Consider the following 144179-nt stretch of genomic DNA (forward strand, 5'->3'; position numbering starts at 1 on the left):
CATCCTTGCCATTCTCACGAGGTGCCCATCTGGTTGTTTTCACTACATCTCCAGATGTTCTCTGGGTTCCTGCCGTGAATTATCTGCTGACCCAGCAGTAGCTCTTCCCCGAGCACCCGGGGTGTATTCAATGTAAAACATACAGCCACATTTAAACTGGCGAGACCTTGTCTGCCTGGGAGGCCGTCCTCAGACCGGTCTGTGTGGACTCTATTCTGGGCTCTGAGCCTGCTGAGGGTCACCTGCACAGAAGCATCCTGGGGCCATCCACGACGGCTCCTGACAGCCGCGGGAGGGACGCAGATGCAGGCTAGCATGTAATTAGTGCCAGGAACGCAGCTCTCTGATCACTTTCCCCCAAGAACGTGCCTCTCTGGCTGAGAGGCAGATAATGGACAATCACAGAAGATCCTTGATTATGGCTTGATTGAGCTTATGGGAGCTCCAGACGGCTAATGCAATTGTGGCTTCCAAACTGTTCAGTGGAGGGTATTTCCATATGGACAGGGAATTAAATAAAACTGTCCTGAACACTTTCCTGAGCTTGTGCCTCAGCCGGATACAATCTTCTGCTTCAAGTGACCTCGACAGAGACTAAGGGAAGTGGTCATGACCCAGGACAAGAAGGCCGGCTTCCTCCTTAATTACTGTCACATTTCTCCGTAAGGGTTCCTGACCCGCCTGGCATTAGCTTTTTGCTCCCTTTCCTGGAGCCAGAGATCCACTCCCTGCTTTCAGCCCTGAGTCGGCATCACAGTTCCAGGCCTGGTGTCTCTTCCAAACATCTTAACTTTCAGTAACCAGGGAATCATCCTGGACATGCTTTCCACAGAGCAATGATGAGCCCAGGGCAAGGCATGGGGTGCAGCATAGGTCTCTCAGGGCAGGGCCCCTGGGGTTGGTCCCAGATCTGCTCTGACCCACATTTTGACCAGTCCTTCCCCTTTCTGGACCTCAGGGTCTCATCCCCAACATAAGGTTAGATGATCTGTGTGTGTGTGTGTGCTCCATCGCTCAGTTGTTCCAACTCTTTGTGACTCCATGGGCTGTAGCCCGCCAGGCTCCTCTGTCCATGGGATTTCCGGACAACAGTACTGGAGTGGGTTGCCATTTCCTCCTCTGGGGATCTTCCCAATCCAGGGATCAAACCTGTGCCTCTGTCTCTCCTGAAATGGCAGGCAGATTCTCTACCACCGAGCCACCTGGAATGCCCCAGGTAATCTCTAAAGTCCAGGAATTAAATGCATTACCTTCATCTACCAAAGCAGTAATATAAGTAAAATACGATGCTGAATTTGCTTTCAAGACAACATCTGCTGTCTTGAAATATTATCAAAAGTACCAAAGGTGGAGACCATAGCAGCCAAATGGAGAAGGCAATGGCAACCCACTCCAGTACTCTTGCCTGGAAAATCCCATGGACGGAGGAGCCTGGCGGGCTGCAGTCCACAGGGTCGCTAGGAGTTGGACACGACTGAGCGACTTCCCTTTCACTTTTCACTTTCATGCATTGGAGAAGGAAATGGCAACCCACTCCAGTGTTCTTGCCTGGAGAATCCCAGGGATGGGGAAACCTGGTGGGCTGCCGTCTATGGGGTCGCACAGAGTCGGACACGACTGAAGCAGCTTAGCAGCAGCAACAGCAGCAGCATAGCAACCAGATGCCCTTTCTGGAGGCTTCCAGAAAGAAAGTGTGACTGGTCCCCAGTCTTTTCCTCATCGTCCATCTTCAGTCCATACAGAAGGATTGAAGGAGAGAATTTGGAAGTGTAGTGAGCTGTTGGCTTAGTGAGGAGAGCTGTTCCAGGTTCCCTCTGCCCTGTGGTAAAGATAAGGGGATATCCTCCTGTCCAAAGCCAAGTGGCAGTAATTCCAAGTGAATTACTCAGAGCCTGAGATGCCAGCAGTAGTGCACATGGGCATTTCACACACCAGCTGGATAACTGCTGAGTGGCAGAAACTTCCAGGACTGCCTGGTGATGCCTGGGAGTGGAGCACAGTGGGAGATCTTTGGAGAGCTTGCTCTGCATCCTCTGGTATGCATACATACCATCCTCTGGAATGTATGGAAACCTGTGCCTGGAGAACTCTGCAGGCAAGTGGGGACAGGAGTCATCTGTGAGGCCAAAAGGAGGACAATGGATGGCCAGCCTGCACGTCACTGTTGAACATGGCAAGAACACACAGGTATCTCAAGAGGGAAGTGGGTGCTCTGGAGGTAGCTGAGCTTAAGTCGTGTCAGTGGTGAAGACACTCTGCCTTCTAGGAAAGGCAATTCCATCAATAGAGGTCCTGGGGTGGGAGGAGGAGGACAAGAGCTGAAGCCAGAGGACACATTGCTTACGTCAAGAGACTGTTCAGGATGGAAATGCCAGAAGGAACCTCCCAATGAGAGATTCAGCATTCGAAGTCCTGTCACATCAAGGGCATCAGTGCCAACAGCATTGTCTGAGAGGAAATTATAGGACCAGTTAGGTTGAAGACTTCTTCTCTTTTCTTCTAATCTCTGTCCCGATGCTGGAGTAGCCAAAAGCAGCAGAGAGATGAGAATGAGAAAGGGAAGAGCATGGAAGAAGGAAGAAGACGAGACCCCACCTCTTCTTTATGGTCAGTGGCCCACACCCCTTCTCTGTGGCCAGTGGACCACCCCTCCTCCATGGTCAGTAGATTACACCCCTCCTCCATGATCAGAGGACCACGCCCCTTATCCACGGCCAATGGACCACACCACTTCTCTGTGGTCAGGAGACCACACCCCTTGTCTGTGCCCAGTAGATCATATCCCTCTTCCATGGCAAGTGAACCTCACCCCTCCTCCATGGTCAGTGGACCAACCCTCTTCTTCATGGTCAGCAGATCACATCCCTTCTCTGTGGCCAGTAGGCCATACCCCTCCTCCTTGGCCAGTGGACCATACCACTTAGCCATGGTCAGTGATCCACACCCCTCCTCTGTGGTCAGTGGCCCACACCCCTCCTCCATGGCCAGTGGCCCACACCCCTTCTCCGTGGCCAGTGGACCACACCCCTCCTCCGTGGTCAGTGGACCACACCCCTTAGCCATGGCCAGTGGACCACAACACTTCTCTGTGCTCAGAACACCACACCACACTCTTTCTCTGTGCCCAGTAGACCATATCCCTTCTCCATGGCAAGTGGGCCACACTCCTCCTCCATGGTCAGTGGACCACCCCTCTTCTCCATGGTCAGTAGATCACATCCCTTTTCTGTGGCCAGAAGACCACACCCCTTCTCTGTGGTCAGTGGATCTCATCCCTCCTCTGTGGTCAGTGGACCACACCCCTTCTCCACAGTCAGCAGATCACACCCCTTTCTCAGGCCCAGGGATGAGTCCTGAGCTGGATGAAAGAAAGTGGCATTGAATCACATGCAAAACTAAAATTTCAGTTTGGCAGGTTTTGACTTGGATAGCCTTGGACTCTTTAATACCTGAAAATAAGCCTTAATTATTAAACAGAACATTCTCATGACTATAAGGGAGAGGACAGCTCTGAGTTCTGCTAGAGATGGTGTCAGAGGACAGGGAGGGGAAATTAGAAACAGCATGTTTAAAGGCAATGGTTAGAGAAAAATAAAGCCCTTTATTATTTCTACGCCATCAATTTCAGACTGCTTAATATGCAGCCTTCATAACTAATTCTCTGGTTTAATCTGTTACCGTGTTTAGTTTGGTTTAGTACTGTAAATGAAAAGGTGAAATGCGCTGGAGTCACACTGCTAGCTGGGCAAGTACTATCTGCGAAGTGCAAACCACACTTCCTTGGCCCTAGCCGGCCTTTCCTGGCACCCTAGAGAGCTAAAGGGCTCTGTTCTCAGCCCCACAGCCCCTCAGGTACTGTCCACCTCCCTCTCCCTGACTGGATTGCATTTCTGCATTTAGTTTATCTTTCTCTAGACATTGTGCTCCCCAAGATCAGAAGCTGCATCTCTAATGTTTAGTCTAAAGTAACTCTCAACAGATGCAGTTGACAAGTATGTTTCTGCCTCTGATCTTACCTCCCTGCCCAGTCCAGAGTCGGCGGCCTCAGTTTTCTCTTCTGTAAAATGGCACACTGAACTAGATGCTTTTGTGGGTCTTTCTAAGCCCAGAAAACTTGAATTAACAGAATGAGGTTTTCTGTTTATTCCTACCCTGGGAAATGTTCTGATAACCAGCTGTTGGGTGTTCAGTGCTGGACTTTTTTGAGAGCAAGGTCCGAAAGGGCCATAGGGACAACTCACCTCTGTGCTGGTCATATATGATGCAATGTTTTGCCTTGGGCGTGACAGGACATACTCAGGGTTCCTGCACAGGACTGGCAGTCCTCCCCACCCCTCCTGACTCACTCTATAAGCAAAAGGGAAGCCTGTTGTTAGGTGGCCTCTGATCTGAGTTTCACTAGGACCACAGTCCCTGGGAGAGAGGAAAAACAAGCTGGACCCCAGTCCAAGAGGTTTTAATACGCTGCATGCGAGCTCAGTCGCTTCAGTCATGTTTGACTCTTAGTGACCCTATAGACCATGGATCACCAGGGCTCCACTGCCCATGGGAGTCTCCAGGCAAGAATACTGGAGTGGGTTGCCATGCCCTCCTCCAGGGGATCTTCCTGACCCAGGGATCAAATCCACGTCTCTTACGTCTCCTGCGCTGGCAAGCAGGTTCTTGCTAGCACCACCTGGAAAGCCCCATTTTAACATGGTACACACAACTATATAAGCACAGCATTACTTATATAGACGCACAGCATTAGTGCAGCTGAAAACCAGGAAAGAGGGTCGAGGTCTGATTCACCAACACTGATGCCGAGTCCCAAGTACTGGCTGGAGTTTAAGTTGCCACTGCCTGGGCTCAGGATTAGGCCTCTTAAAGGGAGGCAGGGATGCTGAGGGTACAAGTGAGGATTAGGGGGGCCATTAAATTACAAGGTGGCTTTCCCTGGTGGCTCAGATGGTAAAGCATCTGCTTGCAACGCGGAAGACCCTGGTTCAATCCCTGAGTCGGGAAAATCCCTTGGAGAAGGAAATGGCAACCCACTCCAGTGCTTGCGCATGGAAAATCCCATGGACCGAGGAGCCTGGTAGGTTACAGTCCATGGGTCACAAAGACTTGGACACAAGTGAGTGACTTCACTCTCTTTCTAAATTACAGGGGAGGCCCAGAGCTTGAAAGCTCCCCAAACTGGCTTCTCAGATTCCCTATTGCTCTGTTTGTGGTTGGTATGTCAGCATTGTATGCTGTAAGTGAGGAAGCACTGGGACTTGTGTATATTTGTCCACAAAAGCACCAAGCTCGTACAAAGGGGACGGAGCAGGGGTTGCCTGTAATGTTGGATCTGGAATAGTTCCAGGAGGTTGGGGGGTCCTCTAGGGTGCTCCAGCTGTGCTGAGAGAACTTCACGATACTGGGGATGAACCAGATAGAGGTGTTTTTTTTAATTGGGATATAATTGCCTTGCAACATTGTGTTAGTTTCTGCTGTACAACAGTGTGAATAAGCTATAAGTATACGTATATCCCCTCCGTCTTGAGCCTCCCTCCCACCCCACCATCCGACCCCTCTAGGTCATTACAGAGCCCTGAGCTGAGCTCCCTGGCCCATACAGCAGCGTCCCACTAGCTAGAGATAGAGGGGTTTTGTGAGCCTTAAAGCTGTGGAATTCTGAGCCCCCTCAACCTTCTCAGTAGGCACGTAAATGAGTGCATTTCTATAATTAGAACAGGCATGGCAGCTGATCATTTTGGATCCCAAGGCCCTCCTGTGCCTCCATCTCCTTGCCTACGGACAGGATGTATAATACCATTACCACCCCCAGGGTCTCTGCCTCTCGGGAGAACTCTTAGCAGGGACAATTCTGTGCCTGGGAGGGTGACTGGGGTCAAGAGGGAAGGGAGAGAGAGCAGAGCTGCCATCCGGACCCCGGCCATCTCTTTGGGGCTGTTTGACTTACAAGAATTGCGACTTTGCAGAGAAATCCAAACCCCGACCGGTGGGACAGCTGGCTGCAGTCCCTTCCCACTCAGCGAGGACTCAGGCAGGCCAGCCCCACTGGAGGCAGGCAGCTGTTTCATGGCTTGCTCCAAGAATGCTGTATTTCTTGGTCTGATTTCTTTAGGGTCTAACCTAAGACCTCTTAGGAATGCACCAGTGATTCTAAGCCAGGCTTCCTGGGGTGCCTTGGGCATCCTCATTTTATCCTGGTACCAGGAGGTGGCTGTTTCAGCAGAAAAAGTTATCACAGTGACTAGGCTGGGCCGACACAAGGGAGAAATGTTCTACTTTCCAACAAAAGGAATCTCTGAAGCATCTTCATCTTTTTAGGGCTTTAATTATGAAGTAAAGCAAATTTATGGGAGAAAAATAAACATTGAACTTCAGTTTTATTTAGGGCTCATTTTCAATGACCAGGAATAACCCTCGTCAAGGCATCACAAACACAGAGGGTGGCGTTGGGAGGAAACCTGCAGTGAGATAGAGGAACTCAAAAGTAGAATTCTGACAGGGACCCAATGCTGACTGCTCAGGCTCTCTGCAGCTGGACGGGGGAGGGAGTTGTAAGTTGAGGGTGTCTCTGGGGGGTCCCAGAGGTAGGTGTCCATGGACCTTCTCTGCCATATCACTGTGGCCCACTGTTGTGGGTTCAGCTGTGTCTCTGCAAAACATAGGCTGAAGTCCTGCCTGACACTCCTACTTGCCCTGGTATCTATGGATGTACCCTTATTTGGAAATGGAGTCTTTGCTGATGTTAGCAAGGAAAAATGAGTTCATGCCGAATTTGGTTGGGCCCAAAATTTAATCCCTGGTGTCCTTATAAGAACAGTCACAGTGACACACATAACACATAGAGGTCATGTGAAGACAGACAGAAATTGGAAAGGAGCAGTCCAAGTCAAGGAATGCTAGGATCACCAGCAGCTCCTGGCAGCGAGAAGCACAGAAGGAGTCTTCCCACCAGCCATCGGGGAACCTGGCCCTGCTGACACCTTGATCTTGGAATTCTACCCTCCAGAACTGTGAGAGAATAAAGGTTCTGTTTCTTAAAGACAGTTGCTTTGTGGCACTTTGTAACAGCTTTCCTAGGAAACAAATACACCCAGGTACCCACATGGGCCTTCTAGCAGCCAGCATCCTCTTCGTTTCCTGCTCAACTTCTTGATACAAAAGAAAGCTGGCTCCAGGCATCTTTTGTGACTGTCTTGAGGTCCATTAGCTCTTGATGGTTCAAGGGTGCCCTGGGCCAGTCAATTATAACTCCATGTGTTGGGTCGCATGGAACACAGTAGGGCTCCTTTAGCCCAAAAGGCCAGAGATGTCCAGCCTCCTAAAGCATGTCCATCAAACCCAGGTGCCTGGCTCCAGAGCCCTTCTGAACATGGGCGGGGCCTGAAGGGAGTTTTCTGTGGTGCTGTGCTCTGCTCCAAGGGATCTTTTGCCTTCCCCCCTTTCTCTCTCTGTACATCAACCTAGGTCCTAATTTTCATTGCTAATGGCTGGGGAGAAAAGTAGATCATTTTTACTAATGGAGTTTCTATGGAAAATACAGGGACTTGGGTTCTGGATTCAGATTTCCAAGTCTTGAGTTTAAAGCTCGATTTTGGTACTTACTGGTTAAACTTTTCCACCTCAGAGTTTCCGTATCCCTCCTGTGAAATGAAGCCAGCGCCGTGGACCTGTTTAGAATACAATCAGATAAGAACGTGAATGTGAACATTCTTCAGTCTGGTGGAAGCTCCCACCCCAAACAGAATCCTGCAAGTGAGAAGCAGCTCCCCAGTCCAGGATGGGTTCGGTGCAGAATCCAGGACTTGCAGGTTCAGGGACGGGGTGCTTGCTGGCCACCTGCTTTTCCTTTGCCTTTTTCGATAATGCTAATTTGGTTACTCTTAGTAACAGCTATTCCCCATTACTATTACTCATTGCAGGCTCTGAATCATTCTGACGGATACAACTTGACATCAACCAATTTGCCTAATTCATCACCTTTGCATTTCTTTAATACTAAAGACGAAGTAGGAAGGTTTTCCAACTGGCTTTGCAATTTTCTTTTCTCCTCTACTCCTTCATCCATGGGCGATGCTGAGAAGGCTTCCTTCAAAAGGCTCTTGTGTGGAGAAATCCACTGACTAGTCCCTGTGTGGCCTCAATCAAGTGCAGAGTGACCATGGCTTTGCTGTGTCCTTGACTCAGCTCCCAGAGCTGGTTGTTGGGCAGTCATTCATTTTTTTGTCTGTGATTATGCCCAGCCCAGCTGGGTCTGACTGCAGTCCTAGCTGCCTTGCACTCATGCAAGTTTAGGTATGGCCTAAAGGTTGGCACTCTTGTCCCGTGGCTCAGCCCAGATTCTCCCCAGCTCCGGTTGTGAAAGGCCCTGGGTGGACCCATCCTTTCAAGCCCAGCCCTGCCATCTTCTCCATGGAGGAACAATTCTCCTCCCCTATCCCTTCTCCTGTTCCTTCATTAGGACATTTAATCCTTTCTTTCATATTACAAAACAAAAGTGTTCACTGTAGCAAAATCAAACAATACAGAAATATATAAGGAAAAGTTTTATTTTCTTTTCGTTCTTCTCTCTCTCCTGTTTCACCCTCACCTTTTCATTCCCCTTGGATAACCAATGTTTTGTTTTGTCTGCATCTTCCAGTGCCTTCCATTGTATACCCACTCTAACCTATTCAACCTTATATTCACATACATAAAGGGTTTTTTTCTTATTTTTTTTCTTTTTACTTTGGCTGCATCGAGTCTTCACTGCGGCACACCGGCTCCAGAGCACATGGGCTCAGTAATTACAGCGTGATGGTTTTGTTGCCCCGAAGCACGTTCCCCTACCAGAGATTGAACCCAAGTCCCAGCATTAGAAAGCAGATTATTAACCACTGGACCACCAGGGAAGTCCTTCTCTTAATTTTTAAATGGGATCTTACTACGTATATACACAATTACCTTTTCTTTTTAACTTGACAATATATTGTGAACATTCCTTCATGCCAGTTCACATATACATAATTAATTTTAATGGTTTTATTATGTTCCGTACATTTATTCACCCCTTGTTTTCTGTTCTGCAATCTTTGGACACATATCTTTTTTTTCTCTACAGAAAATTCTCAAATGTGTGACTTCAGCTCAAAGGCTGTGACATACTTAATTCCTGCAGTTACTACCAGATAGGGTGTAGTGACAATATGGAGATGTCTGTTTCCTCACATTTTCACCAGCTTTTCGAGGTTATGAGTAAATAGTTTCCATTTGTGCCTATCTGCTGACTGACAAATGGCATTTTATTGCTCTAACTTGTATTTCCCTAAATACTAGTGAGTTGGAACATCTTTTTATATTTATTGGCCCTTTGCATTTCTTTTCCTGTAATTCCTGTCCAAGTCTTTTGTCCATTTTTAATTGTATCTTTTAACACTGAATGCCTGATATTACAGTTACCTTTGTATCTGTCCAACATTCCCCATAATAAGAGCTAACATTTACACAGCATATAAAGTGCTTTTTGCATGCATTAGCTCTTTATGTCCTTGCTATGATTTTATGAGATATCTGTGATTATCCTCAGTTTGAGGAAACCAAAGCTCAGAGATCTGCTCAAAATACTTGGGCTTTCAGTGGCAGGACTGAGACCCCCAATAACCTTCCACAGCACTGCCTGAAGGATCCATGGGTGACTTATTCTTCCATATGGTGCCTTGCATAGGCCTTATACCAGGGAATAGTTGCAGAATGGGTAGGGAGACATGTGATGGATGGATTGATGGGGGAACAGGTAGAGAAACTCAAGGATACATGAAAAGATGGAGAGTTGGCTCAATTCCCCAATTTAATCACCTTGCCCCACCCCCATGTTTGTCTTCTGAATCCCTGCTAAGAGACACCTTTCTCAACCTTCATTATCACTGCCAGGCATGGTCTTCTGGACCTTTCTGTATTCCTTGACTTTCCCTCAAATAGTGAGGTATCTCTGGCCCACACATGGAAAACAGCCCCTTGCCTCAGGTAGACATCATTTCAAAAGCGTCACCAAAAGGAAAGGCTGCTGCTGCTGCTGCTAAGTTGCTTCAGTCGTGTTCAACTCTGTGTGACCCCATAGACGGCAGCCCACCAGGCTCCCCCGTCCCTGGGATTCTCCAGGCAAGAACACTCAAGTGGGTTGCCATTTCCTTCTCCAATACATGAAAGTGAAAAGTGAAAGTGAAGTCGCTGAGTCGTGTCCGACTCTTAGTGACCCCATGGACTGCAGCCCGCCAGGCTCCTCCGTCCATGGGATTTTCCAGGCAAGAGTACTGGAGTGGGGTGCCATTGCCTTCTCCAAAGGCATAACACAGCAATTCTTGACTAAAGTTGAAATTGCATCCCCTTTGGCAATATCTGGAGATATTTCTGGTGTCACAACTGGGAGAGAAGCTGTTACTAACATCCAGTGGGTTGAAGCAGGGCATGCTGCTAAACACTCTCCAGTGCACAAGATAGTCCCCACAGAAAGAATTATTTTGCCCAAAATATCAATAGTACTACCCTTGAAGAGCCCTGGCTTCAAGTCACAGCAAGCCGAGAAGCCATGCGATGAAAGGGAAGGATAGAGGATTTGCAAACTCATTGTACTCGGCTTTGAGTGCTAAGGGGCCTGCACCTCAGCTGTATGATCTTGGCCCAGTCATGTAGCCTCTCTCTAAGCCTTCCTTTTCTCAGATGACAGACGGGGATAATTATATCTTCCTTGAGAAGGGATTGGGGAAAATGCAGCAGAATGACAAATGTGAAACGGTGCCAGGTAAGGTCATGCGGAAGCATTTGGGAAATTCTCTTGTTTATCAGAGGCTTCCCTCACAGCTCAGTTGGTAAAGAATCTGCCTGCAATGCAGGAGACCCTGATTTGATTCCTGGGTCGGGAAGATCCGCTGGAGAAGGGAATGGCTACCCACTCCAGTATTCTTGGGCTTCCCTGGTGGCTCAGCTGGTAAAGAATCTGCCTGCAATGCAGGAGACCTGGTTTCGATCCCTGGGCTGGGAAAATCCCCCGGAGAAGGGAAAGGCTACCCGCTTCAGTATTCTGGCCTGGAGAATCCCATGGACTGTATAGTGCATGGGTTGCAAAGAGCGAGTTTGAGGGTGCTTGGCTTCTACTTTCTGGGTTTCTGGACTGACTGTGTGGGGTCTTCGGATGTAAAAATGCAGGTGTTTGTGGTTTAGAGTCCAAAAGGCGAGCTGAATGCCAATCTCTTGGTGTCCTTGTTTGCTCCTCTGGAAACTTCACGGGTGGACAGCTAATCAATGGGCGGAAATGATGACTCCTGCACTGTGCACATGCCGACTGGCAGCCCGTGGCTGAAGCCCGGGCCTTGGGAACGTGTTCTTCCTCTTGCAGGAAGGCTGAGCCAGGAATGGAGGTGGAATTCCGAGTCCTGGGTCTGGTTGGCTGGGAGCAAAATCTCATGCATTTGGGGCATCGGACAAGGTGGGTCAGATGAGGAAGTGTCGAAATTAGGGCCTGGAAAATCAAGAAGAACTAAAAGGGGAAAGAAAAAGGAAAGTAGGAAGAGATCTTGAGGAGTTTTGGAGCCTGACAGCAGATCCTCAAAAACGCATTTTACACTCTTGGTCTTGGGGTGGGAAATAATTTTTCTAATCAGTCCTTTCCACCTCATCTCAACTCTGACCTCGCCCTCACAGCTGACATTTCCTAACCCAGACTGCAATCTCTTCTCTATCCCAACCCAGGCCCTGTCCTCTGTTCTCTCTTTTCCCCATGCCTAGATTGCCAACCCTTCCTTCAACCTCTCTGCTCTGACTAGAATCCCATCCACCATCCTTGGCTCCATCCATCATGTTGACTTTGGTAAGGAAAGAGAAAGGGTGAGGGCAGAGGAGAGGAGCTGGTTGCTTTTGAACACAGGGAATCAAAACTCCCCAGCCGACTTCCAGCTTATTCTGCCCCAAGGACCAGAAGGATAGTCTTTTCCTTAATATATTTGGGGCTAGAATTAGCCTACGCACAAATGCACATGCTCTGTTTGGGGTCATAAATGGTGGTTCATGAGCATCTTTCTAGAGTTTCTGGAATTCACAGCTTGAATGCACTTAGGACTCATGCCCTAAGCCAGGTTCTGCATCTTCCCAGCATGATTGACCCCAAACCCATTGGCCTTCTTGCCTTTCTAGAACTCTTGGGCTAGGATTGCCCTCAGCTTAGTAAGAAGCTTCTATGGGGGTGGAGGAGAGGAACAGATAAAGTCAAGGATGTCAGATTAGCTTGTAAGGTGATTCAGACCTAGTTCTGGGAAGGGAAAAACCCAGGGAAATTCCTTAATCAGTGTTTCTCATTCAGCAGTAGTAGCAGGCGGGGTGGGAGGGACACAGACCGCCTGTCTCCCTATGTGGGGACCAGCCCCTGGGAGAGTCAGGGCTGCCTCCAGCCTGTCTGGGTGGGGTGGGGATTGCGGGGCCCGTGTGGCAGCTGTGGGCTGCACGGAGGCCTGTCAGGGAGGAATGATTAATGAACAGCCGCACCAGCTGAGGCTAACCTTTGGAGAGCCGGGCAGGACATCTGCAGAACTGTCAGCGCTCTGACAAGGACAGAGCTGAACAACCAATTATGCCGCCATCACTAAGGTGGGCTGTCACTTTAATCCCAGCCATTCACTTAGGCAAGGACAGGGAAATTTCTCCTCTGCAGAGGAGTATGCCTTGACCACCTTAACCATTTCAGGACAGGGCAGGGGCCCTTGATGGGAGCTGCCCCAGCAGCTGCTCTTGATAATTTTTCCCCTTTTTGGGCTTTTCCCCTGGTTTCCAGTCCCTCTTTCCTACCAGCCATGGAAGCAGAATTCCAAAACCACATGGATTCCTCCCATTCCATTCTGCTGCCTTCCAGGGTTTGCAGGATAAAGTCTGAATTCCTTAACATGGCATCAAAACTCTTCATTCCTACACTCTAGAAAAAGCAAAGCAGAAAGCAGATCAGAGGTCACCAGAGGTCAGAGGTGGGTATAGAATTGATTGCAAATAAGTACGAGGGAACTTTTAGGAGTAATAGGGGTGATGTTCTGTGAGGTTTACCATGATTGTGGTGGTGGTCACATGACTATAAACATTTGTCAAAACTCAAAAAAAAAAAAAAAAAAAGCTCTTCATTCCATGGTTCACTCCATCATTTTCTAATGAGCAATTACCTATTGAGAATTTGGCATGTAGTAGGCAGCCTGCTTTCTCATGAGCAGAGTAATTAAACACAAGAGAGTTCTTACCCTTTAGAAGCTTGTGATCTCAGAATAGAGGCAGATAAGTAAGTCCTTGAGTAGAGTATAAGATCTCTTATAGAGGTAGTAATAGAAAGCTGTGGGGAGTCAGAGGAGACACTGCGGCCGGATTGGTGGGGCAGAGGGGCAGGGATAATCCTGGCCTTTATCTGGAGCGCTCAGCACACATTTGTCAGATAGAGAGGTAGGGAAAGGACAAAGACACAAAGGTAAAAAATTCATGAATTCAGCAATGGCAAGTAATTCCATGTGTCTAGAATGCCAGGTACATGAGAAGCAGTTGATAAGTCTGGAAGAGTGAGGACCAAGTTGTGAAGGGCTTTGAAGGCCAGAAAAAGTGATTTAGGCCTTATCCTGTCTTTTGGAGTAGATTTCGAAAAATGCCCTCCTACCTATGTTTTTGACATTGTCTATAACTCTGTTTTACCATGTATCCTGGTTTCCAACCACAGTGGAATGGACTTTCTGTCATTTCCTGACCTTACCATATTTTCACTCACCTATGTTTCTGCTCTTGCAATTTTCTCAATCTGAAATGTCCTTCCCCCATTCTTTGCTGTAAAGCTGGGAATTGTGTTTAGCTGCTAACAGAGGCCCCAAAGAAGTGTAGCTTAAGCAAAATGAAGGCTTCGTTTTCTTTCATGTAACATGAAGTTTACTGATAAGTAATTCAGCAGGAAGACCACAGTATCATCAGGTGACCCAGGATCTTTCCAGTTTTCTGTTGCATCATCCTTAGTGTATCCTTCCATCCTCAAAATCATCTCATGGTCACGTGGTGGATGCTAGAGCCACAGGCTTTGCTTCCTCATTCCAAGAAAGACGAAAAGGAGAAAGACAAGAAGAAGGTACAAATAGAATAATATAATACAATAATCCTTCTAAAAAATGATGAAGCGTGGAGTTGGAAGAAGAGAACATTAAAGTATGTTTAGCTATTTATCTTAAATAGAAAAATCTTAGAAGATTCCGACATGACAATTAGAAAAACGTAAATTAAGATTTATTTTTGAAAAATATTAAATTGGAAATAGTGGTATTAGAGCCAACACTTGTCTTCTAATGCATTAAAGAAAATGAATGCAAAGAAACTAGAATCCATCTACCAATAGACAAGTAGAAAAAGATAGTTAATATAAGCTGAAAGAAAAAAAAAACTAGTTGTAATGATGTGTATTAATGCATTAAACTCCCCTATTAAAATATAAAGACTGTCATATTTTATAAAAAGTAAAATTTGACTATATTTTATCTTTTGGACAGTCAACTAAGTTAATGTTAGAAAAACTAACTTTTTAAAGGAATGGGCAGATGCACAGGCAAACACGAAGAAATAAGGGACCACAATATTAATTGGGCCTAGTGTAAGTCAGAACAATGAAGAATTAAACAAGAAAAAGAATCTTGTTTTATGTAGATGAAATTCCAGTTTGAAAAATTATATTTATTTATTATTTTATGGATGCATCAGGCTGTAGTTGTGGTGCATGGGCTTCTCTCTACTTGCAGCTTGAAGGCTCAGTAGTTACGCATGTGGGTTTAGTTGCCCTCCAGCATATGGGATCTTAGTTCCCCAACCAGAGATGAAACCTGCATCCCCTTCACTGGAAGACAGATTCTTTACAACTGGACCACCAGGAAAGTCCCTAGGGATCCCAGTTTTAACCTGAGTAGGAGTCAGAAATCTCTCTTTCTTTTGGGATACCAGAAATCTATGTGAACAGAGGCTGAAGGGTCTCTTGGGAGAGAACTCAAGTTGTGTCTACTGCAGAGGTTGAGATATGCTTTTTATGTCCTATGAGATAATGTGTCTTCCTGTGCCCAAAGTCTTTTTGCCTGAGATTTTAGAAGGCTCATCATTAGGAATAAAGAAACCAAGTGCAATGGGTGTAATCTGGGAAAGAAACCTTAGTTATCAGAGGTGAAGCAATTCTTAGGACAGTGTGGTATCTATTACTGGAATTTACCTTTCGGCCCATTTCCAGGTATTTTGCTAATATGTCTTGTAGAAAGTATGGAAATTGTAGTCAAAGACTTAAATGATTATTTTCTCAAAAAGATGGTGAAAGAAAGAAAGACAGCAGCATTAGATCCTTGAGATCCCTATAACAGAGTATAGTGCAAATGGTCAAGAGAGCTATTCATTCACCTCTACTTCGAATTTGGTACCATGCAACTTGATTGGTGTTTGGAAAATATTTATTCTGTTAGCAGTTTGGAGTAAGTCTGTAGTTAGAGAGAATAGGCATTTAAAACACTGTTACAGCAATCTAAGACAGAAGTGAAATTTGGCATCAAAAGGTCTCCAGCAGACTGCCAGGCTCTTCTGTCCATGGGATTTCCCAGGCAAGAACACTAGAGTGGGTTGCCATTTCCTTCTCCACTGGATCTTCCCAACCCAGGGATTGAACCTGGGTCTCCTGCATTATAAGTGGATTTTTAACCAACTGAGCCTCCAGGGAAACATAATATCATTAGTGCACAGCAAAGAAACATGGGCACTTAACATATAAATGCATAGTTGTATCCCGTGGATGCCTGGAAGAGAAGCAGTGGAGCTTCCACGTATGGTCATGATGGAGTAACTGGGATCAGACTTCCCTTCCATTGTAAACAACTAAAAATCTAGAGAAACTGTATGAAATAACTGTTTTCAAACATTAGACAATGAGAGTGCAGGGCTGTGCTTCCTTAAAGAAAGGGAACAAATAAAGTAAGCTTGATAGTTATTTCATATTTCAGTCTGGAGGTGTTTTCTGGATCATGGTTCCATGAAAGGGATCACAAATTTTGCTGGTTAAATATATAGACATCAGAGAGAAAGAGACTGAAGTAATTATAATTTTTGGGGAAAAATACTAGAGAAGAGGATGCTACCCATTAAAAACAATCCAGGAATTTCCATGGAATCCCTTTAAATCTGTTGTTGAATCCTCAGCTACCCAAAGCTGGGCAAAGAATGACCAACGGGTTTTAAGCTAAACAATTCCCAGAACTCACACAAGTCTAGGATAAGTTAGAGTTCTGATCTTTCAAGATGGAGAGGCACTATAAATATTTCAGATATTCAACAGAGACCCCAGAAAGACTTGCTTTAGGGTTAAACTAGTCCTAGAGTAAAGTCTATTATAGACCTCTCCTAACAAAGCTTCAACCTTGAAAGAATCAAGCATTTTCAAAAACTTATCTGCCTGTCAAAACAAAGTTTAACATTCCTTGAGGGAAGTCACAAAAATTCAGAATCCAACAGCATAATACAATTTTCAGCTTGCAATAAAAAACTGTTAGATAACTTAAGGAACAGGATAATGTGACCTGTAAGCTGGAAAAAATCAACCATTTAAAGTGAAATTAGAAATGACAAACACAATGGAATCAGTAGACAAGAATTTAAAAATAGTTATGAATGTTTGCATATGCCAAAATATTTAAATAAAAATAGAATGAGGAAATAAATGAATGATTTTTTAAATAAAAAGAATCTAGTGGAACTTCTAGAAGTTAAACATACAATATCTAAAATGAAATATTCACTGAATGGGATTAGCCACAGATTAGACACTGCAGAAGAAAACACCAGTGAACTTGAAGACATGGCAATAGAAACTATTCAAATAAAAGCATAAATAGAAAAAAAAACTGAAAAAAAAAATTGAACAGAGGCTTAATGACCTGTGGGACAAGATGAAATTAACATTCATGTAATAAGAGTCTGAGAAGAGGTGGGGAAAGAAATATTTGAAGGAAAATAAATTGTCAGAATTTTCCAAATTTGATGAACTCACAGATCCAAGGAACTCGATGAGCCTTAAGTAGGATAAACACACTAGGGCACTTCATAATCAAATAGCTGAAGAACCGTAATAAAGAAAAACATCTTTAAAGCACTTGGAGTATAAAAACACATTACATATAATATTTAAGAATAACCACAAGCTTCTTTTCAGAAACTAATCAGAAGACAATGGAATGAAATCTTTAATCAGCCAGCCAATCAAACTATCAGCCTAGAATTTCTATATCTGGAGAAAATAGCTTTCAAAAACAAGGTTAAATAAAGGATTTTTTTAGATAAAAGCTGACAGAATTTATTGCCAACATAAATATTTTAAAATTTTCTTTGGGCTAAAGGAAAATGAGACCAGATGAAAACATGGATATACACAAAAGAATAAAGAGTGGTAGAAAGAGTAATTACATGAGTAAATATAAAAATATTCTATCACTTTTAAATTTCTATAAAACTTAACTGTCTTTAAGGAGAAAGTAATACAATGTATTGTTACATATATAGAAACATAATGAAATGAAAATATGCTGTCATAAGGCTTCTATATTACATCTAAAATGGCATATAAAGTATTATCAAAAGGTAAACTATTGTGTGCTGTAACCCTTATAAAATTAAACAAATGGTGTAACTAACAAGCCACTGGTATTATTGGAATATTAAAAAATTCTGAATCCAAAAGAAGGCAGGACTGGACTGTGCTCAGTTGTGTCCAACTCTTTTGCAACCCCCTGGACCATAGCGTGTCAGACTCCTCTGTTCATGGGGTTTTCCCAGCAAGAATACTGGAGTGGGTTGTCATTTCCTTCTGCAGGGGATCATCCCCATGCAGGTATCAAACCCAAGTCTCTTGCGTCTCCTGCATTGGCAGGCAGATTCTTTACCACTAAGTCATCTGTGAAGCCCCAAAAAGAAGGTGGAAGAAGAGGATTAAAAAAGAGCAAATAATAGAGCAAATAAAAAACAAACAGCAAGGTTGTAGACTTAAATCTAATCATATCAATATTTACACAAAAGTGTAGATGTTTAAACATTACAATTGAAAGGCAGAGGTTATCATACTGGATAAAAAAAAGCAAGACCCAACTATAAGATGACTATAGGAAATCTACTTTAAATCAAATATATTAAAACTGAAAGGATGCAAAAAGATATATTATGTAAGCATTAATAAAAAGATAGAATAGATATATTAATATCAGAAAAAATATATTTTGAGAGAAATGTTATTATAAATATTCACAAAGATAAAAAGGTCAATTCATTAAGAAGACAGAACAATCCTAAAGGCCCTTAATAACAGAGCTTCAAAATATAAAACAAAAACTGATAAAACTTAAAGGATAGCTAGAGAAAAGCACAAATACAGTTGGAGATTTCAACCCTCCTCTCTCACTAACTGATACAACAAATAGTAAAAAAGAGTCTTATATACGCTTATAAACAAGCGTGTGTAAGACCTGAACAGCACTATCAGCCAAACTGACTTTTTAACTAAGGATGGAAATCAACAAAGTAGAAAAGAAGCAGGAGAGAAAATTAATGAAATCAAAAGCTGGTTATTTAAAAAGTTGAACAAAATTGATAAACCTCTAGATAGACTAATAGAGAATAAAAGAGCAAAGACACAACTTATCAATATCATGAAAGAAAGAAGACATCCCTGTAGACCCTATAGATATGAAGGCAAAAGAAGGAACTTCAATGACGCCAGAACAATAATTTCAACAACTTAGATAAAGTGGACTCATTTCTTGAAAGACACTATTTTTTATTTTTTCATAACATTTCCCTTTTTAAAGATTTTTTTAAAAATTGACAGATAGTCGATGTACAATATTGTGTAAGTTATAGGTGTACAATATAGTGATTCACACATTTTAGAGGTCATGCTCCATTTATAGTTAGTATAAAACATCGGCCGTGTTCTCTGTGTTGTGCACTATATCCTTGCAGCTTATTTTATATGCAGTAGTTTGTACCTCTTAATGCCATATCTCTGTATTGCCTCTCTACACCCTTCCCTCTCACCACTGATAAGCACTAGTTTGTTCTCTTTTTTTGTGAATCTGTCTCTTTTTGTTATATTCTTTAGTTTGCTCCATTTTTCAGATTCCACATACAAGTGATACCATGCAGTAGGTGTCTTTCTTTGACTTATTTCACTTAATTCCCTCCAGGAATAATTTCCTCCAGATCCATTCATGCTGTTGTTGCTGTTTAATCTCTTGGTCACATCCAGGTCTTGCGACCCCATGGACTAAAACTCACCGGGCTCCTCTGTCCATGGGATTTCCCAGGCGAAAATACTGGAGTGGGTTGCCATTTCCCTCTCTAGGGGACCGTCCAGACCCAGGGGTTGAACCGGCGTCTCGTGCCTTGCAAGTGGATTCTTTACCACTGAGCCACCAGGGAAGCCCCCATTCATGTTGCTGCAAATGGCAAAATTTCATTCTTTTTTATGGCTGAGCAGTATTCATTTCATTGGGCTTTCCTAGTGGCTCGGTGGTAAAGAATCCACCTGCTAACGGAGAAGACGTGGATTTGACCCTTGGGTCAAGAATATCCCCTGGTGAAAGAAATGGCAACCCACTCCAATATTCTTGCCTGGGAAATCGCATGGACAGAGGAACCTGGCGGGCTGCAGTCTATGGGGTCACAAAGAGTCAGACACAACTTAGCGACCAAAAAACAACAGTATTCCATTGCATGCATATTCCATATTTTCTTTACCCATTCATCTGTTGATGAACACTTAGGTTGCTTCCATATCTTGGCTATTGTAAACAATGCTGCTATGAATATGGGGGGATTTTGTTGAAAGACAAATTTAAATTTAAAACTGATTGAAGAATAAATAGAAAATCTGAATCGTCCTCTATATTTCGATAAGAAATAGAATTCATAATTTCAACATCTTCTCACAAAGAAATTTCGAGTCCCAGATGGCCCCAACAATGGATTCTATCAAACACAATTCTATAAAAACGGAAAAAATCAAAGCAGGAGAACACCTGTCAACTCCTTCTATGAGGTCAACATTATCCAGATACCCAGATCAGGCACAGACATCATGATAAAAGCAGACTATAGAGCAATATCATTCTTGAACCTAGAAGAAAGGCTGTAACACCAGGTAGACGTGTGAGCCCTCATAGCATCCTCATGAGAAATTATAGTGTTGGAAGATACAGAACTCGCAAGTGGACTGCTGGTGGGGCAGAGAGTGCAGTCTAGGAGAGGGAACTTGTTAATGAGCAAATGTGAACCCCTGTCTCCTGAGTACTCCTGAATATAACAGAAAGGGACTATTAGGAAATATACGGAGTCTACATGAGTGGGTGGGACCAAGAGCTAGTGAAATTGTGGTGGTGTTTGTTACCACATACAATAAGTACTAGAAAACTTGGGTTTTATTGGCAGAATGCATGTGTTAAAATGAAAGTATAATTTCAAGCACCCTTAGGCACAAAAGAAGGCAGAGCGTCAAAGAAACTGATGCTTTCAAACTGTGGTGCTGGGGAAGACTCCCAAGAATCTCCTTGGACAGCAAGGAGATCAAACCAGTCAATCTTAAGGGAAATCAACCCTGAATACTCATTGGAAGGATTGATGCTGAAGATGAAACTCCAGTATTTTGGTCATCTGATGCAAACAGCTGACTCATTGGAAAAGTCCCTGATGCTGGGAAAGATTGAGGGCAGAAGGAAAAGAGGGTGTTAGAGGATGAGATGGCTGGATGGCATCACCAATGCAATGGACATGAACTTGGGCAAACTTCAGGAGATGGTGAGGGACAGGGAGGCCTCGCGTGCTGCAGTACATGGGTGGCAAAGAGCTGGACGTGATTGGGTGACTGAACAACAACAGGAACAAAGTAACTTTGCATCCAAAGATATAGAGCAAAAGCTATCAAATATATAAGAATAAATGGTTGGGAATATAACTATGATGAGAGATTCCAATATTCCTAAATAAATTTCTAAATATCCAATAAATTTTAGTTATTTTTATTCATACCTTGGTAAATCTTTTTGATGTATATATTCACCTTTAATTTGAGCTCAGAAACTTTGCTTTTTATTTTTCTTTTCTTTTTTCAAAATCATGTCTTTGATTATTATTTCTGGTATAGATATTCTATATGCATCTTCGGCAGCGTCTTTAATTTTTCAATTGAATTTTCTGTTTTCTTTTTGTCCTCCATGTTTCTTTTTTCCCACTGCTTAATCCTTGCTTTTCCCCTTTACTTAGGAATTTTTAAAACTTCACTCCCAAGTCCCTCACATTAATTATTCTTTTCAAATACTATTATTATTGTTACTATTATTATATTACTAGTTCTATTTTGCTGGTCTTTGTGATCTACCCTTCACTTAAGCCAGAAACATGGGTGCAAACTCTGACTTTATCCTTATCTCTTTCTCCTCCCATTTCAATGCATCATCAAGTCCTGTAGCTTTAATCTTCAAAAGATGTCTTGGAACCAACCTTATCTCTATTCTCACAGCTAATACTCCCTTTGTTTTTGGCTCTTCATCATTTCTCTTCAGAATTATTACAAAAGCTGTCTAACTGATCTGGACTCCAGCATTTTAGGACAATAGCCTGATTCCTTAGCTGACCTAAGACACTGCTTATACTTTGGCCCTTGTCTTCTTCTCCAGATGCATCTATCCGTCTCTTTGAAGCTGAACTAATTAGCATTCCCGAACCAGCCAGCCTTCCTCTTATTCTTGTGATTTTGTGTGTACCACCTAGACATTACTGCCTATACCCCCTTGGCAAGCGCTAATTTGTCCCTCAGATTCAGCTTAAACATCATAATCACTGGGAGCCTCCTTTCAACCAGTCATCCTCCCTAGTCTCTGTCAAGTGGGATCCCCAGACCCCACATTCTCTTCTATCACAGCACACATCACATGATACTATAACCTTCTCTCATGCATCCATCTCCCTTACCCCCAGAATCTGAGCTCCTTGGGACAGGGATTATCTTATTCATCTTTATTTCCCTAGCACCCAGGACAAGGCCTAGTATAAAGTGTTTTTGTTGAATAAAAAACCCAGAGTGATGGCCCTAATAATTCCAAGTCCTAGATGGACAGTACTCACACTCACTCTCTGCTTAATGCTGATTTAATCTAGCTCCTAGACTCTGCAATACAAGCTGCAGAAAAGTCGGCCACTAAACAAGCTGAGCCTCCAGCTCCAGGCACCAGGTATGGCGCTCAGTAGGTATTCAACAGACATTTCTTGAGCTGAACTTGACCGCAATATATCATTCTGTCTTAAATTGGACCTGTGTATTGAGAAAGGAGCTGAAAATCAGTGATGGAAGGCTATTTAACAGCATCCAAACCGGTCTCCATAGGATTGTATGGGTTTTGTTTTCTATGGGGAAGTAAGGGGACTGCTGAAGAGAATAAACCCAGTGCTGTTCATTGGAAGGGTTGTGATGACGGAAGTGCTGGTGACTTAGCAAGAAGGCCTCTGTTGTGTGGTGTTTCTGAAATTGGCCAATTCAGTATGATGGGCAGCAACACTGCAATCCCCTGCCTGTTCATGGGAGGCATCTAGCAGGTGGAAATCAGATTTAGAGTAAAATCATGTCTGTAGGAAAAATAAATAAGGTACCAGGCTCCCTCCATCCTGCTCCCTTAATACCTAGATGCAGTGAGAGGTCCAAAAGGTAGAATGTGGCTGGATATTGCTAGCCAATGGTGCCTAGATTAAGAGGGCAATCCCAGAGAGAGATCCAGAAGCAGATGCAACAGGATGATGATACTGCCCTATGCATGGATGCAGCAGCTGCATCCATCTGGACCAGGGCATTGCTTTCTGCTGAACCACGCCCAAGGGCCACTTTAAGAAGTAATCATGAGAGTTAATCAATTATTGTGCAGAAGTGGGAGAGAGAAGTGGTTTTCCTAAGCACTGCTTGCTAAAATCTCAGATTACAGCAGAAAGCATTTACTTTCCTTATCTTTTCAGTTCAGTTTTAATTTGATGATTTTTCACTGAGCGCCTCTTGGTTGCTGGCGACTGTTGCAGGGGTCAGAGATCCAAAGAAGAAAGAGATACAGTCGCTGCCATCAGGGAGTTCTCAGTGTGCCCAGATGGTTGGAAGACAGGGAGAAGGGCTGGGCTGGCCCAGGGTCTGACATAGGCAGAACTGTTCAAGAGTCAAAAGCCAGAGCCTGAGATGGGCAGAGAACTCTCTTTGGGGCTCATGGGAGTCAAGCAAATCCCAAGGAGGCTGGATCCCCATGGGAAGGGGTGTCTAAGCCAGCAGATGGGAGTGGGACATTAGATAGCTACAAAAATAAGAACCAGGCAACCGGAAATGGGATAAGTAAGGCTGCTGTGTGGAGAGTTGTGGGAAGAAAGGGAAGACCTGAAATTAAGCCCAAACTGGTCAGATCTGAAGGTACTCAGAGCATCCAAGGAACCAGAAGAAAAGGGTCACTTCTGCTGCCTTTGGTCTCCTATAACTTCATTCAGTGTCTCCATTCCAGGTATTAAATGCCGTCCACATGACTTCTGTCCCAGCGCTGTGGAGAGAGAGACACAAACCACCCAGGGTTAAAGCATTTGTTAGGCAAGCAAGGAGCTCCCGAGGCCGGGGCAGAGGAGGGGGTCAGGACAGGCTTCTGGAAGCCATGACACTTGACTGAAGCATCCTGGAAGGGTCAGGCCAACCTTGGCCTTGGCTCACTCCCAGGAGGAACTGTCCTCCCAGCGTCGGATGTCTAAGTGACTGGCACTTCTGCTTCGCTCCTTTCCTGAAATTCCACTCCACCAACTGTTCGGGGCTGGAACATTGAGATTCTGCGAAGCAGTGGGCCTATCGGAATGCACAGGAGGCAGCAGCCTGCCTGCCATCTCCTCTTCTTTCCCTGGGCTGTGTTCCCAGGGAAGGCGCGAACCTTCTTTTCCATGTCTCTTGGGTGGAACATTTGAATTCCCCTGGGAAACCCCACTAATTCAAAACTCAGTGATTCAGAATCGGTGATCCTATGAATAGGGACTTGGATTAACTTGTTCCTTGAAGCTTGATGTGAAGGCTGGATTTTTTTCTAATTATATAAATAGGCAAGATTTCATAGGTAATGATGCATTTTAAAGCTATTTTTAAAGGCTTTAGGAGAAATCAGAGTCACAGAAGAGATCTTGAATCATTCAGTTCAGTCACAGGTTGGTGTGGTACCCAACTTCTGCTTACATGGTTGCATACCTCCTGTGACAGGGAACTCACTTCTTCCTGAGACAGTGGATACATTTTGCAGCAGGTTGATTTGGTTCAGTTCAGTCACTCAGTCGTGTCCAACTTTTTGTGACCCCATGGACTGCAGCATGCCAGGCTTCCCTCTCCATCACCAACTCCCAGAGCTGGCTCAAACTCATGTCCATAGAGTCAGTGATGCCATCCAACCATCTCATCCTCTGTCGTCCCCTTCTCCTCCTGCCCTCAATCTTTCCCAGCATCAGGGTCTTTTCCAATGAGTCAGTTCTTCGCATCAGGTGGCCAAAGTATTGGAGTTTCAGCTTTAGCATCAGTCCTTGCAGTGAATATTCAGGACTCAGTTCCTTTAGGATGGACTCATTTGATCTCCTTGCTATCCAAGAAGGTTGATTAGAAGGGTCAGTCAATCAAACAAGTTGATTAGAAGGGTCTTTCTCATAATGAAATCTGTGTAGGCTCCTTATTGTTCATATTTCTGGCCTCTGGAGCTCACAGTTTATGCCACAAGGCTGCCCATCAGAGGCCTGAAGATAAGCTGTCTGGGTCTTTTCTTGACTGGTTCTACACACAGTCATTTGTGTAGAACACAATGGAGGCCTCAAGGCCTCGAGCCTTGGAGAAATTGCAGAATTTCTGGGTGAGAAGCCCTCCCAGGGATAGAAGTGGTTGGACAGCAGCTGCAAAGCCCTAGCCTGGAAACCTCAGGCCAGGGAAGGACTGGAAGGGGGAAGGGATTCCAGGCCAGCTGTGCCCTGAAACCAGGCTCCTGGAGGAGGTTGAAGAGCTGAAGCTATAAGGCACAGTGCTGTGGAGCAGAGAGCCCTTGCAGAAGGTTGACTGCAGGAAATAGGAACCAGGCATCTGGGCTAACTGAGTCTCTCCTGCCCTCTTTCTTCCCTGGATCCTCACTCTTCCCCTTCCTCCTGCTCGTCTTTTCTCTCTGATCACAGTTTTTGGCTGGCATTCCCATCCCTGACTCTCTTGTCTCTTTCAGCCTCTCATCTTCTTTCTTTCCTATTTCTTCTATGTCACTTTCTTTCTTTCTACTTTGGTTCTTCTCTCTGTTTTCCTGCCCTTTCTGTCTCCACCACTGTTTCTGTGAGTCTCTCTCCCTCTGCCAAAGATATATTCAAAGAGAATATATTATATACACAAATGAGGCTTGACTAAAGCAACTTGTGAACTGGGCTTCATTCACCTGTTATCTTGAGTGCTTTCTGTGGGGCCAGTGACCCTTCCTTGAAATAAAATTCTATTCCCTGCTTCTGAGTGATGGTCTCTGCATCCATTTTGGGAAAGTTGAGAACAGGTAATTTCTGCAGCAGGCAAACAGGGTAAGTAGATGAAACTCCAGATTCACAAATACAAAATGATTTGCTTCAGGAATTATTTAAATAGCCAGTGCATCTACAATGTGATTCAATTTATAAACATTAGCTTCACATGTGACCTCTATGTAACTTCCCTCTTATGTGTGGTGAGTTCATATATCAGTCTTTAATAAAATGTTTTAAAAATCAGCAACATGTTTGACAGCCTGAGTTCTTATTCCTTTGGGCAACTGGAGGAAGCAAAGTCTTTTTTGAAAGCAGCTTGACATAGTAGAAAAAGCACAGATTTTTTTAATCCCAGCTTCTCAATTCTTTGGGTCTTAGGAAGGTTTAGACTCTCTGAGTCTCTATTTTCTCATCTGTAAAGTGGGGACAATAAAACAACCTGACAGGTCTGTTGCAAGGAAGAAATGAATTGATATTTCAAATTCACAACCTTTGAAGCTATTGAGATTACTTGAAAGTTGAGAAGCAAGCATATCTGGAGTTTTTCTTGGCATTTTCTAACCATGGTTAGCAAAGCCATAAAGATTTGGAGACTGTATTAGGAAGGCCATGGCTCTTTGCAGTAAAATCTAACATAAGAATTACCATCAATTCCCGGCATTGAAGGGGAAGATTATTTGACAAGCTGGGATGTGGAGACACCACTACAGCACTCTGTTTTTAATAGTTGGGTTAACAGGAATATTTTAAATGGTATGTTTGGAAGATTATATTCCTTAGAGGCAATAGTTAGATATGAATGTAAAATTTGGAAATTCTTGGCTCTATACAAAAAAAGTAGTATCCAATGATACATCAGGAGATGCAAATTTCAACAATAAATGGGAAAGATGAAATCTTGAATCAATTCATACCAATAAAGAGTAAAATAGAGAGGTGAAGGAGTAATTAGGCAGAGAGGAAGTTATAGGGTCAGAGGGAATCCAATGTGGAGAGTGACGGTTTGGACTAGACGTGGTGGGGGCTACAAGGCACTTTATCAGTTTCCTGGTGAATTAAGAGAGTGAGAGGCCAGAAACTGGGTGGCAAGACCCAGCCAGGGGGTTTCAGAGGGTTCCCCCAGAGGCAGTGTCTGCCAGTCAGCACTGGACGAGACCCTCACTTTTTAACACCAAGCTGACTTTGAATTCATAGCCCATGGAGTGAGTGAAGGACTCAGGATCAGTGAAAAGTATTTTACTCAGTTCTGGGACTAAATCCAGGCCAGATTGGTTTAAACAGTCATAGATACTAGCTAATGATTAGAACAGAATGAAAAGAACGGAATGAAAGCACTCTAATGATTTCCTTCAGTCCTACCCTAAATGTGCTAAAAAAAAAAAAAAAAAAAAAAAACCTCTTTTAAAATACGTTTCCAGTTGCCTTCTTTACTCTTTCGGTTTACATTCTCTTCCCAGACCCTCCCAATTGAATCTCTGCCTCACTTCTGCAAGACTGCCTGTGATCACAGGTCACTAGTGGCCGCCATGTTGCTAAATCCAGTGACCACTTCTCCAAGCTTATTTTACTTGACCATCAGCAATATTTAGTACAGTTGACCACATATTTTAAATATTTATTTTGAAACTTTTCAAACCCATAGAAATTTACAATGTTAATCTAGCAGACACTCATCTATTGTTTTACATTTTCTCACCCTTATGAGAGCTCTTTTGACAAAATTCAACGTATTGTTATTGTGGTTATTTTTGCTGAACCACGTAAGGGCAAGTTGCAGACATTAGAGCCCATCACTCCTAAATACTTCTGCATATATTTCCTAAGACCAAGGAAATAGATATCATTAATACATACATCTAAAAGATGGTCGTTATTCTAGTTTCTCCCATTGTCTCAATAACTGATCCTTACAATAACGAAAACAAAAATCCAATCCAGGAACCAAACCATGAGTATGCATTGCATTTAGTTATAGTCTTAATTTTGTTTCTTCTTTAATCAGGAAGTGTCCTTCTGCTTTTCTTTGCCTCACAACACTGACATTTTTGAAGAGCCCAAAGCAAGCAATTGTTTTGTAGAATGTCTAATTCTTCCTCATGGTTAGGTTCAGACGATTCATTCTTGGCAGAAACAGAAGTCATGATGTGTTCTCTGTGCCTCATGAGACCGTGACGCTGCTTTGTCCCATCATTGGTGACGTTCACTTTGATCACTCAGTTAAAGTGGGATCCACCAGGTTCCTCCACTGTGAAGGGATTTTTCTCCTTTGATATTTAGTAGGTGATCTGTGGAGAGTATTCTGATCTTGATCCCTAATGAGAGATTTTTAGATCTATTAATGATTTTTACCTGAACTGGTTATGGCAAAATGTTGAATTTCTTATTCTATCATTCCTTCTATGATTTTTAGTTGACATTCTACTGTAAGGAAGACTTTTCCCTTCTCTTCCACTTTGGTTGGTTGGCTGCTTGCTTGTTTTGCATTAGTGCAAATTTATTAGCCAGATCTTGGTTTCTAAATACCATTTTTCAACAAAAAGAACTAGGCTTCCTTGGAGAAATGGCAAATTCTAGGGCTGGGACAAGAAAATACAAGATGAGTCTGGAGTATCTTGTAGTAAAAGAAAGTGAGGAAGAGCTGAGCAGGGCAGAGACAGAGAGGGAGGAAGAAAAGTTAAGAAAAATGATGGGAACATGTCAGAAGGACATAAGAATCAATCTGAATGAGCTCCCAATGGCCAAAACTGGGACAACTGAAGCAACAGAGTATTTTATGATAGTATTGGATTATAGTGTTTGTCAGTCATATCTGATCCTTCACAACCCCATTCACTGTAGACTGCCAGGCTCCTCTGTTCATGGAATTCTCTAGGAAAGAATATGGAAGTAGGGAACCATTCCCCTCTCCAGGGGATCTTCCAGACCCAGAGATAGCATTCAGGTCTCCTGTATTGGAGGCAGATTCTTTACCATCTGAGCCACGCTGCTCCCCGCCCCCACCCCGACCACCACCACCAAATAAATTTCTATTAGGCTGTACTGATATAAGTAACTATTGACCAAACAAGTATGGGAAAAGAGGCAAATTCTTCATGCAGAAATCCAAATAATGTATGTAGAAGAAATATGTAGATATTTCTTCCACAAGGAGGTAGAGCATAACTGTGCCTACCCCTTAGGGATGGACTGTGCATATGACCCTCTAAAGAATATAGTAAGAAAAGGAGGGAGAGGAGAGTGACTCCAAGTAGAGAAACTGACAATCACAACCTCAGCCAGGTGATCAAGGCCAACACCAACAGTCATAAGTCATGTGGATCATATGTACCTTTGATATGATGAGATAAACATGGCACTTTACCTCTGTGGTCTTCAGCCCCCAAGCTCATAAACCATAGTCTAATTATGAGAAAAACATCTGAAAAATCCCAAGGAGGGACATTCTATGAAATACCATACTATAAAATAGTCAGTACTCCTAAAAAATGTGAAGATCATCAAAAACAAGAAAAGTCTGAGAATCTTTCATAGCCTAGAGGAGCCTAAGGAGACATGAAAACTAAATGTGATATGGTATCCTGGATGGGATTCTGAAACAGAAGAAGGATATACGGTAAAAAACCAAGGAAATCTGAATAAAGTATGGACTTCAGCTAATAATATGTCAATACTGGTTCATTGATTGCAACAAATGTACCTTCTAATTGAAGATGTTGATTATTAAGGAAGGGAAGACTGGGTACAGAGTATATGGGGACTCTGTACTATCTTTACAATTTTTCTGCAAATCTAAAACTGTTCTAAAATAAAAAAAGGTGTTTTTTTTTTTAATAAAAAGCTCACTTAGTGTTTTAAAATGTGTAAATTTCATTGGATAAAAATACCTTTATTTTTTAAAATAAAAAAATATTGAGGAACTTGAGACATTTCCTCAGAATAGCTAGTATGTGGTGAAGTTAAAATGAGAATTCAAATTGCCTTATAAATCTCATACTACCTGCGATGAGCTGGATTGTGTCTCCTCTAAATTTGTATGCGGAAGCCCTAACCTCCAATGTGACTGTACTTGGGAAAGGGCCTTTAGGAAGTAATGAGATTAATGAGATTAATATCAGGATGGGTCCCTAATCTGATAGAATTGGTGGCCTTATAAGAAAAGGAAGAGATCTATCTCCCCACAACCCCCTACCTTATGCACAAACCCATGAAAGGCCACGTGAGCACAAAGCAGCCATCTCCAAGGCAGGAAAAGAGCGCTCTCACCAGTAACCGAGCCCTGCTGGGCCATGATCTCGGATGTTCCAGTGCCAGAACGGTGAGAAAATTCATTTCTGTTGTTTAAGCCTCCTGTGTGTGTGTGTGTGCTAAGTCACTTTTTAGTCGGTCTGAGTCTTTGCAACCCTATGGACTGCAGCCCGCCAGGCTCCTCTGTCAGTGGAATGCTCCAGACAAGAATACTAGAGTGTGTTGCCATGCCTTCCTCCAGGGATCTTCCCCACCCAGGGCTCAAACCCACCTCTCTTATGTCTCCTGCATCTGCAGGTGAGTTCTTTACCACTAGCGCCACCTAGGGAGCCCCTTATGCCACCTAGTCAGGGGTATATTGTTACAGGAGCCAGAGAAGACTAATACATTATCTTAAAAAAAAGAATAATACTGTCATTTATTGAGTTTTATGTCCCAAGCACTGTTCTTAGAACTTTACAGACAGTCAATGCTCACAGCAATTATGACAGGTAATTAAGCAATATTATTTTCCCATTTTGCAAATGAGAAACCAGAGGCTTAGAAAGGGTAATGTGCCTGAAGTCACACAGCTAACAAGAGTCAGAAGTGGGGCTCCCACTCATGATTATTTGACCTTAAAGCCCAAAATCTTTCAACCATTCCCCAGGGTCTGTTCATGGGGAGTAGGCAGTTGTGCTCCTCTGCATGAGGACAGAGCTGCTGCACAAATTATTTGGAATTTTTCTGCATGGGAAGTTTCTCTCTTCTGCCCCATTTGTTAATTTTTCCAATCATTGTTTATATCAGTATAGACTTGTGGATATTTCTTTTATTCAGTGGGTTATATTCTAATATTACTTCATTTACTTTTTGGCTCAAATTGTTCCAGTTTTAGTCACAGGGAGCTCTTCCAGTGGCTCCCAAGACCCTTTGACATGTCCTCAGCATTATGTTTTAGTTTTTGCTTTTTCAAGCACTTCTTTACTTCCTCGAACTACAAGATCCTCCAGGATTGTCTTACATATTTTCTGTTCCAGTCCTAGAATCAACCATTTTTCCAAAGAGCTCTGATTCCTTTTATTGGAGAATGTTATTAGAAACAAAGACTTGGGCAATAAGTGTAATCATTGTTTCTAGGCCCTCTCAGTTGATAGAGCAAAAAAACATGTGTTTATACTAATTCATGGATATATGCATATCTATAAATATTTCTGTATGAAACTATTTGTGTCTAATCTAAGCTAAACATGAATTCATGGTGTCTCCCACTTTAATCCATCACCCCATGGATCATTCTAGTGTCTTTTGCTTATTTGTAACCTCCCACTGCAACAGTGAGAAACCTCACTCACATCATCCATTTACTTAATTGCTCAGTTCCAGTGTACCTGTTTATTGCTGTCAGAATTGTTAACTCCTATCCCCATGGGAAATGATTTTTTTTAAAGAAAACATTTTTAATCTAACAGTACAGTACCTGGAGAAGTACAGTAATACTGTACAACAGCTGGCATACAGGGCCAGGTTCGCATCTTTGAAAGTTCCAAATATGGAGATTCGTATGTAGGGAACTTACGGTCATCACATTGTCCCCGCCTGGTTGTAAATGAAACAGAAGAATGTGGGGCACACTTGTGGAGTATTTGATGAGCACCAACTTTATGAGTTGATCATCTATGCAGAATCGTCTCTTTTCCATAGTCTCTATTTGTTTTAACTACTTATTGTGGATTCATCTATCTCTTGCCTTCTCTCCCTCCTTGATTAAAACCTCAAGACACCCCTGTTCCTGGTTTGATGATTATTTATCTGCTTCTTATAAACTATTCTGAGATTTTCTGTCCTTTTACAAAGAAACAACATTTTTAGTATTTATTTACAGGTTGTCTAGTAAAGTAATGCTCAAAATTCTCCAAGCCAGGCTTCAGCAGTATGTAAACCGTGAACTTACAGATGTTCAAGCTGGTTTTAGAAAAGGCAGAGGAACCAGAGATCAAATTGCCAACATTCGCTGGATCATCAAAAAAGCAAGAGAGTTCCAGAAAAACATCTATTTCTGCTTTATTGACTATGCCAAAGCCTTTGACTGTGTGGATCACAATAAACTGTGGAAAATTCCGAAAGATATGGGAATACCAGAACATCTAACATGCCTCTTGAGAAACCTATATGCAGGTCAGGAAGCAACAGTTAGAACTGGACATGGAACAACAGACTGGTTCCAAATAGGAAAAGGAGTACGTCAAGGCTGTATATTGTCACCCTGCTTAAACTTCTATGCTTAGTACATCATGAGAAACGCTGGGCTGGAAGAAGCACAAGCTGGAATCAAGATTGCCAGGAGAAATATCAATAACCTCAGATATGCAGATGACACCACCCTTATGGCAGAAAGTGAAGAGGAACTAAAAAGCCTCTTGATGAAAGTGAAAGAGGAGAGTGAAAAAGTTGGCTTAAAGCTCAACATTCAGAAAATGAAGATCATGGCATCTGGTCCCATCACTTCATGGGAAATAGATGGGGAAACAGTGGAAACAGTGTCAGACTTTATTTTTTGGGTCTCCAAAATCACTGCAGATGGTGACTGCAGCCATGAAATTAAAAGACGCTTACTCCTTGGAAGGAAAGTTATGACCAACCTAGATAGCATATTGAAAAGCAGAGATATTACTTTGCCAAAAAGATCCGTCTAGTCAAGGCTATGGTTTTTCCAGTGGTCATGTATAGATGTGAAAGTTGGACTGTGAAGAAAGCTGAGCGCCGAAGAATTGACGCTTTTGAATTGTGGTGCTGAAGAAGACTCTTGAGAGTCCCTTGGACTGCAAGGAGATCCAACCAGTCCATCCTAAAGGAGACCAGACCTGGGTGTTCATTGGAAGGACTGATGCTGAAGCTGAAACTCCAATACTCTGGCCACCTCATGCGAAGAGTTGACTCATTGGAAAAGACTCTGATGCTTTTCCACTGGGGAGGGATTGGGGGCAGGAGGAGAAGGGGACAACAGAGGAGGAGATGGCTGCATGGCATCACCGACTCAGTGCACCTGAGTTTGAGTGAACTCCGGGAGTTGGTGATGGACAGGAAGGCCTGGCGTGCTGCGATTCATGAGGTCGCAAAGAGTCAGACACGACGGAGCGACTGAACTGAACTGAACTGAGGTAGGACCAGAGCAGTATTTAGCTTAGGGTTAATTTTTCCCAACTCTAAGGTAAGACCCCATCGGTTATTATTCCAACCAATGTCCCATAACTTGTAAAGGTTTTCATTCTATTAGAAACAAGCTCTATTTCCATCCTTGTGTGATTTTCAGACACTGTTCTGAAAGTTCTCTCAAAATACTACATTGAGAATTCTAGATGCCTTGGGTTTTTTGGCCCTCAAATTTAGACCTCTCAACTTAGGAATAGGGTGAGGCTTTGCCAGGGTCCTGCCTTCGTGCATCATTGCCTGAAAACATTCTCCAGGCAGTAAATTGGGTCAATAATAAAGCTCTCTTTGTTTCCTGTCACTTAGGGATCACTGTCCTTCATTTCTCTGATGTCCTATATCTGGAGAGCCATTGTTTCATATATTTTGTTCACTTTTTAAAATTTGTTTCAAGTGAGAGGTTAAAATCCATCTCCTGTTACTCCATCTGAGCAGAAGTCATAGTCCCAGCAATTCACTTTTTAAATGCTTAAGAAAGAAACTTTTTCCTTTATATTTTTCACACAGTTACCAGTGTCCTTTCTTCCTTTCTTTAGATCTGAATTTCCATATGGTCTTATTTCTCTTCAGCCTGAAGAATTTTCTTTAGCATTTCTTGTAGTTAGGTGTCCTGAAGACATAATATCTGGCTTTTTATTTATCTGAAATTATCTTTATTTTATCTTCATTTTCATAAGATATTTTCCCTTGATATAGAATTTTAGGTTGACAGGTGTTTTTGCGCTCTCTCGCTCTCTCTCTCTCTTTTTTTTTTTTTTTTTTAGCATTTTAGTGATGTCTTCTGGCCTCAATTGTTTCTGATGAGAAATCAGCTACCTCTGGTTGCTTTTAAGATTTTCTGTTTATTTGTGTTTAGGGGGAATTTAACTTTGATGTGAATTTCTTTGTATTTATCTTACTGGAGGTGTGCTGAACTTTCTGAATCTGTGGACTTCTTTCTTTCTTTTTGGGCGGAGGTTCAATTTTGGAAGATACTTGGCCAAGATTTCTCCAAATATTTTTTTGCCCTGTTCTCCCTTCTCCTTCTAGGGCTGGGGTTACTCCTTTGTTCAGCCATTTGATGCTGTCTCACAAATCACTGAGGCTCTGTTAATTGTTTTTCAACCTTTCTCCCCCCCTCTGTGCTTCAGTTCGAAGGATTTCTATTAAACTGTCTTCCAAATCACTGATCCTGTCCTCTTCTTTAGCCTATCTACTATGATATTTTCTAATGAATTTTTAAAATTTTCTAATATTACATTTTTCAGTTCTAGATTTTTAAATAATATTCATATTTCTTCTCAAATTCCCCATCTCTTCACACATTAAATACACCTTTCCTTAAGGATTTATTATCACATTTTCCAGTCATTTTGGTGTTTCCTTCTGCTAATGCTGGTATCTCATTCATTTGTCATTTTGTTTTGGTCAGCTGATTTTTCTCTTCACTGGGTTATATTTTTCTGTCTCTTCACATGTCTAATTGTGTGTGTGTGCGTGTGTGTGTACATGCTACTCTTTCTATTTTATTGAGCAGAAACTAATTTCCAACTGTATAATTGATTTTCTGTCTCAGAGTTATACCAGAATTGAGATTGCTTTAAGTAAAACATACAAAATAACAGCTATAAAACTATTTAAACTTGACTGAACATTCCGACAAGCATACGTCTAATGGATGAAAACCAAAAACAAACACTCCCCCCAAAACCAACTCTACCATTTGTTAGGATTGCATAGCTTTTTTAAAAAGAAACAAAATTTACCTCAGATTTCCAGCTATCGTTTTCCGCATGGGCTCCTTGGAGTCTCATCCACTGTTTCAGGGTTAAGTTGTCAGCCAAGGACTGGAGTGGGGCTCTTCTCGCTAAGGCTCCTTTCTGGGATTTCCCCTTCAATTTCCAAATGCTCTGGCAGGTCCAATATTCACCCTTCAACTCCTCAAGCCTATATGACTGCAGCTTTCTGCTTGAGCTCTCTCTGAAGTGCCCCAGCACACCACGCAGACTGGGACTGCCCTCTCAAGAAAAGCTGGATAAATGGACATCACCTTGGGTTGGTTCCCTTCTTTTCAGAGTCAAAATCCCTCTAGTTTCTGCCTGATTTGGGGTCATTTTCCCGTACCTTCAAACAGTTCATTTTTTTCTATTTTATGCAGAGTTTATAATTACTCTTGGTAAGCTAACACAGAACAAACTACCATTACCCTAAGTTGGAAGTCTCCTGACAACTGTTTTTAAAATGAGGATAGTATCTACTTCATAGGTTTATTTTTCCTCTGTGCAAGAATTAAATAGGAATACACATGTAAAATGCCTGGCATAGATAAATATTCAAGAAGTATTAGTTTCCTTCTCTTTATGTTGAATTGGCATCGGCTTCCTTTTATCTTCCCCTCATTAGCCCTTGCTTTGCTCTCTGGCTCCAACATATATGGGTTGATTTCTTTCCCATGGGACAGCTAATCAGGGATTGGATGACAGAGATCACATCCTGTTCCCCAAGCCTCCTCTATCTTCAGATCCTAAACCCCAGTTCTTTCTGCCACTTCTCAGATCATAGTTTTTTTCTCTCTGGAATGTGAAACCTTTTTAGCCATCCTATTTCTTCACTGAGGAATCTCCTAAGCTCAAGCTCCAGTTCTGCCATTTATGAACTCTATAACTTGAGCGAGTCATCTTTTGAGTTTCAGTATCTCCTTCAGGAAAATGGCATAATAATCCCTAATCCAGCATGTGCCTTACAAACCCAGACGCCTGAAACTAGCTCCTGTTGGTGGGAGAGTCTGAGGGGAGGTCTCCGCTGCCCAGGTTTCTGCTGGGCTCTCTTCCACTGGTTGTCTTGGTGGTGGGGGAGAAGAAGAGAAAGGGAATATTAAAGCATAATTCAGTCTCTTTCCACCAGGGAAGCCTGTGGCTAGTTTTCTCTTGAATTACCAGAGGTAATCACATCTTCCTATTGCAAGTTTCAGTTTTCTTCCCAAGACCACACAGTCTAATCTCATCTGAGAAATGCATATTTTTTTTCTGTGATTATAACTTCAACCCTATTTTTTTTTTTTTACTGGTCTTACTATGCCACAGAGATATTTTCTTCCTTCTGAATGTCTCTTTCTGAAACACTAGGATCAAATAGTACATCCCCAACCTGACAAAGTTTCTCTATGATTCAAATTTCTTTTGGAGGTAAAGAAATGATAGTGATTTGGTTTTTCTCCAAATAGTAGAAAGCAACAGCAAATGTAACAATTCCTTTTTAAAGTTCTTATAGTCATGATTAAGGTGATCGTAATTGGGTAATTTTTTAACCAAAGCAGGATATCTTTGAGAAGAAAGGGGCATATCAATAATTATGCCATGACTCTCCCGGAAAACTTGGAACGTGTATGGCATTATGCTATTACATGCCATAGGGTCTTGACTTCCTCTAAAGCATCTTGATTCTTAAGGGGAAATTTTTAGGCAACTGATCACCAAAAAAAAAATACAGATAAACAGCCTTTCCCCATTCCTCTTTAGAAACTTCCTTTCTGAGGAACTTCATCACTGGGGACTTCAACCAAGTGGTCTGGGGGGCTTAGACATGATCACCTGTGCAGAGCCACCAGGGAAAGGACTTATGTGGTCACTTTTGTCTGAAGCATGGTCTCAGCTCTAGAGGCAAAGGCTTGAGCTCAAATCACCTTCTTGCAACTCAAGGACTCACTGCCCCTCATTGAGCTGCGTCCTGACTGGCTAATTTCTGTTTACTCACACAGCTCTCACCAAAGGTCACTGCCTTCCCCCAGAGGTGCTGGTTTGCATGCAATGGAGCCACAAAGTGACCCTCCTCTCCTCTAGCTCAGTTCAGCCCTAGTCCCAGCCCAAGTCTAAGGTCCAAACAGAATATTCAAGACATACACATTACATACATCTTAATGTTTTTCTGAGCAAGGCATGCTTTTTCATGTCTTGCACCTTTCCAACCAATATGATTGTGTCTGGAATGTCTTTATCCTTTCTAATCCTTTCTATCTGGTAAGAATTTACTCCTTTTTCAAGTCCCAACTCAAATAGCATGTGCTCTGTGAAGCCTTTTCTGACACCTCTCACCTCCACTAATCTGCTCAGGTGTCAGAATTCATTAGGCTTTGCTTCTGCTAATGTAATTTTTAAAAAATCTTTTTTAAAGCATGACAGTAGTTTAAACAAGATAGGACTCTACTTCACTTCCACATAGTAAAAGTCAGAAGGTCAATAGCCCAAGGCTGGTACAGTGGCTCCTTGGTGTCATTAGGGATTCAGGCTCCTATCTTTCTGCTTTGCAATCCTCAGGAGGTCACCTCATGGTTCAAGATAGCTCTGGAGCCAGAGCTGCATGTCCATATGACAGCTGGAAGAAGAAACAGTAGACGAACAAAAATGGATTTTCCTAGCTAATCGGGTCCTTTTTATGTTACTGTTATGAATAACATGAAAAACTTTTTTCAAACATTAAACCAACCTTGAATTCCTGGAATTAATCCAACTTGGCCAAATACATTATCACTTATACACATTGCTGGATGCCACTTGCTAACACTTGAAGATTTTTGCATCTGTGGTTCACGAGTGAAAATGATCTGTAATTTGCCTTTATCATGTGGTCTTTGTCAAGTTCTGGTGTGCGATTATGCTAACTTCATAAAGCAGGTAGAAACTACTCTTTTTTTTTGACACTTTTGAATGTTTATGAAAGATTGGAATTATTTTTTCCCTTGAGTGTTTGGTAGAACTCACTGATAAAACCTCTGGACCTGGAGTTTTCTTTATAGGAAGTCTTTTAACTATTCTAGAAACTACTCTTTTTTTTTTGACACTTTGGAATGTTTATGAAAGTTTGGAATTATTTTTTCCCTTGAATGTTTGGTAGAAATTCACTGATAAAACCTCTGGACCTGGAGTTTTCTTTATAAGAAGGCTTTTAACTATTCTTCAGATTTCTTTAGTGATTTTAGGACTATTTTCAGTTTCTCTTTCTTCTTGATAAGTTATGTTTTCTAGGTTGATATGCATTTCATCTAAGTTTTCTTTAATATATTCTTTTTATTTGGTTCTTCCATCTACTATTTCTGATGCATTTCAGAGGATATCTTCAGTTCTGTCTTTTGTTCATTGATTCCTATTTTTATTTTTAGATCTTTCTTTGATTCTTCAAATCCACTTGCTCTTTTCTGATATTTTCAAGCATTTAGCATCTTTACTGAGTTATAGCTAAAATAAAATAAACTTGTTTTTAGTTTAAAATTTTATGTTTTAACCTAAGTAGACTCTTGTGAAATCATAACCACAGTCCAGAAAATGAACATATACATCACCCCACAAAGTTTCCTTTTTCTCCTCTATAACCCCCTTTTCTGTCCCTCCTTACTCACCTCCCATTCCTAGGCAACCACAGATCTGATTTCTGTCACTATAGTTTAGTTTACATTCTTAGAATTTTATATTAATAAAATAACATCATAGATATTCTTTTTGCTGTTTTTGTCTGAAAAAGTGAAAATGTAGTCACTCAGCTGTGTCTGGCTCTTTGCAGCTCCATGGCTACTCTCTGTAGCCCACCAGGCTCCTCCGTCCATGGAATTCTCCAAACAAGAATACTGGAGTGGGTTGCCATTCCCTTCTCCAAGGGATCTTTCTGATCCAGGCATCAAACCCAGATCTCTTGCATTGCAGGCAGATTCTTTACCATCCAAGCCACCAGGAAGCCCTGTTGTTGTCTGGATTATTTTACTCAGTATAGGTACTGTGAGATTTATTTATATTCTTACATGTATCAACATTTCATTCCTTTTTATTGTTGAGTGTATTCTACTCTTACAACTACACAGCCATGTTCTATTCATTCACTTGTTGATAGACATTTGGGTTATTTTGGGTTGTTACCAGTTTAGAGCTATCACAAATAAGGTGACATGAACATTTATACATGTCTTTGAATGGACATATGCTTTTAATTTTACTTACTACCTGAAAATGGAATGATCATGTTATATGGTAGGTCAGTGTTTAAACTTTTAAGAAACCACCAATTGTTTTCAAAATAATGCTACTATTTTACAGTTTTGTCATCAGTATATAAGGGTTCCAGTTGTTCCACATCTTTTCTAATACTTGGTACGGTTATTATTTTTAGACATTCTAACAGATGTGCAGAGATATCTCATTATAGTTTAAATTTGAATTTTCCTAGTATCTAATGAAGCTGTGTCTTTTCTCTCTCCTTTTTACCTGATCAGTCTGGCTAGAGATTTATTAATTTTATAATCTTCTCAAAGAACTATCTTTTGAGTTCATTGATATTCTCTATTGTTTCTGTTTTCTATTTCAAGAGTTTCCACTCTGACTTTTATTATTTCCTTTCTTATGTTTTGTTTAGGTTTCATTTACTTTTTGTTTTCTAGATTCTTACGGTGGAAACCATGGCCATCGATTTGAGAATGTTTTTTTTAATGTAGGAGCTTAGTGTTATAAATTTCCCTCTAAGTACTGTTTTATCTGCATTCTATAATTTTGATATGGCACCTGTTTCACTTATAATCAGGTCAAGTCAAAATACTTTCTAAATTCCTTTTTCCTTCTTTACACTATGGGTGATTTAAAGTATGCTATTTAACTTCCAAAAATTTTCTATATACTTTCTGTTATTGATTTCTAACTGAACTCAATTTTGATCTGAGAACATAATTGTGTGAATTGAATTCTTTTAAATGTATTGAGACTTGTTTCGTGTTCTGGAATGTAGTCAGTCATGTCAATGTTCCATGTTCCCTTGAAAATTATATATATATTCTTCTGTTATTGGGCAGAATGTTCCATAAATGTCAATAAGATAGTTAATAGTGCTCTTCAAGTCTTCTATACCCTTATTGATTTTCTGTCTATTGTCCTAGCAATTATTGAGAGAGGATTACTGAAACCTTTGACCTTTATTATGGATTTATCTATTTGTCCTTGAAATTCTATGTATTTTTACTTTAAATATTTTGTTACTTTGTGATTAAGTGCATAAGTATTTAGATTTGTTTTGTTTTCTTGATAAATTTCCTGTTTTATCAGTATAAAATCATAGTCTTTATTCCTAGTAATACTTTATGCTTTGAAATGTACTTTGATATTAATGTAGCCACCCCACTTTCTTTTGATTAGAGTTAGCATAGTGTATTTTTTTGTCCTTTTATTTTTAATACATTGTGTCTTCATATTTAAAGTAAGCTTCTTTTCTTTGTTTTTTTCCACTCTGCATGTCTTGCTTGCAAGATATTAGTTTCCTGACCAGGGATTGAACTTGGGCCCTCAGTAGTGAAAACAGAGTCCTAACCACTGGACCACCAGGGAAGAAACTTCAAATGAGTCTTTTATAAAGAACTGAATTTTTTTTTAATCTAGTATGATCATCTTTGCCTTTTAATTGGAATTTGTAAACTATTTCTAAATTTAGCATTTTTATTTATATGGTTGGATTTAAATCTACTATCTATTTTGTTTTTTTATTTATCCCAGCTATTCTTTGTTCTTCTTTTTTCCCCTGCTTTTGACTTAATTATGTTTTATGACTTCTTTTATCTCATTTTCTGGTTTATTAGCTGTAACTTTGCAGTGTTACATTAGGATAGGCATAGCTGCATACCTCATTTCGTTACACTTTGCTTTATTGCACTTCACAGATGCACTTTTTACACATTGAAAGTTTATCATAACCCTGTGTCAAGCAAGTCTATTGGCACCATTTTTCTGACAGCTTTTTCTCATTTTATGTCCCCGCATCATATTTTGGTAAGTCTCACCACATTTCAAACTTTTTCATTGTTATTATATTTGCGATGGTGATCTGTGATCAGTAATCTTTGATGTTACTCATACAACTCATTGAAGGCTCAGGTGATGGCTAGCATTTTTAGCAATCAAGTACTTTTAAAACGAAAATATATGCATTTTTTTAGACATAAGGTTATTGCACACTTAGTGGACTACAATATAATATAAATATAATGTTTGTATGTACTAGGAAACAAAAAAAAAGAGAGATCATGTGACTCATTTTACTGCAATATTTGCTTTATTGTGGTGGTCTGGAAATAAACCTGCAGTGTCTCTGAGGTCTACCTATAGTTAATTTAGAGTTTATAGCATACATGCATAAGATTACCACACACATATACTACTACACACAGTGTAAGAACCTTACAAATCACTTCCTTTTCTCCTCACCCCAGCTTTTGTGCTATTCTCATCATACATTCAAATCCTATATCATATCTCACAATGCATTTTTTTCTTTAACAGTTAATTATCTTTTAAAGGTACTTAGCTCATAATAGTTATGGATTGCCACCTCTTACTAGAGTTTCCTCCCAGGTCAGTTTTTGCTATTCTATAGCTCTTTCCCCATGCTACTCTGAGTTATTCTTTACTGCTTTGCCCCAAGCTGAGATACAGAAACTTTGATTGATTCTTCCAAAGAACACTCAGCACAGTAAGGGTATGTGTGTGGTGGGATGGGGTGGGGAGGTGATGGGAGCAGGGGCAGGTGTCAGGAGTGGGGGAGAACATATGTGAAGCTAACAAAAGTAAAGGAAAAATTAAAACTGAATATCAGATATACCTATTCCTAGGGTCCATCAATAGTCATGGACATCATGGTCATCCTTGGCCATCTCTGCTTCTTACTCTAGAACTACTGCCATGTTCTGGACCAACTTACCTCCACAGAAGGGAAGCCCCTTTGATCATGTTCTTCTAAATGGACTTCAAGCCCTGGAAAGACTGTGAGAGCCTCTTTTCCCCATCTAAGGCCTACCTCATTTCCTTCCCAGGGGAGTAACAGTGAGAATTTCCAACTCTTACAGACTAGATACCCTACCTCCATTCCCAGGCAAGATTGGGCCCTATGACCGGGTAGTCAGTCCCATGGTCCCCAGTGCATTCCCCAAAGATAACACCAAATCCCCTTCACTTCCATGTCTTAGTTCTTCATCTCCAGTGTGGATTGAAAAGAATATTAGGCATGTTCATCCCTCCTTATTGAATATAGGCTCATGATCTCAATAGCATATATTCAAAAAAAATACACACACATGAGTGAAGACATTGTTGGGTAGTCCTCTAAATTTTTGCTTTTTAAAGTATTATTTATTATTTTTGTCTGTGCTGGGTCCTCATTGAGGCATGCAGGCTATCTTATTATGGTGGTGCTCAAGTTGTGGTGCTCGGGCTTCTCATTGTGGTGATTTCTTTTCGTGCAAAGCATGAGCTCTAGGGCTCAGGCTCAGCAGTTGCAGCATACGCACTCTAGAGTGTGGGTTCAGTCATTGTGGTGCATGGGTTAAGTTGCTCCATGGCATGAGGAATCTTCCCAGACCAGGGATTGAACTGGTGTCCCCTGCATTGGCAGGCAGATTCTTAACCACTGGACCATCAGGGAAGTCCTAAAGTTTTGCTTTTAGAAAAATAATCTCTCCACAGAGCCCTGGTCTGCTAAAGTTACAGCTGATCCACAACACTGAATGGAAAACTCAATGTCAGTATACATTTGAACTATGGCAATGGTTGTACTGTGGGGCATATCTACTGACCTTGCATCTGCAATGCAGTGTGGTGTTTAAGAGTATAGACTGAAAAGCCTCCCCTTAATGGCTCTTCTCAGAATGAAAGGCTGGTCTTCTCAATTAAAAAAAAAAAAAAAAGATCCTGTCTCCCTCTCAAAGCAGACACTTTTCAAGACTTCCAAATGAGCTTCCCAACCCTACCAACTTTAAAATCTAGAACTAACTCTAGGTAAACTTTCTGTTAGCAACTTTAAGCTAGTATCTCCACTGTGTGAGGTCTGAGACAGAATACTATAAAATCTTTAGTTATCATTGCCATCAAAGGTACCCAGGAGCTAGAACATGTCATTACTAGCCTTTCCCAAGAGTGCATTTGGGGAAGCCTGCTCAACTGCAAAAGGATTGTCCCACATTCTGCATGTTCTTGTCTTTCCTTTTCCTCAATATGTGTTTGGACCAGGTCTGGATACTTGTCCCAAGGCCAGTCATGGACCAATGAAACCATATTACTCCAGAATTTAAATAAAAGTCAACACTTGGTTGGTAGTGACAGGAATTTGAGTTCAAGTTTACAGTCGAGGATATGGCAGGTTCCATATGCAATATCCCATGCACTCTGAAGTTACAGGGAGCAGAAATCACAAAGGCAGCAGAGGGAATAGGCCAGTAGAAGAGGATAACAAAGCAAGAACAATGTGTTCCCTGGAAAGGAGATGCAGAGAGAGATGATGCCTCCATCCCTAATATCACTGACCCTGGTTTCAGTTGCAGTGAGTTCTTGCCCTGGATCCTGTGATGTCCGTCCATATGATAGGATTTTCCCATCCAAACCTTTCTCTCATTCTTGGTTTTATTCCGTGTGATGTGCACAACAAAAAGAGGGCATTTCCCACCTCCCTTACAGTAAGAATAGCCTTAGCTTAAATCCTGGCCAAAGGAACTTAAGTGGAAATTGTTCAGTGGAACTTCCTGGAAAACTCTTTTAAAAGGGCTTAAATGCAGCTGGAGTGTACTTTTTGCCCTTTCCACTCTCCTTCTAACTGCAACCTGCAGTGCAGAGTTGATGGCTAATGCCCTAGTTTAAGGGTGGATTTCTTAGCTAAGAACGGAGGAGCAGATTGCCATCTCTGATGATAATCAAGCTGTTAAACTAGCCTGAGATTGCCTGCCTCTCAATTTCTTTTAATGAAAGAAAAACAAACTCTTCATGTCCACTTTGTTCCATTGAGAGCTACAGGCAGTGAGCAATAAGGTCCCTCACAGAGCCAGAACTCACTTGGCAGATGGTTCATTTGCTAAGCATGTCTTGGCAGCCCATGAGCTGAGACATGGGCCCTCCCTACCTTGGTCACTTCCTTCCAAGGCCCCATGCCTACAGAAGAAGCAAAAGAGCAGGTTCTGACCACCTAGAACAAGAAGAGAGATTCTTTGAGGGGTGGCTACCCAATAACATCAAGGTGGCTGTGTGGGGCACCCCTGTTTGGTGCCTTTAGGTGGTCATGGAAGGAATTTCTTCTTGGGCCTCAAGTTGACATCCATGCTATGGCAACAGCACCACTATTCATGAGTTTTTTAAATGCATCTGGGAAAGTTTTTCTATAATGGTTGCACCAAACCTTTCTTCACTGGTTTATAGGAAAAGGGATGGATGGGGTGGAATTCATGAAAGTTGGAAATTACATGATCTGGTGTTGTAATACCAGTAGTGTGAAGAAGCTGTACTTAATGATAGAGAAGAAGCTTTTATAGATGGTGAGAAAACCATCAGTGAGTAAAGGAGTCTCTCTGCCTCTAGTTCTAAAAAAACATGGTATTTCCTTAACCCTTAACCCTTCACCCTTCATAACTGAAGATTTGAGCATCTTCAAACTTCAAATTGCCACTGGGCCAAATGGCTCACATGTTTCTAAAGAAGTATGTATCAGTTCAGTTCAGTCGCTCAGTCTGATTCTTTGCAACCCCATGAATTGCAGCACACCAGGCCTCCCTGTCCATCACCAACTCCCAGAGTTCACTCAAACTCATGTCCATCGAGTCGGTGATGCCATCCAGCCATCTCATCCTTTGTCGTCCCCTTCTCCTCCTGCCCCCAATCCTTCCTAGCATCAGAGTCTTTTCCAATGAGTCAACTCTTCGCCTGAGGTGGCCAAAGTATTGGAGTTTCAGCTTGAGCATCAGTCCTTCCAAAGAACACCCAGGGCTGATCTCATTCAGAATGGACTGGTTGGATCTCCTTGCAGTCCAAGGGACTCTCAAGAGTCTTCTCCAACACCACAGTCCAAAAGTGTCAATTCTTAGGCACTCAGCTTTCTTCACAGTCCAATTCTCACATCCATACATGACCACTGGAAAAGCCATAGCCTTGACTAGACGGACCTGTGTTGGCAAAGTAATGTCTCTGCTTTTCAGTATGCTATCTAGGTTGGTCATAACTTTCCTTCCAAGGAGTAAGCGTCTTTTAATTTCATGGCTGCAGTCACCATCTGCAGTGATTTTGGAGCCCACAAAAATAAAGTCTGACACTGTTTCCCCATCTATTTCCCATGAAGTAATGAGACCAGATGCCATGATCTTCATTTTCTGAATGTTGACTTTAAGCCAACTTTTTCACTCTCCTCTTTCACTTTCATCAAGAGGCTTTTGAGTTCCTCTTCACTTTCTGCCATAAGGGTGGTGTCATCTGCATATCTGAGGTTATTGATATTTCTCCCGGCAATCTTGATTCCAGCTTGTGCTTCTTCCAGTCCAGGGTTTCTCATGATGTACTCTGCATATAAGTTAAATAATCAGGGTGACAATATACAGCCTCGACGAACTCCTTTTCCTATTTGGAACCAGTCTGTTGTTCCATGTCCAGTTCTAACTGTTGCTTCCTGACCTGCATATAGGTTTCTTAAGAGGCAGGTCAGGTGGTCTGGTATTCCCATCTTTTTCAGAATTTTCCACAGTTTATTGTGATCCACACAGTCAAAGGCTTTGGCATAGTCAATAAAGAAGAAATAGGTGTTTTTCTGGAACTCTCTTGCTTTTTCCATGATCCAGCAGATGTTGGCAATTTGATCTCTGATTCCTCTGCCTTTTCTAAAACCAGCTTGAACATCTGGAAGTTCATGGTTCACGTATTGCTGAAGCCTGGCTTGGAGAATTTTGAGCATTACTTTACCAGCATTTGAGATGAGTGCAATTGTGCGGTAGGTTGAGCATTCTTTGGCATTGCCTTTCTTTGGGATTGGAATGAAAACTGACCTTTTCCAGTCCTGTGGCCACTGCTGAGTTTTCCAGATTTGCTGGCACATTGAGTGCAGCACTTTCACAGCATCTTCCAGGATTTGAAATAGCTCAACTGGAATTCCATCACCTCCACTAGCTTTGTTCATAGTGATGTTTTCTAAGGCCCACTTGACTTCGCATTCCAGGATGTCTGGCTCTAGGTGAGTGATCACACCATCGTGATTATCTTGGTCGTGAAGATCTTTTTTGTACAGTTCTTCTATGTATTCTTGCCACCTCTTAATATCTTCTGCTTCTGTTAGGTCCATACCATTTCTGTCTGATCGAGCCCATCTTTGCATGAAATGTTCCTTTGGTATCTCTAATTTTCTTGAAGAGATCTCTAGTCCTTCCCATTCTGTTGTTTTCCTCTATTTCTTTGCATTGATCGCTGAGGAAGGCTTTCTTATCTCTCCTTGCTATTCTTTGGAACTCTGCATTCAGATGCTTATATCTTTCCTTTTCTCCTTTGCTTTTTGCTTCTCTTCTTTTCACAGCTATTTGTAAGGCCTCCTAGGACCCTCAAAAACGTGACAAAATTGTAATAGAAGTCATCTGAAATATAGAAAATAACTAAAATAGGAAGAGATTGGGAATCCCGCCAACCAGATCAGATGATGAGGACGTTCTATTTATAATAAAGGACTTAAAAGACCTGGTGGACCATAAAAAGCTAAATGCTGCTGCTGCTGCTAAGTCACTTCAGTCGTGTCCGACTCTATGTGACCCCATAGACGGCAGCCCACCAGGCTCCCCGGTCCCTGAGATTCTCCAGGCAAGAACACTGGAGTGGGTTGCCATTTCCTTCTCCAATGCATGAAAGTGAAAAATGAAAGTGAAGTCACTCAGTCGTGTCCGACTCTTAGAGACCCCATGGACTGCAGCCTACCATGCTCCTCTATCCATGGGATTTTCCAGGCAAGAGTACTGGAGTGGGGTGCCATTGCCTTCTCCGAAAAAGCTAAATAAATAAGCTTTATTTTCTATTAAGGGTGCAGTGATGTCTCTGAGATTTAGCATGGAGTGTAGTTAACATAATTAGTACTTTTTCATCCTTTTTTGGTGAAATCCTAAAGTTGTATAGGAATATCATGTCTTGAATATGCAGTACTAAGGTTTGAAACAATCTTTTGATAGTGAAATACTAAAAATAGTTTTAAAAAATGGGGGGTTTTCACTAAAAATTAATTGATACTATCTAGTAGGATTTAAAGTATGCAAACCCAAATGATACAACTAACACGGGCTTAATTTCAAAAATACAAAATAATAATATAATAAAACTTTGAAGCATTCATGTCATAATAAAACACTTCAGAAATTGTAAAAAAAGTTTGCTAAAAAATTAATTTGTGTTACCTACTAGGATTGAAAGTATGCAAACCCAATACAACAAACAAGGGCTTTATTTCCAAAATATACAAACAATTCATACAATTCAACAACAACAACAAAAACCCAGCTGAAAAATAGGCGGAAGATTTAAAGACATATTTTTCCAAAGAAAAGCAGATGGTCAATAGGGACATGAAAAGATGCTCAACATCCTGAATCATTAAAGAAATGCAAGTCAAAACTACAATGAGGTACCACCTCACACCAGTCAAAAAGGCCATCATTTAAGTCTACAGATAACAAATGCTGAAGAGGGTGTGGAGAAAAGGGAATATTTGGTACAGCCACTATGGGGAACAGTATGGAGGTTCCTTGAAAAACTAAAAATAGAGTTGCTATATGGATCCAGCAATCCTACTCCTGGGCATAATCCAGACAAAATATAGTTCAAAGAGATATATATGTCCCTGTGTTCGCAGCAACACTATTCACAATAGCCAAGATATGGAAATAATCTAAATGTCCATCGACAGATGAATGGAAAAAAAAATATGTGTGTGTGTGGAATACTGCTCAGCCATAAAATGAAATAATGCCATTTGCAGCCACATGGATAGACCTAGAGAGTATCATAGGTGAAGTAAGTCAGAAAGAGAAAGACAAATATCATATGATATTATTTACATGTGGAATCTAAAATATGATACAAATAAACTTATCTATGAAACAGATTCATAGATATAGAAAACAAACTTGTGGTTGCCAAGCAAGAGAGGTATTCAGGGAGGGATGGATTGGAATTAATATATGAAAACTATTATGTATAGAATGGATAAAAAATAAGGTCCTACTGCATAGCACAAGAAACCATATTCAATATCCTGTGATAAACCATAATAGAAAAGAATATGAAAAAGTATGCATATGTATGTATAATGCAATCACTTTGCTGTACAGCAGAAATTAACACATTAAAATCAACTATACTTCAATAAAGTAAATTTTTTTAAAAAGTATAAAAACCCTATAATCACACAATTCCCTCATAAGTATATGCCCTAGAGCAGAGGTCAGCAAACTTTTTCTGAAAAAGGCAAGATAGTAAATATGTCAGTTTTGCAGGCCATGCAGTCTCTGTTGCAACTATTCCATGCTGCATTCATAGCTAAAAGCAGCCACAGACTGTATGTAAACAAATGGACATGGCTATATTCTAATAAAACTTTACAAAAACAAGGGATGGGTCAGATTTAGATCAGGGGTTATAGTTGGTCAACTCCTACCCTAATACTCATGCAGATGTGTACCAAAATATGGGTATAAGATTATTATATCATTTGCAATAGCTCTGAAATGGAAACAACCCAAACCCGAAGTCCATCAACAGGAAACTCAATAAATAAACAGTGGTATGTGTATTGATAGAATATCAAACAGCAAATCCAATGACCTCTGTGTACATATAATGACATTTTTTAAGATTTATAATTGAATCTTAAACGTTCAGCAAAAGTAGCCAGACACAAAGGAATATATGTTGTATTACCTATGATTTGTTGAAATTAAACTGTATTGTCTTAGAAGGCTTTCCCATAAAGCAAACCAGCAACTACGTGAAAGTCAGAAGACAAGAAGCAATGGTGACCAGAAACGGGTTTGTAGTGGAGCCTGGGGTGCTTTCACCATCCATTGTTTTACTTACCTGATGGTTACATAGTCACTATTCAATGTTTTGTAAACGTTGTGCATTTGGGGTTTTATGTTTTGTTCTGCATGTGTGTAACTTCCATAAGAAAAATGAGGTTTTTCGTATTTTCCATCTATAAAATGCTATAGACATGACAGGTATTAAAATAATATGGTGTCTAGTCTCTCTTGATGCCACTGATGGCTTTATTTTCTGTTAAGAGCAGGTGTCTGTCTTGTTCTGTGTGGTGGAAGCTGAGGTTGACCAGCAGTATGAACCAATCAGGAGCATATTAGCCAGGCTCTGTATCTATGTTCTTTCATGTGCATGTAACGTAATTTCTTAGCAGTTCATATGTCTTTAATTTTGTAATCCCCAAAATACTAATGTTGCAAACTCTTGACAAAACGTCTGCCTTGTTCCCGTAAGTGAAATCAGACATTGACCACATTGGGTTCTGGAGTAGTTGGGGTCTGCAGTTGTCTTCCCCATTTCACTCTGAAAAATATTATGAAATTGAGAAGTGCTATCTTTGATAGTGTCTCCTGGGAGCAGAGCACGTGATGAACAGACTTCCACCGCGGAAGAGATGGGTGAGGAGGTTAAGTAAATTTTCTTTGTGTAGTTTCCATTAAACTTCAATCAGAGTTACAGAAAGAAATTTCCTCCAGGCGGCTGCGAATACAGGTATTGGTTTGACTTTAATAAAAGTCATAACTGATCTCTCTGAGGTCTCTCATGGAATGAGCTCAGCAGAATTCAAGCAGGTCCTTCAGAGGGAAAACGCCCACTTAAACATCGCATTATCCTAATAATCCCATTCCAGAGCTGCCGTCCCATTATTTTAAAGGTCTTCATTTGCAAATCGTGGTATTTGAAAGTTTTCTTTTTACATTATTGCAGAAAGCGGGGATGGATCTTTCTGAGGGCCCCACACCTATGTACTCCCTCTGCTTCCAGACCTGCATAAGACAGCACTGTGGAGCATCCAAGCTGCTCAGAACCTTTGCATCGCTGCTTTGATTAAACCACCTATTTAAAGACACCTACTTCAGAGGTAAGAATGACTTTTAATGAGATTTGCTAAGAAAGGAAAAAAAAATCTCTCATTGCTAAGAATAGTTCTGGTCATAATGGAGATCAGGAAGAACACTGTCATAAGACATGAAATACTGTCCATTCAGAAGTTATCCAGTGAATATTTTCAGGGCACATACTATGTGTTAGGTGCTATTCTAGGTACTAGAATAAAGCAGGTATCAAAGTAGACAAGGTTTTTCACAATCTAGTAAGGAAGATATGTAGGGGACACGTGAAGAGTTAGTAAGTTAATTTCAGATATAAGAAGATATACAGAAAAGAAGATTGGATAACAGGCTAGAGGACTGGGACACAATGGAGACAGGGTGGCCTCATTTATAGGATAGCATGAGAGTTGACCACTAACTGATGAGAAAGATCCATTCATACAAATATCTCTGGGAAAGGGATTTCCAAGGAGAGAGTATAGCAAGTGTCGAACATTAAGGCAAAACAAGAAGAAATTTGGAGCTGCCAGAGTGTTCTGAATGGGGAAAGAGAGCTGAGATAGATCTGGAAAAGTGGGCAGGGGCCCATCCTGCAGAGTCTTGTGGACTGTGATAAGGTGTTAGATTTTATGTACCTGCAAAATCTCTTTGATCTTTGAATATGTAAATAAGTATTTATTAGGATAAAGGCTGGCTTTCTTCTGGGATCCAGAGAAACTGGGTGGGTGTGAGGGAACATACAAAGTGACTCTAAGTCCTGGCCTTGCCACTGGACTTCTGCACAACCTTGAGTAAGGGTGCAAGGCCTCTTCCAGCGCCATCTGTAAAATGGGGATAATCAACCTCACTTTACAGCCATCAGGAGTATTCTGTGTTTGTGAAAATACTCCCACCCCCGCCCCACCGGTGTCTGTACTCAGCAGGCACTAGATAATTTTCAGTAGGATCTTAATCTGAATAACCCTGGCTCCTGCTGAGCCTCTGGGGAAACTTTCTTTTCAGTAAAAGCTCATGGTTTAAAATAAGGTCAAGCCAGTGATAATGCCTCGAGAAAAAAATCTGAAGATATTAACTGATCATGGGAAGGCAGTCTTGATACCCTGGGCGAGGAACCAAGTTCTGGTCCTCACTGTGCTGCTCACTAACCAAATGGTCTTGGGAAATTGGGCCTCAGTTTCCAAATCTGGAAAATAGGAATGATCATCATCAAAATTCTGGCTGTAGTCATCTCACAGAGTTATGAGGGTTTCTGATGTTATGATTGGATGTAAGCCATGAGGGCTTCACATGGGTGACATTAGCCTCCTGACCACCTTTGCTAACACTTCTCTCTCTGTCCTGGGAGATGCGGGGAGACCTCTGAGTAAGACCGAACAAGTGCTGAGAGCTGGAGGAGGAAGCAGGCCCTCCCCTTCAGGACGTCTCATAGTCTTATCCTCTACTGGAGTGAAAGTAATTTATTTATTAATTTTCTTGGGACATTCTGTCATGTATGCTGTTTATCAGATTTAGAATGACTTTAATTCCCCAGTGAAAGATCCCATGTCTTTGAAAGAGTCCTAACCCAGAAGCTTCCTGCCCACCTTCTCCTTTTTCCCCTCTCCTTGCCTCTCCTCTCTCCTTTGCACCAGTAGATGGACTGTCACTCTGGACCACCCAGGAGTCTCATTATGGGTACTTAATAAGCCCGGTCAGCACTGTTGACGAAGCAAGCCTGTCGGTGTTGCAGGTAATCAGCCTCTCTGATTAGAAGGGCTCCCCGAGGTTCGGGACTGCATCAGAAGCTCTATCCTTGCTTCACTTCTGCCATTGGCCCTAAGCAGAGGGCCACAGATAAGAAAGGCATGGCTGGAGCCAGGTGGGACAGGGGTGGGTTGCAGGGAGTGGGCAAGGCCGGGCTCAGCCTCGGACAGAAGGAGTGAACAAGCTGTCCTGATGACAAAGCTGGAAACTGGAGAAAATCAGAGCAGTTCCAACTTGACATCAACAGACAAATGTGTTTCTGCACCTAAACTGAAGTCGGGACCCAAAAGGATAAAGACAGTTGTGGGCACTCGGGTATGAAGCAGAAGGAGAAAGTGAAAGTGGTGGTCGCTCGGTCGTGTCAGTCCCTGCGACCCCACAGACTGTAGCCCGCCAGGCTCCTCTGTCCATGGAATTCTCCAGGCAAGGGGACTGGAGTGGGTTGCCATTCCCTTCTCCAGGGGATCTTCCCGACCCAGGGATCGAACCTGGTTCTCCCGCATTGCAGGCAGATTCTATAGGAGGGATGTAAATAGAGACTCAGCTGGGTTTGAGTTCTGTTTCGGTCATTTTCAACACTTGCCGGTTGGGCAAGTTTGTTTCTAGTTCTAGAAATGAGGATGGGGTGGTGGGGGAGAGGCAGGATCGTGGAGGGGGGTCTGTCCTCCAGGGAAGGCTGACAACACACACCATTTTCATATTTGATAGATCAGTTCTGAGAAATAGGCTAGGATTGATCCCTTTTCCCATTTACAGGTGAGAAAACCATGTCCAAAGGGAGAAAGAACTTGTCCTATGGGGACAGCTTGTGAAAGGCAGGACTCTCTGGAAGAGTGAGCGTCGGGGTCGAGAGAAAGGATGCTGACTGCTCATTATCTGGACCCTCAGCTCTGTCCTGGTTAAAGGAACAATTTGTATTGAGCAGGAAAGGCATTTGTTCAAGTCGGCAAATCCTTTTAAAGAACTGGAATCCACTTCTGTGCCTAAAAGGCCTGGGCTCGGAGCTTCTAACTGATGATAATTACTAGCCAATCACTCTTTTGTGAAGCCCTTGAGCCTGGCAGAGCACCTTGAGGGAGTGGTGCCTGCAAGCCCAACTCTGCCCTGCCTGGCTCCTCCAGGATCTCTCACTGGGAACCAGGAACAAAGCTGCTGGGCTCCAAGAGACACCAACAATAAGCCCCAGTCTGGTCTGCCGCCCATCTTTTTTGCCACATAAAACACAAGTGGGACATTTGGGACCTACGGAACTAAAAAATCACTCGCTGTTTTTCTGAAATTAAAATTTAACTGGTCATCCTGTATTTTAATTTGCTGAATCTGGCAGCCCTACATGCCACAACCCTTTCCCATGAGCCCTGCTGCCTGGCACCTTCAAATTGTGAATGATCACCTGAGTAATAATGCCTTTTCTCCCTTGGGGCCCCCCACCATGGTTTGGGCTCCCCAGAATCTGTGGGGGTCAGTGGGGCCCAGATACAGAATAATGCCTAAATACCAGGCTCCCTTGGGTATTCCACACACAGTAGCCCCCCTTATCCGTGGTTTCTCTTTCCATGGTTTCAGTTACCCATAGTCAACTGTAGTCTGAACATATTAAATAGAAAATTCCAGAAATAAACAGCTCATAAGATTTTTTTTAATTGGAGGATCATCACTTTACAATGTTGGGGTGGTCTCAGCCTTACAACAACATGAATCAGCCATATATATATATATCCCCTCCCTGTTGAGCCTCCCACTCACCTCCCATCCCACCCCTCTAGGTCATCACAAAGTACCAGCCTGGGTTCCCTGTGTTACCAGCAACTTCCCACAGCCTATCTATTTCACACATCATAGTGTACATGCAAAATTCAGCCTTCTTAATCCATCCCACCTTCTTCTTTCCCCCTGGGGCCACAAGTCTGTTCTCTACGTCTGCATCTCCATTCCTTCCCTGCAAATAGGTTCATCAGTACTATTTTTCTAGATTCCATATATATGAGTTAATATACGGTATTTCTTTTTCTCTTTCTGACTTACTTCACTCCGTGTAACAGGCTCTTAGTTTTAAATTGCACACTATTCCAAGTCAGGCATAATGAAATCTCTTACTGTCCCCTTCTGTCCAGCCAGGGATGTGAATCATCCCATTCTCCAGTGTTTCCCACCTGTTAGTCATTCAGATGGTTATCAGATGGCCTATCACAGTATCACAGTGCTGGGGTTCAAGTCACCCTTATTTTACTGAACAATGGCCCCAGAGCATAAGAGTAGTGATGCTGGTGATACAGAGATGCCAAAGAGAAGCTTCCTTTAAGTGAAAAGGTAGACGTTTTTGACTTACTAAGAGAAGAAAAAAACTATATGCTGAGGTCACTAAGCTACAGTAAGAACAAATCCAGCCGTGAGATTGTAATAAAAGCAAAAGAAATCTGTGCTAGTTTTATTGTTGTGCCTCAAACTGCAAAAGTTACAGCCACGGTACATGATAGTGGTTAGTTAAGATGGAAAAGGCATTAAACTGGTAAGATATTTTGAAAGAGATATACAGTATATTGTTACAGTTGCTCTGCTTTATTGCTAGTTATTGTTGTTAATCTCTTACTATGCCTAATTTATAAGTTAAACTGTGTCATAGGTATGCCATGTCAGAAAAAATATAGTATATACAGAGTTTGGTACTAACAACAGTTTCAGGCCTCCACTGGGGGGCTTGAAACATATCTACTGTCAAAAAGGGGGCACTACTGTATTCTAAGTCATTTTAATCCCCATTACAATGCTCCTGGGCTTCTCCGATGGCTCAGGAGGTAAATAATCGCCTGCAATGCAGGAGACTCTGGTTCAGTTCCTGGGCTGGGGAGATCTCCTGGAGAAGGAAATGGCAACCCACTCCAGTATTCCTGCCTGAGAATCCCATGGACAGAGGAGCCTGGCAGGCCCCAGTCCAGGAGGTCACAAAGAGTCAGACATATCTGAGTGACTGAGAGTGCACTCACAACCCTCCTAGGTATGTATTCTTAGCAAATTTCACAGTTGAAGAAGTTGAGCATCGAAAACGTTTCTTAACTTACTTCCCTTGTAAGGGGTCAGACCAAGATTTGAGTCACATCTATGGATTCCAGTGAGAGGGTGGGTGAAGCTGTGATGTTACCTCTCTAAGTCTCCATTTTCTCAGCACAATGGGAGATGGTTGTGATGATGCCTGCCTCACACAACGGATTAAATGAGAGGCTGTAGTACTGACACCTGAAGGCGTGCCATGTGGTTAAGGCTTGGTACTCAAGGATGATTTGGGGGCTCATTTCCAGTTTCTAGCTGTGTAGATGCCAGACTATTTCCCACTCAAGGCAGCATGGCCTGCAGGATTCATTAGGAGAAGCGGCAGCTATAGGGCTGCAAGGCCAGGAGGACTTATAGCTCTGCCTGAGAGGCAGGCCTGTGGGTTCGATCCCTGGGTCAAGAAGATCCCCTGGAGAAGGAAATGGCAACCCACTCCAGTACTTGCCTGGGGAATCCCATGGAGAGAGGAACCTGGTGGGCTGCAGTCCATGGGGTGACAAGAGTCAGACATGACTTAGCAATTAAACCACCACCACCACCACCCAGCTCTGCAGAGCCCCACATACTTAATCGCTAAGCAACTGCTTATAAAATGAGGGGTAATGGTGCTCAAAGCCTCATTGTGTAGAGTGACGAGTTAATGGTTCATAGGGGCCTTTAAAAATCTCAAAGCCACGGGCAGTCCAAGGCCATCAACACCTGGGCATCTTCCAAGCTGTGTCCTGACTGCCAAAGGTGACCTCATCGAGGTTCTGGGCAGTCAGACTTTGCCCTTAGTGAAGGACAATGCCTACCTCGATGTAGTCCTGCCTCCACCTCTGCTGTGGTGTTGCAAGATTGAACTTCCTTTCAGAACCTGTACGTGTCTCTTCTGGGTAAGTCATGGCCTCTCTCCAGTGGATGGGTCAATTTCTAGGTCCCAACAACCCTCATGAGCACATCAGCCTGGGTCATGATTATTGGATTCCAAGATAACACAGGTGAGCCATCGGAAAGAGTTCCAGGAACCGGCATTCTCAAACATCTTTCTCAGCATTTGGTAGAAACCATAGAAGTGGGATTCCCTAGTAGCTCAGCTGGTAAAGAATCCAAGTGCAATGCAGGAGAGGAGACCCTTGTTCGGTTCCTGGGTTGGGAAGATCCTCTGGAGAAGGGATAGGCTACCCTCTCCAGTATTCTTGGGCTTCGGTGGCTCAGCTGATAAAGAAGACACCTGCAGTGGAAAGAGTGGGTTATGAAGAGGGCTGAAAAGTTCTGTACCTAAGATGCATACCTCAGAGGGCTTCCAAGTCCTCTGGTTACTATAGTAATGAGGTGTCTGGTTGCTGAAGATACGACAGGGGGCAAGAGAGGTAAAGCCAAGGGCCTTCCAGGTCTCACCCGAATGATTAGCAGGTGAAGCTGAAAATGGCATGGCACTAGGCATACAGGCAGGTAGGTAGATCGCTGCTTTCTTAGCACAAGTGTCCAGAGAAGGCCTAAGCCCTGGGAAGCCCATGATCGTTGTTGTCTCGGTCACTGCTGTATCACTGTTGTGTCTCTCGTACCTAGGTCAGTGTCTTATACATAGTAGGTTCTCAGTAAATATTTGATGGTGGATGGATGGATAGCATCCACTATTCAGGTAGAAGACAAGAGTTTAGCAAAAAAAAAAAAAAGAAGCTAGAATGACATTCTAGAAGGAAGTCAAGAGTAGCTGTTCTGTGGCAGAGCAGGGCTGCTCATCAGGGTCACTCTGTGTAGACCTGGGGAGGGATGTAGATGGGGTGGTTTTGACCTGGAATCAGAGCCATAACATAAAAATCCAGTATGTTGGTGCTTCCAGACTCTCAGATAACATCTAGGCCCATGCCCCATGCTTCCAATTTGCAAAGCCAAAATCCTTGATCCATTCTTGACTCCTTTCTCCTCTCATACCCTATATCCAATACATCATCAGATCCTGTTGTCTCTATTTTAAAAGTACATCCTGTGTCACTTACATGTAGAATCGAAAATATGACACGAATGGATCTGTCTACGAAGCAGAAACACTCATGGACGTAGAGAGCAAACTTGTGGTTGCCGAGGTGGGGAGGGGTGGGCACAGGATGGACTGGGAGTCTGAGGGATAGCAAAGGAAACCAAGTACTATAGAACGGATGAACAAGGTCCTACTGTATAGCCCAGGGAACTGTATTCAATATCCTGGGATAAACTATAATGGAAAAAATATGAAAAAGAATGTATGTGTGCGTGTGTGTGTGTGTGCGTGCGTGTGTGTGTGTGTGTATGTGTAACTGAGTCATTTTGCTGTACAGCAGAAATTAACACAACATTGTAAGGCACCCATACTTCAAGGTGCAGTACTTTTTAAAAAGTACAGTCCATGGGTCACAGAGTCAGACATGACTTAGTGACTTAGCTACTAAATGATGACGACAACATCCTGGGAGGGGAGTGAGAGGGAGAAAGAGGAGAAAATTACTATAAAGGGTCATGAGGAAACTTTTGCAGTTACGGGTATCTTCTTCACCCTGATTGTGGTCACAGTTTCATTGTGGTCACAGTGGTCACAGGTACACTTTAAGAAATGTAAATGGAATATACGTCAACTGTACCTCAATAAATACATGTACAATTTTTAAAATTCAAAAAAATACATCCTGAATGCAATTACTTCTCCGTCATGACGGTTGCCATGTGGATTTAAGCCCCAGCACCTCACATGTCAACAGTTTCCACAACTGCTCTGTCTTGCCCCACATTTTCTCCCCACGCAGCAGCCACAGCAGTTCCTTTAAAAAGTCAGTGCAGATCATGTCACCCCACTTCTCAGAACCCTTCAGTGCTTCCTGCCCTCTCAACTCATTCAGAACAAAGTCTTTGCAGTGGCGGACCAGGCCCCCCAACTCCTGGCCCCACTCTTGCTGACGAGTGTCCCCCTCACTCACCGCTTTCCTGCTGCTCTGGCCTGCTGAAGCCTGCCCACGCTTCCTCACGCTGCTCTGTCTCTCACCTTGAGGCTCCTGCACGAGCTCTTCCTTCTGCTTGGGCATTTCTAGAAAGCTGTGGCCTAGCTCTGAAGTCAGCCAGAGATAAGTGTTATACTTGAAGCTTTTGCTTTGTCATCATTTGTTTCTAGCTAAATGGTCTCTTGGACCCCAAGCTGGCTCTTTTGCTGACCAGGCCTGCTTATAGCTTATTCAGGTCCCCTCAGAAGAAAAAGCCAGTAACCGTCAGGGACTCAACCCCTGTAGTAAGGAACTTGAGAAAGCATGGTTGTATAGGTTGTACACTGCACAAGGTCACAAGTCACTGGGCTCAGTAGGGGCTGGAATCCAGCCTAAGCACTGCTTGCTGAACTTTCCAAGGGGTACTCCCCCGGGCAGGGTTGCAGCCCCCCAGAAGGAAGCAGCAGCGTGCTTAGGAAGCTGCCCCAACTTCCAGGGCTGGCTGGATGGGAAGTAGCTGACATTCAAGTGAAAGGTCCAGAAGGCAGGTGAGTCAACCTGAGTCCTGATCCTGGAAACAGTAGAAGCTGAGCAGGCCTAGCAGTGGGGAAACCAGCAAGAGGCCAAGGCTAGGCAGCTAGGTGGGTGATGGGAAAGCCCTGACTCAGCCTTTCCAACTACCTATTGTGAGTTCCAACCAGGCCAGGGGTAAGGGTAGTCGCAAACCAGCTCAGAATTAATGAAAGCTTCAGACCCTGCTGCAGAAAAGAACACACGCAGCCTAAGCTGTGTGCACACTCTGTGGGGACCTACGCCGCCCATCGACTCTGCCTCCTACCGGTGGCTATTAAGTCAAGTACCCTTGGTAATCCAGGATGTTTCAAAGAGACCTATCAGCTCAGATGCCAAATCGAAGCAGCACATCTAAACACTCCAAGGAAGCACCTGCTCGTGGCAGCTGCCTCCACTGCCATGGCAGCTGTCCTGGGGGGTTGGGGCTGCAGGGCAGGACAGAGGTTTTGGGAAAGCATTAGGGAGGGCGGCCCCACGGTGCTGGACGCTGCTTGGCCCAAGTGACCAGCAACCTCGGAAGAAAGTTTTTCTCCCCCTCCCTACCTCCCAAGCCCAGAAACCCTGTTCTGTCCCTTTTCCTTCCAGAAGGAGCAGGCAGAACCCTGGCCTCCTCCTCCTCAGCTCAGACAGCCCCATCACCAAAGGGCCCAGACAATTAATTACCCACCATCATGGCGCCGTTTAGCCTTCAATTTTCCTGACGACCACAAGGATTAACTCAATCTGCGAGACTTCACTGGGCCATTTAAGGGAGCATCATAACTCTTTCTGTTCCCCAGAAATTGTAACCCGGACTCGGTTTTGTAATGCTAATTGCCTTATCTTCATAAATTCTACAGTCTTACATAATTTACCCGCATTGTAGCAGGATTTCCCAAGAATAAAAAAGCAGGTGCCGTCAATGGTAATTTGAATAAGAAAAGACATGTTAAGTGGTTCTTCTCTCACTAGTAATAGAAATTAATTAGCTTTGAGCAGCTTTGGAGGTTTTTGCATTTTTTGCTGTAACCTGTTATGTTTTCTAATTGTATGGAAAGAAGGTTTGATTTGATCACATTATTTGGTGACGGAGAGGCCTCTGTTTGGAGTCAAAGGTACAGGAAGGGTGGCAGCCAGAAGTGTGGGAAGCCTCCGGAGGCGTGCAGAGAGTATGGGCTTTGCAGTCAGATAAACGGGAGTTCTGAGCCGGGGTGAACCACTTGCTGGCTCTATGACCCTGGACAAATCACTTCCCCTATTTACACTTCAGCTTTCTCATCTGTAAGACAAGGGGTCACCAGCTCCAGCTGGAAGAGAGGGAGCATCGAGCAGCGTGGTAGGAGCATTAGCTTTTGAGCTGGACATACTCAGCTTTGAACCCTGGGTGCACAACTTACTCGTTCTGTGACTTTTCCAGTTAGGGTGTCTTTAACTTCAGGAAACATCAAATGCTGTTTGAAACTGGCTTAAACAATACAAACATATACTTTGTTTGATGGGACAGTATCATCAATGTTCCAGGTTTACTTTCTCTCTTCACTCTGTTTTGTCCTAACGCTGGTCCTCCCCTTCCCTGGCAAGGAACTTAAGTTCCCTTGTTCTCCTCAGGGCTTCCTTAGTGGCTCAGACAAAAAAGAATCCATCTGCAATGCAGGAGACCTACGTTCGATCCCTGGGTGGGAAGAGCCCCTGGAGAAGGGAATGGCAACCCACTCCAGTATTCTTACCTGGAGAATCCCATGGACAGAGGAGCCTGGTGGGCTACAATCCATGAGTTCTCATGTAGCAGAAGAGGGAGTGGGCCTTTTTCCCTAACATAGAATACAAAATTTTCCCTTCAGTATGACTCAGCCAATCAAGTTACTGGTCCACCCCTGGAGCAATAATTGACTCCAGGAGAAGGCTACCCAGACTGATGAGGCTACTAACTAATGAGGATCTATGTCTGTAGAGCTGGGATGGAGCCTGCTTCCCTTAAATCATGGGTCCACTCCCTGGTGTAGACACATAACACTGTAGTGGTTACTACAGTAACTGTGGCAAGTTACATATCCCTTTTAAACTCACTTTATTTGTCTATAAAGTGGGGACAATAAAAGCACCACCTCCTAAGTTTATGAGGATTTCATAATACAGATCTATAAAGCATGGCAGCCCTCTCCCAAACATTCTAGTTTCTTCCTCCTGCTTTCTTTCCTCTTTCCCTGAAATCCTTTCCTTCAACGAAATCCTCCAGCAGGTTATTCAAAGCAACTCTCTGGGCTTTGGAAGAACTAAAAGCAAAAGAGAGGAGAAATCATTCCTTGAATATATTCTCCGAAGTAGCCCCTTTTCAACCATAAGAACATTACAGATAAGAGAATGTGATGCCAAAGATAAAATTAAGGAAACATGAGAAGAAACATTACGAAAGCAGAACATGAGACAGAGAATACTCAAAGGTCAATCTCTTTTTTTATACACTTATACCTATCAATACCATAAACTCTACCCCAGATCCTTTCCCCTCCCCACAGGAGGAATCCTGGCTTGAATCCTGGCTCCAAATCATAGCAAGTGAGGTGACAAGCAGGTTTCTTGCCTAAGAAAGATACTCGAGGTCTCTTACCCCATTGAGCAGAGGCATAGTATCTGGGACTGAAGACAACTCTCCAATCAGCTGGCTGAAGCTGCTCATTGTACAGCTTTTAAAAACCTGAAGTTCAGTAATTATCAGACTGGATAATAATGCAAAATCAAACTATTTTCTGTCCACACAAAAAAATGCATTTAAATGTAAAGACCCAGGGATGTCCCCCATGGTCTGGTGGCTAAGACTCTACATTCCCAATGCAGAAGGCCTATGTTCAATCCCGGGTTAGGGAACTAGATCCCACGGGTTGTAGCTAAGACCCAGCATAGCCAAATAAATAAGTATTTTTTTGAAAATTAAAAAAATAATAATAATAAATGTAAAGACCCAGATAGGTTGAAATGGAAAGGGAAAGGAAAGATAGACCAGACTCTTTCTTATGCAAACACTGAGTACAAGAGAGCTGTTGTGATTATACTAATATTAGACAAGTTAGACTTCAAGATAAGGAGTATTATCAGAGATAAAGACGGATACTTCATAATGATAAAAGGGTTAATTCATTAGAAAGACATGATTATTCTAAATGTGTATGCATCTATTAATGGATCCTCAGAGTAAATTTAATAGGCCAGCAAAGTTACTCTCTCAATAATTAATAGAGCAACTAGACAAAAAAATCTGTAAGGCTATAGAATATTTGAACAAGACTATCAACCAACTTTACATAATGCACATTTCTAGAACATTATTCCCAACACCTGTAGAATATACATTCTTTTCAAGTGCACATGAAATATTCTTCCAAATAAGCCATATGCTGCTGCTGCTGCTACTGCTGCTGCTGCTGCTGCTGCGTCGCTTCAGTTGTGTCTGACTCTGTGCAAACACAGACGGCAGCCCACCAGGCTCCTTTGTTCCTGGGATTCTCCAGGCAAGAATTCTGGAGTGGGTTGCCATTTCCTTCTCCAATGCATGCATGCATGCATGCAAGCTAAGTCGCTTCAGTCATGTCTGACTCTGTGCAACCCTATGGACAGCAGCCCACCAGGCTCCTCTGTCCACGGGATTCTCTAGGCAAGAATACTGGAGTGGGTTGCCATTTCCTTCTCCAAAATAAGCCATATATAGGACTATAAAATATGTCCAGTAAATTACAAAAGACTGAAAATTTTCAAGATGTGCTCTCTGACAACCATGGGCTTAAGTGAAAAATCAATAACATTTTCAACCTAATACGTAGGGACAATGCATTTTTAAAGTGGTTAAAATGCATAGTCTCATCAGAAGTACCTGGTTTCCCTTTCATCCATCCCTGGCCAACCATCCCACAGAGGAACCTTTCCTAAGGCTCTTTTCATTTTATTTTCTTCTCTTCATTCATTTCTGTATTAAACAGGTTCCACCTCTTCCTGGGTTTTACTCAGAATAACATGGTGTGTTTCCTTTGGTTATTTTCTGTAGAATACTTGGCCCATGCTCACAGAGATAAACTGGAAGAAAAAAATATCAGAAATAAAGGAGCTATCATCACAGATACTATAGATCAGTGGTCCTTGACATTTTTGGCACCAGGGACTGGTTTCCTGGGAGACAATTTTCCCACAGACTGGAGTGGAGGGTGGTTTCTGGATAATTCAACGGCATTATATTTATTGTGCTCTTTAGTTCTATTATTATTACATCAGCTCAACCTCAGACCATCAGGCATTAGATCCTGGAGGTTGGTGACCCTGCTAAAGCTAATAAAAATCTAAGCAATATTTTGCCAATAAATTTGGAATTAGATAAAAGTGGATAAATTCTTTGAAAATACACATGCAAACACAACTTATCAGAATTGACACAAGAAGAAATAGATGATTTGAATAGGTATTTGTTATTAAATAATTTGAATTTATAATTTTAAAAACTTCCCATAAAAAAAAAACTCTAGACCCAGATGATTTCCCTGGTGACTTCAATTAAACATTTAAGAAATAAGTGATATCAATCTTACATAAATTCTTCAGAAAAATAGGGGATGAAAAAATTCTCATTTAAAAAGCCAGCATAACCTTGGTACCACAACTAGACAATGATATTATAAGAAAAAAAAAGCCATAGAGCAACACTTTTTTCATGAACATGGGTATAAAATTCCTGAATAAAAAATTAATAAAGTAAATCTAGAAAAAGGAGGCTGTATGATAACTTAGGAATTCAGGGCTAATTTAACTTTTGAAAATCAATGTAATTCACTACATTACAAAAATAAAAGGATAAACATAATCAACAGATGCAGAAAAATCACTGGAGAAATTCAGCGCCCATTCAACTCACAGATAACGCCCTCATGGAAAAAAACATGACAAAAATCAGCTTCAATTGCTACCCCCACCATACACAAAAATTAACTAGAATGGATGTGTGTATGGGTGCATGCTCAGTCACATCCAACTCTTTGCGACCCCATGGACTGTAGTCTGCCAGGCTTATCTACCCATGGTATTTTCCAGGCAAGAATATTGGAATGGGTTGCCATTTCCTATTTCAGAGGATCTTCCTGACCTAGGGATTGAAACTGAGTCCCTTGTGTCTCCTGCATTGGCAGGCAAATTCTTTACCACTGAGCCATCTGGGACCCCAGAATGGATAACAGACCTAAATGCAATTGCTAAAACACTACAGTACTTAGAAGACAGTTTTTGTCATGTATAGCATATAAAAAAATGAATACTAACCATAAAATAATTGATAAATGAGACTTCACCAAAACTTCAAAAATGTTCTGCCATTACTAAAATAAAAAATAAGACACAGACTGGGAGAAAATATTCTCAATATATATGTCACTAGTATGTAAAGAAGTCCTAGAAGTCATAATTAAAAGATAAGCCATCTACTAAAAATGAGCAAAATATTTGAACATACCTCACAAAACAGTATTTATGAATGAGTATAAGCACATGAAAATTTGCTCCATATTTTAGTCACTAGGAAAGTGTTCTAAAATTGCAATGTGATGCCACTTTACACACACTAAATGGCTAGAATTAAAAAGATAGAAAATATTAACTGTTTACGAGGTATGGGTAGTGGACTTGCTGGTCAGAGTAGGAAATGGAGAGCTGTTTGGTAGGAGTTAAATGTACACTTATCATATGATCCACATATTACACTCATAGGTAGTTAACCTAAAGAAATGAAGACATATATCTTCTAAAAGACCCATAGGTGAATGTCCTTTGCAGCATTAGAGACAATAGCCCCCAGACTAGAAACAGTCAAGATATCCATTAACATGTAAATTGATCAATTATGGTATATTCACATAGTTTAATACTACCCAGAATAAGCAAGATTGAACTACTGATACATATCACAGCAAGGATGAATCTCGAAAGTACATTGAGTAAAAGAATCTTGATATAAAATTAATCTTTGAAAATAGAAATCAGAACAGTAGTTGCCTATGGTGGAGAGAGATTGACCAGATGGGGAAAAAAATATGGGAACTTTTTGGTAATGGGTATGTCCTATATCTTGATTGCAGGGGTAGTTATATGGGTATATATATTTGTCAAAACTCATCAAGTTATACATTTAGAATCTGTGCAGTTCACTGCAGATAAATTTGAGCTTAAAAAAAAAAAGATGATCTGTTTTGGAGACTGGGTTTTAGAAAGTGTAGAGTGAACTCTGGGGAAACAGTCAGGAGGCTATTCTGTAGACAAGGTGGGAGATGGTGGCACTTGGAATATAGCAGTGGTAGAGGAGTTGAGGAAAAGTGAGCAATGTTATGAGATGTTGAGGAGGTAATATAAATGGGCCTTGGTGATTAGAGGAAGAAGGGATGTCTTGGATTACTCTCAGAAGTTTTGGCTTCATGCACTGAAATGAAGAACCCAAAGGAGTTTCCAGTTTGTAAGAAGAGATCATGATGCACAAGTCAGCTTTCCAGGACAAAGTTCTAACCGCGTCCCTTCCCTACTCACTTTCATTTGCAGGCCTTCCTTGCTCACTCTCATTTTACTTACAAAATATAGTTCAAGTTTTCACAGACTTAGAGAATGAACATATGGTTGCTGGGGGTAAGGGATAGTCAGGGTGTTTGGGATGGACATGTACACACTGCTATATTTTAAATGGATAACCAACAAGGACCTTCTGTACAGCACAGGGAACTCTGCTCAATGTTATGTGGCAGTCTGGATGGGAGGGGAGTTGGGGGAGAATGTTGTTGCTATTCAGCTATTCAGTGATGTCTAACTCTTTGCCACTCCATGGACTGCAGCATACTAGGCTTCCCTGTTCTTCCCCATCTCCCAGAGCTTGCTCAAACTCATGTCCATTGAGTCGGTGATGCCGTCCAGCCATCTCATCCTCTATTGTCCCCTTCTCCTGCCTTCAATCTTTCCCAGCATCAGGGTCTTTTCTGATGAGTCGGCTCTTCACATCAGGTGGCCAAAGTATTGGAGCTTCCACTTCAGCATCAGTCCTTCCAACGAATATTCAGGACTGAATTCCTTTAGGATTGACTGGTTGGATCTCCTTGCAGTCCAAGGGACTCTCAAGAGTCTTCTCCAACACCACAGTTCAAAAGCATCAGTTCTTTGATGCTCAGCCTTCTTTATGGTTTAACTCTCACATCCACACATGACTACTGGGAAAGCCAAAGCTTTGACTAGATGGACCTTGATCAGCAAAGTAATGTCTCTGCTTTTTAATATGCTGTTTAGGTTGGTCACAGCTTTTCTTCCAAGGATCAAGTGTCTTTTAATTTCAAGGCTGCAGTCACCAGCTGCAATGATTTTGGAGACCAAGAAAATAAAGTCTGCCACTCTTTCCATTGTTTCCCCATCTATTTGCTATGAAGTAATGGGACCGGATGCCCTAATCTTCATTTTTTTGAATGCTGAGTTTTAAGCCAGCTCTTTTACTCTCCTCTTTCACCTTCATCAAGAGGCACTTTAGTTCCTCTTCACTTTCTTCCATAAGGAAAGTGTCATCTGCATATCCAAGATTATTGATATTTCTCCCGACAGTCTTGATTCCATCTTGTGCTTCATTCAGCCTGGCATTTGTATGATGTACTCTGGATATAAGTTAAATAAGCAGGGTGACTATATACAGTCTTGATATACTATTTTCCCACTTTTGAACCAGTCCATTGTTCCATGTCTGGTTCTGTCACTTCTTGCTTGACCTGCATGGATACATGTGTAGGTGTGGCTGAGTTCCCTTGCTGTCCACCTGAAACTGTCACAATATTGTTAATCTGCTATTGTTGTTATTCAGTGGTTAAGTCGTGTCTAACTCTTTGTGACCCCATGGACTGCAGCAAGCCAGGCTTCCCTATCTTTCACTGTCTCCTGGAGTTTGCTCAAACTCATGTCCATTGAGCTGATGATGCCATCCAACCATCTCATCCTCTGTCATCTCCTTCTCCTCCTGCCCTCAATCTTTCCCAGCTATCCCTCAATACAAAATTAAAAGTTTAAAAAAAAAAAAAAACTACAACAACAGTAGTAGTCCAAGCCTCTTAGACACATGAGGCCCCATATGATCTGGACCCTGTGACTTCTCCAACCTCAGGTTCCCTAACTCTCCTTCCCTCCCTGCCTTCAATCCTGTACTGCATTCATTTCTGGGAATGTTGTATCCTTCCATGCCCTTACATATTTACATTAGTTGAACTTTCTACTTGGAAAATTCCTCAACTCAAGTAATGCATCAGTCCTTTCTTTTTGAATCCCAGATTCTTCAGTGCTTGCCCCTGGTACAGGAATCATTTGCTCTAATTTTTTGCTTTGCACATCTGTCTTTCTCAGTAGATTGTGAACGCCTTGAGGGTAAGGCTATTCCTCATCTAACTCTGGTACTTCCTATGTCTAGTGTCAATAATACTGAAAGGATGAGTAGATGGAAAAGGGTCAAGATGTCTGTTGTTGTACTTACCTTTCATTCTGTAAGATCTTATTAAGATCCAAGTAAGTTCTCTGCAAAAGAAGAGGAAAAACTAAATCCTTTAGGTGGTGACAGATGATCTGGTAAGTGGCACTTAACCAGAAAAACTCTATGGAAGTGATTTCACTACAGCCATCTCTGAGGCTCTGCAAAATAAAAGGAATCATAGCTGTTCCCAAGAAAACAAGACTACCATGCCATGTGTCAGGTAAGGAAGGGCACCCCAAAATACAGAATCTGTTTATAGCAATATTATTAATAAGGCAATACTGAAACCAAGTTCGTGAGTCAGCTTTGTTAGAGTTTTGGATACGAGGGAAGTGTTAGCTAGAATATTTTCTTTCTTAAAGATCTTTAAGAGCAGAAGAAATGTGACATTACTGGATGTTCTATTTTCTGTCTCCAAATCTCAAAGTACCTTCCTCTGTATCTTCCCTGTTTCTCCCTTGGTTCCAGCTCTTACCATCTTTTGCCTGAACTACTGCAATAGCTTTTCAGGTCTCCCTGCTTCCTAGGCGCCAGTGTCCCTAACCCATCCTAGGTTCTGGCCACCGAAGCCATGTTTTTCTAATGCAGATCTGACTGTATCACCCTCTCTTAAAACTCCACCTGTATCCTATAGGAGAAAATCCAACCTTCTCAACATGATCCAAAAGATCCTTCATGTCAATGGCCTTGTCTCCTTTTTGCAGTTAACTTTCTGCATTGTTATTGGTGGTCACTGTTTCTGATGGAAGATGTTCCATATGAACAAAAAGATTGAAAACTATCCTAGCCACCCTGCTTTTCCTGCCATTCTTTTGACATGTTGCATTCATTTATATTGGTCATTAACAAATTACCACAAAGTTAGCAGCTTAAAATAACCTACACTTATTATCTCACAGTTTCTATGGGTCCATGCATGGTTTGGCCAGGTTCCCTGCTTCAGAATATGACCAGGTTTCAACCAAGGTGTGGCTGGGCTGCGTTCTCATCTTGAAGTTTGACTTGGGAAGGGTCCACTCTGAAGCTCGCTAAGGTTGTTGGCAGACTTCAGTTTCTTGAAGCTGAAGGACTATAGCCCTCAGCTCCAAACAAGCCTCCTGCAGCTTTTTTTGCCACGGATACCCCCACAGGCAGTTCATAATATGGATACTTACTTCTTCTAAGCCAACAGAAGAGAGAGCAAGACAGCTAGCCAGATGGAGTCTTATAAATGTAATATAATCATGAGGGTGACATTTCACTTGAGTTACCCCAAGCTGGTTCCAGACCCACCTCTGCATGATGTAAACTGGACAGATAACCTCTGAGAAGACAGATGGAAAAGCTTCCATCTGCCTCTGTCACTTAACCTCTTTGACTTTTGAAGCTATACTGGTCCTCTCCCAGCATCGATTGCCTCGTTGGTAAAATGTGGGGAAAAAAAGGAAAAAGATGCAATCCACTCTCTAGAGTGTTTATTAAGATTAGATAAGTTCAAACATGTAAATTGCCTATGGGGTGCCTGGCACACAGGAAGCTCTCAGTAAGAGTTTTGTCCTATTGAAGATGACTCCTGGGTTCAGCTGCTCTGAGGCATGTCCTAGTGTGTACATGATGCCATGGGAGCTTGGATGGGGATACTGTCTCTGGGTGGGGGCACTGCTTCCTCTCTATCCTTGTGTGGCTTACAGAGATGACTTTTTCTGGACAGGATCCTCCCCCTGTAATGCCTCTCCATCCAGGCCTGCCCTTCCTGCTCCCCAGCAGCAGTCAGTGCTGCGGACAGGAGCCAGGTTCTCAGGGTACCAGGGTGGCTGCCCCTCAGGGGAAGAGACAGCAGTCAGGGTAGCCCCAAGACAAGCACAGTGCCTGCCAGGGCTCTCAAAGCCCAGTTCCCTGGGGGCGGGGGAGGGGCACCATCCACCTTTTCTGGGGCTGCCTCTGAGTACTTTGAATTTCATTAGGGCAATTATTTCAAATGGAATTAAAAGGGTTTAAAATTAGACCCTAAACTCTTAACAATTAGTGACGCAGCGACCTGCCATCCACAGAGCCACAATAGACCTGTGTCGATTGGTACACGAGCACAATGCCAGTCTCCAGATTTGCATGCACTATTACAATAAACGGCTTTTAATAAAATGAATATTCTTAATTACCGCTGCATTAATAAGCTGCAAATTAGTCATCATTAAAGGCCCCATAGTCCCTCTCCACCTCTCTGAGAGTCACTTGTGGGCTTCACCAACTCAACTGCTTCTGCAAACTCTCCAGTTTCCTGTGGCCTTTTAGGAGGAACCCCTAAAAAAAAAAAAAAAAAAAACAGATTGGGCTCAGGACAGAGGTTTGAATGCTGAGTCAGGTCTCTGGGATCCTTCTTGCTGCCTGGCTTGAGGTTTCCAATGTTACATAGGCTTGGAAAGTACTATATCAGCTTAGGATTCTCAAACACTTTGATCACATCATTTATTCACTGTATTACCCATTCATTTATTTGCCATATTAGGGACACTCACAGAGAAGGTATCCAGTATTTGCCTGAACCTCCCCAGGAGCTGGGGGCAGCCCTGCTAAAAGGGAGCTGAGACCTGCCTGAGCCTCATTTCTGGGGCACTGGGTTCTCCCCACCCACATCCCTGAGTAAGTTCTCTTTTTGTCTGTGTGCAAGTCTCCGGGGGAGCTTAGGCAAGTCATATGCCCTCCTGGACTTCTCTTCCCCCATCCACATGGTGAAGACATTGGTCTAGGCCAAGAGTCGGCACTTTGTTTTTTTTCTGTAAAGGACCAGATAGTAAGTTTTTTAGGCTTTGTGGGCCATGTAGTCTTTGTCATAAACTGAGAAATGCACGGCATGGCTATAGTTTCATTGAGTTAGACAAGGCTGTGGTCCATGTGATCAGTATGATTAGTTTTCTGTGATTGTGGTTTTCAGTCTGTCTGCCCTCTGGCGGAGAAGGATAAGAGGCTTATGGAAGCTTCCTGATGGGGAAACTGGGTCTTGTTTGATAGGCGGGGCCATGCTCAGTAAATCTTGAATCCAATTTTCTGTTGATGGGCGGGGCTGTGTTCTCTCCTTGTTGTTCGACCTGAGGCCAAGGTATGGTGAAGGTAATGGAGATAATGGTGACCTCCTTCAAAAGGTCCCATGCACTGTCACGCCCAGTGCTCCCTACCCTGCATCAGGCCACTGCTGACCCATGCCTCCACCAGAGACTCCTGGACACTCACCGGCAAGTCTGGGTCAGTCTCTTCTGGGGTTACTGCTCCTTTCTCCTGGATCCTGGTACACACAAGGTTTTGTTTGTTCCCTCCAAGAGTCTGTTTCCCCAGTCCTATGTAAGTTCTGGTGGCTCTATGATGGGGTTAATGGTGGCCTCCTCCAAGAGGGCTTATGCCATACCCAGGTCTGCTGCACCCAGAGCCCCTGCCCCACGGCAGGCCACTGCTGACCCGTATCTCCGCAGGAGACACTCAAACACTCAAAGGCTGGTCTGGCTCAGTCTCTGGGAGGTCTCCTGGTGCACACAAGATTTTGTTTGAGCCCTCCGAGTGTCTCTGTCATCCTTAGTCCCCTTCTTATTTAACATATATGCACAGTACATCATGTGAAATGCCAGGCTGGATGAAGCACAGACTGGAATCAAGATTGAGGGGAGAAATATCAACAACTTCAGATATGCAGATGACACCACCCTTACGGCAGAAAGCAAAGAACTAAAGGGCCTTTTGATGAAAGTAAAAGAGGAGAGTGAAAAAGTTGGCTTAAAGCTCAACATTCAGAAAACTAAGATCATGGCATCTGGTCCCATCACTTCATGAAAATAGATGGGGAAACAATGGAAACAGTGAGAGACTTTATTTTTGGGGGCTCCAAAATCACTGCAGATGGTGACTGCAGCCATGAAATTAAAGATGCTTGCTCCTTGGAAGAAAAATTATAACCAACCTAGACAGCATATTAAAAAGCAGAGACATTAATTTACCTACAAAGGTCCATCTGGTCAAAGCTATGGCTTTCCCAGTAGTCATGTATGGATGTGAGAGTTGGACCATAAAGTTGAACACTAAAGAACTGATGCTTTTGAACTGTGGTGTTGGAGAAGACTCTTGAGATCCCTTGGACTGCAAGGAGATCCAACCAGTCAATCCTAAAGGAAATCATTCCTGAATATTCATTGGAAGGACTGATGTTGAAGCTGAAACTCCAATACTTTTGCCATGATGTTAAGAACTGACTCATTGGAAAAGACCCTGATGTTGGGACAGATTGAAGGTGGGAGGAGAAGGGGTCAACAGAGTATGAGATGGTTGTATAGCATCATTGACTTGATGGACATGAGTTTGAGTAAGGTCTGGGAGTTGGTGATAGACAGGGAAGCCTGGAGTGCTGCAGTCCATGGGGTTGCAAAGAGTCAGACACAACTGAGTGACACACAACTGAACTGAACTGAGAAACACAACTCAGAAACTGGCAGGGGACCAAATTTTGGCCCCTGGGCTATAGTTAGTTGACTCTTGGCCCAGGTGAATCATAAAAGCCCTAGTATCTCTTGTGTTCTATGAATCTGTAAAAGAGCTATTCTTCTACCAGGAATTTGGAGAAAACTTTGAGAATGAGCAAGCTTTCATGAAAGACATTTAGACTGAATGAGAGGATATTTTGCTTGAAAGGTGATTTGTATCAATGTGACACAGGATGTGCTTTTCTTTCTTGTTCCTTATCACACCCATCAACACACACACATATACACACACAGACATTCACACTGCAGTGTGCTACATGATGGCCTCATGAGATAAGGTCCTGGTTTCTGGAACCTACGAATATAATCTGTATAGTAAAGTCTTGTAACTGTGGTTAAGGATCTTGAGATGAGGAGATTATGCTGGATTAACCAGATGTGCTCTAAATGCCATCACAGATGTCCTTGTAAGAGAAAGGAAGAGGAAGAAGAGAAGAAGGCAATGTGAAGATGGAGGCAGAGATTGGAGCAATGCAACCACAGAACAAGGATTGCCAGTGACCACCAGAAGCCAGAAGAAGCAAGGCACAGACTCTCTTCTAGAACCTCCAGAGAAAGTAGAGCCCTGCCAGCACCTTGATTTCAGTCCAGGGAAACTGATTTCAGATTTCTGGCATCCAGAGCTGTGAGAGAATAAATTTTGTTCTTCACAAAGTTGAAGTCATTTGTTAGAGCAGCCATCCTTTCTTCTATAGGAAGTACTGGCATTCTTCATGTCTCTGTAACTACATTTTGGCTAAAAGAAGAATAGTCAGGATGATCCTTTCCATGGATTCTGCCCTCTTACCAAGTGCACCCTGTGGTTCCTATTGATAAAACACTTCTATATGCATACAGTAGCCTTATGAGGAAGATGTAGAGTCTATTCCATACAGGACAAACTAGACTCCAAAATGAGAAGGGCTTTGCCCAACATCACTCTATTAGTAGGTATCTGAGCCAGAACTTGAGTCCAGATGGTCTGATTTCAAGCCTATACTGTAGTCCAAGCTGAGGGCTGGGCTAAACACACCAGCTGCAGGGAAACAAGCAGAATGGGAGGATTGGAACCAAATTGTAGTTTAGGAAGTAGTCCCTTGGGAGTGGAATAATACTGAGTATGTCCCCAGGCCATGCCTGACTCAAATTCACTCTCTAATGAGGATTTATTGTGTATTCAGGGTCCAAGTAGCTGCAGACCCCATCTGAGGGCAGCTCCTGGCTGCTCCAGATCTGCTGGGTGGGGGGTGTGGGGTTGGACCTACCCAGGAGCTGGGGCTTTTGTGTGCCCTGAAGACAACTCATTGATGTAGGTCTTTTCAAGCCCGTTGTGAAAGTCCCAAGCAGCACTGTGGTGACTGCCAGAGAGGGATGCTCTGCAGCCAGCTACTCCAGCATTCTTTCCACCACAGCACAGCTGAAGACACCAGACCACAGATGTGCTGATGCCCTTGGAGGTGCTAGTGTGAGGCGGAGCAAACCTACCCAGAAATCCACCTTGCTAAAAGGGAACATCCTGTAAGGAAGGCTAGTCATCTACTTTGCAAAAAGAATCACGACGGCTGTAGTGGGAGACGTCATCAGTCTCGACCTTTATTTATTGCAAAACCCAAATGAGTACTTTAATTCAGCATTCTCAGAAGACCACATTATTGACTGAATGATTGAACAACCCACACTAGGAAAGGATAATGTATACAATTTATTATACATTTAATTCAAGTACATTTATTTCCAACAATCATGAATGATACATAGTCTGGCATTCTAAACTGGGAGGACTTATACTACCTGATTTCAAGACTTATTACAAAGCTATAGTCATCAGTACAATGTGTTATCTGCATAAAGATATACAGATAAGCTAATGGAACAGAATAGAATCAAGAAACAGATCAGTTGATTTTTTATCAAAATGTCAAGATGATTTAATAGGGAAATATGTAGTTTTTCAACAAATGGTGATGAAACAGCTAGGTATCTTTATGGGAAAAACAACAACAAACTTTGACCCCTACCTCACACCATACAAAAAATTAACTTGAATGGATCATAAACATAAAACTACATTTAGGCCTATGATCACAACAAATACCAGGACATAAAAACTACCTTGTCCTTTGCTTTATGTATAGTATTAATTAGGGTTCTCCAGAGAAACAGAACCAATATGATACATATTAACAAATGTAAGAGGAGACATTATAGGAATTGACTCACACAGTTACAGAGGCTAAGAAGGCCCACAGTCTGCCATCTGCAAGCCAGACAATCATGGAAACCAGTTATATAATTCAGTCCAAATCCAAAGGCCTGAAAACCAGGGAGCTTCTGGTATTAAGTCCCACAGTCTAAAGGCCCAAGAATCAAGAGCTCCAGTGTCTGAGGGCAGGAGAAGATGGAGTTTCAGCTCAGAAAGAGAAAGAATTCACCTTTCTTTTACCTTTTTATTTCATTTGCTTCCCCCAATGGATTGAATGATACCCACCCACTTTAAGAAGAGTAGTTCTCTTTACTCAATCTCCTAAGATGCAAATCTCTTCCAGAAACATCCTCACAGACACACCTAGAAATAATGTTTATCAGTTATCTGGGTATCCCTTAAGCCAGTCAATTTAACAAATAAAATTAACCACCATATACATATAATATTTTTAAATGTGAAAATTAAACATTTTGCAAAAGAAGATACACATATGGCCAATAACACATAAAAAGGTGATCAACTATTAATCACCAAAAAGCGAAAGTGAAAGTGAAGTCGCTCAGTCGTGTCCGACTCTTAGTGACCCATGGACTGCAGCCTACCAGGCTCCTCCATCCATGAGCTTTTCCAGGCAAGAGTACTGGAGTGGGTTGCCATTGCCTTCTCCATTAATCACCAAAGAAATGCAAATTAAAATCTCAATGGAGTACTGCTTCAGACCCACTACAATGGCTAAAACTAAAAGAACAACAATACCAAGTGTTAGGAATTACATAGGACAACTAGAACTCTCATATATTTCTGATGGAGGGTGAAAAATTATAGAACACCTTTAGAAAACAGTGTTGCAGTTTCTTATAAATTTAAGTACACACTTTCTGACACAACAATACCTACCCAAGAAAATTGCATGGTCACACAAAGATTTGTACACAAATATACCAGCCTAAAACTGGAAATAATCCAAAAGTCCATCAATAGGTAAATGAATAAACTGTGGCAATTTGTACAACGGAATACTATTCAGCAATAAGAAAGATAAGAACTACTAATACATTCTACAACATGGATGAATCAGATGCCAGAGAAAACATACTGTGTGAATCCTTTTATATGATGTTCTAGAACAGACAAAATTAATCTGCAGTGATAGAGAGCATGTCACCAGTTGCCTGGGGAAAGAAATTTTGGAGGATTGACAAGGACACTTTGGGGAGAGACAGAAATATTCTATATATTGATCTGTGTGGTGGCTATACAAGTGCGTTCATTTGTCAAAACTCAAGTGGGTTTATTTACTGTGTGTAATTAATTTTCTCAATAAAGTTTATTTAAATATGTGTGTGTGTGTGTGTGTGTGTGCTGTGTGGGTTGGAATAATTAATTTTCATATGCTCCTCGCAAAAGAGACTGGTGAAAACACACTCAGATTTAGACACAAAGACGAATTCAGCCCAGATTTTTCTTTTTCTTGTTCGCATACAAGGATCCTCTAATACAGATTCTCCCCAGTCCCCATCTCCCACTGGCCTGAACTGGCACCCCATGGTCTTGTATGAGGGCCTTTATCTAATTCTGAAAACTCCCAGCAGAGGCTGGGACAGCTATTGGGTTTGATAGAGGGAGATTGACTTTCTGCTCTGCATATAGAAAGAACCGAGAAGGAGATACTGGAATCAGACAGACAGAGCTTTGCTAAGATTGATAAAAGTTTAGATCAGTGGTCCCCTGAGGTTCCTAATATTTCTGCCTCCATCCGGTCAGTAGACAGTCTCTGCCTTTTCCACAAGTACAAACCTGCCTGTAAAGTTAACCCCATGGAGGAAGCAAGAATCCCGGGTACTGAGCAGAGCTGCTCCATAAAACAGGGGATCTGGCAGGGGCTAAGCTGTACTCAGTCTTCAACAGAAAGTACCCAGATTTAGCTAAATCCAGGGGAAGATGAGGCGGAATTGGGAGAGACTAAGAGTGGAAGTTCTGCCATCTGTAAAATTTAAGTAGTTGTGGTGCAAGGGAGCAGTGCTCATCATTGCAGTGACGCCACATTCTTTCAGGGACAATCTCAGTTTAAATCGGCTGTCGTGTAATAATTGCAAATGGTGCCCTTTAACACCCTCATAATTGCCCCTGTTTGGACAGTTAAAGACATAGTCATGCTGCCTACCAATCATATGGAAAGAAGTTTGCTTTCTTCCAATGCTGGTAGCAAATGCCTCTGCTTCTCACCAATTACTGCCTTGTTTTTGAGGCCCAGCAGTTCCTTCTCTGTGGGTACTCAGTCTACTGCCTCTGGTTCCCGCACACACTGCAGGGTCAGGAGAGGTTTGTAAGTCTCATTTCACATAAGGTCCATAAGGTCACATAAGGTCCATTTGGGTTTCCCAAGTGGCTCAGTGGTAAAGAACCTGCCTGCTAAGGCAGGAGATGTGGGTTCCATCCCTGTGTTGGGAAGATCCCCTGGAGGAGGGCATAGCAACCCACTCCAGTGTTTTTGTCTGGAGAATCCCTTGGAGAGAGGAGCCTGGCAGGCTACAGCCCATCGGGTCACAAAGAGTCAGAACCAACTGAGCACACACAGATGCATAAGGTCCTTTGGCCAATTGGATGAAAGCTGAAAATTAGCAGCCTACTGGGCAGATTTACAAGCCTTGATCTCTCTCTTTTTTTAATTGAAATATAGCTGATGTACAACATTATGTTAGTTTCAGTTGGGCTACACAGTGATTTGACATTTGCGTTCATTTTGCAATGATTGCCGTGATAAGTCTCCTTGATAAGTCTTTCTTGAGCATTACCATGAAATAATTCTCTGCTCAATGTTTTCCTGATTAATTTTTCCCTCTGCTGGAGGGGGGCTGCACTGGAAGAGCCACAGGGACCTATGTGACAAAGGTTTTGTCCTTGCAGAGTTTCTAACCTGGACCTACATGGCAACTGGGTAACTCACACATGGATCGGGGGAGGGGTAACTCGACACAGGGCCTTGGAGCTCAGAGGAGGAAGAAGGTGTTCTAACAGTGGATGTGGATGAGCAGCATGAGGACACGGTACCTGGGCAGGGCCTGAGATGTGAGAAGAGCAAAGACCAGGGAGGGACCTCTTGACTCATGCATGCCACATGGCAGCAGCCCACTGGGTCTTCCCTGCTACCCCTCTCTTTGCCCAGGACTTCAGCCTCTCTCATAGGACATACTCCAACAATCCCAAGTATCATCTTCTTGTCCCTTCTCTGCCCTGATGCCAGAGCTATCTCCCTAAAACACAGTTCTGGACGCTGTCCAACTCAGGAACTTGGCAATGGCGCCCCTTGCCTACAACACAGTAAAATGCACTCTCCTCCTTTCAGGTGTTGCATATCCAATTAAAGAAGGCCTCACTCGCCAAGAATCAGCTCAAATGCTCCCTTCTCTCTGCAGCTTGCTGATCCCTCCGGGCTGCAGGAGCCTCAAGCTTTCCTGTTCCCTTGTTGCACTTTAGTCATAGCTTGGTTTGGAACTCTCAACCATCTGTTTGTCCTGTAATTCGTGGGGGTCATGGCCTCTCACCTCCAACCCAGACTGTAAGACTCAATACGGCAGGAATTGCATCCTTCATCTCTTTATCCCCAGAGTTCAGCCCAAAGCAGGCTCAGAGCAAGTGATGAGGAATTTCTGCTTTGTCCTGTGAGACAAGGGACCCCATGAGACAGCTGCCCACCCACTGCCTCCTTGACCTGCATCCCGGGCAGGCCCAAGGTCCCAGGAGGTGCCATGAACAACCAGCCAGGCCCTTCTTTGGAGGCGTTTGCAGGAGAGCCAGCTGGCCCCCCAGTCATCATTTTGTCCTTCGGGTGGAACTAGAGGGGGAAAAAAATGAAGTATGTTAGTTTACTGCTTGATCTTTGCTCCCGTTAAGCAGAGCCAAATCTAACGTGAATATTGATGACTTTACAAAACCCAGTGTTTGGTATTCACTGAAAACCATTGTGTATTCCCTAAATAGTTCGTTTTGTTTTCAAAAGTTCTAAAAAACTCACTGTATTGAAATGCATGTTGTTGCATCGATTTTTCTAAAATACACCTTGTTATCTTTTCTTTGGTAATTGGTGACTGGTAATGACTTTGGCAATTTAACATGTTCTCTCAGACACTTTTTCCATTCCCCTTGATAACTGAAGTCAGGAGCGAGGGCCTGTCTGTCAATCTCTGACGCCTGTCAGCTGGCGTGATTGACGGCTTTTGGTCCCACAATAGAGACCATTTTTGCAGCCCCCGTTCTGTTATTTTCCCCTCCTTTAATACTTGTGGGGGATGGTGTTTGCTTTATAATCTGCGTTTAAAATCCAACTTGGAATGAGGCCAGCTCCAGAGAAATTATCACAATGTCTTGTTAGCTTTGCATCAGGAAAATTCTCCAGAGGGTTCCTTAAGCTATGATTCCACCTTCTGAAATTACCTCTGCTCAAAAATCTAAGCTTCAGCCTTCATCCTGATCCCTTCAAATTCCTGGAGAAAGGCCGAGGGGTCTGCCCAGCCGTGTTCTAATAGAGGGCACGACCAGGGGGAGCGTGAGCAGCTGGAGTGGAGTCAGGCCAGCCCTCTCTCCCGGGGCCTCCGTGTATAAGCCTCCACATAATGAGTGTGGGTCTGAGCGCTGGAGCTCAGCAGAATGGAGAAAGCTCTGGGTCTGCTGGGCAATTAGATTCCTCAAAAGCCGAGCGGGCAGGAGTCTCTCCCAACCAAGAAGAAGCCGCCTTTAGTTCAGCTTGATACCACTGGGTCACAGAATTGTCTGAGCCCTTTGGAAAAGCAACTAAAAAGCAGCATCAATGAGGGTCAAGGATGTATATGATGATGCATCTGTCCGTGGTAGTGATTACTTTGGGGTTCATAGATCCGTCTTAGATTCTGATGAAAACTGTAGCCCCAGTCCTTAGAAAAATATATATCCTTTCATGCTCAAATCCTGCCTACCATTTCATGAGAAACCACGCCTCCTCTTGGGTCTGTGGCCAACTAGGGTTAGATCTCTTGCTCTGTGTGAAGGTAGCTGGTGATCTTAAATAGAGAATGCCATGACTCTTTAATGCTGGACACTGATCTGGAGGTTGACTTCCAGAGTAGAGTGTGTGTGAGGCCAACTCTAGGAACCAGTGTCCTTGGTGGGAGCTGCCTATGAGTGCATGTGGCTGGGGGGGAGGGGAGGGGGAGGGAAGTGAGAGCCCAGTCCTGTAAACATCCACGCCCTGTAATTAGAGACTCTGGGCAGATAGGCAAGCACTAACTAGATTCTAAGCATCAAAGAAGAAAGACTGGAAATTTGGCCAAACTGAGGATCAAACCAGTGTTAGGGAACCAGAGAAAGAAGGAGCTGGGGAGGTCAGAGAATGGCCAGTTCCTGTGTTTCTTACAGAAAGAACTTCAAGAACTAACTCTGAAAACACCTGTTGGGTCCAGGCCTCCCTCCTCTATAAGGCCTGGGTTATCTTGGGAAGAGATGGCAAGTCCTTCTAAAAGGAACTGAGCCTCATTGCAAAAAAAAAAAAAAAGTTCCAAAATTTAGTATCTTTCCTTTCCCTGCTTTCCATCCCAGCCAAACCACTGTCTACATGTTGTTCCAGGGTGTAAAACCTGAAAGGTTTTTAAGGGAAATGAATCTCCATGTACTCCCTGTACCTCCCAGGATGAGGTTCAAGCTTACTGATGTGGATGCCAAGCTCTATAAGAATAATATGGCTGGTCCTAGCTAGCAGGTACCTTATACCGGGCATTTAATTTTCATATCGTGAAGCAAGTAGGTATGTTAGGTGGACTAATAGCCCCTCAAAGATGTCCCCACAATCTATCTGCTAAATTTGTAAACCGGTTACTTTATATGACAAAAAGGGCTTTGCAGATGCCATTAAGGATCTTGAGATGCAGAGATTGCCCTCATTGTCTGGGCAGACCTAACATCATCTCAAAACGGCTGTTATAAGAGGGAAACAGAAGGGCCAGAGTCAGAGAAGGATATGGGATGATGGAAGCAGAGGTTGGAGTAATATAGCCAAGGTAAGGAAGGAATTCTCCTTTAGGGTTTCAGAAAGAAGAACTCTGTCCACACCGTGATTTAAACCTCATAAATCCCATTTGGAACTTCCAAACTGTATAATAATAAATTCATGATGTACTAAGACACTATGCTTGTGGTCATTTTTTATAACAGTAATAGGGACCTAATACAGTTTGATAACACCCCTTATCTGCCCCCTCCTGATTTTTTCCCCAAGTTGCAGAGAACAGGTCTCAGTGAGGTTAAATAACTTGGTCCAGAGTTATGCTGCTTCTAAGTATCCAAGTCTGCATTCAGTTCTAAGCCTGCTAGTTCTAAAACCCCTGTCCTTAACCACTGAATACGTTGCCTCATGGGCTCCTTGTCAGCTGCGTCTCCCACCACCTTCTCCCCCACGCTCTGTACTCCAGCCAAGTTCATGTCTTTCCTCCTCTGCTCTCTCTGCCTGGACATCCTTCCCCACTCATCTTTACAGTGTGAACATCTCTGGGCCAGACTATGACCACCTATTAGAAGAACCTTCTTTCCTTCCCCAGTGAACCACACACTTCTCTCCCACCCCTGTTTCATCAAAGCCCAGGCTACACACTGTCAGATCAAAGAGGTGCCACCTGCCTGTAAATCAGAATTCCCCAGGGCGCGGCTCTGAACTTTGCATGTGTATGCACTAGAAGGTAAGAACCATTAGTGGCTATTTGGGCTTCCCTGTTGGCTCAGGTAAAGGACCCGCCTGCAATGCAGGAGACCTGGGTTCAATCCCTGGGTTGGGAAGATCCCTTGGAGAAGAGAATGGCAACCCATTCCAGTATTCTTGCCTGGAGAATTCCATGGATGGAGGAGCCTGGTGGGCTACCGTCCATGGGGTCGAAAAGAGTCGGCCAGAACTAAGTGACCTTCACTTCACCCCACTTCAGCGGTTATTTACCTCCCAGTTAGAATATAAATTTCACAAGGTCTGGGTCTTTCCTCTGCATTGGTCCATTGTGTTTTACATATGAACTTGGCTGGACCACGGTGCCTAGATATTTTTTAAATTTTTATTTATTTGTTTATCTTTGGCTGCACTGGGTCTACATCGCTGTGCATGGACTTTTCTACTTGCATGTGGAATCTTCCTGCACCAGGGGTCAAACCTGTGTCCTTTGCAGTGGCAGGCAGATTCCCGACCACGGGACCACCAGGGAAGTCCCCAGATGTTTCTTTCATCAAATATTCTGGGGTTTTCCGTGACAGTTTTCTGGGGATGAGATCAATGTGTAAGTCAGTAGACTTTGATGAAAGTAGATGACCCTTCACAATGTGTGGGCCTCATCCAATCAGGTGAAGGCATCAGTAGAACAAAGACTGACCTCCCTTGAGTAAGAAGAAATTCTGCCAGCAGATGACCTTTGGACTCAAACTGCAGCTCCCTTGGGTCTCCTGTCTAATGGTCCATTCTACAGATTTTGGACCTGCTAAGCCTCCACAATGGTGTGAGCCAATTTATTAAAATAAATCTATATAAATCTATACATATATTGATCTATATATCTATGGTGGTGGTGGTAAAGTCCCTAAGTCATGTCTGACTCTTTATGACCTCACGGACTATAGCCCGCTAGGCTCCTCTGTCCTAATATACCCATTAATAGGTGTTTATTAGATGAGTTCAGGATAGGGTTTATAGATGGCCTTTGTAGAAAACTTCAATAAAATTTTCTTTTGGACTCAAAAGACTAGCATGAATTATTTCACAGATGGTCCAGGAGCCCAGAGTAGGTGGGTACTTTCCTCTGAATCAAAATTCCTGAGAAATTATGTTTCTTTCACTACAAGCCAGTGCAAAGCTAAGACAGATTCTTGGGGATGCTAGTCCTTCTAGGGAGGTTCAAAAGTGAGGAGGGATTCTTGCTGTGTCTGTGCCTTGGCACCAGAGTCTACTGGGGCAGCTAAGGAGCCATGCAGCCTGGGGCCTGGAACACTCAGACTAACAAAACCCAGAGAACCTGGGCCACAGAACCATTCTGACAATATATTTCAGAACTTCTAATGATGCTTTCTGAGTGGCGGCTCAAAATCTAGAGCTGGAGGAGCCCTGAGAGACCGTCTCAGGTTCTGTTATACCATGAAGCATTTCATTCATCGCTTGAATGAAATGTTTGCTAGGAATACAGAGGTGAACCCGACAGAAAAGGTCCCTTTCTCCAGGGGTCTTATTTGCTAGTTGAGTGAGAGTGAAGGAGAATGGAAAGACAATAAACAAGTCAAAAATACACAATCAAGGCAATTTCAGGTCCTCTAAGTCTCACAGTTATCATAATAGTAAGGCTGGTGGTATTTTCTGAAGATCCATATTTGCTTCTAGAACCTTGTCATGCCCCCATGAAGAATTAAAGTCTTATCCTCGCCCAACTCCCTTGAATATGGGAAGGCTTGTGACTCATGAGTGACAGACAGAATGTGGCAGAAGGAAGCTGGATGACTTCCTAGGCTAGCCATAGAAGACGATCCTGCTTCTACCTTGGGTGATAAAACATTTGCCCTGCAGCCCTGAACATTATGAAAGCACATCAACTACCCTGAGGCTGCCATGTTGTAAGGAAGCCCAAATCAACCTCTCTCTCGAGACCACATTAAGAGGCCCCCAAATTACATAAACAGAGAGAAAGGCATGCCCAGCTAGCTTCCAGATGCTCTTGCCCCCCACTATTCCTGCTGCAGTACCATTACTGCCACTACATGAGGGATTCTGAGCCAGATTATCCAGACTAGTCCTTCTGATCCTCCCACACTCCACCCTGAACCTAAGACATAGCTCTTTCCATCTCCCAACCTTTCTATTATTCCTCTTTCTTCTTATCCATGTTGGAAACAGCCAAGTCTCTCCTCGATGGTCCCACAGACCACTGTGCCTTAAACTTAGTGGGAGACATAAAGTGATGGGCTAGAGGGGCCGTTTAGGATCCAGGATCAAGGTTCAGGTTCCGGAGCTGCCATGTCTGGCCTATGTGATCAACCGTAGGTGGTTTGCTCTACGTTCTTGGGCCTTGAGAGTCTTAAGTGCACTTAAGTATTAAGTGCAAATTTAAAATGTCTACTTCATAGGGTCATTGCCAAAACAACAGATGACTCTCAAGGGTTGGTTTCAGTTCTAAGGAAGCCTGACAAACAAAAGAGATTTTAAATCAAACAAAAAAACATATCATGATTGGACACAAAGAAGAATGGCCTGCTGTTGGGGAGGGGATAAAATCACTGGAGTGGTAAAAGGTGGGTTCAACCTGAAGGTGTTTAAGATGAAAATATCTGGCTGCCTCTCTGGAGGGCAGTCTATACTCCTGGTGTAGAGGCTGGAGTCTGGATGACCTCAAGATCCCTTCTGTTGGTGAATAAGTTCATGTATTCATTCAAATACACCTGGATTCAAGTTCCAGTTCTCCAACTTGCTGGCTTTGTCAGTTTGGGCAAAATGGTACTTAGTCTCCCCATCTGCAAAGTGAGGAGATCATAGTACCTGTTTTGGGGAGACATTTGGAGATTTAACAAGAATAAAGTGAAAATGCAAATCCCTGTGTGTTATATGTGTAAGTGCTGCAATGTTGTTAGTTTGCTCTTTCGTGCTTAGAAAGTGCCAGGTTCTGGGTTATACTCTGGGCAGGGGTTGGGGTTGCAGAGGAGGTGCAAGTATGAAAGTAATTCCAGTCATGGAGGAGAGGCAAGTACTACACCTCAGCTGCCACCTCAGGTTTAAATCAATGACAGGGTTGTGGCAGGAAGTCATCTCACTGGGAGATGGAGATTCACCCTCAACCCCTCATGACTTCCTGGGACCCCGTTTCAAGTCCCATGAGGTCTGGCAGAGTTTGGTCTCTCTGAGAGCTCCATGTCCTTACAACAGAGCACCATCTTGCCCCCTTGTTTGAGCTGGATTTCTGCCTCCTTGTAACCAATGATACGTGAAGAAAGCAAAAATGTTAGAAGATCATCAACACTCTTTGGCAGCCCTGGGGAAGGTGAAAGTGATTACTTTTCACTGGTGCTGAGGGAGGTTGGGGGCCAGGAACTTAACGCTTAGGTGGGCATTGGACTTAACATTGTTTGGGGATGAGGCTTCCAAGGACTGAAAGCATGGTCAAAAGGATGGAAGCTGGAAAATGCAGTTTGACACATGTCAAACACTGAGAAGTCATACAAGCCTTCAGGAATCTGGTATGTGTGAAAGGGAGTGGGGAGCCCCAGGGCTGGAGAGGTAAGCAGAAGCCAGGTCCTGCAGGTTCTAGATGACAGATTAAAGAGAAGGGACATAATTAATGGGAGGCCGCTATATAACACAGGGAGCCCCACTCGGTACCCTGTGATGACCTAGAGGGGTGGGCTGGGAGAGGGGAGAGAGGCTCAACAGGGAGGGTATTTATGTATACTTGCGGCTGATTCCCATTGTTGTGTGGAAGAAACCAATTCAACATGTCGTAAAGCAGTTATCTTCCAATTTTTTTTTCTTTTAAAAGAATCTGAAAATCCCCCTAACAAAGATGATTTTCTGGTACAATAAATAAATAAATAAAAATAAAGAGATGGGACTTTATTCATAGAAAAAAGGGAGTTACCACGGATGGCTTTTAAGCACAGGAGTGACAGAGTCAGGGACGATGACAGCCCTTGATGCTGCATGAGTACTTTCCAGCCCTGGACACAGAGACAGCAGAGGCTGTGGCAGTGGCTGGGCCAGAGATGATGAGCCTGTGGCTAGTGCAGGGACAGGGGACATGGACAGTGGAAACTGATGGGATTATCACCAAGGTTGGCAGGAAGGGGTGCTCCAATCAGCCACTTGGTCATGTGACTACTTCCCCCGCCCAGTGCCAGGGGATGATGGGGCATCAAGATAGCAACCCCAGGATCACATGGAGTGAGGGGAGAGTTTCCTGAAGGAGCCAGAAGGAATGCAATGAAACCGCATGTTGGATGAAAACCAAACAAACACCAACCAGCTTTGTCATAAAATTTGCTAGAACATCAAATCTTGGGACAGGCGAAAAAGAAAGAAAGGTATAAAAACTCAATATTACAGTGGTGCTCATTGCAGCATTGCTTTTAGTCATAAAAAATGGAAGGTCCTGGAATGTCCAGTAGCAAGGGACAGTTCAGTTTAGTCACTCAGTCGTGTCCAATTCTTTGTGACCCCATGGACTGCAACATGCCAGGCCTCCCTGTCCATCACCAACTCCTGGAGCTTACTCAAACTCATGTCCATAGAGTCGGTGATGCCATCCAACCATCTCATCCTCTGTCAGTCCCTTCTCTTCCTGCCTTCAATCTTTCCCAGCATCAGGGTCTTTTTCAACGAGTCAGTTCTTCACATCGGGTAGCAAGGGACAGGTTAAACAAATTATGAACCATCCATCCCCTGGAGCTGTCCCCAGTTTAGAAGGAAAGGGTAGATTTGAATGCACAAGCATGAAAACGCATCCATGAGATAGCAGAGTGTGAAAAAAAAAAAAAAAAAAGGCTACTGAACAATGTGTATAACATGATCCTATTTATGCCATAGAGAGATGTAGCCTTTTTTTTTAATTCCAGGAGGGCTTTGTCTTACAAGTACTGCAGTCACGGAAGAACAGCACTTGCTGGGAGCTATACTTGGGGTGAGGGCCCCATGTTGATCAGGGTTCAGGAGGGCACAGCCCAAAGAAAGAAGGGATGAGTGGGAGGAAGCGAGAAGAAATTTTTCACAGCTGCTGAGAGTGAGACACTTGGGGGAGAAGGAGAGATGTCTGAAGCTGACTTTTTCAAAGCTGTAAAAAGCCCCGGCACCACTTTTTAAGGAAACCAACAATAACAATTCACAATATTCTTTAGGCTTCTGGAATCACTTTGGGTTATTTTGGATGTGCTGTTGGGCAGAGACTGGCCTTAAAGGCTTCTTAGGTATATTTGGGTCACATCTGTATAAGCATTAAAAAAAATCTGAAAGGATATACACCAAACTGTCAACAGTGGTTATCTCTAAAGGATGAAATATCCAGGGACTTTATTTTCCTCTGTGCTTTAAAAAAAATTTTTTTAACCTGAACATGCATTATTAGAATAAAGAATACAGATAAAAAGAGAGAAGGGGGAAAAAATCTACTAAAATCAGACAAAGTACATAGCAAATAAATACATCTTAGCTACAACCATGCTCAATAAACAATAATTAAGTGAAAAATTTAAATAATGCTTGTAATTAAGACTTAAGTGATGAAAACCCAACACAATGGGAGAGCTCCCTCCCCACACCCCAGCAGTGACAGGCAGGGTCCTTGGACTGGGGGCAGAGACCTGGTCTCCACTTTCAACAGGAGCCTTAGGGTGGAATGTCTTCAGCCCACAGGCTATGACCTGTTCCAGAAAAGGCTGCTAGGAGAGGAGCCGCAGGGCAGGTTCCCAGACGCATCGTGTGGCTGTGCTGTTACCTGGCTTTGTCTCCTGCCGCCCTTCTTCCCTTGTCTCTCCTCCCCTCTCCCGTCTTCCTTCCTCTCTACCAATCCCAGTTCAATTCAATAAACATCATGGGAATCAACCTACACTGAGACCCCACAGTTCACAGATGCCAGGGTGAGTTGCAGTTGTGGAGTGGCGGTGGGGTCCCAAGGAAACCAGGAGAAGCACATTTGTCTTTAAGGAACCCGGATCCACAGGAGGGCTTCCCTCGTAGCACAGCTGGTAAAGAATCTGTCTGCAATGCAGGAGCCCCAAGTTTGGTCCTTGGGTTGGGAAGATCCCCTGGAGAAGGAAATGGCAGCCCACTCCCATTTTCTTGCCTGGGAAATCCATGGACAGGTGAGCCTGGTAGGCTACAGTCCATAGGGTCATAAGAGTCAGACACGACTGAGTGACTGAACCACCAAAGGAATTCTTGGAGTGATGGTGCCTTCTGAATCTGAATCCACAGAAGACAGAGGCCCCACAAAGCCCTAGGCAGCCAGATCTATGGGAAAAGGGACGTGTCTGCAGAGTGGTCTGAGAGCACAGCATAGGTCAGTATCCTTCCCTAGAGGCCAAGAGGACACTGGAGCAGAGAGGGAGAATCCAGGCAAGTACACAGCAGGCAGAGAGCGTGGCTGGAACAGGAATGTATGGATGATGCGTGACAAGGAAGAGCAGGATCCAAACCCAAAGGTGAAGGGCCTTGAATGCCTCACAAAAGAGCTGAGACCTTATCTTCTAGATCTGGGACAGTCCACCACAGATTTAAATGGGGGCATGACAGAGTCAGGCGTGCTTCTGAGAACAGTGTCTGGAGGTGATATGGAGGATAACTTGGAAATGAATGGATTGAAGCCAGCAGAGAGGACTAGGGCTGCAGAACAGACTGGGCATGATGTCATGAGGTCCCAAGCAAAGGCTATAGCAGTGGGGATGAGAAGAGGCTGAGAGAATCAGGCACACTCTGGGCAGGGCCAGCTGTGGTCTGGGGCAGAGGCCAGAGAACTCCCTGTCATCTGGTTCACAGAGAGAAGACCTCCTTATTGTGCATTGTTCATTCATCTTATGGTGTATCATTCATTCATTTGAGAGACACGATTGATGCCTTCTCTATGACCACCCAGCCCAGGCTAGTCACCAACAGAGAGATGTAAATGGGACATAATCACTGCCATCTAGGAGCTCAGAGTCCAATAGAAAAGGCAAATGCAATAGACTGACTACAAAAATGGCCCCAACTCTTCCTCTCTTGTAAGTATAGATGTCTTTGTGCAGTTACTTTGAAGGTCTTCTCATATAAGCAGGAGTCTATTTCCTATGCCGAGAGTCAGGATTGTTCTGTGATTTGCTGTGGACAAGACCACCTAGCACTTCCAAGCCCAGGCCTAGGAGTGTCAGGGACCCTGATGCCCAGTCTCTTGGACCCTTGTCATAAAATCCCGCTTAGAATAGAGTCAAATCTCTTCAGTGCCCTAGCTGGGGTGGAGGAAATATAAGAAAACACAGTCAAGATCAGCCTAGCCCTGGCCAAATCCACAGAATCTCCCAGATGACTCCAATTCACAAGCAATAAAAAGTCATTTTAAGCACCAAGTTTTGGGTGATATGTTCTATGGTCATAACTAACTGATAGACATATAATCAATTAATTCTTTTCAAAAGTAGATATCTCATAACCCAGGTATCACAAAGGCAACACAAACAGCTTCTGGTCTCATTCCACACCCACCTTGAAGGATACATCAGCACTAGATTTTATTCTGAGGAAATAATTCTCCATGGGTCTCTTGCATTTCTGCACATTTTGTAAGCCAATGTAGCAACTGCCTTTGTTTGGGACAATCCTTTAAATATATCTGTGTAGCAAACAGCCCTGGAAACTGGAGACATTCTCTCTCCAGAACCAAGGCAAGGTTTGTTTGTTGTCCAACATAACATACACCTCTCTCCAGGGAAAGTTCCAACTGGGCTTACTGCTCATTATAAAAGACTTGGGTTCTGTAAGCTAGGGGTTCCTTTCTTGTGACAAAAGCCACTGCATGTGCTACAGATGCTGGCTGACTCTCTTGGAGTCACCCTGCAAGAAAGGAAGCTTGGGAAACGAGCACGAACATAACACCCTAGCTACCGCTTTTGTCATGAGTCACAACGAGCTCTGGGTCTTATTCCAGGGGCTTCTGTGTCCTGCCAGCATCCATGACACTGCAGAAAGCTCGCTTGTCGGCTTGCAAGCAGGGTGAGTCTCAGACCCTTGACAGTGAGTGATCCTTACCCTTCCAGAAACAATTTAATCTAAATCCACAAAGCCTTAGTGAGTCACAGGTTTTCCTGAAAATGTCATGGAAGACAACAGAGAGGTTTATAGCCCAATACACCTGAAACTTAACACGAACCTCCTGTGACACTTGCACTCCCTCCACATGGGCCTCCAAACTTCCTCTTCAGCCATCAACCGCCTCTTCCCCCTATAGCAGTGATCCTCAACATTTTTGGCACCAGGGACTGGTTTTGTGGAAGACAATTTTTCCATTTGGGGAGGAAGGGGTGGTTCAGGCAATAATGTGAGCGATGGGGAGCAGCAGATGAAAGCTTCACTCACTTGTGCCCCCATTCACCTCCTGCTGTGCAGCCCAGGGGTGAGGGTGGGGGGGTTCCTGCCCTATAGACCCTTCCCCATCCTAACCCCAAGTCAGCCCCCCCAGATATACACCCCCACCCTGAAGTCTGTCTACAGCTCTTCCTTTGCTTAAACAGAGAAATTTAGCATGGCACCCCAGTTTAGCCAGTCCAGTCTTCCTATACCAATCACTCACCCAGTTTTCTTGGAAGGAGCTAAATGGCATAAATAATAAATAACTTTTTTTCTAACAAAAATATTATAAGTGTGTCAATATTCATCCCTCCTGGAGATCAAGGGGACACCTGAGCCAAGAGAATTAGGATAAGTACACGGCAGACAGTATACAGGTAGCACCTGTATATACCAGGAGCTGTCAGGAAATAGGATGGGGGGCAAAGAACAGCAGGCTCCACGTCCCAAGGTGAAGTATATTGGATGTCACACTACAGGTACAAGGGAGAGAAGACATATTTCTGACTGGGATACCTAGTACAGATTTGCAAAAAGGGACATCAATCCCTGTAGGATGAGTAGGTTTTCCAAAGACAAAGATAGCAAGAGGCTGCTGTGGGAATGGCATGTGAGAAAAAGACAGAGACAGAGAGAGGACATTTCAGAGGCTAGAGGTTAAAGACCCACTTGAGGTACAATCCCAGACATTCGCTGGAGTTCTTGGAACAGAACGGCCTGTTGGAACCACGATGAAATGTAGCTGATCTCTGGAAGCTGGGCACATGTGAGAGGTTCTTTATATTCACACATGAAATATCAAAGCACAAGGACTTGTAACCAAAGGAAACACCCACTAATCATAGTTTTCGCCAGGAACACCCTAACTGACATTTTAATTAACAAGCTGTTCTCCCCCCCTCCCCACTCCATTTTTAATATAAGGACTTCTTGTTGCTTTAAATCTAAAATTAATTAAGTGAGAGTTCTCCTCTGGAGTGGAGTCTATGGCTCGTGCTAAACCGACGGGAGTGATAAGGTAAGATCTATGGCTGGGAGAGGGGCGAGCACGGAAAAACTCTTGGTCTCTGCAGCTGAGGCAAACCCTGCCAGCCACAGCCCACCTGCTTCCTGAGAACCCGGGGATCTTGGACTTTTTCCAAGAAATAGCCCATGTGAATTTGCAGCCCTGCCAAGACCTAGGAGAATAGAAAAGCTTAAAACACAAAGTCCTATGAGATCTGGCTCCTACCTGTCTCCCTGACCTCAGTCTCACCAGGTCCCCACCTTCGCCTTGCTGTTCCCCCAACACGACAATCTCATTCCCACCTCCAGGTCTTTGTTCCTGTTCCTTCCTGTGCTCGGGACACTCTTCGGCACAATGCCCAGGGCAGGTCTCAGGTGGGAGATTGCTTCTCTCTCCATACATTCTTTTTTAATTTTGAAGATGTTTTAGTTTTGGCTGCACTGGGTCTGACGGATGCAGGCTCCTCCTTGCGGCGAGTGAGGGCTTCGTTAGTTGTGACACGTGGGCTCAGTTGCCTCGAGGCATGTGGGACCTTAGCTCCCAGACCAGGGATCGAACCCTGGTCCCCTGCCTTTGAAGGTGGATTCTTAACCACTGGACCACCAGGGAAGTCCCTCTCTATACCTTTTCTAACTATAATTCTCATCAATCCCTCTCCCCACTCTCTTATCCTAATTTATTATTTTCATGGCACTCGTCATTAACTGAAGTCATGGGTCATTTATGTGTCCAGTCTCTGCCTCCCTCCACTAGAATGGCAGTCCCAAGAAAGCAGGATTTGTGCTTTCTTCATTCAGGACAACTGATGCTAGGTCACTGTTGGCTGAATCAATCAACGGAGGGAGGCTTTCCTTTTGCTTATAATCCTCTCCTCCCCACCTCTCTTCTCTTCTCTCTCCTCTCTCCCCAGCTTTATTTGGTTGATTTGTGCTTATTCTTTTGGTTTCAAATTGTCTCTTCACCCAAAAAAAAGAAAAAAAATCATTCCCGTTTTTCCGTAAGATGTTGCGGATTTTTTGGCCAACCAATAGATGGGAGTTGGCTCCTCTCTGATACTCTCCTTGATAGCATTCATCATAACCCAAGTTAAAAATTTTTATAATTGATTATGCCATGTCTATCTAGAATATAATCTTCATGAGGACAAGGGATTGATGAAACACTTCATAATGCTGCTGCTGCTGCTAAGTCACTTCAGTTGTGTCCGACCTTGTGCGACCCCATAGACGGCAGCCCACCAGGCTCCCCTGTCCCTGGGACTCTTCAGGCAAGAACACTGGAGTGGGTTGCCATTTCCTTCTCCAATGCAGGAAAGTGAAAAGTGAAAGTGAAGTTGCTCAGTCGTGTCCGACTCTTAGCAACCCCATGGACTGCAGCCTACCAGGCTCCTCCATCCATGGGATTTTCCAGGCAAGAGTACTGGAGTGGGGTGCCACTGCCTTCTCCAACTTCATAGTGAAGAGCTGCTATTTAGAACGTTTGTCATCACCACGACAGAGGATTTTTCTGATCAAGGCAAACGGAAGGAAGATCTTCCAGGCACGCCTCAGACAGCCCCGCTCTCACAGCCGGGAAGGGACGTGTGCAATCTGAGTGGGGGTCCACAGTACAAGGGACCTTGGCACAGGCTTCCACTGAGGCCCCTTCTTGCTATTGGAATTCGTTCCTCGAGGCAACGAGCCAGCGGTGGAGGATCTCATCCTTTTGCATAGAACATATTTATCTATTCCTCTCCTGATGGACATTTTAGGCTGTTTCTAATTTTTTGCTGTGACAAATAATTCAGTCATTATCTCTTCATTCTCTTGCATCATCGGACCGCTCCTTCTCTACCAGATTGTTCCCACCAGCCAACAAACACATCAGTATTTCTCTTTAAAATAAAAGGTAATTAAAAAATTAAAAAAAAAAAAAAAAAAAAACACCTTTGTCCTTCTGCACTCTGTTCTAGCCACCACCTCAGTTCTCTGGTCCTTTTTAAAGCAAAACTTTTCAAAGCATGGCTTTCACTCAGTCCCCATATTTTCATCCCACTCCCATCAGCTTCTCACCCACAGCCTCACTAAAGCAGCATGCAGCAAGGTCACCAGTGACCTCCGTATGACCGCGTCTGACAGGCAACATCCAGGCTCACTCTTCCTCTTTAATCATGAGTATCCTGTGGCATCCTTACCGCTTCTTTGGAAACTCTGTGCACTTCTTTTTTTCTTGGTCTTTTCTAAGAAGGGCTATTTCTTCTTAATCTTCTTTGCTGATTTGTCCTTAACTCCCTGTGCTCCAAACAATGGCAGATCCCAGGACTCACTCCTGAGACTGCCCTTCCCAACTCACTGAATCTCTGGGTGATTCCTCTGTCCCCACAGCTCAACATGCAAGCTACGCGCTGCTGACTCTCAAGTTTCAACCCCCCACCCAATCCCTCCAGCATTGCACGTGCAGCTGCCTTCTTGATGCCATCATTTTTATGTTTAATAGCTTGTTAAAGGTAATGTACACATAAACACCCAGAGTCCTGTGACCTGCGAGGTCTCCCCCACCTTCACAAACGGCACTTCCATTCTTGCAGGTAGGTGCTCAGACCAAAAGTCACAGGGTGGGCCTGGACCTTCGTTTCCTCTCAAACCCCATGTTCAACCCTCCAGTCAGTCCCGTCACCTCCAATGTGTACCCAGCATTGACTCCGGATACTTCTCCATGACAACAAGCCACGTCATCCCTCTCCTGTGTTATTGTCACAGCCCCCTCCCTAGTCTAATTTCTAACACAGACACAGCAGCTTGGAGTAATCTTCACAAAAAGACATCCCCCGAGGGTTCCCCAATCTCACTCAGAGTCAAAGCCAAAATCCTTACAAGTGCCTTACAAGATTCTATATGAGCTGAGCCCTGGCTATACTCCTCCTAACCCTCCCACTCCATCTCTCACCACCCTGGCCCCTATTCTCCCAGCTCCAGCCATCCTGACCCACTTGCTTGCCTCAAACTGCCTTCACCTGCTCCTACCTCAGGGCCTTTGCACTGGCTGGTCCCCCTTCTCACACAGCCATACCCACGTACTTCACTCTCCTCATCAGAGAGCCTCCTTCAATTGCCCAAAACAGAATGGCAGCCCCTTTCCCAGGGCACCCTTCCCACCTTACTTGGTTTGACTCTCCCCGCAGCCCTTATCACCATCAGCCTCCACAAGTAGAACCCAAGCTGCATGAAGGCAGGATCTCCCACGCTTTTTTGTTTACCGTTCTATCCCCAGTACAGAGACCCCATAACGGGTGGATAGTAAACACTTGTAGAATGAATGAGCAATCGTCTGTATGTGCAGAACTGTCTATACCTGGCTTGCTCCAGGTCAGATGCAAGAACACAACACCTCATTGATAGAGTGCATATTTTCAACTTTTCTGGGTACAACTGAGTTGTTGTCCAAAGTGCCTGGCAGTGAACTTGTCATTTTCTCAGATCCTCTCCAACACAAAATTTTTGCCAAATTGGTGGGTAAAAATGGTAGCATGTTGTTTTAATGTGTATACCCCAGTTATTAGTAAAGTGAGTGCCTTTTCTTCTTTCCTAATACCTTCCTTTCATCTTCTTGTCTCATTTTCTCCATCAGGCCAGCCTCTCTAGGCCTCAACTCACAACTGAGAAGGTCCACGCCAGCCGTATTCTCTAATGTAACTCAGTTGGCAAGTATTTACCAAGCAGCTCCAGTCCAGGCCCTCATCTAGGCCCTGAGGCTGTTCTGTGAACAACAGAGGTGAAGCCTTACTTGCACGAAGCTTGTATCTTTGAAGGACAGTAAACCAGATAATGAACAAGGACACAAGTAAATGATATCAGTTGAGCCCACACTCAGTGCCATGAGGAAGAGTGGCAGGCGGGGGGCAGGGGGGAAGAGTTGTCACAAAAAACCCTTTCTGCAGAGAGGAGGATATTTGAGCTCCATGAGATGGAGCTAGCAGTGGAAAGACCTAGGGAAACACAATCCAGGCAGAAGGAACAGGAAGTTCAGAAGCTCCAGGATAAGCTTGGCAATTTTGAAGGAAAGGAAGAAGCCCAAGGAGCCTGAAGGAAGGAGCTGGATGTGCAAAAATCTGGGGAGGAATATTCCAGTTGAAGGAACAGTAGATGCACAGGCTGTCAGGAGAGGGGAGCCTACAAGGCTAGTTAGAGGACCGAAAGGGACCACTGATGCTGAAGCAGAGGGAAGAGGAGGATGGAGCATGCGCAGGGCAGGGGAGGGAGGAGGGCTAGAAACAGAGCCCGGTCTGGCATTGAAAGGGTTCTGGGCTTTATCATAAAAACAAGGGGCAGACGATGAAGGATTTTATGCCAGGAAGCCATGTCTTCATACATTTACATCTTTAAGAGAAGCCACATGAAGCATGAATTGGAGGAAATCATAAACAGGCTGAAGGAGACAGGTTAGGAGGCTGGAGCAGATTCTGGCTATTTTTATGAACCTATGAAAGCCCTTCTCAGATTTGGGGACCCATCATTCTGAGCCTTGTGGGCCAGTTCTCCATGCCGGAAGCTAAAACAACAGAAACTTGTGGGGAGGGAGCTGGGACAGCCACTTTACTGCTCCTGCCTGGGGTTTGAGTCTGGAGCCAGTGCCACAGAAAAACCAGTCCGAAGTCATTCCACTGCGGACGTAGGAGTGCATGGTGGCATTCACTGTGACCCTCAGAGGAGGTGCTGTTCAGCTCTGATGCAGGCGTGGGCTGGAGGACACGGGGTGTTCTGGAAAGCATGGCCCCAACCATTGCTCAGCCCTAAAACTGGGGCCTGGCTGGAAGTCAAGCCCCATGTGACCAGAGCTTTCTGTTTTCCAGAAGAAGCTGAAAAGCCAAAATTTTACATAAATCTCCCTGTGTTTATGCTTATGCTGATTACACATTAAAAATTTTAAAGCCCTGCAGGTTAGAGCAGAAAGGTCAGACAGAACTTGCTGGTGACCAGCTGATAACCTCTCCTAATGTATCAACCTTTCGGGATGAGGAAGTCCTTCATTCCATCTAACAAGGTGAAAAGGGAGCATTTTAGCAGAGAGTTGGGAAACAGGCAACTGGAGATAGAAGTTGCTTGATTAAAAGGAGGCAACCAAGTCTCAGCTGCTCCCCAAAGTACACAAGTCCAAGGGCAGAGGCTGAGCTGAATTCAGAGAAAAGTAAGTTGTGGCAGCTTTAGCTTAAAGGAGCATAGCTGTAGAAGACCAAGATGGAGAAGGAGAGCAAATCTCCAGGGAGACAGCCCTCATCTGAGGGCAGCCCTGCCCAGTCCTGCAGCATCCCAGTGCCTCTGGAGAGAACAAGGCAGCACCAGGAGGAGGAGGCAATGGCCTGAGACCCAGGCTTTGCCACTAATGTATCAAATGACCCTGGGCCTGTCACCAGCCACCCTGGGCCTCAACCTGTCCTTCTGCCTCATCGAGGGATTGGGTGGATGAGGCCTAAAAGCCTGCCTAGCCCGGCCATCCTATGCTGCCAGGATCCCCCGACTCCAACAACTGTAGGATGAACAGCCTCTCCAGAGATGCCTTATGGAGGGCGGGGGGCACATCAGAAGCATGCTGAGACGCGCCCCCACCACCGCCATGCACTGAACAATCATTTCTGGAATAACTTCAGATTCAAGCAGCTTTTGTAAACTGCCCCGTTTAAATTAAAACAAATCAATATGCTTTCTAAAATTTAGTCTCAGCTAAACAGCTGTGACAGTTCATAGCAACCTGAACTTGAAATGAACCCACCCTACGTATAAATAAAGCCTTTGATGTCTTCATTAGTTTCTCACATGCCATTTTTTCACAGTCTATCAGGCTAAGTGCTTTGCAACTTATATATATTTTTGCAGGAGGAGTATTTAACCTTCTGATTAGTCACCGCAAGCAGCACAATGACAGAAACCCTGATTTTGCACACAATGAATTTATTGATAGATTTAGCCCATTAGCTGTATTTACCTGTCAGTTCTATGGACACTAATGAGTTGTTTTTCAAGGACTAATGAGAACTGTAATGGCTAATGGATGTTTACAGCTTCACCGCGCCGCACCATGTGATGCTGTGAGCACCCGCTCCCGTCCCTCCGAGTCTTTAATTGGCACCATCAGAGGACTCTTTAATTACATTTGAGCAGACAATAAAGATCCCGGCCAAATCAATGGGAGGAAGGCAGCAGGATTCCGCAGGAGGCTGGACACTCCGATGGGCATCAGCCCAGTGCTCCAGCCAGCCCTGTGACTTCCCCTGTAACAACCTTTGGCAGAAGGAAGCACTGTAGATGGTCCAAGCGGGATGTGTCTCTACAGACCTCTCTTCCAGCTCAGGTCACGGTCCTGCCAGGGGAGTATCATCCACAAAGTGGTGACCCCTCCAAGCTTGGGGAAATACTGCACTCTTTGTTTTAAACTTTTTATTCATGAGGGACACTTCTTCATATGTGATATACCCAAAGATCAACACTGACTAAGGCTGATGTTCAACAGATAATCTTAGCATTAGCAAAGGAGAATTGACTAATGATAAACTGACAAAGAAAAACTTGATATTTGTAATAGTTAATCACTCATTCATGCATTGATCCATTTATGCAGCATGTAGCAAGTACCCACTAAAGATAAAATGCACCAAAGAAAGGGAAAAGTAAAATGACGTCTCACCAAGTAGGTGAATAAGGAAAAAAAGAGCACCTAAATGCACAGAATGCTTTTGAAGAAGTGTCCTATATGACTTTCCATTGCATAAAAGCTCATTGCAAAGATGATATTTCTATACATAGATCCCAAACTGGCCGGACCTACTTGACACGTTTATGATCAGAGTCCATACACTAGGTGGCTTAAGAGCACCTTGTTCTTTTTAGTAGATAAAGCTGCTGTTGATCAGTTTGCCTAAAAGGGCAGGGACCAGCTTGGCTGATCAAGCCAGTCTTCCATCAGATGAGGCTGGTGAGAATGAGAGGAGCCTGTGGGAGCAGGTTATGGGGATGTTAAGGAACTGTTAAGCCTGGAGAAAACTGAACTGGTTGGATGGGTGGGTTGGAGGGACGCCCCAAAGGGAGGCCATCTGTTCGTTGACCCGATGGTGTCGCACAAGAATCACCAGGCGAAAGGCATAGCGGGGCAGTTATTTGAGGGCCAATCTACTCACAGGTGAATCTATGGCTAATGTGCTCTCCTAGCAGCTTTGACTTTGCCCGGTGCCCTAGCCAATCCTGAGAGGGAGGCCTCACCTTTCTCAGTGCTTCCCATGGGCCATGAACGCATTCAATTTGGAGATGAGGAAGCTGTTGGAGAAATTAGAAGAGCAGTTTCCATAGAGAAGTGGGGGTGGAAGCCAGATTGCACAAGGATGAAGGAAGGAGTGGGTGGTGAGGAAGTGGCAGCAGTGACAAGTTGAATGATGGAGAGAGAGAGAGCAGTCACTCAAGGGGGTCAGGAGGACCTGAGCACATTTGTAAGTTTCTAGGAAGATGTCAACTGAAAGGAAAAGATTGGAAATGCAAGGAAGGGGCGGTGACTGATGGAGTAAGGTCTCAGAGGCATCAAGAGTGGGATGAGAACAGAATAACAGAAAGAGTAAGAGAGACTGGCCTCAGAATAAGAGAGGGACACTTGGGCCAATAGCAAAGGGAAAGCAACAAAGATGCCCAGCATTTCTGAAGTGGAAAAAGAGAAAAAAAGGGTGGTTCAGTCTCTACTCCTTTTGTTCTCTGAGAAGATCAGGACATCTCGCTCATTTCAGCCTGGAGGAGAGTGGAGAAGACTTGGAGCAGCCACCTGGGCTCTCAGCCAGAGGTCACTCAGAATAAACGGGTTGATCCTCCCAATAACCATCTTCAGGAAACTCAATCAGCAAGGCTTCTTGGCTTTGCCCAGGAAGAAAAAAAGAACCAATGGAATTTTCCCAAATTTCAAAATTATCAGGCAGCCATGGGCAGTCAAGGGCACATTAGATGCTTGAAGATTGTGAGACTGTTGATGGGAAGGCTGACATGGGGTCAAAGTTGGGAGTCTAGAGGAGGAGGATGGATGAAGAGAAGCAAGAAAGATAGGGGAGGAGCGAAGAGCCTGTTGAAGATGAAGAGAAGGTTCTAGAAGGATGAATCAAAATATGGGTAAGCCAAGGGAATATGGGTTCAGTAGAACTTCAGGACTGACCACACTGAGGCTGCCCAGGGACTGACATCAATCAAGCCCCTTCCCCAAGGCTGGGTTCCTCAAAGTCTCTGAGACCATCCTGGCTGGGGAAGGGAGGCCATAACCCTCCTCCTCCTTTCCTCTAGCAGATGGGGGTCAGAGTTAGTTGTACTGACTCATTAAGCCCTATATCTGGTATTGCTGGGGTGAATTTCTGGTTCGCCTGTGCCCACCCCTAAGTTTCAGCCTTCCACAAGTTCTAGCAGGTTCCCACCTGTTTTCATGAGCAACATCCTGAGTCCTTGTGAGAACAGAACAATTCTCAGATCTCAACCTCTAGAAGCAGATTCGCCTTGACCCTTTCTTTATCTGGATCTTGTGGGTCCTTCCCTTAGGAAGATGGGGTTTATGTTGGATCCTCTCAGGCAGACACCAGAGAGACCCAAGACCGCTGACCAAGCCTCAGGAGCTGTCCTGGAGAAAACCTGTCCACAGTGAGGTCCTCAGCTGCACCAAGCCAGAGCTCACATCCCTTCGGTGCTGGAAGTCCCTGCGGGGATGATGAAGTCATGAAGGGCCACGTTGGAGGCACTGGGGAGGAAGCCTGAGCTGGGAGTTGTGGTCACTGAGCAAGCAGGAGGCTGGTGGGTGTGAGGAGAGGGGGCTTGGAATGGGTCCCCCCACCCCATTCAACACTTCATTCACTCAACCAGTATTTATTTAGCAAATACTACAGAGTGGCAAGGTCTATGCTTAGCAGGGGGGAAGGGATTCCTCGATAAGTGAGACACAGCTCTGAAAATAAATCACTCAATGTGGGTGCTATGGTGATAAATGGAAAGGGTGCTCCAAAAGGAGAGAGGAGCCCATGGAGCCAGTCCTGGGAGGTCAGGGAAGGCTTTCAGAGGAGAGGAAAGACAAGTGGAAGGAGATATCCAGAAGAAAAGACAAAATGGTATTCTTTCATTTACTCACTGAGTCTCTGTAAGGTACTGTTCTAGGGGCTGGAGATATGACTGTGAACCACGATGATCCCAAATCCCTGTCTGCATCGAGCTTACACCCTAGGTAAGGGCAATCAGACTGTTTTCAGGGGATTACAAGCTTTTTAACACAATTAGAGCCAAAGGTCTGAAGGGGTAAGTAATAAGAGACAAGGGTGAGGAGGTGTGAGGGCTGAAATCGGAGGGGCCTGTATTCCCTGATAGGGAGTCTGGGGCTCACCCCCCAAAGCTGGAGCATCTCACTGAAGAATTTCACACAGCAATGATCTGCATCTTAATGAATCAGAAAGGCTGTAAGTTGACATTGGAAACTAGTTAAGGGGCAACTGGACTCTAAGTGAGAAATGAGAGGGGCTGGGTAGGGTAGGAGAGAAGTAGAAGAATTTGAAGGCTTTAAAAAAATTAATTTATGTCTTTGACTACATCAGGAGTTAGTTGCACATGCAGGATCTTCCTCGTGTCATGAGGATCCTTCACTGCAGCACATGGGCTCTCTAGCTGGGGCATACAGACTTAGTTACTCCAGGGCATGAGGGGCCTTATTTCCCTGACCAGGAATTGACCCTGGTCTATCAAGTAGTCATGTTAGTCACTCAGTCGTGTCCAACTCTTTGCAACCCAATGGACTGTAGCTGGCCAGGCTCCTCTGTCCATGGAATTCTCCAGACAAGAATACTGGAGTAGGTGGCCATTTCCATCTCTAAGGCAGATTCTTAACCACTGGACCACCAGGGAAGACCTTGAAGGATTTTTAAGGGGTAGAATCGAAGTGGGTAATTGAAGTGGGTAGTCTGTTAGAGGAGAAAAGAAAGAGGAATTTTGGATAACACTCATGTTTCTTACATGGGTACCTGGAGAGATGCTGGTACTGAGCAGAATTTAGAGGGAAGCGGAGATTTAAGGGGTAAATGATAGCTTTCCAGATCTATTGAGTTTAAGCTACTGAGTGTCACTGAGGAATCATGCTAGTCTGAAGCCCAAGAAAGAAACCTGGGTTGCTGAGTCATCAGAAGACCAATGGGAGCTGAGGCCCCTGGGGGTGGGGGATGAGAGGTCTCAGGGAGGGGGCAAAGAGTAAAGAGAGGAGAGCTGAGAGCAGTGCCTTGAGGATCCCTAGTATTGAAAGTGCTGGAAGGGCTGAGGCAGAGGAGCCTGGGGAGAACCAGGATTTACAAAAGGAGACCCAACGATACTGGACTCTAGGCAGGAGAGGGCGACCGAGAGGGTGTCTGGTAGCTCAGAAAAACCCTGGAAAGGCTGGAAAGAGCCATTAGAAGCAGATGAAGCAACATGAAGGCCCTCATGAGATGGGTTTCCATGTAAGCGAGAATGAGCCTGGTGGAGAGAGAGAGCGGGGGAGACAAGGAGGTGGAGATGGGCTGCCCCTCCAAAAATTTGGCTCTGAAAAGGAGAGAAAAAAAGGCAATGGGGATAATCATTGGGCTGAGGGAGGGAAGTTGTATTTTTAGATGAAAAAATGTTCCCTTTATTCATAATCTGAGAAGAAATATCAGGAGAGAGGGAGGGGAAGGATGAGGTTTGTGCCATGAGGCAGGAGGAGGGGACTGGCCAAACAGGCTGGGTGCGGGGGGGGGCCTGGTGGGGGGCTGGATGCAGGGCCTGTGCTCAGGGTTGGTGGGACATTTCTGTCCCCTGGGTGGGAGAAGGGAGCTGGGCATGGATAGGTTTACACTGAGAACCGGAGGCGAGGGGACACGTGGCAGGAGGTCTCCAGCCACACCATGGTTAATGTGGGTCCCCAGCAATCAACTTCTGCCTGTGGAGGAAGTCCTAGAAGGCCTCAGCTTGGTGGCTGGGATCTCGGTGGCAGCTGTAGTGATGCCTCAAGACTGGGTGCACCAATGGGCTCTGCGAAGTGGGGTATGGGGCAGGGGATTGAAGGCGGCAGGATGGGGCTGTGGGTGTCTTTGTCTCCCTTACCCTTCAGTTTCTTGTGATTTCCCTTACCTTCTCTACTCTCTGGCTTTAAGAACTCTGCAGCACCACAGGATCCCACAGCTGGCAGGAACAGCACCAAGTTGCCCCTGGGGTTAGACAGAATGTCTAACAAAAGCTCCCATCTCTAGAGGGAAGCATCCTGGCCATGCTGGCCTGGATGATTGCTGCTGCTGCTGCTGCTGCTGCTAAGTTGCTTCAGTCGTGTCCAACTCTGTGTGACCCCATAGACAGCAGCCCACCAGGCTCCCCTGTCCCTGGGATTCTCCAGGCAAGAACACTGGAGTGGGTTGCCATTTCCTTCTCTAATGCATGAAAGTGAAAAGTGAAAGTGAAGTTGCTCAGTCATGTCCAACTCTTCGAGACCCCATGGACTGCAGCCCACCAGGCTCCTCCATCCATGGGATTTTCCAGGCAAGAGTACTGGAGTGGGGTGCCATTGATGACAACAGAGGATTTGATAGGATGGAGGAGCAGAGGGAAGGAGAGAGGGCGGCAGGGTGGAGGAGAGAGCAAGAGAAAAAAGAAACATTTGTCTCATTTGTACCTACTGTGTCTCATTTGTACCACTCCTGGTGCTTTGGGAATATTCACTTGTTTAATTCTCAAACCAAGAATTTGGGTGAGGTGGAGTTATCCCTACTGTGTGTGTGTGCTAAGTTGCTTCACTTGTGCCCAACTCTTTGTGACCCCATGGATTGTAGCCCTCCAGGCTCCTCTGTCCATGGAATTCTCCAGGCAGGAATACTGGAGTGGATTGCCATGCCCCTTCCAGGGGATCTTCCTGACCCAGGGATCAAATTCATGTCTCTTGCATTGGCAGGCGGGTTCTTTACCACTAGCGCCACCTAGGGAGCCCACTAACTGTAGTAATGGGAAATCCAAGGCGCTAGACTGTTCTCAAGCATCCACAGAGAGTGGCCAAGAACAGGGTTTTCAATCCAGGCTCTTCTTCCCTCTGTGGCCGGGCCACCCCCTCCACAAGATGCACTGCTTCCTCCAGATCTTACCTCTGCCACCTCTCATGGACCCCCAGCCACCTGCCCCATGACTGTAGCCACACTGCAGTCCCTGCATCACAGTTGGTCAGATGAAGCCCCCTGTCTGTGGGGCCTGGAAGGAAGCAACAACCAAGTCACACACCACTAAACCTAAAAATGAAAGTGAAAAGAGGAAAGCACTTGTCTTGGAGCCGTAGACATGGGAGAGCCCAGTTCCTGGCTCTAAAGCCCACCAGCTGTGACCTTGGAGGTATCATTTCACCCATAAGCCTCTAAAGAACAAGAATCCCTACCTCGTAGGGTTGTCCGAAGAGTCCAATATAATCAGGGTTGTGCTGGTAAAAGGTTAACAAACCAGCTATCCCAAATAAAGAAAGAAGATAAAAAAGAAAGCCAGGATACGTGCTGTTGGCCAATTTGCCTGGTACAGATACTCCCACCACTGCTGATACCAAGCACAAACGTGACATCACTCAACACAGCACTGGAAAGAGACGTGGGGTAACACACCACTGTGGAGCACTTCCTCCAGACTGATCCAGTAGACAGAAAGAGCCTCTGGGATACTATTTCTAGACTAGAGATGATAATAAAAGAATTGGCAAATAATGTCATTTTTAGTGTTGATTGCCTTTGTTTTAAACATAATTTATTTAACTGTAAGTTTATATAATCTGATCTTTATAATGACAGCTGTGTTTAACAACTGGTTCACAGATTTACAAAAATGTAAGCAGCAGCTCTTATGAGCCAGCTCCCACACTCTACTGATCATAGTGACTAAACTGGTGCTGAGTTAAGGGGTGGGATTGGGATTCAAACCCTGGTCTAGCTGACTCCAGAGTCCCCACTGCCACCAGCTTCTTGCCTGCTCTGCAAGGTGGGGCTCTGGTTGCCTAGAATCGCTAGTCAGCCTGGGCCCTGGTAGGGAGAAGGTAGGGGGACACTGATCCACAGGCACCACGACAGAGAAACTTAACAGGGCCTCCCTTCTCCACTGTACCAGGTTTGGGGTCAGCTGGGGTAGCAGCCACCTTCCCTGCTTCTGTTGATCAAAGCCAGGAGCAGCTTTTGTAATGTTGTTGTTGAATCACTAAGTCATGTTCAACTCTTTGTGACCCCAAGACTACAGCACGCCAGGCTCCCCTGTCCTTCACTATCTCCCAGAGTTTACTCAGATTCATGTTCACTGACTCAGTGATGCTATCTAACCATCTCATCCTCTACCATCTCCTCCTCCTTTTGCCTTCAATCTTTCCCATCATCTGGGTCTTTACCAACGAGTCAGTTCTTCACATCAGGTGGTCAAAGTATTGGAGCTCAACATCAGTCCTTCCAAAGAATATTTAGGACTAGATTTCCTTTAGGATTTACTGGTTGGATCTCCTTGCAGTCCAAGGGACTCTCAAGAGTCTTCTCCAACACCACACTTCAAAAGCATCAATTCTTCAGCACTCAGCTTTCCTTATGGTCCAAGTCTCACATCTGTACATGACTAATGGAAAAGTCATAACTTTGACTATATGGACCTTTGTTGACAAAGTGATATCTTTGCTTTTTAATGCAAAGTCTAGGTTTGGTATAGCTTTCCTCCCAAGGAACAAGTGTCTTTTAATTTCATGGCTACAACCACCATCAGCAGTGATTTTGGAGACCAGGGATAAAAGGCTTTGGAGCCCAAGATTTTGTAACAATCCTGTAGTAAAGCCTATCTCTGGGACCCAGCACTTTTTGTTCTTCCCAAGAGTCAAACCACCAACTCCCTCCATCCATCCTCAACATCCCAGAGCCCCAGTTTCCCATCAAAATGAACAGATTGGATCAGCTAACCTTAAAAGTCCCTTCCAGATCTGAAGTCATCAGACCTGAGTCCAGACATAAATAAGTGATGCTGGAGGTTCTGATAGCTTCAGAATCAGGGTGACAAGATCATGGCAGGAGCCCAAAGATATGCTGAAGGGAGTTGGATGGAAGAGAGAGACCAGATAGGAAGACACTGTGCCAGTTTCCTTGAGACTTTTCAAAGAGGTGGCTGAAAGGGAGACAAGAGAACACATTTTGTTGCCTGCCTGGGAGTGAGTGGACCCTTCTGGTCCTGCTCCCCGCTGTGACGTTCATGATGATGGTCACTGTCTTCTCTGACATTCGCCTCCCTCTCCTCATCTATAAAATGCCGAGGCTGAGCTCTATGGCATGGGTACTGTGGGAGACAGGCCCAACTGTAAGTAAGGAGATGGAGAAGAGAAGGCTGTGCAGTGTGTGACCACTGGCCGAGAAGAGAGAGGAGGAGGGCCCAGTAGCTCAGTACTCTCACTTTTAAGAGTGGAAGGATGGTGAGAGGGATTGTGAGGTGGAGGGTGTCAGCTTAGCCAGTGTGCATGGGGCTAGCAGTACCTCTGCTGTCTGAATGGTGTCCCAGCCCTGCAGTCATCCCAGGGCCTAGGCACAAAGGTGAGTGCTGCCTGGGGATGCTAGAAGGATGCTGGGTTGATCTTCATGGTGTTGCCATGGAACCCCAGGAGAACCGCAGGCTGGAAAATGACTGCTGGGTGCAGCTCCATCTCGAAGGAGCCCGCCTCATGCCTTTGGCAGAATATCGGGTGGGAGTCTGGGTACACAATGAGCTATTGTTCTTGGAGGCTTTACACGAAATCTGTTTCCAAGGTTTTATGAATCATTTTGCTGCTGATCTTAAAAAAATAATAATATACAAGTCTCCGTGGAGGAAGCCTTCAACTTCTTTTCTCTGAGAGGACATGAATTCGGGGAGAATTTTTTGCCGTGTCTTGCCTGCACAGGCACTTGATCTTCCCCACAACTGTCAGAAAAGCCTCTTTGAAGACTGTGATGCTGCCTGTGGCACAGGCCACCTCGGCAATGAGCCTCTCAGTCTGGGAAGCCTGGATACCGAGGAGGGAACAAAATGTACACACACTTGGGAACTGCCAAGAGAAATTGATGACAAGCCACTCAAGCTAAGGCCAAGAAGCTGCTGGGTGACCCGGGCAGTCGCCACCCAGGCCTGAGCCCTCAGCAAGTCTAGCTCAGCAGGGACAGCCTCTGCAGAAGAGTGGCTTAGGCCTCCCAGAATACGAGCTTTTGCTTAAAGTGATAAAGTTCTCCCTATGTTTGCCAAGAACTCGCTTCCCAGAATGCATGCACACATCATGGCCAGGCAGTTCCCTGCTTTATTCTTCATTCAATTGCCTCCTTGCCTATTGCCCTTCTGTCTGTCTGCTGAGGTTTCTCTTTGAAAGCCAGACCACAGAAGATCACATGGGAACAGCCTTGGATGCCAGTTACCAAAGGTTCAATGGCTGGGCCACTTGAGGAGTCCCCTCTCCCAGGCAGAAGCTAGAGCACTGGGTCCCTCCTAGCCCACCTACCCCCAGCCCATCCCCACCTTACAGCAGATCTTAGCAATTCACTGAGCCAACTGCCAGGAGATGGAATCCACACCAGACAGTTGTCCATGAAGGATGCTCATTCATACCATGGTCTCTCTCATGAGGTAGGGTTGTCTAGAGCTCATCTGGCTCTGCCATCATCATCAACCTGGTTTCCAACTGCTGTTTTTCAGCAAAGGCTGCATCCTTTCTTTACCTAGACATGCACCAGCTTTTGCATGCCGCTCCCCTCCTGGACTTGAATCCTGCCTCAATCTCTCCCCTCTCCCTAGATCCCATGACTCTAAAACTTGTCCCAATCTCAGCCCCAGCCGCGGCTGATGCTCTCCTCACCTCCCGGGCCTCGGTCCCTGCCTGGTTCCTCCTACTGCCTGGCTCCTCCATACAGATGGTTCCAGCGCCGATTATTATTTAAGCGAGCTGCTTCTGGCTCACATGTTAATTAAAACCCGCTGTCCAAAATCTCTTGGTACAATTTGCAGTGTAATCTGTAGCCTCTAGTGCATCATTGTATCTCTATTAAAAGGGATTCTCTGTAATGATGCGGGGATTTAATTAGTTTCTTTGCCAATGTTGTAAAACACAGTGATAAACGAGCCAACAGGTCCGCGGATCATTATTCTCCTCAAGATGAGCTTATTAGCTGATTATGAATCATTAACAAAGTCTACACGGGATTTTCTTATCTAATTCAACACAATTTTTAACGTTCAGTGTTCAACATCCATTTCTCTTCACCAGCAACATTGGGTGGTGATTGCAATCTGTATGTATGGTTTCCTATTCTCGGCTTGGGTTTTCCCTCTCTTATATTTAATTTTAGATATATCAAGAGGGAGAACTCCATATAGGGACTCCAGATTTAGATATACATTGGACACCATATTGTGATAAATTCAGGGACCTACTTTATGGTGAGAAGCAGCCACTGTGAACTGGGAACATGTGTGTTTGTGTGCACTTGTTTATATATGTCTATCTATAGTAGAGGGACTGCCTGCGGCTGTACAAGTTCTTATGTGCATGGGTGTGTGCGCTCTGTGTAGTCACACGTGTATATGTCCACAGCCTGTGGATGGCTTTTGTTTGTTTAGCGTGCATCTTGTGTATATATGGATGTGCATACAGCCACACATATGTGCACGCAAGTACATGCACATAGGGGTGAGATTAAGGAAAGAGAAATTTCTGGACTTCTGGCTTTCAGACTGATGCTATTCAACTACTCCGTGGGATATCAGTATCCCCAAAAAGTTTTAGATGAACATAAGCATCTCATATCTTCCCAGATCAGGGTCACTTCCTTTCAGTGAGCATACGTATGGGTCCCTGACATGAACAGAAGAAATCGAAGCATTGTCACTTCAAAACTGCAATGATCAAGAGACTCTACGTAGGGGACAATATACATGTAAGCTTAACTGTCACAGCTTCGGTGGCTTGAAGGCCCACAAAGTTCAGACCTCAGATACCTAGGACAGAGGGAGACAAGGAAAGCCAAGTTCAAGCATGATGGATGTTATGGAAAGAATTGTGTCTCTCTGAAGTTCATATGTTAAAATCTTACCCCTAGTACTTCAAAATATGACTGTATTTCAGATATGGTCTTTAAAGAAGTAGTTAAGTTAAAATGAAAACATTGTGGTAGGTCCAAATCCAATGATTGGCATCCTTGTAAGAAGAAAAAATGTGGACACAGACACAACTGAAAAAGGAACATGTGAGAACACAGGGAGAAGATAGCCTTCTACCAGCTGAGAAGAGAGGACTCAGCAGAAACCAACACTGCCAACACCTTGATCTCAGACTTCTAGCTTCCAGAATTGTGAGGCAATTAATTTTTGTTGTTGAAGCCACCCAGTCTATGGTACTTCATTATGGCAGCCACAGCACAGTAGACCAAGGAGCAAACACAGAGAATTCTTCATCCAGGTGTCACTGCAATGTTCAAAGGAAGGCAATAGACAGGTGCATAGTTGAGGCCAGTGTCCACTGGTTACCAAGCAGGTCCAATGTGACCAGGTTGGCAAAGCAGTGGACAGCTAGGCGATAAGAAATCTATATGACGTATACTGATTCCAAGTGATTCATCCATTCAAAGGTGGAAATCGGCAAGTAGGGGTGAAAAGAGCCCCCAGCCAAACCAGTGGAGTATTAGGACAGCTCACATTATAGTAGGGATATGAAGCTCTGGACAAGGACACAGAGGTAGAACCTTGATCGTGTGAGTACAACCAGTACAGTGGTCAGTAGGAAAGGCTTTGCAGAACTTTCCACAGGCCCTCAGGAGCAAAGCAGTTACCCCAAAAAGGTGTGTTGCATGATTGAGCATAAGTTAGCTACCATTTCTATATCAGTTTGTTCTTGCTGTGTAATGAAACATCCCAAAATGTAGTAGCTTAAAATAATAACCATTTATTATTACTCATAAGTCTATAGGTCATCTACAGACTTATGATTTGAGTCTACTTGTTTCTGTTGATTTGAGTCTACTTTATGCCAGTCTGGGCTAGGCTTGTCTGATTTTGACTGCACTTACTCATGTATCTACTGTGAACCAGCCATAGTCTGGAGGCTGGATGTTATAGGATGGCCTCATCTGGAACAACACAGGTCTCTTCCATCTGTCTCCCACATCTCTCCAAAAGGGTAGCCCAAGTATCTTCTCAAGTCAGTAGCCAGGGTCAAGCAACAGAGACAGGAAATATCAAGACAAGAGAGAACTAGCCTTCAACAGGCATCCAAGAGAAAGCTAGTCTGCTCATCATGAGAAGGCAGAAGTTCAAGAGAGGGCATTGAAACCTACAAGCACCTTTTCAGCCCCTACCTATATTACATTTGCAAACATCATATTGACCAAGGTAAGTCATGTGTCCAAGTCCAGCATCCAAGTAGGATGGGACTACAAAGTTATAGGGCAAAGGATTTGGATACAGGAAAGCTATTAATTAGAGCCATTGGTGTCACTAATCTACCATGGTAGTGAGTTTACAAATGTCTGAAGCAAGAGTCAGTGGGAGTAAAACTAAATCCAGACTCACTTGGTGGTGAAGTGAAACCACTTACTTTTCCCATCCTTGATCAGGATCAACTCAAAGGCAGTAAGAGCCGAGTCTGACCTTATGTAGCTCTGCTGGAAAAGGCTGCAATTAACCTCTTCTGGATGGCCCCTAAGGCTACACCTGCCCCCAGCTGTATATAAGTTGGAGTGCCACTAGATTTTATGTGGGGTCTTCAGAGTGTTGCCCTGGGTACCCTTCTCACTCCATACACTCTGCCTGGGTAATCACATTCCCTCTCACCATTTCAACCACTTTTCTCTTGCCCTGTCACAGCTGAGAAACCATCAAAAGTAGTGGATCAACAGGACAATACCTTTTAATTGGGAATTGGGGGAGAAGGAGGGAAAATATCTCCTGAGGTACACTGAAGCAAGTATTAGACTCTGAGATGTGTTGTGGGAATTTAGAAATTCTTCCTAGAAGTTCTGAAAAATATCACATCACCAGCCCAGATTGTTCTCCTGAGCAACAAACCCATAAATCCAGTTTTCTATGCCTATCTTCACTTGGATGTCCCATAGATAACCAGAACAGAAATGAAGTAATGCTAATCAAAATCTGATTCTCCTCCTATGCTCTTTATCTTTTTTTTTTTTTTTTTTGGCCGTGCCATGCAGAACGCAGAATCTTAGTTCCCCGACCAGGGATGGAATCCATGCCTCCTGCGGTGGAAATGTAGAGTCTTAACCATTGGACCACTGAGGAAGTCTCCTAGGCTCCTTGTCTTGATGAATGACCCCATCATCCATCCAGTCACCCAAGCCTGAAGTCTGGGAGTTACCCTCAACTCCTGTTTTTCCTTCATGAGTCCAACTCCACCCTGTATCACCATAGTTAGCAAGTTTTTGTCATGTCAGCCATCTATAGAAGGCTGAGGGATATTTCAGAAAATAAAATCTATTCAGTCATCTCCCTCTGCCCAAACGTCTTCACCCCATTCAAAGCACCTTGAAGAACCTGGCTCCCTTTCCAGCCTCAACTCTCCCCACTATCCTGCGTGAGTTTTATCCTCTCCATCTCTTTCCATTTTGGGGATGGCATCTTGACTTCACTCTGAGGCTTTTGTATGCATTATTTCTTCTGCTTGAAATATTCACCAGCAGAGTGATATTAAAATATTATTTATTTTTTATTTATAATAATAAATAATAACTCCATGATGCCAAATTGCTCTTTGGGCTTCAAATCTCAATCCAGATGTCCCTTTCTCATAGTTTGGGGGTAGTCAACTACCCCCATAGTTTGCTTCAAGTCCTTTCCCATGGTATTCCCCTTTATAGGACTTGTCACATCATATTTTATCCCTCTTTGCATCAAATCCCTACCAAACTATAAGCTCCTTGGAGATAGAAACCATGTTGATTCCCAGTTTAGTTCCTACATATGGTAGAGTAATTAGCACAGTTCAGTTCAGTTCAGTCACTCAGTTGTGTCTAACTTTTTGTGACCCCATTGACTGCAGCACGCCAGGCCTCCCTGTCCATCACCAACTCCCAGAGTTTACTCAAACTCATGTCCATTGAGTAGGTGATGCCATCCAGCCATCTCATCCTCTGTCGTCTCCTTCTCCTCCTGCCTTCAATCTTTCCCAGCATCAAGGTCTTTCCCAGTGAGTCGGTTCTTCACATCAGGGGGCCAAATTATTAAGAGTTTCAGCTTCAGCATCAATCCTTTCAATAAATAGTCAGGACTGATTTCCTTTAGGATTGACTGGTTGGATCCCCTTGCTGTCCAAGGGACTCTCAAGAGTCTTCTCTAACACCACACTTCAAAAGCATCAATTCTTCAGTGCTCAGCTTTCTTTATTTTTTTGTATTATTATTATTATTATTTTTTTTTTTTTTTGGTAAACTCTCACATCCATATATGACTACTGGAAAAAACATAGCTTTGGCTAGACAGACCTTTGTTGGCAAAGTAATGTCTCTGCTTTTTCATATGCTGTCTAGGTTGATCATAGCTTTTCTTCCAAGGAGCAAGCATCTTTTAATTTCATGGCTGCAGTCACCATCTGCAGTGATTTTGGAGCCCCAAAAAATAAAGTCTGTCATTGTTTCCACTGTTTCCCCATCTATTTGTCAGGAAGTGATTAGCACAAAGTATCCAAAATGTGGTACTTTGGTGCAGTCTCAAAAATGACAGAATGGTCTCTGTTCATTTCCGAGGCAAAGCATTCAATACCACAGTAACCCAAGTTTGTGCCCCAACCAGTAATGCTGAAAAAGCTGAAGTTGAACAGTTCTATGAAGACCTACAAGATCTTCTAGAACTAACACTCCAAAAAGATGTCCTTTTCATCATAGGGAACTGGAATGCAAAAGCAGGAAGTCAAGAGATTCCTGGAGTAATGGACAAATTTGGCCTTGGAGTACAAAATGAAGCAGGGTAAAGGCCAACAGAGTTTTGCCAAGAGAACGCACTGGTCATAGCAAACACCCTCTTCCAACAATACAACACAAGAGAAGACTCTACACATGAACATCCCCAGATAGTCAATACTGAAATCATATTGATTATATTCTTTACAGCTAAACATGGAGAAGCTCTATACAGTCAGCAAAAACAAGACTGGGAGCTGACCATGGTTCAGATCATGAACTCCTTATTGCAAAATTCAGACTTAGATTGAATAAAGTAGGGAACACCACTAGACCATTCAGGTATGACCTAAATCAAATCCCCTACAGTGGAAATGACAAATAGATTCAAGGGATTAGATCTGATAGAGTGCCTGAAGAATTATGGATGGAGGTTTGTGACATTCTACAGGAGGCAGTGATCAAGATCATCCCCCAGAAAAAGAAATGCAAAAATGCAAAATGGTTGTCTGAGGACGGCTTACAAATAGCTTTGAAAAGAGGGGAAGCAGAAGGCAAAGGAGAAAAGGAAAGATATACCCATCTGAATGCAGCCTTCCAAAGAATAACAAGGAGAGATAAGAAAGTCTTCCTCAGGGATCAATGCAAAGAAATAGAGGAAAACAACAGAATGGGAAAGACTAGAGATCTCTTCAAGAAAATTAGTGATACCAAGGGAACATTTCATGCAAAGATGGGCACAATAAAGGACAGAAATTATATGGATCTAAAAGAAATAGAAGATATTAAAAAGAAGTGGCAAGAATACACAGAAAAACTGTACACAAAAAGATCTTCATGACCCAGAAAACCACGCTGGTGTGATCACTCACCTAGAGCCAGACATCCTGGAATGCAAAGCCAAGTGGGCCTTAGAAAACATTACTATGAACAAAGCTAGTGGAGGTGATGGAATTCCAGCTGAGCTATTTCAAGTCCTAAAAGATGATGCTGTGAAAGTGCTGCACTCAACATGCCAGCAAATTTGGAAAACTCAGCAGTGGCCCAGGACTGGAAAAGGTCAGTTTTCATTCCAATCCCAAAGAAGGGCAATGCCAAAGAACATTCAAACTATCACACAATTGCATTCATCTCACACTCTAGCAGAGTAATGCTCAAAATTCTCCAAGCCAGGCTTCAACAGTATGTGAACTGTGAACTTCCAGATGTTCAAGCTGGATTTAGAAAAGGCAGAGGAACCAGAGATCAAATTACCAACATCTGCTGGATCATTGAAAAAGCAAGAGAGTTCCAGAAAAACATCTATTTCTGCTTTATTGACTATGCCAAAGTCTTTGATTGTGTGGATCATCACAAACTGGAAAATTCTTCAAGCAGTGGGAATACCAGACCACCTTACCTGCCTCCTGAGAAATCTGTATGTAGGTCAAGAAACAACAGTTAGAACTGGACATGGAACAACAGACTGGTTCCAAATTGGGAAAGAAGTATGTCAAGGCTGTATATTGTCACCCTGCTTATTTAACTTATAAGCATAGTACATCATGTGAAATGCTGGGCTAGATGAAGCACAAGCTAGAATCAAGATTGCTGAGAGAAATATCAATAACCTTTGATACGCAGATGACACCACTCTTATGGCAGAAAGTGAATAGGAATTAAACAGCTTCTTGATGAAACTGAAAGAGGAGAGTGAAAAAACTGGCTTAAAACTCAACATTTAAAAACTAAGATTATGGCATCTGGTTCTATCACTTCATGGCAAATAGATGGGGAAACAATGGAAACAGAGAGACTTTATTTTCTTGGGCTCCAAAATCACTTCAGATGGTGACTGCAGCCATGATATTAAAAGATGCTTACTCCTTGGAAGAAGAGCTATGACCAACCTAGACAGCATATTAAAAACCAGAGACATTACTTTACCATCAGAGGTACATCTAGTCAAATCTATGATTTTTCCAGTAGTCATGTAGGGATGTGAGAGTTGGACTATAAAGAAAGCTGAGTGCTGAAGAATTGATGCTTTTGAAGTGTGGTGTTGGAGAAGACTCTTGAGATCCCTTGGACTACAAGGAGATCAAACCAATCGATTCTAAAGGAAATCTGTCCTGAATATTCATTGGAAGGACTGATGCTGAAGATGAAACTCTAATAATTTGACCACCTGATGCAAAGAACTGACTCCTTAGAAAAGACCCTGATGCTGGGAAAGATTGAAGGCAGGAGGAGAAGGGGATGACAGAGGATGAGATGGTTGGATGGCATCACCTCTCGATAGACATGAGTTTGAGAAAGCTCTGGGAGTTGGTGATGGACAGGGAATCCTGGCATGCTGCAGTCCATGGGGTCACAAAGAGTCAGACATGACTGAGTGACTGAACTGAACTGATTAGCACAAAGTGAACATATAATAAATGTTTAATAAATGAATGAAATCCAGATGTCACATGGCAATTGATTTACATACCCAAGGGGAATTTCCAAGCTACTTGTATGAAATATCTTTGTAGGATGCCAGTAGTCACCTCTCAGTTAAAGTTTTTACATCTGTGGCTTACTTTAAACAAGGAACTCTCAATAAGCAAGAAGGCAATCAACTGGAAAATTCATTCTCTGCTCTCTGCTTACACAAGAATCCTATTCTATGCCCAACAGCTAATGAAATCTTCTAGAATTATTGACTAAAATTTAGATATGTATCTGCTTTCCAAACTTTATGTTACTATATTGCAAGAGGTTGCTACACTATGAGTGGTAGTGTTCATTATAATCTACTTAAATATATGACTTTTAATTTTGGTTTAACCTAAAGAAAAAAAGTAAAGCTGTCTTTTCTGTCTTCAAATATCTCAAAAGATTTTTGCAGGCAGACTTGAATGGGTGTCTTCATAGGACAGATATAGGGGAAGATTTTTTTCTCCATAGAACATCTTTCTCACGGACAGAAGCAGCACAATGGGATAAACTCTAAAATGGGCACACTCGTAGAGAGAATTAATGGAAGACAATATTTAAGAATTTCTCAAGAATATAGAACAAATAGATTCAAAGTGTAAAAGAGCACTTTAGAGACATGAAGGATAGATTGAGAAGCTAATATTAGCCTAATGGAGCTTCAGAATATCAGAACTGAGAATTTTTCAGAATTAAGGGAATAGAATTAATGACATCAAAAATATATTAAATGAAGATAATTCTACACCTAAAAGACATATAGAAAGCCTGTAAAATATCAGGAAGAGACATAAAATCCTTAAAACTGCCAGAAAAAAAAAGACAGATAATTTAGGTAAGTGCTAAAGGAGAATAATTGGCAAACCTGAGTTTGATACCCAGATAAATTATCATTCAAAATTAGGGAGGAAAAGACTTTTTAAAACATAAAAAGGTTATAAGTTTTCTAACTCATTAAAAAAACGGTTAAAGACCAGAGTTGCATCTCCAACACGTAAAGTTGGAAATCCCATCCCTACAACAACAAAAGAGCTGGAAAACTGAAAATCAATGACTTTTCTTAGACTCATTAGAGACTTAAGATCAAAGGACTAACTACATTGAAAGCTGGAGAGAAAGCTGAATGCAGAGAATCACAGCCAAGATTGACTTCCCTAGAGGAAAAGTTGCTAAAGCCATAAACTTGTAGGAACACTTAAACAGTAATTTTGATAAATTTATGGATATGGAATGTAAAATAGTGTCAGTGAGAAACTCTTCAGAGCCTCAGTCATAAGGAACCTTGCACTTTCATGGGTTTTACCCCCAGGAACCCCACAAAGTTGTCTTGCTGAGGAGTAAAGACAAAAGCCCCATGTTTCTGGCAGCGGGGAGAGAAGGTAACAATTTTGGAATAATGTCCAGAGCATTCACCTTAACAGAGATCTATTCACTGAGGGAAAAGACTTTAAAAGAACTTTAGCTGATGGGGGAAAGGCAGCTTACCCAATTCCAGCCCCCTCTAGCCTTTCTGTCTCATTTAAAGGGAGTGGGGAGGAGATGTGATACACATTTGTGAAGGTCACAGCTCAGTGACACTGGCTCACTAAAGACCAAGACTTAATCATAGGACTATAGAACTCGTCCCTCCTCCTACACCTTACCACCCATCCATACAGCTGCAGCATAACAGCGGGTCACAGCTCAAACATCAGCAAGACTCATACTCTATTCAAGAAGGAGATTTTATGAAAACTCAAAGATAACAAGTAAGACATAAAACAAGGATACTAGAGGAGGGTTCAGTTCAGTTCAGTTCAGTTCAGTCACTCAGTCCTGTCCGACTCTTTGGGACCCCATGAATCGCAGCACTCCAGGCCTCCCTGTCCATCACCAACTCCCGGAGTTCACTCAGACTCACGTCCATCAAGTCAGTGATGCCATCCAGCCATCTCCTCCTCTGTCATCCCCTTCTCCTCCTGTCCCCAATCCCTCCCAGCATCAGGGTCTTTTCCAATGAGTCAGCTCTTCACATGAGGTGGCCAAAGTACTGGAGTTTCAGCTTTAGCATCATTCCTTCCAAAGAAATCCCAGGGCTGATCTCCTTCAGAATGGACTGGTTGGATCTCCTTGCAGTCCAAGGGACTCTCAAGAGTCTTCTCCAACACCACAGTTCAAAAGCATCAATTCTTCGGTGCTCAGCCTTCTTCACAGTCCAACTCTCACATCCATACGTGACCACAGGAAAAACCATAGCCTTGACTAGACGGACAACAAGTCCAACTCCTAGCCACATTAATATAAAACCTCACACTAAAGGTCTATTTACCTCACCTCTTATTACCTAATACATCATGTTTTACTCAGTAGCAAAAATAAATAAAGAAGTAACCTGGCTTTAATAAATGGGCAAAGAATCTGAATAGACACTTTTCTAGAGAAGATATATAAATAGTCAAATATATGAAAAGATGTTCAACATCACTAATCATTATGGAAATCAAAACCAAAATTTAGATATCATCTTACACTTATTAAGATGGCTATTATCAAAATGCCAAAAGATAACAATTGTTGACAAAATGTAAAGAAAAGGAAATCCTTGTACACTGTTGGTGGAAATGTAAATTGATACAATCACTATGGGAAACAGTTTTTGGGTTCCTCAAAATTTTTAAATATGATTACCATGTGATACCATAATCCTTTTTTGGGGGGGTATATCCAAAGGAAATAAAATCACTGCCTCAAAGATGTATCTGTACTCCCAGGTTCATTGCACCATTACTGGCAATAGCCAAGATTTAGAACAACCTACGCAGAGTAGATCATGAGAAACACCGGGCTGGAAGAAGCACAAGCTGGAATCAAGATTGCCGGGAGAAATATCAACAACCTCAGATATGCAGATGACACCACCCTTATGGCAGAAAGTGAAGAGGAACTAAAAAGCCTCTTGATGAAAGTGAAAGAGGAGAGTGAAAAAGTTGGCTTAAAGTTCAACATTCAGAAAACGAAGATCATGGCATCTGGCCCCATCACTTCATGGGAAATAGATGGGAAACAGTGGAAACAGTGTCAGACTTTATTTTTGGGGGCTCTAAAATCACTGCAGATAGTGACTGCAGCCATGAAATTAAAAGACGCTTACTCCTTGGAAGGAAAGTTATGAGCAACCTAGATAGCATATTGAAAAGCAGAGACATTACTTTGCCAACAAAGATCCGTCTAGTTAAGGCTATGGTTTTTCCTGTGGTCATGTATGGATGTGAGAGTTGGACTGTGAAGAAAGCTGAGCACTGAAGAATTGATGCTTTTGAACTGTGGTGTTGGAGAAGACTCTTGAGAGTCCCTTGGACTGCAAGGAGATCCAACCAGTCCTTTCTAAAGGAGATCAGCCCTGGGTGTTCTTTGGAAGGAATGATGCTAAAGCTGAAACTCCAGTACTTTGGCCACCTCATGCGAAGAGTTGACTCATTGGAAAAGACTCTGATGCTGGGAGGGACTGGGGGCAGGAGGAGAAGGGGACGACAGAGGATGAGGTGGCTGGATGGTATCACCGACTCAATGGATGTGAGTTTGAGTGAACTCCGGAAGATGGTGATGGACAGGGAGGCCTGGCATGCTGTGATTCATGGGGTTGCAAAGAGTTGGACACGACTGAGCGACTGAACTGAACTGAACTGAACTGAAGGGACCATCTAGGGCTTCCTGGGTGGCACTAGTGGTAAAGAGCCTGCCTACCAATGAGGAGATGTAAGAGACACAGTTTCAATACCTGGGTTTGGGAGATCCCCTGGAGGAGGGGATGGCAACCAACTCCAGTATTCTTGCCTGGAGAATCCCATGGACAGAGGAGCCTGGTGGGCTATGTTTTATGGGGTCACAAAGAGTTAAACACAACTGAAGCAACTTAGCACAACACAGCATAGCAAGGGACCATCTACAGATGAATGGATAAAGAAACAAACACACACACACAAATATTATTTAGTCTTTAAAAAAAAGGACTTTCTGCCATTTGTGAAAACTTGGCTGAATTTGAAGGACATTACGTTAAGTGAAATAAGCCAGACACAGAAAGACAGCTACTGCATGATCTCACTTGTATGTCGAATCCTTTTTAAAAATGTGTCAAACTCATACTAACAGAGAATAGAATTGTGAGTACCAGAGGTTGGCAAATGGTAGGAAGGGGAGTTATTGATCAAAGGTTACAAACTTTCTGTTATAAGATGAGTAAGTTCTGGAAACCTAAGGTACAGCCTGATGACTATAGTTAATAATGTACTGTATGCTTAAAAATGCTAAGAGAGTAGATCACAAGGGTTCTTACAAAAAAAAATGGTAACTATGTGAGGTGATGACTATGTTAATTAACTTCATTGTGGTAGTCATTTCATAACATATGCATATATCAAAACATCAACTTAAATATCACAATTTTTTGTCAATCATGCCTCAATAAATCTGGAAAAATTTAAACTTAAAAGCTTAGTGTTCTCAGAAAAATTGAAATACAAATGACTTATAAATATATTAATATTTATGATACTATTAATAATATAATAATAAAACAATGTTATAATAACAATAAAGACAAACTAAAATAATAATGAAAACAAAAAAGTTTTGATAAAGTTCTAGCCAGGCTAACCAAAAAAATAAATAAATAAAAGAGAGAAAACCCAAAATACCAATATTAGAAATGAAAGAAAAGTCATCCCTACTGATCTCATGGACATCAAAGGAATATTATAAAAAACTATACCTGCAAATTTGATACCTTAGGTAAAATAAATAAATTCTTTGAGATATGAACTACTAAAACTCATGAAATGAGAAAAAGATAGCATGAATAGGCCTATATCTATTAAAGAAACTCAATTAACAATTAATATTAATATCCTTCAAAAAAAGAAAGCACTAGGCTCAAACATTTATGAAAGAAACAGTATCAATCCTCTACAATCTCCTTCAGAAAATAGAAGTTAAATTGACACTTCTCAATTCATTCTAGGAGGCCAACATTACCCTAATATCAAAACTGGATAAATATAAGGAATAAAAGCTATAAGCCAATATCTTTCATGAATATGGATGCAAAAAATCCTCAATAAAATATTAGCAAATTGAATCCAACAATGCATAAAAAGAATTGTACACCACAACCATAACTAAGCAGGATTTATTCTAGCTATGCTACTGGTTCAACATTTAAAAATCCATTGATATAAGGCACCCCATCAACAAACTAAAGAAAATCATATCAATTGATGCAGAAAAAAAACATTGACAAAATCCAACATCCATTCATGATTTTAAAAACTCAGTAAATTAAGAATAGAGAAGAACTTACTCAACTTTATCTATTTAACTACACATAGGCACAGACAAACCCAATGGCAAACATCATACTTAATGGTAGAATATTTAGAATTTTCCCCTAAGATTGGGAACAAGGGAATTATGTTCCCTCTCACCATTTGTACTAGAAATCCTAGCTAATACTATAAGACAAGAAATGGAAGGGAAAGGTATACAAATTTGGAAGGAAGAAAGAAAACTCTGTTTTTGCAGATTTATATTTGCCTATGTGAGAAAATTTCACAGAATCAACCAATAGACTCCTGTAGCTAGTAAGTGATCATGGTAAGTTTATAGGCTATAAGGCTAATATACAAAACCAATGGTTTCTTTATATAATTGAGATTTGAAATTTAAAGCACATTATTATTTATAATAGTATTTTAAGTGAAATACTTAGATATAAAGCTTAATATAGTATTTATAGCAACCATATAAGAAAAACTATAAAATTCTGATATAATAAATCAAAGAAGATCTAAATAAATGGAGAGGTATTTCATGTTCACAGACAGCAAGATCAAAATTGTTAAAATAATTTTTTCCAACTTGATCTACAGGTTCAACACAGTCTTACTCAAAATTAAAAAAACTATTTTGTGGATGTTGACAGACTGAGTCTAAGGTTTATATGGAAAGACAAAAGACACAGAATATTCAACATATGAAGAAGAAAAAAGTGGAGGACGGGCAGTACTCAATTTCAAGACTTACTATAAATCTACACCAACCAAGACAGCATAGCATTAAGGAAAGAATGGACACACAAAGTGATGGGACAGATAGAGGATCCAGAAATAAACCGGCACAAATAGAATTAACTGATCTTTGACAAAGGGAACAAAGGAAATTCAATGGAGAAAGAATAGTTTTTTCAATAAATGGTGATGAAACAATTGGATTTCCGGATTTTTTAAAACAGTAATCTAGATTCAGATATTACACTTTTCAGAAAAATTTAACTCAAAATGAACCATAGATATAAAAATAAAATGAAATTATATAAAATTTCTAGGAGAAAACATAGATCTATGTGACAAAGAAAATCTGAACGACACTGGGTTTGCAATAAGGTTTTAGATACCACACCAAAATCATGATCCATGAAGGAAAAAAATTGATATAGTAAACTTTATTAAAATTTTAAAGTTCTGTTATTCAAAAGATGCTGTTAAGGAAATCAAAACAGAAGCTACATATTGGGAGAAAATACTTGCAAAATATATATCTGTGTATACAAAAACTCTTAAAACTTAACAATAAGAACAACACAAATAGCCTAATTAAAAATGGGCAAAAGATCTGAACAAATACCTCACTGAAGAATGACAAGAAATGCATATGGAAATATGTCTAAGATCACTTGTCATCAGAGAACTGCAAATTAAAACAATGAAATTCCACTGTACATTTATTGGAATGACAAAATCTTTCTTAATTTAAACAAGAAATATCAAATGCTAATGGTGATGTGGAGTAACAGGAACTCTTATCTTGTGATGGTGAGAATGCCAAATGGTACAGTCACTTGGGAAGATAGTTCAGCAATCTCTTACAAAGTTAAACATTGCCTTACTAAATAATCCAGCAGTCGCACTCCTAGGTATATTCTGAATTGATTTGAAAATTTATGTTCCTACATAAATTCCTACATCACAAACCTGCATGTGAATGTTGATAGCAGTTTTTAATAATCACCAAAGACTTGAAGCAACCAGAATATCACCTACCTTCAGTAGGTGAATGGATAAACAAACTGTGGTACATCCATACAATGGAAAATTATTTGTCAATAAAAAAAGAAATAAGCTGTTAGGCCACAAAATGACCTGGAGGAAACTTGAACATGGCTAAATGAAAGAAGACAGCATGAAAAGGCTGCGTATTTTGTGTTTCCAATTGTATGACATTCTGGAAAAGGCAAAATTATAGAAATGGTAAAATGACCAATGATTGCCAGGGAGCTTGGGGATAGAGGAAAGCCATGAATAAATGCAGCACAGGGGATATTTTGGAGGAGCGAAACCATATTATATGATAGTGTCATTGTGGATAGAGGACAATATGTGTTTGTGAAGCCTATAAAACTTTACAGCATGAGTGAATCTTAATGCATTCAGATTTTTAAAAAGTCAATTAGGAATTTAGGGATCTCAGGAAGGAATGAAGACTATGACAAGAGACTGTAACAGTATTGCAAGTGTATGAAATAACCTAACTGAAAGAGGTAGGGAAACAAGGTGTTAACCTAAGTAACTTTGGAAATCAGTGGACTCTGTAAGACTAAAGTCTAAAGGCATTTAAGCACTCTAGTTGATAAAATTGTTGTTTCCTATGAGACCATGGGTTTAAAATTCCAATATCACCATCCATGTATATTGGAACTGAATAATTTCATATCTGTTCCATCAATCAATGTGTCTCTTCTTTCATTGATGCTATCTTGTCTTGATTAGATACATTTAAAGTAAATCTTAAAATTGGGGAGTGCCAATCTGACACCTTTGTTCTTCATGTGTTGGTTTTTCTGGGTCTTTGTCTTTTCATATAAACTTTAGACCCAGTTTGTCAATATCCACAAAATAGCTCTTTGGATTTTGATTAAGGATTGTGTTGAATCTATAAATCAAGTTGGAAAGAATTGACATATTAACAATTTGAGGTTTTGCTATCTATGAACATGGAACACTTCTCCATTTACGTAGATCTTCATTTATTTCTTTCAAATCAAATCAAATGGATGGTGGATTTTGGAAGCCAGGTTTCTCACTATTGGGTAGACATTTACAGATGATAAGAGGAGGCCAGACTAATCCAAGGATTTGAGTTGGCAACATCAGTATGAATTCAGGGTTAGCTTTATATTAATAAAGGCATGAATAGTTGGGCTTCCCAGATAGCTCAGTTGGTAAAGGATCCGCCTGCAATGCAGGAGACCCCAGTTCAACTCCTGAGTTAGGAAGATTCCCCTGGAGAAGGGATAGGCTACCCACTCCAGTATTCTGACCTGGAGAATTCCATGGACTGTGTATAGTCCTTGGGGTCACAAAGAGTCGGATGTGACTGAGCAACTTTCACTTCAGTTATTTACAGAAATATTTATAGATATGCATACATACACCAGTTGGTATAAACACTCATTTTTTGCTCTATCCACTGAGAGGGTCTGAAAGAAACGACACTCCATTAGCGGGTGTCAGGCATATCTAAAGTCCCAGATCTTGGTTTCTAGCACCATTCTCCAACAAAAAGGAGGCAGTGATTCTTGAAGAAACAACTGACTGATTCTATGACTGGGGCAGGGACTATATAAGATGATCCTGGAGCTTCTTGTAGTGCCATAAAGTAAGAAAGTACTGAAAAAATATATTTTGATGGGAGTGTTTCAAAGGAGCACCATAACCAACGGAAAAATCTCCTACTGGCACCAAAGTTGGAACAGTTTGAGCAATAAAATAATTTTGACTTATAACCCAAAGTATAAAGTAAATATTAATGATTTTATACTTGTATAAATAAATGATTGAATAAATTAATAAATAACTGAGAAGAGAGAACTCTCCTTCACAGAAAAATTTCATATAATTTATATAGATACTCTGCCATCAGGGAAGGGGATTATAGCACTCCACTCCTTACACATACGTGTTATTATCCCCTTCGTTCATGGCAGAGTGTCTATATAAATTGGTGGAACAGATGGTAAAGAATCTGCCTACAATGCAGGAGAACCGCATTCAGTCGCTGGGTTGGGAAGATCCCCTGGAGAAAGGAATGGCTACCAGCTCTAGTATTCTTGCCTGGAGAATTCCATGGACAGAGGAGTCTGGCAGGCTACAGTCCATTGGGTCTCAAAGAGTCAGGTATGACTCAGCGACTGACATTTTCACTTTGACTTCACTTCCTTGTGTGTAGGCTGCAGATAGGGACTTCCTTCCAAAGGGTAGGATATTGAAGGGGCATGGTGGCAGGGAGAATGGACTTTACTATGGAGAAACCTGAGTCTTAGCCAAGAGACCAAGGCCAACATCAATAGTCACAAATCATGCTGATAATATATTATGTACCCTTGATACGATGCAATGAAAATGGCACTTTACCTCTGTAATCCTAAAGCCATAGAGCCAGTCTCATCACAGAAAAATATCAGATAAATTCCTTTAGTGGGGCATTCTACAAAATCCAGTATTCCTCAAAACTATCCCAGTCATGAAAAAGAAAAGAAAAAAAATCCTGAGAAAATGCTAAAGCTCAAAGGAGACATGATGACCGAATGACTTAATGCAATGTGCTGTCATGGATAGAATGTCCAGAAAAAGGACATTAGGAAAAAACAAAGAAAGTCTGAATAAAGCACAAATTTACCAAGTAGAGTGCTTAGTTATTAGCAATGTATTAATACTGGTCGGAGAAGGCAATGGCACCCCACTTCAGTACTCTTGCCTGGAAAATCCATGGACAGAGGAGCCTGGTAGGCTGCAGTCCATGGGGTTGCTAAGTTGGACACGACTGAGCAACTTCACTTTCACTTTTCTCTTTCATGCATTGGAGAAGGAAATGGCAACCCACTCCAGTGTTCTTGCCTGGAGAATCCCAGGGACAGGGGAGCCTGGTGGGCTGCCATCTATGGGGTCGCACAGGGTCGGACATGACTGAAGTGACTTAGCATTAGCATTAGCATTAATACTGGTTCATTAATTGTGACAAACGTGACATACAAATGTGTCATCAAATGTGAAATGTTGATAATGGGTAAACTTACAAGGTATACAAATAATCTCTTAACTAGCTTTCTGATTTTTCTGTAAACCTAAACTCCTAAAAAGGTAAGATCTACTAAACAAATAAACAAAAAAAGAACTGGTAAAAGATATACTTCTGCAAGAAGACAATTGAGTTTAGAGGGAAGATAATGAGCTAGGAAATAGATTATGTCAGTAAATTTATTTCACTGTTAACTGTAAAAGACAATTATTTTGTTAGTAATGGGTCAAATTAGAAACAATAACTAAGGGAGAAGTATGTTCAATTAGCAGTTAGAGAGAGTTGAAGTCTGTACCACATTTTCAAAGATGATAGAGATATTGAATGACTTAAATCTATTACAAAAATGTGTGCTTAAGCATATATGCACATGTACATATATGCACATATATGCACATGTACATATAATTAAGTATGTACAAATTAATGGGTAACCATTGTAAAAATAAAAATACAGTCTATTTTCCAAACTGCCAAACTGGGGGCGGGGGGGAGAGATATGGAGGTAGGGGGAAATAAGCTTTTTCCATGCAATAAAAAGCAGGAAAAGGGAGGAAAATATGAAACAAAAACCAGAAAAAGCTAAATAACATGGCAAAAAAATAAGTACAAATGTACAAGTGGCTACAATAGATACTATATGAGATGCATTTTGTGCACATCCTCAGATTGTCTTGGCCTCACCTGTCTCCCTCACCTGACACTCAGCCTCTTGCTTCACTGCAAGTACTCCCAAGTGACGGTCAGCTCTGTGTGTCCTGTGACCAGAAGCCACTACCGCTGGTCTCTGCCTTCCCCCATAGAGCTGACATTTCATGCCACTGTTCACAGAGGAGATTACTCAACAGGAAGTTCAGATGAGTTAAATGCAGAAGGGGTAAATTTTGACTAATTAGAGACAGGAGGTAGGGAGAAGCTAGCAGGTAAATTCCTCCTACTTTTTTCTCTTCAGTGGACTTCCCCAAGGCATGAGGATCTATATAGTATGTGTGGAAATGTACCGAGAGGTCAAGAAAGTGTACCTGTCAAGCAATAGCATTGCTTCATGGCTTGTTGTGAAGTCCTTACATCTGCTTTCCATTCCCCCAGCCCCTTTTCCCTTTTCTCTCTCTTTTAATGCCCTGGAATTGCTTTGGGCACTATTACTAAAACAAATGTGAAAAAAACAAAGACTACCTACTAAAACAGATTATAAGATTACATTTAAATCCAGCAAATTGCCTACACAAGGCACACCAGAAAGAAAATTAGTTAGAAATGTCAAAATGAAAGCATAGGAAAGCTATACCATGCAATTACCAACAGAACTACAACAAAAAAATGGTGTAGTAAAACTAATACCAAAATAAAATTTAAGGTACAATATATTTTATAATTTGCATAATATATATATATAATTATGAATATATATCATTTAAAGGAAACAATATACCAAGTAAATAAAATGTAGAAAACAATATATTATGTATTTTATACATTAAATAGAAATACATTATAAATTTATAATGTATAACTATACATTATATTATTTAAGAAATTAATATAAAGTATTTATTATGTATTGTTTAAACAAAACAATCCAAGGAAATAAAGCAATAATGAATTTACATGCACCTAACAAAATTACCTCAAGTATACAACACAGAAGCAGAATTACAAGGAAAAAAAATGAGCAGTGTAGAAACAGTGAGAGAGTTTAACAAGCTTCTATTAGAACCTATATATCCAGGAGATAAAATATTGTTAACATGTAAAAAGTTTGAACAACTAAATCAACACATGTTTTCTAATAAATGTGGACAGAGTCTTCAACCAGTAAATAGAGAAAGTGTATCCTTTCCTAGCACATATAAATCATTCCAGAAAATGACCACATGTAACAGTAGGACACAGAGGAAGTCTCAGCAAACACCAAAGAATCAATATCACACAGACCATTTTCTCTCATGAGGGTAAAACGAAATTAGAAAGTAACATATGAGTTAACTCAAAACAAAACAAACATGCTGGAAACTTTAAAATACATTCCTAAACAACTCACTGTGAAAGAGGATGTCACAGAAATTACGGAATATTTGTAATATGCATATAAAGGTTGCATATTAAAACAATGTAGCTGGAAGAGTACTTAGAAGAGAATTTGTAACTGCAAATGTACTACTTAAATAAGAGAAATAAAATAAATGAGCATTACTCAACTTAAGAAACAGGAAGAAGGTCAGAAACAAGGTACAAAAGGGAATATTAAAATTGAGTAGAAATTAATGAAATAAAAGAAAACCATTTTTTAAAGGTCAACAAGAACAAAAGATATTGTTCTTTTAAAAAATAACTAATAAAATAGACTTCCAATAAGACTGAACAAGGAATCGGAGAAAATGCAAGAACATCCAAAATTAGAAATACACAATATAATTAAATTAGAAATTTAAATATCAGTGGCATAGAATGTGATTAGCTTTATATTTTTTAATTGAAGCCTAAAGAAATTTCACATTTCTAGAAAATAAAAGTGACCAAAATTAGCTCAAGAAGAAATAGGAAGCCTGAATAAATCAAGCTACTAAAGAAATAAAATCAACAAAAGTAAGGCCTTCTCAATAAAAAGATCCACTCTTAAATGGAAACGTGATATGTGACAGAGGCGATATCATGAGTCAATAGGAAAATGATGAATTCTTCAATAAAAGGTACTGAGACAACTGGCCATCCTTAGATGCTTGCATTTTCATCATACACAACAATTATTTCCAGGTAGATTAAAAACTGAACAGGAAAAGCAAGGGTTTAAAATATCCAACGGGAAAAAAAATAGAGAAATGTCTTCAGGGTAGAGAAGGATTTCTTAAACAAAGCACTGTAAGAAAAGATAATTATTGATAAAATTGACTGCTTTTTAATGAAAAACTTTTTTCAACAATAGCTACCATAAGCAAAGGAAAGACGGGCTACAACAGCCACTTTGGAAAACTGTTTGGCAGTCTAATAAGGCTGAAGATATACATACCTAATGACTGAGAAATTCCTTTCTTAGGTATAGTCTCTGGAGGAACTCTTTTTTTAAAATTTAATTTATTTATTTTTTAATTGAAGGATAATTGCTTTCCAGAATTGTGTTGGTTTCTGCCAAACATCAACATGAATCAGCCATAGCTACACATATATGTCCCCTCCCTCTTGAACCTCCCTCCTATTTCCCTCCCTACCCCACCCATCTAGGTTGTTACAGAGTCCCTGTTTGAGTTCCCTGAGTCATACAGCAAATTCCCATTGGCTACTTTACATATGGTAATATAAGTTTCCATGTTACTCTCTCCATACCTCTCACCCTGTCCTTCCTCCCCACAACCCCACCATCCACCCCCCAAACCCCGCCCCGGGTCCATAAGTCTGTTCTCTATGTCTGTGTCTCTGGGGAAACTCTTATACACAGTCACCAAAAGATATGTATAAGAATGTTCATAGTGATATTGTTCAAAATTTTCAAAACACTGGATGGAAGAAACCAACAGTAAGATGGATAAATTGTGAAATGTTTAGTTGATAGAACACCATCAGCAGAGAAAGTATGAAACTATAGCCACACATCACAAGGATTAATCTTACAGACACATGTCAAGTCAAAGAAATAAGACACAATAGAAAAACTACAAAATTATTTCAGTTGCACAAATTTCAAAGTGAGCAATACTAACTTACAGTGTTTTGGTATGCCTGTATAGGTAGCTAAACTATATAAAGAAAGAAGAATGTGATAAATAAAAATCCAGACAGTGATTCCATGCAGGAGAAGGATAGCAAACATTATTAGGAAGGGATGAAAGGGATTTCTAGAGCTGGCAACTTGGTCCTTTTTAAATTGAGTGTAATTTCCATGAATGTTCACATTGTGATTATGGTAAATATTTGTGTCTTAAGCTCAAGCCACAGACGTGGAGAATATCTTTGTAAGGCATGTGACCAATAAATGATTAGCATTCAGAATAAACACACGTACATATTTTTAAGTTTTTGAATCAATAAGAAAAAGGACAAAAGATATGATGAGCATATGAATAGCATGTGGCAGGGGAAAGAGAGAGGTAGAGAGATACACATGGATAAAGTTAAAATGAAAGTGTTAATGGCTCAGTCGTGTCTGACTCCTTGCAACCCCATGGACTGTAGCCCACCAAGCACCTCTGTCCCTGGAATTCTCCAGGTGAGAATACTGGAGTGGATTGCCATTTCCTACTCCAGGGGATTTTCCTGACCCAGGGATCGAACCCAGGTCTCCTGCATTGCAGGCAGATTCTTTACCATCTGAGCTACCAGGGAAGCCCAAAAGATAGACAGATGATAGCTAAAGAGATGGATAGACATTTGATAGATAGATATGATATTTTAAAGTCTTATGGCAGAAAGTGAAGAGGAACTAAAAAGCCTCTTGATGAAAGTGAAAGTGGAGAGCGAAAAAGTTGGCTTAAAGCTCAACATTCAGAAAACGAAGATCATGGCATCCGGTCCCATCACTTCATGGGAAATAGATGGGGAAACAGAGGAAACAGTGTCAGACTTTATTTTTTGGGGCTCCAAAATCACTGCAGATGGTGACTGCAGCCATGAAATTAAAAGACGCTTATTCCTTGGAAGGAAAGTTATGACCAACCTAGATAGCATATTGAAAAGCAGAGACATTACTTTGCCAACAAAGGTCTGTCTAGTCAAGGCTATGGTTTTTCCTGTGGTCATGTATGGATGTGAGAGTTGGACTGTGAAGAAGGCTGAGTGCCGAAGAATTGATGTTTTTGAACTGTGGTGTTGGAGAAGACTCTTGAGAGTCCCTTGGACTGCAAGGAGATCCAACCAGTCCATTCTGAAGGAGATCAGCCCTGGGATTTCTTTGGAAGGAATGATGCTAAAGCTGAAACTCCAGGACTTTGGCCACCTCATGCGAACAGTTGACTCATTGGAAAAGACTCTGATGCTGGGAGGGATTGGGGGCAAGAGGAGAAGGGGACGACGGAGGATGAGATGGCTGGATGGCATCACTGACTCGATGGACATGCGTCTGAGTAAACTCCGGGAGTTAGTGATGGACAGGGAGGCCTGGTGTGCTGTGATTCATGGGGTAGCAAAGAGTCGGATAAGACTGAGCGACTGATCTGATCTGATCTGATAGGTATACATAGATACTTACTATAGGTATATATATTATTCTCAATATCAGTAATAAACTGGGGGAGATTCAAATTTTAAAAATGATGAACTGTCATTTCACAGCCATCAGGTCATCAAACATTAAAAGCCTGACAACACCAAGTATCAGAGAGTCTATGGAAAACAGAGCCTCTTACTTCTGGGAGTGTGTTTGGGGAAGCAATACAGCCAACACAGAACGTCATGTCCTATGGCCCAACCAGGCAACTTTGCATCGTGCAGAACAAGTCCTTTATAAGAATGTCTCTCTGTGCCATTGTTTGCAACAGCTAAAAATTAGAAACCACTTTAGTGTTCCAAAACAAAAGAAGAAAAAAATATAGTAACAAAACACAATGTCATATAGCAACTCAATGCACTAGAGTTACATATAGCAACTAGATGAACTAGAGTTTCAAGTATCAAAATGGAAAAGCCAATTGTAGAATATGCATTGTAAGACACATTTTATATAAACTTTGAAAACATGCAAAACAACACCACATATTGTTTATGATACATACATATGTAGCAATTGTATGAAAATATGCATGAGAATGATAAACACTGAATTTAGGGTGGTATTTGCCTCAGGGGAGGAAGGCAAAAAATGAGATCCATGCAGGGAACACAGAGCTTCAGTTATGTCTGAAATATTTTATTCATTTTAAAAAGAACCGAAGCAAAGAGAAGACAAAGCCTATCATTTTAATTCACTAGATTAACAAATTAAAGTAGAAAAACCACATGATCATGTCAAGAGATTTAGAAAAAGCTTTTGATAAAATTCAACAATGCTAATTCATGATTTTTTAAAAACCTCTTAACAAGCTAGGAAGGAAACCTTAAGCTGATAAGAGTTATCTTCCAAAACCAATAACAAATATCATTCATCATGGTGAAATATTGGAAGTATTAAAAGATTAAAGTCAAGAACAGACAAAGATGTCTGCTGGGCCTAGTACATGTCATATGGGAACCCGAGAGGGAGAGAGGAAGAAAGGTATTAATAAGCGTGGCACTGAGATAACTTTCCATGCTTAGCCAATTGGAAAAATCAAAATAGTTGATAAAATCACATATTTTGGTGGATGGAGTAAGAAGGAACTCTCACTCTTGGTGAGCTCTAAATGGGCAGATCACGTTGAAGAGGAAATTGTTCAAATCTGGTAAAGTTGAAGATGTTGCCTGAAATATGATCCAGGAATTCCACCTTTAGATATTTTAATAGAGAAAAATTAGGAAGCAATCTGAATGTCCAAGAATAGAGAATAAACAAATCAAATGCAGTTCATTGATACAATGAATTATTATATAGCTGCTGAAATAAATGCACTAAAATTTCATGCATCAACATGGTTAAGTCTCAAAAACATAATATTAAATGAAAAACTTCAGTTGCACCATCAGTGTGGTGGTGCAAGAGCACCATCCGTGTGATACAACTGGGGTAAATTGTAAAAACACAAAAAGCAATGCTACATGTTGTTTATAGACACATATATATGCATTATATATAAAACTGGTATGGAGTGACTTTTTTTCAAACAAACAACTTTAGGCTAATGGTTACCTCTGTGGAGGAAAGAAAATGTGGAGACCCTAGCTATATCTGTGATTTTTCTTCCTTAGTAAATGAATAGAGGGCTACAACAAATAGAGCCAAATGTTAACCTCTTAATTCTGAATGGTGAGTAATGAATGTCTCAAATAATTTTCTCCTTCATGTCTGCATGTTTAAAACAGTATGTTAAAATGATTAATTTAAAAAAAAGATGAAAGATCATGGCACAACAGAATCTCAGAATCTAAAGAAAATTCAAAAGTCAATTAATCTACCTGCACCATTTCCCAAGAGTCCGCCAGTCTCAACTTACACACTCTTAGCAATGGGGAGCTCACCACCTCCATGCAGCCCACTTTGATTCTGGACAGGTTTGCCTGTAAATTGTAGTGGAGCTAAAATCTGCCTTTGCCCCTGACTCCAGCACAGGGGTCATAGGTTTGCCCTCACATACTCAGCTGTTGGACCCTGGCCCTGGTTCTGTCATGACCTCCTGGGTAGGACTTTCCAGTCTCGTGGCATCATCTCTCCATCCAATAATTGCATGATTTGAATGGTCACTTTAGGCTCTGAGTTCTAAGAATTCTGTAAGATAAATGTAATTCCAAAACTTTAGCTCAGCAGAAACTTGGGTAAAACATAATCACTATGGAATAAAATTCACTTCTTTAAAAAACATGCATATTTCTTAAAAGAAGCTCTAACCTTCTGTCCTAGAACTTGCCTCACAATCCTGCTCCATTCAGCAAAACTGGAAATGCCATGCACGAACAGACAAAGAGAAACCCTGGCCCAGGCAGCAAAGTGAAGCTGCTCCAGAGACCAAAAGCCATCTTTGCCATGGTAAGACTGCAGTGTCCAATAGCCATGTGCATTCTATGGCCCAGGGTGGCTCCATGGAGAGGACCTTCCCAGCCTGCCTTCAGGGAAAGCCTTCAAGCTGGCATCCCAGGGAAAGCTGGGGAAGGAACGCCTTCAACTGGCTCCTTCTCCACCCCTGGAAGTCCTTCACGTCACTCGAGACCCAAGCAGGTGCGCTCACCTCTCTGAGGCTGGCCCCCACATCCTGCGAGACGATTCTCTCTCCACAAGCTTTATATTTCTTTTTTATAATTTATCTATTTATTTTTGGCTGCACTTGGTCTTCATTGCTGCACGCAGGCTACTCTCTAGTTGAGGGACACAGGTTTCTCATTGGGTGGCTTCTCTTCTTGCTTAGCACGGGCTCTAGAGTGCACGGGCTTCAGTAACTGTGGCTCACAGGCTCTAGAGTAGGTGCTCAGCAGTGGGCTCAGTAGTTATGGCACTTGGGCTTAGTTGCCCACAGCATGGGGACTCTTCCCTGGCCTGGGATTGAACCCATGTCCCCCGCATTGGCAGGCAGATTCTTAACCACTGGACCTCCAGGGAAGAGCAGGTCTTATATTTCTGATAGGACTCTGCACATTTTTGTTTAACAAACTCTCACATTCTGCCTACTAGATGCCAGGCAAGCTTCTAAGCACTTTCCATATGCTGACTTGTTTAGGTGGGTGCTATGATGAATCCCCATTTTACAGATGAGAAAACTAAGGCACAGGGAGGTTGAGGCACTTATCCAAGCTCACATAGTTAGTTTCTAGCAGAGCTGGGGATTGAATCTGGCCAACCTGGGTCTAGAGTCTGTGCTTTCTTTCTCTTATGGTACTATGCTAGTTGGGGTCCTTCCGAGCCCTCGTGTTTGAGTTGTTTATGTACATGGCTTACTGCTTCCAATACTTTGTCTGTTTTGTGCCTACTTTTTTCTCATGTAATATTTATCACGTGCATCTTTCCATGCCGTAAAATATTACAGGCATATACCTCATTTTATTGCACTTTGTTTTATTGTGCTTCACAGATATTGCATGGCTTTTTTTTTTTTTAACAAATTGAGGTTTTGTGTCAACCCTGTATTGAGCATATCAGCGCCATTTTTCCAATAACATTTGCTCACTTTGTGTCTCTGTGTCGTATTTTGCTAAATCTCGCAATATTTCAAACTTTCTCATTATTATTATATTTGTTATGGTCATCTGTGATCAGTGATCTTTGATGTTACTATTGCAAAAAGATCACAACTCGCTGAAGGCTCAGATAGCATTTTTTAGCAACAAAGTGTTTTAAAATTAAGATATGTTTATCATTTTTTAGACATAATGGTATTACACACTTAACAGACTACAGTATATAATAGTATATATACAGTATACAGTATAAATATAACTTTTATATGCACTTTGAGATGAAACATCATGTGACTCACCTTATTGTGATATTCACCTTATTGCATTGGTCTGGAACAGAACCCACAATATCTCTGAGGTCTGCCTATGTCATTTCAGTGACTACCTAGCAATCCACTGTGATGTGTAACCAGCCTGATAGACACTTAAACAGCTTTAACTTTTTCAGTACTGTCAACAGTGTTATGGTAAATATACTTCTAATTAAATCTCTGTGTACATCCTTGACTGTTTCTTTAGGATCTGTTCCAGGGCGAACTGCTGGATCAAAGCACCTGCAAATTTTCTGATTCATATTGCCAAATTACCCCTGGAAAGACTCACTAGCAGTGAATGGGAGAAACTGTTCTTTGGGGTTTTGCCAATCCAGGCTACACTCAGTCACTAGGAAAAGAAGCAATCTGCTTTCGTTACGGGGGAAAAGGCATATTACTGTTCTAACTTATGTTTCTTTGTTTATAAGTTAAGTAAAATTTCTATTCCCTTATTGATTGTTTATTTCATCTGTGAATATTCTTTGCCTGTTATTTATATAATTTGCACTATTCCTTACTGGTTTGTGAGAAAAGAGAGAGAGAGGCAAACACTTAAAAGATAAAATCCCACACTTTGTCCCTAACCTGTGGGCAAACACAGGACCTAATAAAAATGTAACACATATTTGCACACTTTATTAGGAGCTTTAGCAGAAATAAATACTAACAAATTCCCTGCCCCTCCCAACTTCCAGGGTCTGGGCTGTAAGGACGTCCCAGGGAGCCCCCCTATCCTGTGGTGGGTGTGCACCCAGATATGGGCATCAGAATGCTAGCCAGGTCCAAAATCCAAGCCCTATTGCTCGTGACCATGAGACCTTGAGCAAGTTATTTAACCTCTGCCTCCATTTCTTCATCTTTAGAATGAAAATAATAATAATTTATTTGGGGGTTGTAAGTTTCAAGTAAACTCACACATACAGTGCTTAAACACTTCGCATATAGTAAGGACCAAGTAAATATCAGCTATTATTATTATTGAAAGTGAAAGTGTGAAAATGAAAGTCACTCAGTCATGTCCGACTCTTTGCAACACATTACTATTGTTAATTACTACTATTATTGTTTTGTTCAGGGTTTTCTCTGGATATAGCTACCCCACTTCACACTCTTCAAAAATTCACATTGAAGGAGGCTTTTCCTTATGTGTGTTATAGGTTTTTCCTCTGCAGAGAAAAATAATCATTTGAAACTTCTCATCTATTTATTCAACATGTTTGAACCCAATTATGTATAAGGACCCATACTGAATATTGCGGATAAAATACAGCAACTGTCTTCAAAGACTCACCAGATTAGAGAAAACAATATGTACATAAAAACTGTCCTAGCAGGAAGGCTGAATGAAGGGTTGTGTACTGGACACCTCTCAGATGCCACTTCAAGACACCTTGGCAGTTCTGTCATGCTGACAAACTCAGAGTGACCAGCTCTTTACAGACTCTGACCAGCTTCCCACAGGTGTAACTTGACGGAACCAGATGTGAAGGCATGACACATGCCTCTCACCTACTGCCCTGTCTTCCTCTGACATCACAGGGAGAGGTAACAGAGGGAACCCTCTCGGGACACACATGTCCCACCTGGAAGAGGAAGTAGTTCGTACCTGCGGGGCCTCCTTTCATTCCCCCAGGCAGGCACCATAAGACTAATTCCTTAAGGCGTGGAATGGTGGCCAGTTCAGCAATCTGTCCTGCGTTTGCTTTCCCCCTTGCCCACTTCACTCCGCTGAACTTTCGCACCTGCTTGCTGGCACTGCTTTCCAATTAAACACTCTCAAGATTGTGCTTCAGGCTGTGCTTTCAGAGACAGCCAGGATAAGAGAGGTGCTCGGTGGCTGTGGGATTTCAGAGGAAAATCCAGGTTGGCTCCCTGGAAAAGGTAGCATTTGGGTGGAACATTGAAACTTGGCCATGCACTGATGGAAGGAAAACCATGGATGCAGAAATACCCAGGACACAAAGAAGAGGAGCTTAGAGTCTCTGAAACACGGTGTGGATGGAGACTCAGGGAAAGATGGGAGAGAAGCAGGAGACATACCTTGAAAGGCTTTGAATGTTAGGTATGGAGTATGGTTTCCCCTGAACGCAACAGGTGGCCAAGAGGTCAGTTCTGGGTCTTAGAAGAATCGTATGGCTGTGACGTAGGTGATAGTAAACTCCTCTCCTCTGAATGTAGACAGGAGAAGACCAGTTCAGAGGCTCTTGGGTGGTTCTGTTGAGAGATAAAAGGGACTAACACGTGGTGGGGCAGTGGAGAGAGTGGACAAATGGAAAGGGCATATGGGGTCTATAGAAATGAATGGGACATGGGTTGAAGGAGAGAGCAACACTTACCCTATCTAATGTGCTGTATCAAAGGCTACTATTTGTCTGCTTTAATTAAGACACCTTATATTGAATAATGTCATTTCTGTCCACAAGCAAATATCTGTATGTTGTCCAGCAGTACACATCTCAGTCTATTTAGTCTAACAAATTGTTGCTTTTCATGATGTGAGCTGATTCTCAAACTCCTTTCCATAGCCAAACTGTGGATTCCTGGGAACTGCTGGGCCCAGTGGGCTGGGGCTTGGGCAGACCCGCTGTAAGGCTGCGTGTCCGGGAAACCCTAGTTTTAACAAATGCTTGTTGAAACCAAGACATAGAAGCAACCTAAATGTCCATCAACATATGGATGGATAAAGAAGATGTAGTGCATATGTACAATGGAATATTACTCAGCCATCAAAAAAGAATGAAATGATGCCATTTGCAGCAACATGGACGGACCTAGAGATTATCATACTAAGTGAAGTAAGCTAGAATGATAAAGACAAATACCATATATCACTTACATGTAGATTCTTTTAAAAATGATACAAATGAACTTGTATGCAAAACAAATAGACCCACAGACATAGAAAACAAAATTATGGTTTCTTCCAAAGGAGAAAGGGAAGGAGAAGGGGTAAATTAGGAGTTTGGGATTAATGTATACACACTACTATATATATAATAGATAACCAACAAGGACTTACTGTATAGCACAAGGAACTATATTCAATATTTTGTAATAATCTACAAGGGGAAATTATCTGAAAAAGAGTCAACTTATACATATATTTATGTGTGACTGAATCGCTTTACTGTATGCCTGAAAATAACACAACATTGTAAATCAACTACATTTCAATTTAAAAATAATAAAAAATTTAAATTAAAAAAAGAAGTATGTGTTGAAGCAAAGCAGTAAATTGGTCAACTCATGCTGCTGCTGCTGTTTAGTCACTAAGTCATGTCCAACTCTTGGTAATCCCATGGACTGCAGCCTGCCAGGCTCTGTCCATGAGATTTCCCAGGCAAGAATACTGGAGTGTGTTGTCATTTCCTTCTCCAGGGGATAGTCCCGACTCAGGGATCAAACCTGTGTCTCCTGCTTGGCAGGCAGATTCTTTACCCCTGAGCCACCTGGGAAGCCCCTGGTCAACTAGTACTAGCTGCTAAAATAAATAAGCATTCTCAAAATAACAGTGGCTTTACCTAGTAAGGGCTTATGTCACACTCATGTGAAATCCAATGCAGACATTCCCTTTGGTCATCTCTCCTGGGGGCTTCCTCAGAGTCCTTCAGTAGATCATTTGCAGCTGACAGAAGAAAGAGGGAGGAGAGAGCATGTGAAGGATTGCCCCCTACTTAATCGCTTTGGTCCAGAAGGGACACACACCACCTCCACTCGCATCTCACTGCCAAAGGTAACCACGTGAATGGAAGGCTGGGTTCCATAGTCCTTATCCTGGCAGCTGCTTCCTCAAAGAAGCTTTGCCCTACAGAAGGGGAGCAGGAGTCAATGATGTTTGGCAGTAAACAGACACCATTGCCATTCTTCAAGAGCCTACAACCCAGTGGGAACATAGACAAGGGGCTACAAAATAGAATGTGCTAAATAAACAGCCATTAGGGTGAGTGGGCCGGGGGGCAATGGGATCAGGGAAAGCTTCTTGGACGAAGGGGAATCTGAGCTGAGACCTAAAGTGAGTATGGATTCAACCAGGAAGAGGTGAAGGAGAGGGTTCCCAGCAGAGGAGGCAGGATGTGCAAAGGTAGAACAAAGAAGTGGAGCATGCTGCACGTGAGGAACTAAAGGCAATTCAGAGAAGACTATAAGGAGAGGGAGGCAGGAGCTGGAGCAGGAGGGGTGGGCAGGGGCCAGCTATTCACTCCCTCTGCCAACAAATATTTACTGAGTGTCTGGTTTATGCCAGGCAATGGGGACAAAACAGTCCCAAGGTCATGAGAGCTTTTTGAGTCAGGGAAGGAGGCTGGACTTGGGCCTAAGGGCAAGGAGATTCCCAGAGGGATCAAGATTTGGGGCCCTCCGGCCAGAGCCTTTCGTGCAGGGATGGGACAGTTCTGCACCCTGCTGCCCACCGTATCCCGCAGAGCGTGATGGAGCCATCAGGCCCACAGTCTGGAGTTGGCAGCTGTGTGTGGATCCAATTTCCGGCATTTGGGCAGGTGCCCTTTGCAGCGAATGGATTGTTTACTCTGCCATTTGTTGTAATCATTTCCGATCTTTTGCTTATTGTGTCAAAGATAAACACCACTTGGCTGATCCCCCGGGAGCAAGACGCCTGTTCCACAGGCCTTTGTGAGCCATCACTTCACAGTCGAAACAACCTGTTATTTCCTCTCTTGAAAGAGACTCATAAAATGATAGATGAATCTCCAGTAACTATAATACCTTCCTAATGGTTAGAGAAACTAGAGCCATAGAGCAGGAGTGCAGTCTAGAAGAAAAATGGGAGGGCTAGAAAGACAAGCTTTAAAATATAATGGTGTCGTAATGGGCAAAATGAAACACATGGATGCTATTAGAATTCTGCCCGATGCATCTTGAGCAGAGCGTTAGCTGGAGAGCAGCCCTCTCTGCCCAGAGTTCCTGCCTTCCCCAGGGCGGATACTGTAACCATGTTTGTTGAATGACTGAACAATGATAGTGTTTGCTGAATGACAAAATCCACAAGTGCTGTTTACTGCGTAAGTGATAGATCTATTCCTAAACAAAGTGTGGGCCCCTCGAAGGCCCTGGAAAAACTCACGCTGATCAAATAAACAGATGGTTCTAAGTGCTGAACCCACAGGGAACACAAAATCATGGGCATTTATCAGACCCTGTGCTGCGTGCTCTGTGAGGAATAATTCACTGACCTCCAAAGCCACACAGCTAGCGGCTGATACATGTGGTCATTACAACAGATAAACCTGAAGATTAAAGGCACTGATCCCCAAAACATGCATATGTGCCAAAGAATATTCCAAGGAAAACAAGCTTTGTTTTCCTCTGACTGCAACCCACTTTAACATGTCCCATCCATAATGGTGACTGCAAAGTGTCCCTTTGAATTCTGTCTAGTTCAATCATGGCCAGTTGCATGTTCCAAAAAAATGGCACCGTGTCCCACAGTTTCCTTCAGGGTGGCCTCATCACTGCCCTGTCACAAGTGTGTGGAGCTTAATTCCCCTCCCCTTGCATCCAGGTGGGCTGGTTGCATCGACCCATAGAATAAAAGGGAAATGATGTTGTAGGACCCTAAGCCTGATCCTAAAACATGATGTGCTTGCATGCTCAGTCATGTCCTACTCTTTGTGACCCCATGGACCTGTAGCCCCCCAGGTTCCCCTATCTATGGAATTCTCCAGGCAAGAATACTGGAGTGGGTTGCTATTTCTTCCTCCAAGGGATCTTCCCAATCCAGGGACTGAACCCACACCTCCTGTGTTTCCTGCATTGGCAGGTGGGTTCTTTACCACCGAGCTACTTGGGAAGCCAATGATGTAGGTCTGCCTTTTTCACTGGAAACTTTGCTTCTGGAAACCTGAGCTTCCAGGGATGAAGCTCAAGTCCCCAGAGGCTGCTATGCCAGGAGGAAGCCCAGACACATGGAAGAAGCACTCCAGTCCCCATCCCCTTTTTCGTGGCATCACCGCCCCCATGCTAGGCTGGTGATGAAGGAGCTTTCCAAGAATTCTGGCCCCCAGCCTTTGAGTTGTCCTCGCTGAGGTCCCAGATATCATGCAGCAGACACAAGTCACCTCTGCAGTGTCCTGTCCAACACCCTGATCCTCAGAATCCATGAGCATAATAAAACTGCTGTTTTAAGCTGTTAAGTCGGGGGGTAATTTTGTTATACAGCGTTATCGGCTGAATCATGTCCCCAGAAATTCTTATGCTGATGTCCTAACTCCCAAGACCTCAGAATGCAGCTGTATTTTGAGACAGGGTCTTTAAAGAGGCGATTAAGGTAGAATTAGGTCTTTGGCTTGGGCACTAATCCAGTATGACTGGTGTCCTATAAGAAGAGGAGATTAGGGGCTTCTCTGGTGGTCCAGAGGTTAAGAATTCACCTTGCAATGCAGGGGTCACTGGTTTGATCCCTGATCCAGGAAGATCCCATATGCCATGGGGCAACTAAGCCTAGGCACCGCAGTTACCAAGCCTGCACTTTCGAGCCCTTGAATCATGACTACTGAGCCCCCGTGCTGCGATTACTGAAGCCTGCAAGCCGCAGAACCTGTGCTCTGCAACAAGAGAAGCCGCTGCAATGAGAAACCCACACACCAAAACCAGAGAGTAGCCCCCACTTGCTGCAACTAGAGAAAGCCCACGCACAGCAACAAGACCCAGTGCACCCAATAAATAATATTCAAGGGAAAAAAGAAGACATTAGGACACAATCATGAACAGCCACACAGGGAGAAGGCAGCCCCCTACAAGCCAAGGAGAGAGGCCTCGGGAGAAACCTGTCCTGCCGACACCTTGGCCTCAGACTTCCAGCCTCCAGAACTGCAAGACAAGACATTTCTGTTACAGAAGCTGCCCAGCCTGTGCTACTTTGTATACACACCAGCTTAGTAAGCAGAGCATCAGTTCACAGTTATTGGTCCCTACTCTAGGCCAGGCCCGAGCCTGGACTCTTGGGGTGCTTCCCTCACCTCCAGGAGCTCTCAGTGGAAAGTTAGGAAAGAGACACACAAGAATTTAAAGTGTAAGAGGTGAAGGGAGAGCCAGAATGCCAGGTGGCTAAGAGAAGGGAATGACGAATCAGTCTGGATGGGCAGGAAGGGCTTCAGGAAGAAGTGATGCTGTGACCTGGGCCCTAGAGGAGCACGGAGGCTAACCAAGCAGAGGGCAGAGGAAATTCCAGGCAGGGGACCTCACTGAGAGAGCATGTGAAGGTGAGGACAAAGGAAAGGAGTTCCATGTGGTTCCTCAGAGCAGTCCATGGAGATGCTGTGGGCAAGGAGGTGCGGAGGCCCAGGATAACTCACAAAGGGCCTTGACTGCCATGCCCAGCGGTTTTCTGGATATGTTTGCCGGGTCCCCAAAGCTGGAGAGTACAGAGAGAGCTAGCAGGAGGGCTGTGAACAGAAACTAGGGCTTGAAGCTGTGAAGGTGAGAGATGAGCCTCCCCCAGCCCTCGTGCCCAGTAAGATGTGGGCAGTGGAAGACCACATGCCCTGGCCTCCAAACCTCCTCCAGGGCTGCCCAGGCTGGTCAGCGGGCTGGCGGGGAGCCGGGGGTGGGGCCGTGGGCAGGCTGGAGCCCCCATGAATATACATGATCCTGCCCTGGAAGCCCGGCTTCCTGCGGCGCGTTTACCAAGCTTTATCTTGACAAGGTGATGTCCTTCAGCAGAGGACGTTATATGGCTCTTAGTTCAGCACTTCTGTCAAGTCCGAGGCAGACGTTTGATTTCCGCTTCATACATATGCTTAGGTGCTCGGAAAAGGCAGTGAGGAGAGGAGCAGCGAGGCCAGGGAGGGAGGTCAACCCCAAGGAGGACGGCTGGGGCTCTCCCCAGGCTGCGTCCGGCTCTGACTTACAGCTGACTTTGGTCACACCGGCCGTGGGCTGCATCTTAACAGCCTTGACGCTCTGCACGGTGATTTGGGCCAAGTGCCGGCCAGGGAGATTCCTTCAATTCTACCCCCAGCCTACTGGGTGACCATAGAGAAGTCTCTGTCCCTCTCTAGGTCACAGACCCTTCCTCTGACAATCGGAGGGATTGAAACCATAGTCAGCAAACTTTTTTTTTTAAGCAGTCAGACCCTGGTTTCAACCACAATTTGGACAAATCACAGTAACACCGCCCTGATTGAGACAGAGAATGGGCAGTAACCTTTCCCCTCCCCTCTCCATAGTTTCTGAAGCCCCTACACAACCCCCAGGCTGCACAGCCCCCTGCTATAGCTGGCCTCTGCCTGTCCTGGGCCAACATCTGGGGAGGTGAAACCCCCTTGTTAATTTCAAAACATCCCACTGACCCCACCCAGGAGGGTAGTTGTATTTTTAGCAGCCCCCTTCCCCATCAAAAACACTAATGCTGAACAAAACTATGGGAATTTGGCAACAATTAAATAAATGTACATTTTGGTTTTTTACAGCATCCATATCCATGTTTAAATACAGAGCATGAAAGTTAGAGATGTATTCAGTCCATTGCAGCGTTTCCCAAAGTGTGTTTCCTTTTAGGAGAATGGTTCTATAAGCTTAATGGCCTTTAGAATCGTCTGGTGCTGGAGAAACTGGCAGATCTCTAGGGCCCCATTGGGGAGCCTCTGATACAGGATCTGAGGGTTGGGGATGGGACCAAAGCCTATATTTTCCTAGATTTTATTGCATTTGTTTTGTGGCTAAGCAAGGGTCTTCCTTGCTATGCAAGTTTTTTCTAGTTGCGGTGTGGGTGTGTGCGTTCTCAGTTGCTCAGTCGTGTCCGACTCTTCATGACCCTATGGACTCTAGCCCGCCTGGCTCCTCTGTCCATGGGGTTTTCCAGGCAAGAATAATGGAGTGGATTGCCATTTCCTCCTCCAGGGAATCTTCCTGACCCTCGGATCGAATCTGCATCTCCTCTGTCTCCTTACAATGGCAGGCGGATTCTTTACCACTGAGCCACCTAGGAAGCCCCTACTTGCAGCAAGTGGAGACGACTCTTCATTGCAGTGCAAGGGCTTCTCTATGCAGTGGCTGCTCTTGTTGCAGAGCATGGATTCTAGGTGCACAGGCTCAGCAGTTTTGATCCATGGGCTTAGTTGCCTGGAGGCATGTGGAATCTTCTCAGACCAGGCTTCGAACCCAGGTCCTCTGCATTGACAGGTGGATTCCTAACCACTAGACCACCAGGGGAGTCCCCAAAGCCTGCATTTTGCAGAAGCTCCTCAGGTAGTTCTGATGCAGATGGTTTGGGAACTCACACTTTGAGAAACTCTGAGCTTAGATGCTCTGGTTAAAAAAAATGAAAAAACAGAAGCAGCATTCTTTGGTTAAATAAGATTAGAAAACTGCATCTGCTCCCTGCTGGAGTGTCACAGTGGTACAAAAAAGGGAATTTGAGGAGTCCTGCAGTTTCTAAACTTATCTGACCACAGAAGACTTTTACTCCCTAGGAACAGCATTTAATTCTGGCATATACTTTGAGAAGTGCTCACTTATTAACAAGGTTTGATGATCATCAGTTAGTCAATCATTTCGGTCGCTCAGTCATGTCCGACTCTTTGCAACCCCATGGACTGCAGCATGCAAGGCTTCCCTACAAACTCCTGTCCATTGAGTCGGTGATGCCATCCAACCATCTCATCCTCTGTCGTCCCCTTCTCCTCCTGCCTTAAATCTTTCCCAGCATCAGGGTCTTTTCCAATGAGTCAATTCTTTGCATCAGGTTGCCAAAATATTGGAGTTTCAGCTTCAGCATCAGTCCTTCCAATGAACATGCAGGACTGATTTCCTTTAGGATGGACTGATTTGATCTCCTTGCAGTCCAAGGGACTCGAAAGAGTCTTCTCCAACACCACACTTCAAAAGCATCAATTCTTCAGCGCTCAGCTTTCTTCACAGTCCAAATCTCACATCCATACATGACTACTGGAAAAACCATAGCTTTGACTAGATGGACCTTGTCCAGAAAATAATGTCTCTGCCTTTTAATATGCTGTCTAGGTTTGTCATAGCTCTTCTTCCAAGGAAAAAGCTTCTTTTAATTTCATGGCTGCAGTCACCATCTGCAGAGATTCGGAAGCCCAAGAAAATTAAGTCTCTCACTCTTTCCATTGTTTCCCCATCTATTTGCCATGAAGTGATGCAACCAGATGCCCTGATGTTCCTTTTTTGAATGTTGAGTTTTAAACCAACTTTTTCACTTTCCTCTTTAGCTTTCATCAAGAGGTTCTTTAGTTCTTCCTCTCTTTCTGCCATAAGGGTGGTGTCATCTCCATATCTGAGATTATTGATGTTTCTTCTGGCAATCTTGATTCCAGCTTGTGCTTCATCAACCCCAGCACTTCACATGATGTACTCTGCATCTAAGTTAAATAAACAGGGTGACAATATACAGCCTTGACGTTTTCCTTTCCCAATTTGGAACCAGTCCATTGTTCCACGTCCAGTTCTAACTGTTGCTTCTTGACCTGGATACAGATTTCTCAGGTGGCAGGTAAGGTGGTCTAGTATTCCCATCTCTTTCAGAATTTTCCACAGTTTGTTGTGATCCACATGGTCAAAGGCTTTGGCATGGTCAATAAAGCAAAATAGATGTTTTTCTGGAACTCTCTTGCTTTTTCAATGATCCAACTGATGTTGGCAATTTGATCTTTGGTTCCTCTGCCTTTTCGAAATCCAGCTTGAACATCTGGAAGTTCATAGTTCACATACTGTTGAAGCCTGGCTTAGAGAATTTTGAGCATTACTTTGCTAGCATGTGAGATGAGTGCAATTGTGTGGTAGTTTGGACATTCTTTGGCATTGCCTTTCTTTGGGATTGGAATTAAAACTGACTTTTTCTAGTCCTGTGGCCACTGCTGAGTGGTTTGATGATATATGTGTGCGTGTGTGTGTGTGTGTGTGTGTGTGAATTGGAGGTCCTTTGCAATAGTGTCTTGGTCTAATCAATACATGTTAATTATATCTTCTCTGTTAGCTTTTTATGGGTCCAAATCAAGACAGCTTATGGGGAAGGGAGACGGCCACTGGCCAACATACTTCTTTTCTTTCTCCAGCAAGAGGATCAGGGCCCTTCCTTAGACATATAGGGCATTCACATTCCTACTATATCCCTTATCAGACTGATACCCTGTGAGTCAGGCACATTAAAAAGTCTCTTGAGCATTTTGTAAAATTAAAGTATAGTTGATCTACAGTATCATGTTAGTTTCAGGTGTACAGCACAGTAACTCAGTTTTATATATATGAAGTTATTGTATGTATGTATGTATGTATGTGTGTATATATATATATACTTTTTCAGACATATATATATATTTTCAGATTCTTTTTCCTTATAGATTATTAGGAAATATTGAGTATAGTTAGTTACATACTTTATATTATGTGTAAATGTTCATCTCAACCTCCTAATTTACCCTCTCTTCCCTGTTGGTAGCCATAAGTTCATTTTTTATGTCTGTAGTTACAATACTTAGTTACAATACAAGACATAGAAGCAACCTAAATGTCCATTGGCAGAGGAATGGATAAAGAAGATATGGTACATGTACACATTGGAATACTACTTGATCTGAAAAAAGAATGAAAGAGCACCATTTACAGAAACATGGATGGACCTAGAGATTATAATATTAAATGAAGTAAGCCAGATGAGAAAGACAAATATCATATGATATCACATATGTAGATTTTTTTAAAGATGCAAATAAACTTACTCTACCAGGTTTAACAGTGAACCTGGAAATACATCAGTGATGGGAACATGATGGCTTTGGAATCCAGCAGACTGGGGTTCAGATCCACTTACTACAGCCTGTGCGACAGTGGGCAGGTACTATACCTCAGAGAACTCTCACTTCCTTGTCTGTAAAACAAAGATACTGCCTAGTTCATAATTTTGTTGTGAAGATCAAACGAGAGAACAAATGCAAAGCATTCAGCACGGTGTCTGAAGCACAGTAAGCTCTTGATAACAAGGGTGATATAATGATCCCTTATAGCATCACCAATAATCTGAGCACATATATCTGGGCAGATGAGAATGGGCACTGGTGGAGATGCCTGGAGATGCTTGGATCAAGGCAGAGGGTAATGAAACCCCTCTGATATGTGCGTGCTTTCTACCTGGGCCGGTCATTGTCCAGCTTGATTGCACATGAGAATCAGCTGCAGCTCAGACCAATGAAATGAGAATCTCCGGCATGGAACGCAAACAAGCATAAGGATTTTTAAAAATCTTCAGCCCTAACTTTTCTTCTTGAGTGCAAGGCCTATATATCTGTCTATGTAAC

Source organism: Bos indicus x Bos taurus, chromosome 3 (genome assembly GCF_003369695.1).
Source record: "Bos indicus x Bos taurus breed Angus x Brahman F1 hybrid chromosome 3, Bos_hybrid_MaternalHap_v2.0, whole genome shotgun sequence".
Taxonomy (NCBI): Eukaryota; Metazoa; Chordata; class Mammalia; order Artiodactyla; family Bovidae; genus Bos; species Bos indicus x Bos taurus.